We start from the raw sequence: 144,179 nt of genomic DNA on the forward strand, positions 1-144,179 counted from the left end.
AATTTTCAGGATTTCTTAGTTTCTATATTGTCTATCTGCACAGCAAATTACAGCCAAATCTGAGGGTATGGGTATTTTTTGTCCATTTTGACTGTGAAGTAGGGGTCCATATCCTTTTATATGATGTAATTTGACATTATATTATGAAAATGGGCTATAATGGGTCGATCCAAGTCTTTTTTCAGCTCTAGATATTGATCATAACTTAAGATTAGATTGTTGCCAAATTCACCAAAAAATCCTTAAATTTTTATAAAAATGCCAATTTTGAGGCTTTAGTGTCTGGAAATGTCAAATATGCCGAAAGGTTTTATTTGATTTTTGTAATTTCCAACCCATTGTCACTTTAAAAATCCAAAGGAGAAGTCTGGCAAAGCACCACAGTTATGTTTTTTTCTCAATAAAATATCGCCCCAAACAAGCTCTAAAAAAGTGCTGCGGCACCACCTAAAATGGTAAAAATAAGGTACTTCCTCTCATTTGCCATCTTTCTAACCATGATTTTTGGATTCCTTGCCCTCAAAACCTTATATGTGTGAATATTTAGCTCCAGAGCTTTATTTTTTGCAACAAAAATGCAAATTTTGTAAAACGCCGGGGGTCGAAAATTCTACGTCATGAGATAGCAATTTTTGATTTCCAGGCCGAAACCAACTGTGAAAAAAAATATGTTCCTGAAATCCAACTGGGCTGAAATTGCAGATTTCTCTTAGTTTTAACCCAAAGTTTGTATGGTGTAAATATGAAAAAAATCCAAGAGGGGGTGTGTCGGGGCTGGATGAATTGGGCTGGAATAACCCATATATATATATATATATATATATAAGTCCACTAATATCGGCCTGCTGCTACGAATTTGGATGAGAAGCATATGAGCAAGAAAAAACGAAAGTTCAGGGGAGACGTCTCTTTATCAAGACTCCAGTTGACCGTCTATCATCCATTTGGTAAATAGGAAGAATTACTCCACTGTACATTACCACCCCCCTCAAATGGTGGGTGCTCATTTTACGTTAAATTGTATTCATTGTATGTTGCCCCCACTAAATATGTGGCCATAAAATGGGTGCCCATTTTACGTTAAATTATAGAAAAGTGATCACCCATTTTTTGGTCATTAACATTTTTTCATATCTTGGAAACTACTCGTTTGCTGTAATTTTAAACGTTATTTTCGTTTTCAGCGGCCCCCGCCCCACGAAAACCTATAAAAGTGGAAATTTTAAAGGAGTTTTTGAAGGTGGAGTAATTCTTCATATTTACCAGCCATTTTTCTTTTTCTATTGACATTATTTTTTAAAGTAAATAAACGTTTTTAAAATGAGTTCAAACACAAAAAAGTAATGTAGAGGAAGAGGTGACTTGAAGTCGGCAGCAAACTGCCAGATAAAATATTCGCATGTCATTATTTTTGCATGAAATAAAATATTTTTTCATGTTTTAAATTTGTTTTTATAAAAGAATATACTTTATGAAATATCTGATTTCTTTTTATTTATTTTAGAATACTTTGCAAATATAAATTTGCCCTACTTAATGGTCTTTGGTAATTGTAATAAAGTTCCGTTCCACATTTGGGCATTTAAAACGTCTCGAAGCAGCAGAGTATTTTTGCTGCCTCGATTCGAGTGAAAATTCTACGTCTTTTTGGATTCTTATCTGAAAAGGAATTTGGCGCTGAGAACATTCTCGGCAGTTAGTTATAACATGCAATTTGATTGGTTAAAATAAATCCGTGGGCGGAGAACCCGTCTAATATTGGTTATTGCTTATTTCTGTAGAATCTCTTACAAACAAAATGGTGGTAGAAAGCCACTCAATAAATGTCACAGTAACATTTTATTGGGCATGAAATCAATATTGTCCATTTTTTTTATTTACAACTTCAAATAAAATACATAATAGGTTTTATATAAAAAATAAATATTTTTAAAATTTAAATTCAACTTTATAAAATGTTGAAATTTTTATCAACCTAAATTTATTTTATTTTGTTTCCGAAACATGAAATATGAGAGGGGGTGACATCACAAAAAAAAAAAAAAAAAAAAAAAAAATCGGTACTTTACGGGTAACGTGGACCCTGCTTAAACAGTGTTTTTATTTAATGATTGCTCTCTGAAAGCACATGCGCAAAAAGTTTTCTTTGGTTTATGAAAACTTTTTGAATGTACTGTTTGAGATCAACAAAAAAAAGGGAGGGGGGCAAAAGCATTATTTGAATCTGTATGAAAAAATGATTTAACAAAAAAATTTTTAAGTTTAGTTGAAAAAATATGATAAAAAATAAAATAAAACGAATAAAAATAAATAAAAACAAACACGAAATAAAAGTATGAATCAAATTTGCCTAAAGAAATAAAACAAAAAGTAAGAAAAATGAAATAAATACACGTGCGATTTAAAAAAAAATATATATATATATATATATATATATGTTTTCAGGGAGCAATCATTGAATAAAAACACTATTTACACAGGGTACACATTCCCCGCAAAAAAATTCCTCTTATATTTTAACAAAAACTGCTTTTGAAATATGTTAATTTATAAAGGAATAAGTATAAAAAATTGCATGAAAAGCTGATCATTAGTTGATTTTTGTTAGGTATGTTTACGCTTTCGAAATGATCACTACAAAGGAACGTTGTTTTAAGGCATTGATTATGAAAACACGATTTTAATCTCGTATTTTCATTATTTTCGTATAAAAAAAAATCAAAACATTTTGACTCTCTCTCTCTATCTTCCCACACACACCCTGTAAACAGAAGGTTTGTGAAATATTAAACGGTTCTTCTGCTCAGTTAATGTCGGAGCATTACTTATAGAAAAAATGGTTAAACTACAGAATCACCTGTTAAGCTATACAAATTCTGCAATTGACCCCCCCCCCCGGTCTAAAAACAAGAATGAAAAACAGAAAAGTATGTTTTTGTAAACCGCTCGTAAAAACTTACAGCATTATTAGCGTCCTAAATTATGAGACGAAAAAAATGAATGAATTTCTTAGTAAAAGAGTTGTCTCCCTCCGAACAAGGACAAATTGTAAAACAGCGCAACAGAAACAGAAAAGTTATATATTAGATAGGTTTTGTAACTGTATTTTGTATTCTTTTTTTTTTTTTTAGTTTCAATTCATTTTCCAAACTTCATGTATTCAACAGTTAGCGCGCCGCCATTTGTCTTGTTCACATATATCGATAAACATTAGGCATGGCCAAAACGAAGAGTAAGCATTTTTGATGGCATCTCTCTTTAAAAATCTACCAAAAATTAAGTAATTATCTAATCGATACAAAATTTTCACCGATTATTAAGTAAAGAATGAACTTTATAACGGTGTACTTTTTCTTTTTCATAATTGATGTGTGTGTATATATATATATATTGCCTACAAACCCCCTTCTTTATTTGTAGGTACAAATATGTTTAAGATAATCAGCCGAAACTAAGCAAAATATATTCTATTGTGGGGAGGGTTAGGATTGTAGATAAAAAAAAATAAAAATGCTCACGTATCAGATTTTAAGGTTGAAAATCCGAATTTTGAATGTTTTATTTTTCATCTTTTGTGTTTTGAAGTGTGAAATTCATTGAATATGTTAATTATTATCTTTCAGATTAGCAAAAAAAAAAAAAATTATATTTTGATTATTTTTGTGAAAATCTTTTAAATCTTTGAAAAATAAATTAATAATTTTCTTTTAGTGAACCCAATATTTCTAATATACCATTAAATAAGAAATGCTTTGAAGAATTGATACCAAAAAAGGAAAAAATCAATAAATAACTGCATATTTTGCTAAAAATGCAATAATTTCTTTCGGCAATTTCTTGTTTGTTCACCTACTAGCCTGGGTGCCTAGCATTGTCCGGGTGTTTGGAGGTGTGTGTTGAGCAAAAAAAAAAAAAAGTGGTAGTAGGCATGCAGGCTCTAACCCTTACCGCAAAGGAGGAAAAGAAAATGAAAAGAAATGTGACGTTTTTTCCGTTGCGTTCATCGCCAAACCGGAGGTGGTGAAGGTTTAAAGTAAGGCTAGTCAATTGAAAAGAGGAGATGACTTTCGAAAATATCGGCGAAAAAAAGCGACTCCTCCTTGTAGAAAAGTGCTCAGTTGAGGTTTCAATATTTGTCATTCGAAGGGTCAAGCTTCAAAACGATACCGATCTTGTGAAAATCCGTCGCCTCCGTCAAAAGTTTCAGGCAGACATACAAACATGCATAGGTACATACAGACAGGTGAGATTTATATCATAGACTGGTGGAGATGCCCGTGTGTTTGTAGGTGTAAAAAAAAAAAAAAAAAAAAAAAAAATTGTAGGCTGGCAGGCTTGAACCTGGTACGCAAAGGCGGAAAAGAAAGTAGAGGTGTGTGTAAGGGTGTTGGTTGAGCAAAAAATTAAAAAAAAAAAAAAAAAAAAAAACTATTGTAAGCAGGCTCAAACCCATAATGCACTAGAGGAAAAAGACAAATGATCTGATCGATGTGCCTACTGCGGTTGCGATGTCACGGGCTGTTGAAATAACGGGTTTTATGCGATGTCGTTTACGCAAGGTTTGAATGACTTGCAAAAAATGTCAGCGAAAAAATCGACCCTCCTTGTAGAAAAGTGCCAAGTTGAGGGTGAAGGAATTAATGTTTTTGGCCAAATTTTCAATATTTGTTGTCCGAAGGGTCGAGCTTCAAAAGGATACTGATCTCGCCTCTGTCGAAAGTTTTAGGCAGACATACATACATACATTTAAACAGACAGATGAGATTTATGTAATAGAAGATGGTGGGGCAACTGTGATACTAGATGCAGGAGTTGTTTTCAACACATACGACGCTGAGCATTCCCAAAATGGTCACTCATTTGGTACTGGCCAGCCTCATTGTTGCTTAACTTCAAGGATTATGTAGGCAACAAATATATATCGCTTATGAAAAAAGAATTAAACCCTTCACTTAATCGTCAAATCAAACGTTAAAAATACATGGCTAAATATAGTTTTAGTCCACTCCAGGCCTCTGTACTTAATTTTAAACTGTCATTAAGTTTATATATTTTTTTTTTTTTTCGCTACACAAATCAATAGATTGATATAAATGTTAGAATTATTTGAAATTCAGATACTTATATTTTTACATGTTCTTTTAGCAAATCATCCTAAATATTACTTAGACAAAAAAAATATATTTGGTTCAAAAACGTTTTTAAAAATTTTTAATGTTTTAGCGATCAAGACAAAAATGACTGTGAATGTTGTGGTTTTGGAAAATTTAAAATTCTATTAAAAATAGGAAAAGTTTCATATTCTGCTTTTCATATGATAAAATTCAGGGGAAAAATAAGTTGCTCAAGAATAATGGATTTTAATAGATTTTAATAAAAAAACAACTTGGTTTTTCTTGCACTTTTTGGCCATGCCTAATAAACCCTATATGTTTTTCGAACCGAATAAACATTTCAAAGTGAGTAAAACCCTTAAAAACTTTTTCAGATAAGTAGAAAAGTAACTTATTTTGCCTTTGATAATATTTTTTTTATTTTTGACTACTTTTTCGTACCTATGTGGATTGTAATACAAACCCGGGGGGGGGGGGTAAATGTATGTCATGCGTTGGAGGTACCTATAGATTACATAATTTCATCTACCGATATAGGATGATCAAATCTTAACTTGGGAACATGATTAATCAAAAAACGTTGCAACAATATTTTTTACTGAATTTAAAAAAGAATTTCTTAAACTTAATTTTAAAATAGAATTTGATATTTAAAAAAAAAAAAAAATAAATAACGCCAGGATCCTACCCTTGAGAGTGCCTCTTACAGATTCGTTACGGTGAAATAATTTAGAAGTAGCGTTAATTGTGTGGGGACTTGATACCTACCAGTCAACCGAAATATAATATTTAATATCCTCTCCCCTTTGCGCTCTGCCCTCTTTCTCTTCCTCCTTCTCTCACCCACCTTTTTTCTCTCCTTCTCTCGCCCACCCTTTCTTTCTCATTCTTTTTATTTTTAAATTCTTAACATTTTAAAAAAAAAAAAAAAAAAAAAAAAATTCCTTAGGACATTTTTTCTGATATTTTTATTTTCCATTTCTTGTTCAGTTTTTACCAATTATATAAACGTTATAAAAGAAAAAAAACATCTTCTAAAATGACTTTAAGGAATTTCTAGCATGGGTGGGCAGCACATTACGTAAACTTATTTTGTTACATGTCCTAAAAAGAATATATCGTCTAAAGTGGGTGATTATTTTACGTTAAATTTATGTTAAACTGATCTCTCAAGCTAAATTCTAAAAATATTCTTTTTTTTTTTTTTTTTTTTTTTTTATATATAAGTATAAAAATATCTCCTGGGTGGCAGATTAGAATTTAAAAAAAAATTATATATGCAAAAGTGTAGTATAGTTTAGCGACAAATCGCAAATAAGACATATAATAACAAATAACTTTCAACTAACAATAGATATGCATAAGTTTAAACTTTTGAAACTTGTAAGTTTAATTATTTCAAAATTCGTCTTATTACTTTCAGTTAGTGGAATTTGAAGTTTATAAACTTTTTTTAGAACTAGCAGGGGTACCCGGCATTGCCCGGGTGTGATGAGGTGTGGGAAATAAAACAAAATGGAAAATAAAGAATAAGCGAACGTAATAACCCTGTTTAAATATTACATATAAAAAAAAACAAAAACAACGAAACCAGCAAAATAAAGAATAAGCGAACGATGTTAAAACTTCTTTAAAAAAAAGCGAAAAAACAAAAACCAGCGAACGTGAGGGGGGGGGGGCGCAAAAAAAAATGGCATAAATAACCCTGTTTCAATATTAAAACTTTAAAAATTGAAATAAAAATCTGATATCTTGGCTTGAACATGCAATCTTAAGATAATGGTGCTGCTACTTAACCGACTGAGCTATGATCGCGTGAGCAAAAGTAGGTGTTTTTTAAAAATATTTAAACTAATTCAAGAAAGAATGTTTTTTGCGCATGCGTGTTTGGCTAAATTGTCAAGAAGGAACGATTTTTTGCTACCCCTCTCAGTAGAAAAGTCACCAGTTGAGGGTGAAGAAATTAATGTTTTTAGCCAATTTTTCAATATTTGTTTTCCGAAGAGTCGAGCTTCAAAATGATACTGGACTTGTCTAAATCCGTCGTTTCTGGTGAAAGTTTTTGCGAGACATACAAAAATACATACATACATAGATTTAAACAGATTTCTGTCCTTTATATACTAGCGAGGGTGCTTGGCATTACCCGGGTGATTGGAGGTGTGTGTGGAGGAAAAAAGAAGCAGGTTCGAACCTGTGACGCGAAGGCAGAAAACCTAACATCTTAACCACTGCTCTACGGCGACAAAGGAAGTGAAAGACGTTTAAATTTAGCGATTAAAAAGTTAAGTGAATGAGTTCACACAGGTGCGTAAAATTTAACAAGGTCAAACATCATGCCATAGGGGAAGGAAATGATGCACTTAACTTTGGCTTCAAGCCAGTTAAGCTTTGTTCCACAAGGTGTTAAGGAAAAGTAGCTCCCGATAAGTGGATTAAAATAAATGTAGACGCAACGTGCATTTGCAAATCATAGATATTACCATCTAGACAGTATATAAAAAGTTCTAAGACATGACGACATAACATAACAGAACCAGCCTCATATCATTGTCTGGTCAGCCAGTATTCAGGATTTAGTGAATATGTTGGGAAGAGTCTGTTTAACCAACCCAGAGTGAATATTGTAACCGCGACCATACATAACAAGGAGCAATCCTTTATGGCTGTTATTAGACGGTCATTTTGGGAATTGTTCAAAAATCGAAAATTACACAAGATACTAGTAGAAACCCACCCAATAAAGGTTTTCGATTGTTGAAACTATCCGGACTCCAGATGACCATCTAATGTTAGCCTTTTTTTTTTCTTTTTTCTTTGTTCTCATTTAAGACTTGACACTACTTGTTTCGAAGTAAATAAATGCTTTTAAAATAAGTTAAAATGCCAGAAATTTATCCGGGTAGGTAGAAGAGTAACTTCTCTTGCCTTCAGTAAAATTTATTCGTTGTATATTTGTTTATTGATCATTGTTTTTGCTTTGTCTATGCTGCGACGTGTCTCCAAAAACAATCCAATTTATATCAAACGCATTATAATGAAATTCTCTACTTAACTCTCTTACTTTCAACGTTTATAATGCTTTCTATTTCGCTTTTTCTTTAAAATCTTTCTAGACAATCAAAAGTACGCTTACTGGCCTCCATGCCTATTGAATTTGACTGCCATTAAAGACATTTTATAGAACAAAAAGACATTTTTAACAAAAGCCAACAAAACAAAAGCGAGGTGAAAAAATAAGAAACCAAAGTTGTTGTTTTCAGTTCAAAAGTCGGTTTCAGTAGCTCAAAATGCTCATTGTTATTATATATCTGTAACATAAAGCTGAACGTCTGTGTGTGTGTGTTTGGTCACGAATAGGCTCCTATATGGTTGACTATTTTAAAAAACTGATTACATATAATGATAGATGTATCGAGGATCAGGAATGGGTATGTTTGATCTGGTAGAACGGTGGTTCATAAAAATTTTGGGGTCTGCGTTTGCGCCTGGCCCCCAAAGTATGGAAAAAGAAAACGTTTACAAGTGTTTTTGATATAGATGTACATAAGAATACTTTGATAAGTATGTTTCAACTTAAATAGGGATGGTATAATAAAATTGTGGGGGTCTGCGTTCGCACATGTACTCCATGGAAATATGGCACAAACTTTAACAAAGATTTTTCATGTCTATTTGCGTAAGTATACTTTGATAATTATGTTTCAGTTTGAAGAAATATGGTATAATAAAATTATGGGGTGTTCATTTGCGCCTGACCTCCATAGAATGTAAATATGTCACAAAGTTTAACAAGGTTTTTTTAAAGGGGTGAGAGTCCACAATAACACCTTAACTTTAAACTTAATTCACATTAACTTTTATTTATTTTTTTTTAGTTGAATCATATTGTGTCGAATAAATTCACCTCATAAATTCACGTTCTTATTAAAGTGAAAATCAAAAAAAAAAAGTCGGAACTTTAGACAATTTTCAACACAAATTTTGCATAACTCTGTTTTTTTTTCCTTCTCCACTTGCATGGTACGTGGCACTCTTTCGAAAATAGATAAATAATAAAGAATAAGAATGTTACTTGTTATCGTGTCAAAAGAAGGAAAAAATCCTGCTCACGTGATTACGTGTCTTTTTAAAAACATTTACATAACCTTTTTATTTTTACTTATATATCTGTTTAAGCTTTTTTTTGTTAGTGTACTAGAAGGAATTCAGTTGATTACAACCCTTTCTGCGTGTTCTTTACATTACAATAGTACAACCCTGAATCCGACGGTGCCATACTACACCGTTTAAAACTGAAACAAAGCTGTTCTGCTTGAAAAGGGCGCCATTTTCTTCTTATTCATATTTATATTGATTCTTTGCTTTAAAAAACTCAAGTAATTGCGTGTTTACTTTTTTTAATATCCCATTACTTTTCAAAACAATTTTTGTTTCTTTGTTTTTTGATCTTTCATCGATATTATTTAGTAAGAGTGTTTAGCAGAAAAGCCAACAAACCACTACCTGAAAAAATAAATATACAAGAAATAAATGTTACCATAGTCAATAAAAGTTCAGTTCATGTTTTTTTTTTGAAAGTTTTTAATGCTCTTTACTTGAAATAATTTCAGCGAACCGAAATTAAAACGAAATTTGAGGCGATAACTACTTAAATGAATTTTTATATAAAAGCTACACATGCCATAACCGAATATTCCTCAAGCACAAAACGATGGAAAACATTAAAATATGTTTATAAATATTTGTTGACGGAACTCTCTTAAATTGTTAACACAGAATGCTCAGGTGCCCCTCCTTCAAATTGAAAACGGGGCTCTCCATTTCAAAGTCACTGCCTTTTTGATTTTTTTTTTAACCGGTTCTTGAATTAAAAAAAAAAAAAAATTTTACAAACTACTTAAAAATACAAACCAATGAACTTTTCTACCATAAAAGTAACTTTTATTGACTATGGTAACATTTATTTCTTGTATATTTATATTATTATATATATAACATTTTCTCTTTGTAAGGAAACCTCATTTTGTTGGTCACTCTTGGCTACGAATGGAAACAAAGTTGATATAAAAAATATATTTTTGCGAAAATTATCTTTACTTTCATCATATTTTGCTTAGGTTAAAATTTTTGAGTATCAAAACCTATGTTTACAACCCCCTCTTTTTCATAACCTATCATACTTTCATCAATCACAGTCTATTTTCTGTAGGCTGTTTTTGAACCCAGTCAACGACGGGTACTTCTGCTAATATAATATAAAGCTGAACGTCTGTGTGTGTCTGGTTACAAATAAGCTCCTATACGGTTGACTATTATAGAAAACTGATCACATATAATGATAGAAGATGTATCAAGACACAGGAATGGGTATGTTTGATCTGGTATAATGATGATTTATTAAAATTGTCGGGTCTGCGTACGCGCCTGGTCCACAAAGTATGGAAATAAAAAATTTTAAAATTTAAAAAAAAACGTTTACAAGTGTTTTTGATATAGATGTACATAATACTTAGATAAGTATGTTTTAACTTAAATAGAGATGGTATAATAAAATTGTGGGGTCAGATAGAATGGAAATAGGCAAAAACTTTAATAAAAACTTTTCATATCTATCTGCGTAAGTATACTTTGATAATCATGTTTCAGTTTGAAGAAATATGGTATAATAAAATCATGGGGTGTTCGTTCGCGCCTGACCTCCATAGAATGTAAATATGTCACAAAGTTTAACAAGGTTTTTTAATATAGATCCACAGAATATTGTGATAAGTGTTTCAGTGTGAACAGGTATGGTATAATAAATTCTGGGGTTTATCTATTTTATTTTTACTTTCATCATATTTTTCTTTGGTTTTGATACCCCCAAATTCGAAGCATCTCTTTACAACCCTTCCTTTTCATAACCTATCATACTTTCATAAATCAGTGTCCATTTTCTGTAGACTGTTTTTGAACACAGTGAACGACGGGTACTTTAGCTAAAAAAAAAAAGACAATGTGATTTTCGCAGCCTGATCTACTCTCATCTGGCTTTGATTCTGATTTCTCTAACTTGTCTAAACTGGAGGTTTTCCTGAACTGTCGCAAACTAAAGACTGTAAATTGTTACAAAACTCATTGTCATGCCACTCCTGAAACTGCCCATAAGCCAACTCTAAATATATTGACCTCTTTTGTCCCCAAATCATTGCCACACCTTGATTAACAATCCTATTTCAGTTTTCTTTTGTGTTCCTTGTGAACAACTGATGAACTTATTTCCTCTTTTTTTTTTCTTATTTCCTTTTCTAACGCTTGGAGGGTGGTAGCAATGTCAATATTATTGCATTGGAATGTTTTTTTTTTCTTCTCAGATTGATTTGTTATACTGTGAAACAAACTGGAAAGTTGTGATCAGCTTTCATACATCCAAACAATTCAAGGTCGCACTAGACGCATTGTGGCCCTTGAACTTTGGAATGTTACCTCTGTACATGACCCTCACTCCTCTTGCATAACTTAGTTTTTACATGGTTCTAACCCTGTGCTAATCATTTGCTGTAATATTGAATTAATCGCTTTCAATACTTCTGACCAATTAAAAAATTTTTTACTTTTTGTACATCAGGTAGACTACTCCAATTATATTCATCAAGCTAAAATATGAGATCTCTTGCTAATTTTTATTTTTAGGCGATTATTTAATATTAACAGTCATTTTGACTGGACAAATACTTTTTAAAATATGTTGTAGTTGAGCATGTCATTGCCAATTCTCCTGAATAAACTGTTGTGCAAAAGCATGGTTGTCTTCAATCGCAGAAAGCTTGGTCGGCCAAGGAAAGCAAGAGATTAGACAAGATTCATCTATAATATAAATCTCACCTGTCTGTTTAAATGTATGTATGTTTGTATGCCTGCCTAAAACTTTTGATAGAGATGACAGATTTTTACAAGATCGATTATTGTTTTGAAGCTCGACCCTTCAGGCGACAAATATCGAAAAATTAGCCAAAAACATTAATTCCTTCACTCAACTGGGCACTTTTCTACAAGGAGGGGTTCGCTTTTTTTTGCCAATACTTTCGAAAGTCATCCATTCTTTTTGATTGACTAGCCTTAATTTAAACCTTTGCCACTTCCGGTTTGACAATGGATGCAACAACAAAGAATTCACTTTTTTTTTTTCACGCCCTTTACCTCCTTTGTTGTACAGGTTCAAGCGTGCCTGCCATTTTTTTTTTTTTTTTTTTTTTTTTTTTTTTTTTTTTTTTTTTTTGCTCAACACACGCGTCCAAACACTCGGACAACGCTGGGCACCCAGGCTAGTATAGAATGATATGTAGAAACAGTTTATCGACTGAAGAGTGAGTTTGTGAAATATCTAGACTTCAACCAGTCAGAAAAGGTGTTTACGTTAACTATATAAAAAATTTGATTTCTCAGCTTGAAATCCGACAAGATAAGTTTGTGTTGAATGCGACGAAAGATTAATATATATCATATTGAATAATGTTTTAATCTCTTGGGCTGATCGTCGTTGGTAAGCATTAAGTGGAATTAACATTGCTTATATTGATGATGTCAGCCCAAAACAAAACCAATCTATTTTATGAACTGAAATAATCGTTAATCACTTAGTCCTGCGGAATTATTCAAGTACGAATGTACAGCCTTCATCAAAAATTATAGAGAAGGTAGTGTTAGCACTAATTTGTAATATGAGGAGCAGTTGTATGTCTAGCTAAAATGACAAAACAAATCCCAAAGTTGGTATTATCTTTATTGGCATTGCTTTTGATGAATCTATATAATTATAGAACTCTGTAGACAGTCCGGGTGTCCTTGCTTGGTTGAATTTTGTCTTCGGCAATTGGGAAATTCCATCTTTTAAAAAAGGTATTACAGGTGAATTTATATAAATATATGGGCATGGCTCAGAGGCTAAGGAATGAGGGTGAAAAGTTGTATGTTTTGGTTTCAATTCTAGCTGATGTATATATATATATATATATATATATATATATATATATATATACACAAGTTATAAAAGCATCTCATCCAAGGCATGAAAATTGTTAAACAGAATGTTTTTATTATAGGCTTAAAAAATAAAGGTACAAGATTCAATTTGAAATTTATTTATCTTCAAAGTGCACTTTTATAAATTTTACAAAGTAAGGTATAAAAATTTAATTTCGATTTAATCAAAAAAATTACCTTGGATTTATTTTATGTAATGTACATTTTGGTGCACTTTAAAAACATTATCTTTCATCTAGCAATTAATGATATAGATATAAAATTTTTAATGATTTATTTTTTTTAAAAAGTGCAACAGTACAATGCATAAAATAAATCCAAGGTAATTTTTTTTTATTCGATTTAAATTAAATTTTTATACCTTACTTTGTAAAATTTATAAAAGTGCACTTTGAAGATAAATAAATTTCAAATTGAATCTTGTACCTTTATTTTTAAAGCCTATAGTAAAAACATTTTGTTTAACAATTTTCATGCCTTGGATAAAATGCTTTTCTAACTTGTATCTTATTTTTTAAGATTATATTTTTAAACTCTCCTTCTCTCTATTTCAGTTTGTATTCTCCTCACACCACAACTCATTTTTGCACCCCCCCTCTTTGTATTATTACAGGTCTGAATATTCTGTTTCATTTTGTATTTCTCCTCACACCACAACTCATTTTTTTTGCAACTCCCTTTTTGTAATACATGTCTGAATAATGAGAAAATCTGAATTTTTTTTAACAAAACTTTAAAATAACTTCTTTACATTAAATTTTTTAAACTTCTTTCAGAATAGAAAATCTTTAAAATTTAATAAGGAACATATTTCATATAGATTTCATTAAGAAATATTCAGTACATAACGAGAAAAATAGAGATGAAAATTTTAAAACGACTGTATAACTGGTTACGGTCAATAGTAGTCCTCGCCAGCGAAAGTCTTTGTTATTCTATTATTATTTAAAAACATTTTGTGTTCTGCTCTTTCGCGAGAGGACTAATATATAATATATATATATAATATATATATATATATATAAGCGAACATTTAATAAAACATGTTAAAAAACACTTTGAAAAAGAGTTAAAAACATATTTAATCTGAAAAGGAAATACTTTATAAGTGGATAGTCTTTAATCCGCGGAGTTTCGAAGAAATACTTTCCTTCTCATCAGAGGGTCGGAATTAGCAAAATGCATGATCGGATTTTGCATGCAAAAGTATTTGATGAAACAAGTAAGTCAAAGATCCTACTTGATAACAAAAAAGTGAAGCAGAGGGAAATATGGTGAAGAAAAGGGTGATTACACGTGAATGGATAGTCTGGTGGGAGATAAATAATCCAGTGACAGTAAAATCCAAATATATAATTTCAAGAAAGTTAATTGAATTTCCATTTGCACAAGTAAAATCCAAGGAAATCCCGTAATTGGAAGATGGTCCAAAATAATCCAAAGGCAGAAATCCATGGAATAATTCATAAAAATGTGTACAAGGGAAAAATTCCAATAATATTAATAAAAGAAAAATAAGATATACTTTTCACTCTACTGCCGAGACATAAATATAAATAAGATCAGAGGAGAAGAAGAGGAAAAACAAAATTAAATAGTGATAGAATTAAATATAAAATAGAAAAACAAATGTCAAAATGACCCAGACAGGAAATGTTAAAAAACGCGAAAATATATATATATATAGGGCAAAATAATATAGGTCAACTGAAATGTACAGGTCATCACTTAAAAAAAAGGTCAGCAAGAGTTGTTAGAAGACACTAAATGGAAAATAAATAAATTAATAGATAAATAGAGAATAGTAAAAAAACAATAAATAAAAATAAATTATAAAATATAAAAAATAAAAATTATTTAAGGGGAGAGGATGACCGGTATCTGCAAATTCAGGAAAAAGCAAGAAAGAAAGAAAGTGAATGCATATAGTAAAATATAAGTAAATACACATAAGATGTGAAAGTGTGGGTAGATTGATATATTAGATAGATAGGAAAGTTTAAAGAATAAAGCAGAAATTGCAGATAAAAAACCCACCATGCAAAGAAGAAATAAAGAATTAAAATAAAGGATTTTTAAATTAAAGTATTAAGAAGTATGTAGAAAAAAAACGATAAAGTTGAAAAAATTATATATCTATATAAAAGGTAAAAGTAATAACTATGTAATTTCAAAATTGCCATAATTAAATTTGGACTTATGTTTACAGAAAGAGATCAGTTCATTTTTAGAATTTATTATATTGTTACTTTTAGGGGAAGTAATTATAGTTATAGCTTTGGTTGTGCAGAGGCGACATGACTTAGAGCCTGGAGTATAAGACTTAACTTTTTTATGATAGTCCATTTGATTGAGAAGGGGGTATTGTTAGAGTTAAGTTTTTTAATTAAAGTGGTTAGAGAAGTTCCTTGGTTATTATTAGAATTATGGTTGTTAAAAGAAGAAATGTGGTTTGATATTCTTTTCTTAATTAATGTTGAAGTAGCGCTGATATATGTATGTATGTATGTATGTATGTTATTAAAAGCTTGAGGTCTGGTATTATTAATTTACTGATTTGTATTAGTTAAATAATTTGAATTTTGTTCATAGTGTTCAACATGGTGGGACAATGTCTGTATGAGGACTATTTTGGAGGGGATAATGAGTGTTGTTAGTGTTAAGATGGCTGTTAGGAGATATATTATTATTATTATCATTAATATTATTATCATTATTACTAGTTGTATGATTGTAGATGGAGGGGCTGCTTGAATGGTGTATTGGATTAGTAACTATATCAGATGGAGGATAGGAAGAAGGATAACTTGAAGACGAAATATTAGTGTCTGTTATGGGAGGATTCCGTGGGAGCTCAGTAATTGTGCAAGAATATATAACATCTTTATGGATGCAATCATTATTGAGTGGGCAAAGATGTTTGTTATTACAGTTAGTTTTGGGTTTAATTGGGAAAGGGATTTTTTGGGCTGATTTAATTTTTTTGTTATTAGATGTTAAGATTCTTTATGCTAAATTAGGCATTGTTGAATAAGAAATCCTGATTGAATTTTTATTGAAATAGAACTATATCTGTGTGGGTATTTGAAAGAGTTTTGTACAATGTTGAAGAATTCCTTAGGTATATTAGTTTTGACATTTTGGCTAAATGGAGGATTAAACCAAATATTTTTCTTTCTCCTGATGCAACTGGGTGGGTTAGAGGTATTGTGATTAGTATTTTGGTTTGGATTATATATGTAGACTGGTTCTTTGTTATTGATAGCGGCAGATCTTGTTATTTGAACTGGTTTCTTACGAGTCATATTGTGTGTGATTACAGATTTAAGGCGACCTGCAGGAGGAGCATAATGGTTGTATTTAATCTTTTCCTTGTGTCCTGAGTTCGATAAGGCATTATTGAAGAAAGTAGCATTTTGATTAAAAGTTTTTTTATCAGCAGAAAGAGCAGAAATTCTTCTAGAGACAGATGGTACTATAGATTTTATAATTGAGTTTGGGTGGTTAGAAGATTTATGGATGTATAAAAGCGTAAGATTAGGTTTATGATAGGGTCTATGAGTTTTGGTGTTAAGATTAAGTGTAACATCTAGAAATTTGAAGTTTTTTGTTTGGTTCGATAATTATAGAAAGGCCAAAGTTATTGAAGAAGTTATGTAATTTTTTAATTGTTTTGTTGTACTCTCTTGGCCTGGCTGTTGTAGTAAAAAGGACATCGTCTCTATAAAGGCACCCTTGGATATGTTTAAAGTGGTATTTAAGTTCTTTCAGTAAGAAAAGTCCCACTAAATCGGTAACTTCTGCAGAGTCAGAAGCACCCATCAAGATGTCAAAATTATCAGGGGTGTCCTTTCTAGTTCAAAGCTTGTTAAATTGTATAAGGGACTTTCTCGCTAGGAGAATTAATTTTATTTCTAAATTAGTTAAGTCAGAATTTCTTTTAGCAAAGATAAGAGCCTTATTTAAAAGGATCGGAGAAATTGATTGATAATAATTTTGGATGTCAAAGGTTATGAAGTTAAGGAGGTGTTTATTTTTAAGGGAGACAAACCAATTAATTACGGAATCTGAATTCAGCCAAAGAGGGAAACTTACTTTTTCTTTAATAGAAAGGATGATTCTATCTAAGATATTTTTGCTTACAGCTCCTAAGTCAGAGTTAGATGGGCAGATCAATCTGATGGAGGGGTTGTCATAGAAATTAGGTTTATGATCCTTGAGGGTGAATCTAGGAGTACCCGGAGAAATTATTTCAGTGAAGTTATGAATATTCATAGAAGTCAGTAAAAGTTTAGCTTCAGAATTAATGGAATCTAAAGTCTTAGGAGGAACTATTTTATAAGATTTATTAAGTTCTTTATACAAAAGTTTTTTATATGTAGGATAGTCAAGTTTATAATAATTTTTTGTCTTATCAGCAGGGACGAATATATGTTTATTCTTTTTAACTTTCTGGGCAAAATTATTTATTTTTCGAGTAATCGGATTATAATGGTGTTTTTGTTTCTTAAATTTATTTTTTTTGACTAAATTTAACATGGAATTCTCAAACTCCTCGAGGTAAGGGTTGTATTTGGGGTGGGCAGTGGCTTTTAATCCATAAAATTTGGCATCAATTCTTTCGAATTTCTTTTGTTCTCTATGAGAGTTGATAGGGAGTTCATTTGTTAAGATTTCTTGGTGAAGTTGGTCTTCAGAGGAAATAGGCGCTTTATTTTTAATGCTTAAGTCATGGTGATAAGCCTTCCACCTTATATTTCTTAGGAAAGTGTTCAAAGCGAGAACAAATTTGTGGATATATTCTTGTTGGGTAGGAATAGGGATATTTTTGGCAGACAGAGGAATGTGTTCCTTTTCAAACATATATATATATATATATATGTATATATATATATATAAATATAATTATTTTTCTACTATAATAATTAAATACCTACAGACACTAGTGTTTCATCCTTTCGGGAATCTTCAGTGCAGGGTGTCACGATTACTACCAGTCGAACGATTCGAACCCCGCATCACGAGACATCTCTGGCTCGATTAGCGGAGACCGTATCCATTCGGCTACCATTAACCGCTTGAAATAACGTTGAATTTTAAACATCTTAATTTTAAGTGTTCATTTACGTCAGGCAGACAGTGATCTAATCGTTATACAATGATCTACGCATAAGAGCTAAATTGACCGACTTTTAATTCAACTGAAAGTGCTCAACGATAAGAAACGAATTTCTTAAAGGGGCTGTCATAATTATTTTTCTACTATAATAATTAAATACCTACAGACACTAGTGTTTCATCCTTTCGGGAATCTTCAGTGCAGGGTGTCACGATTACTACCAGTCGAGGAGAGAAAAAAAATTGATATAAAAAAAATAAATAAATTGGGGAAAAAATACATAAAAATCAAATTAAATCCTAAGATTTTCTTTTTACTTGTAATTAGAAGGTCTCAAGGACTTAATAAAAATCGTTCCTAGAATTTTTAAATGAAAGGCCTAGTGCAACCTGCTCAGGATCGCCATATTCATGACATTTTTTTTTCTTTTTTTTTTTAATTGCAATTCTCCTCGATTTAACTCTTAGTGAGAAACGAAACCCAGTTAGCTAACCTTTTTTATTTTTTTTACATTTTTTTTTTTTTAATTATGTTAATTTGTTTATATTTAGCCATAATATAAGTTCAAATGTATTAAACTAAAAAACTATATTCCCAAATTTAGATCTTATATAAGTGAAATTATATTGATGTGGATATAATTTCATTTATATACACATTGTCTGGATTATAGAGTAAGGAATTTTTATCCAGGGCCCCCAAAATCAACAAAGATTGAGCCATTCTTGTAATGATCCAGTTCCTGTTGATTTTGTGGTGGAAGTAAAGTTCTGTGCAGTTCTAGGAGGCCCACCCTTCCAACCCTTGCCGTTTCTCTTTGAGAAGAGGTCAGTTTATTGCTAATCGCCTGAGGCACCCTTACCGAGGAATGCCAGCAGGGCTGCCCAGCCACTTCTTGCAGGTCAGAGTGCCCCTCCTCTGGGGCGCTGAACTCTCAATCATACTTTCCCACCCTAGTGTCTAAGTTCTTGCAGTGGGAGAGAACTAAATACCCTAGAGTAGAGGGTAGGTCAGCCAGAACGAATTTATTGCTTTAGGAGTTGAAGTCGACTTTTTATTAGATTTTAGGAATTAGAATCTAGCATTGATTTCATATGTGTCGCATATTCTTAAGTGAATTCTTTGGGCATTTTTTTTTTTAAAGATGAACCAAAAACAAAAACAGTCATCTGCTTTAAAATCTAAATACTATAAATAAGATACTAGATGCTCTGCGTTAGATAGTTCATCTAGTAGGTGTATGAGGGGGCGTGCAATAAGTAATGCCCCTAACCCACTTCCCGTAGGAGTAGAGCAACGAAACTTGCCACAGTTATTAGTCTTTCTCTACATAGGAACCATCCAGAATTATGCATTTCTCCCATCGTTTGATGCAGCTCTGGAGATCATTTTTGTAGAACACTCCAGGTTGGTCCTCCAACCATGACGTGACTTCAGAATTCAAGGCTGCATCATCTGAGAAACGCTTTCCTTTCAAAAACAACTTCATGGCTGGGAAGAGGTGAAAGTCAGAGAGTGCAAGATCAGAAGAGTGGGGAGGATTTCATAACCACATGCCCGTGCTTCTGATCTGGTGACATGCGAGTTGTGGACTGGAGCATTGTCCTGCAAGAGGAGGGTACCTTTGTTGATCTTGCCTCGCCTCTTGATTTTGATAGCTTCCCTTAATTTCCTCAGAAGTGAAGCATAATAAGCTTCTGTAATTGTGGTACCCTTTGCCAGGAAATCTATTATCACTACTCCGTCCTGGTCCCAGAAGACTGTGAGCATGACCTTGCCAGCGGAGGGATGCACCCTTACCTTCTTTGGAAGTGGTGAGTCCAAGTGCTTCGACTGAATTGACTGGGCTTTGGTCTCTGGGTCATGAGTGATGGACCCAGGTATCATCCTGTGTAATCAGTCTTTTGAAAAACTTTGACTCATCTTCTTGGCACATCTCCAAATTCATCCTCGAGCACTTGACGCGTTCTCGCTTCTGGAATAGTGTGAGCAATTTTGGAATCTATCTGGCAGACACCTTATGCATATACAAATGGTCATGAATGATAGTTTCCACAGACCCTGTACTAATCTTAACATCTTGGGCTATTTGGCGAATAGTAATGCGCCGATCTTCCAAAATGGCAGCCTCAACTTGACTGACAGATGACTCATCAATGGCAGAAGAGGGGCGACCAGGTTTGGGAGCTGTTTCCACAGACTTCCGGCCATGTTTGAATTCACGATGCCAGCGTTTTACAAGATCATATGATGGGTCATTATCACCATAAGTTTCTTTCATTTCATCAAAAGTCTCCTGTGGTGTGCATCCTTTCAAATACAAAAACCGGATCACTGCTCAACATTCAACAGGCTCCATTTCACACCTGACTCAGTTCAAACACCTGTAAAATAGAACCACAATTAGTTCAGAGCTGTAATTTGCCACATCACCCGTAGAGATATAAATCATTGCACATGCAAAATTTCAGCTAGATTAGACAACTGGAAGTGGGTCAGGGACATTACTTATTGTACACCCCTCATATATATGTATTATATTTCTCTTAATTTGTTTTGCTTTTTCTTGGAAACTACCCAGCTGATCTGGCTAAAATTTTATATGAACCTTTGTTACAAGGTGCAATAAACTGATTATTATGGTATCTGTTCGATGCTCAGGTAAGGATTAATGCAAAAATGAGCATAAATGGAACCATCAATTTGGCATAAAGCACTTCTTCTATGGCAACGGCTATAACTTTTCCCCATTTTTAACAGACTAAAAAGTTTTATATATTAAAGAAAGATAGGTTTCCAATTTGTATAGACATATATGGTTGTTTGAACTTCATAAATGTAATATACAGGGTGTTTCAAAAGTCTTGGGAACGTAAAGATTTTTAATAACTCAAAAACTATTAGGAGTTAAAAAATGAAATTGGTACCGTTGGAAAGGTTAAAGTTTCAAGTTTTGTGGGGAATCTTCAAACTTGCTCAATATGAGCACCATTCGTTACACGGCAGACATCTAGTCGATAGTCCATTTCCTGCCAAACGCGTTCCAGCATCTTGACGTCAATGGTTCCCACAACTGCCGTTATTCGAGCCTTTAGTTCGTCAATATCTCTTGGAAGGGGCGGCACATAGACTTGTTGCTTGACAAAGCCCCAAAGGAAAAAGTCACACTCAGTACCCCATATGCGAGTGTTATGCTTGTTAACTTTGCCATTCAGATAGAAGGTCGCCTCATCGCTAAAAACAAGCCGGTCATCAAAGCCGTTATCTTCCAACTTCTCTTGCATTGCAATGCAAAAGTCACGGCGAAGTGGCTTATCAGTGTCCTTCAACTTTTGGACCAACTTGAGCTTGTAAGGTACCATTTGCAGTCGTTTCCTTAACACACGCCAGACAGTTGCTGGAGCAAGCTGAAGTTCCCTGCTGGCTCTTCTCACTGATTTACGGGGGGCTCTGCTGAAAGGCTTCCGGACTTGCTCAACTGCATCTTCTGAAGTTGAAGGGCGACCTGTTCGCTTACTTGGGCACAAACACCCATCTTTCACAAATTTAGCATGCCATCTGACAATGGGTTTCCTTTCAGGGACTTCTTTTTTAAATTTCCTGCGAAATGCACGCTGAACACATGTTCACGATTCAGTCTTTGCAAATTGGAAGACGCAAAACGCCTTGTCTTGTTTAGAGAACGCCATTACTGCACATGGAAAGATAAGACGAAAATCATTAGTATAACCAAAAACTTGATTAAGCAAGCTTTAAAATGACACCAGTTTCATTTTTCTACCTGGAATAGTTCATGAGATATACGCATTTGTAATGTTCCCAAGACTTTTGAAACACCCTGTATTTTATTATAGTTTGTTATTTTGTACTTTGAAATAAATACTCATTGTTACTCATGATTAAATTTTTTATTTTATCTTTCTAAATTGTCAAGATGAGGATTAATTCGTGTTATTTGGATTATTGTTTTCATCTTGTGTTGTTTGCACGTTTCGTTCAATGTAATCTCCGACCTTCTTAAGATGTATCTTGTTGAATTCTTATTTTTCTGTTGAACTCTGGAATCTTTTGGTTAATTGATCTAGAAATGAATCCTGTACATGTGAATATATACACATGACTAATTTCATCTAAATAGATATTATGTTGGCCCGATTTTAAAAGTTGGACCAAAATAGCATTGAAGCTAACAAAGCAAACTGATTCTGACGAACCAGTTTTCTTTTATTGTTGTATCATGTTATTGATAATAAACATATAATTAATTGCAAAAAAACAAATACTTGATCTGGTTTGTCAATCTGTTAATATGAACAGTTTTTTCAGAGTTTGACAGAAAGATTTCAGAGTTCAACAAGATGCGCCTGAAGAATTTAGGTTACATCGACCAAAACATGAAAATAACACTCAAGATGAGACCAGTAGTTTGAAGAATCGAAATACAAACTTTTTTTTTATTTCTTTGTTTAATCTGCCATGAGGATTACTTTTATTATTCCTGTGGTTGCTTTGCAAACCTGGGCGGAGTGGGTGGGATTATTGTGTAGATTAACTTGAATCTTGTCACGTGACCTTCATGATTTATTAGTGAAATAAAATTGATTATGGATTAAGAAATAATGAAAATTGTATTTGCAAGGTGCTTCGGATAAATTGAAAACAATGTATGGCATATCGTTGTCATAATTTTGGCTGGTGAATCTGTCCTATTTGAGGGTTCTTGATAAGGTGCAGAAACATATCTGTAATTTGATCCCCCCCACCCCCTCACCTTCTTCTCTGCACCCTCTCTCACGGGCATGCTATTGCTAGTTTCAATCTTTTCTTTAAATACTATTATGGCATGTGTTCTTCAGAATTGTCTAATTTATTTCCTGCTTCCTTTGTTTCTGCTTATTTGACTTGGTCTAGTGGTCTCCGTTAATTCACTGTTTGATACACCATTGTGATACAGCTTTCTATTCCAGTAGCTTCTTTTCAAGTATTGCAGGTTTGCGGAACTCTCTCTCTCTCTCTCTCTCTCTCTGCTGACTGTTTTCCTCCTACCTATAATCTTAATCTTTTCAAGACTAGGGTCAATAGGCACCTCCTGCCTTTACAATAATTATTTTTTTGTTCTTGTCAACTCCTTGCATCAATAAGGAATTACTTAAAACTCATATTTGATCATGGCTGACTGAGAAGAGCCTATGCTTGTGGATTAAATAAAGGGTTCCATTTAAAGATTCGTACAGATCCTTGAGTTCGACAAGACATACCTGTATCGGCTGAAATGTGAGAGAACAGTAACTAGAATAACCCAAATAATATGTCAATTTCTGTTTTTCTCTTTTTAGAAAATGACTACAACCAAAGTATTTGTTGGCAATTTGCCAGAAGCCTGTCGAAAATATGACTTTCAGAAAATGTTTGAAGAATATGGGAAAGTTGTTGAATGTGATATCGTGAGAAATTATGGATTTGTAGTAAGTATCCAATTTCTAAACAGTTTTCTTTTATTTTTATTTGCTTTTTTTTTTTTTTTTTGTTCAGAATTCTCACTATATTTTAAAAAAAAAAAAGAAAAAAAAAGAATTCTGATGTGACAAAACAAAATTTTTCATATTCCAAAAATCATCTAAGTTGATCAATTAGTTTTATTTTTGAATAAGAAAATCAAATTTTCTGTCATTTTGAAAAAAAAAATTCAAGAAACAAAGGGATATAACCTAATAATTCTTACTATATTTATGTTGTACTACCAATGAATTCCTAAATTAAAATCATTTAAAATGATTTTCTTTATAAAAATAAAACTTGATTAATTTCCATGATTTTTGGAATATGATATTTTCATTTCATCACGGGTATGTACAGAATACAGATTTTTTTTACTTTTGTTTTGATATTAGAAGGAATTCTGGATAAGAATCTTTTGTTTTTACTGAAATAAATTTAACAAAACGATTTTATTTTATCGTTAATCATGAGTAACCACTTATGAAGTCCAAAAGCCACTCAAGGATAATATTAATGAGATGGATTATCTTTATCTACTCTATCGTTATTTTCATAGAAAATGCTTGACTAAGCTTGAATCTCTTGTTCTCGCTAAAATATTTATAGCAACTTGTGTTGCTACCAAAATTGCAAAGAGTGTGTGCTAAACATCAAATGGAATTTTCATGCATAATTTCTTTCCAAGGACTTCCCATCTGTGAACCCTATTACTATGGGACTGCTTTTCTGTTAACTACAACTTGGTCATCTTCACATCTAATGTCAAAAAGTACAAAGTGTTCCAAAATTAATCATCTATTTTGAAATATAAATTAGTAGCAAAATAAATGATTAATTTGGAGAACATCTAGTATTATCATAAAACCATTCTCATAAGTAATAATTTTTTTTATTCATTATTTTCAATCATTTCGTGTTAATTTTCATTATTCATCTAACGATTTATACATCTCGTTAACGTTTATCCTTGAGTGGCTTTTAGCCTGCATAATCGAGTCATTAGTAAAAAAAAAATATATTAGTGCATCTAATTTTATAAATAGAAAATATTGGTGCATCAATTCTAAAAAAAATTGGTAAATTTAATTTTTTTTTTTTTTTTTTTTTTTTTTTATAATTATAGCATTTTGAAAAAGAAGATGAGGCAAAAGTTGCAGTAGAAGCTCTGAATAATTCCGAGTTTGAAGGTTCCGAGATAAAAGTAGAGGTATGTTGATATGGCCAAATGTTTTTTTACACATACTATCTAATTAAATGAAGATTAGATTAATAATCAATGAAACTATAAAATTTAAATTTAATTTTCAAAATCCTTTTGTTGAAAAAATATTTAGTTTTTGAACCTTCAAAAACTCATGGTATAACTGATAAAGTGCTAAGTAATAATCTATTATATAAAGGACAGTTGTGTGTGTGTGTGTGTGTGTGTATCCAAGTAAAACAAAACACCCACATTTTTTTTGTGCTCAACACACGCCTCCAAACACCCGGGCAACGCCGCGTACCTCCACTAGTATAACAATAATAGAAGTTTAAAATTTTATTTTTGTTGAATTATATTTCTACTTTGCATGTTTGAATGTAGCCAAATCCTTAGTGTATATATTATGTTTCTAAGTTTTAAATAATTAACATATTCTACATTAATTTTTATTAAATGATCACAATTAGTCATAGCAACATAAATGAGTTCATTTAATCCTCAGGAGATCCTGATTTTATGGACACGTTAAGTACATGTTTAAATCAATCCATGTAAAAATATTTTAAAATGAGTATTTTTATCATGTTTTTGTCATTGTATTGATTTTTTTTTTTTTTCTCTCTCTTTGTCCTTTCTTCCAGTTATCTCATAGCAAAGTTCGCCAAAAAGCTGGAATGGGAGGCAAAGGCGAATGTTACAGATGTGGTCGAAATGGACACTGGTACGTATGCATTTATATTTCTTTACATTTTTTTAGTACTTGTACAGTTTAATCAAGACATTAAAAAATGAAAATATTGAGAAAAAAAGGTTATATTGTACGTATCCGTTATGGAACAACGTTCTCCAAAAAAAAATATTTCACTTAATTTTGTATTTAGTATTAGTATGTCATCGTGCTTTTGTCGGTGTACATAATGAATCAAATGTTTTTAGTGTAATCCAGTTAAGTATTTAAATTTTTCACCATTTTAAGTTTTTTTTTTTTAAATTTTATATATTGCTAGAATGGAGAATACATTTGTTAAATGTTCTAATATCAGATGATTCTAAAAAAAATTTTAAAATATAATATAGAGAAACTAGTGATGGGACGATTTCAATCTAGCCTTATTCATTATCTTCTGAACCATGTCCATGTGCATATTAAAGTTAAAAAATAATGTTTAAACTATAAATTTGTATTTGCATGTGCGTAGAATAGCACTTTGAGTCGGCTTACGCCTGCCAAGTTCTAATTTTTTAAAAAATTTTACCGGCTAAGAGCCAAATTTAATTTTGTTCATAGGGGAGTAGTCCTCATCTACTTTTAAGTGTAAATATAATTCTCTTTTTACAAACTTCTTACTGTGTTCCTTTTATGTATTTATATCCAAGATTTTAATAACCTCGTAAAATTTACATTTACATTTTTCACTTGTCTTTTTTTTTTTCTTTTTTTCACACACTTGTGCTATTTTTTACTGTGGCATTTTTATTTTTTTTCTACCATACCTAACTTTGTTATTATGGTCTATAAAATCTAGTTTCTGGTAGTCTCCTATATAGTAATTTAACTGCAGAAATTCCCCTCTGGACTAAAGTATCATAGGGTTTGCAACAACAGATGCCAAATACAAATTTAAAATATCTAGTGTATTAGTCACTATCTCTTGCAACTTTCAACCACCGTTACATACACGCTCATTTGTGATAATAAAATGCTGCATTACATCCTAGAAGCGACACCATCACAATCGCAACATCTTCAGAGGAAGCAGTTCCATTTTTACCCTCTATATATTTAGTCCTACCACGACTACCAGTTGACATACAATTCAACATTTTCCACCGATATTTGGTTGCACTGCCATTAACTGGTTATTACATACCTACACATAACAACCTCATTTTCCATTCCGCAAATAATAATTTAAAATAAATATTTGTCATTATTTTATCATTTGTACAAGCTATAAGAAATCAAGTCTAAAATAAATAAATAAAATTGCTTTTATTGAAAATTAAGCTAAAAAAAAATTCCAATTCTGATATCAATCCTAATACCTCCAAAAGGTTTTAATTTTTCTGATTCTCAATTCGGATTAATTGTCCCAACATTAATAGCAATATTTTAATAACTAATAAATTTTCCTTACAAAAGAAAATGTTTAAATATAATTTATTATTTTGAACACCTGATAAACATCTTTATTGAATAAAAAAAAATAAAAAAATGTGACCTTTCTAATGTGAGGGAAAGAGAACAAGCAAGCAGTAACCCTCTTTTCTGTTAACTCTTTGTATGTCCTGTGCTGATTAAGCTTTCTAATATTAATTTCATTTAAATAGCTTTCTTTGAAAATTAAACAAATATTTTAAGAAAGGTTTTATTAATCTTTCTTTCTTTTTTTAAATTTATATTAATCACTTTACTGTAAATATCGAAAAAACTTGCATATCTAAGAAAATAAGATGAAACTTACAAATGAATAGCAATAAACATTAATTTATTATGAAATTTATAAAAAATAGTTATTCAAATAGCAGTGTTTGGGTTATTCATCTTTACTATATATATATATATATATATATATATATATATATATATATATATATATATATATATATATATATATATATATATATATATAGTCTCGGATGCTACCAAATCAGACCTAAAAATGCACCAAACACTTTTTTTTTTTTTTTTTTTGTCCTTCCCTTTTGCGAAGCTCAATCAAAGCCCCCCCCCCCCCCAAATTTCCTCTACAAAACAATCAAATCAAACACCACGAATAAATATTTGAAGATATAAAAAAAAATTAAAGCATTAGGACTTTTATCAAAATGACCGGATTTGGCATTAAATAACCTGAAAAGGCTTGATATGCCATAAAACAAAATTTGAATATATATATATATATATATGTATTAGTATTTAAAAATATTATGTCTTATTATTGATGTAAATAACAATTACCTGTTTTGATAATATTATGAAGAATGAAAAAATTGTTTGCGTTTGTGTATTTAAGGTTTTATTTGATTTTAATGAGTACGGAAAACCAAACGTAACTGGACAAAAGAATAGGCACTTAAAACCCTTGTTTAATCAGCCGTCACTAATCGATCGATGTTGATATGCATTAATCAACGTTTCTTCAAAATGTGTCAACAAATATGCTAAAGTTTGTTATGTGTACTTTTCCACCACCAACGTCGAAATGATCAACATTTATAGTTGAAACCGTGTTACATGGACTAAAATATAATGGGAAATGAAACGGAAAACTTTACATTGGCTACAAAGAGAAAGTCATAAATATCTTTAATCGATGATTTACATCTGTGTTTTGAAATGAACAACGACCAACTGATGAAGGAATTTGCAATGTTTGTTGCATGCGTTTCATACATGTGCGTGATACTTTTTTTTTTAACAAAAGTAAAAAGGCATTAATTAATCTGCTTATATAAGTGGCACTTTCTGTATGTCTCTCTGTATTTTGAATATTGGTAAATAAATATCTGACCTTTTTTTTTTTTTACAAAAGTAAAATATTCCATTAATACTAAATAATAATATCTTAATTGCTTTATTAGAGTAAATAGTACATTCCTAAGAAATAAAGTGGATGCCATGATTAGAAATTGAAACAGAAACCTTGAGGCTGTCAGTCTATTCTATCAACTGAGCTAATTCGCAAACATTATGAAAAGTGTTGTAAATTATCTTTAATACTCAAATGAGTTTAATTATTGGTGATAAATCAAAAAAAAAAATTTGTTGCTTCAGGAAGGCTAGACAAATTGTCTAGGCCTGAAGGGTTTCATCTTTTATTATAAAAAGGGCAGTTGTCTGTGCATAGGAGTTTGGCTAAAAGTCAAAACTACACAAGATGCACAAAGCTGTTAGCATTGACTCAATAAAAGTATAAGTATGTTTATTTTATTTAAAAAACAAAAAACAAAACAAACTTTTTCATATATATTATTTTTTATAGGGGGGAGGGTGTCATTAAGTTTTTTTTTTTTTTTTTTTGTCTGAAAGTCTAATTAAGATACTTTCGTCACCTTGTAGTGTCTGTTCTGTTCTTTGTTAGAGGAGAAGTAATCTTTTTTGCCATTGGCCGAAATGTTGTAAGAATAACCTCCAAAATAAGACTAGTAATTTAAATAATCCAACATGTTTTCAAGTAAAATAGTTGGTGTGAAATATTTAACCAATAAACTCTTAAACTATTAATCACATAACACTGAAATTAATAAGAAATAGTAACCAAGGATGTTTATAACGAGTAAAATCTTTGTTTGGATGGATGAATAACACGTACAGAAATGTTTGCAAGTTGAAATGCAAAATGATCGTTTCAACTTGCCGACATATTTCCATTACTTCTGTGCATGCACAAATTCATTCATAGTTGGAAGTGGTTTAATTTTAAATCTTTCTTATCTATCTCTCAATAGCCCAGATAGTAAGGAACGCGGCTGGAGCGCTAACGTTTTGGTTTCGATTCTAGCTGATGGTACCAAAGTAATATTTAAAAAAAAAAAATTTCTAATCTTTTGAAATCACTACCATATATTAGGTACAATATAATATTCAATAGAGAATTGGCGCTGTAATAATAAATACGAAATCTGCATGAATTAAAGTATATTTAAACGTATTTTACTACCCCCCTCCTCATTGATTTAAAAAATCTGAAGAATATAATTTTATTTGAGATTCAAAAGTTTCTTTATTTGTTATTAGACAAATACTAAAATAATTCTTTTTCAATTCTCTTTATTATAAGTTGGCTGTGAAAGCTTTTAGACGTAATTTCAAGCAGGGCAATGACATTTGACTGGTTGGCAGTTTCATTGACGTCTAAAGTGAGTTTTCCTTATCGGTCTGTCTCCTGCCACATTTCTACTTCTGACTCTCTTTCATTCATCCTCATCTGCAACAGTTGGCGAGGAGCAAAGTAGTATTTGTTCTGATACTACGCTTCATTTTTCTCCTCAATCAGTGAACAAGAAATCCCTTTACACGAAAGCAATTTTTATTTTTGGTCTAATCCAGAGTTCCTTTTATAGGGATCTGGATTTTTTCCACATTAAAAGACAGCCGTGTTCCTAACTCTGTTCTCATGGGGAGGCAAGTAAATAGGAATAGTCACGCAGTAAAAAAAATACATTTTTTTTTTACGCTTGAAGTTGTTATACACTCTTGGACACGTTTGTCATTGGTCTTCTATATAATCTTATATATCATACTTCTATAATACTCAACCTTCAATTGCTATGCATTATTCAACTTGGCTATGAATGGCTTCAAAGCTATTGAACATATGTTATCTGGTCAAATTTTAAAAGTTGGACCTAAATAGCATTCAAGCGGACAAATCAAACTTTAATTTTTGGCAAATACATTTTCTTTTTAACAAAAATTTCTTTTATTGTACCATGTTATTGAGGATATAACTTTGTTAAAATTTATGTATAAATGTCTTGCCTGGACAACTGGTGAAATATAGCCTTTCTTCTTTTTCATTAAAAAAAAAAAATAAAAATAAAAAATAAAAATCATTAAGGTGAATAACTCTTATTTTATGAAAATATATAAAATAATTGTTTCCCTTGCAACTAATTTTTTTTTTTTTTTTTTTTAACAAATGATTTCTCTGCATCCAAAAATATGTGTATTATCCAGTTTTGGCCTTTTTTTTTTTTTTTTTTTTTTTTTTTAAGAAAAATCTATTAAAGCGTCTTGATACTGCTATACTTTAAAAGTGTTTGGTAATTTATAATATGCTGCAAAAAATGTACATATGGAGTATTTTTCTTTTTTCAGGTCTAAAGATTGTCCGCGTGGTCCGTAAGTTATATTCTTTTTTACAAATAAAATGGAATGTTTCAGATTGGCTCCATGACATTTTTTTTTAAGCAATGAGGTTACAGTATTGTGACTTGTGAACCCTGCTGTAATTTAGAATTAATGTAAGATCATATGCTGCTCCTTGACAACTGCTGACCCCAACACTTGTGTCCCGTGGTTTTTCTTCATCTTCTTGTTCTAATTCTGACCGTGTTTTGGCAATCGCCTAGGTAACAAACACTGGTTTACAAATATCTAAAAAATAAATGCAACAGAGACTCACAAGAGAAATAAAAAAACTCCAATACATTGTGTACATACAGTATAATCATTTGTACTTTGTGTGTGTGCGTAATATAAAAGACCCACTGATCAGCTCATTTCCTGTTAAAATTCTGCCTAGAGCCGCAATCTGGAAAATTACTGTGAACTTACACAAAACTTCTAAATATGTTGACTCTGAATCGGAAATCGTATGCTTTGTCTTTTGTATTATTCACTGCCACGCCTGGTCAGCTGATTATTCATCCGACCCCCCCCCTTTTTTTTTAATCTTCTTCCTCTTTTTGTTCCGTTTTTGCCTTCCTATGAACCCTCTTATGATTCTTATGACGGTTTTCTTTGAAAACAATCATCTTGATGCAAACACTAAGACTTCAAATGATTCATGACAAGGGTAGAGGAATTACAGGACTTTTGTTTATCAAATGACTTCCTGTCTCTTTCCCCACACACGTGCATACTTGGTGTCTTTTAATTTTGATTTTGTTTACCAACATTGATATTTCATTTAATAAACATTTTTCAAAATATTTTACATATATTTTTTACTACCTATCACCAGCACATCATCCAAGTTGATTTTGCACCACACACACACACACACACACACACAACCACACACACACACACAGGTTCTTCCAGATTGGGAATTCATCTCAATTTCAGCCCCCCTCCACTCCCCATTGGTTATTCATATTCCTAATCCATTTCACTAATTGCAATCATTATGACTTTTTTTTTTTTTAACTTGTTTAAATTTCTTCTGTCTTAGATCTCGGAATCGAAGAAAACCGGATCGATTCTCTAACAATGGTGCTGGAGAGAACTATGGAAATTATTTCCGACCAAACTCTTTCATGAACACTTATAATGATCAATACCCTCCTCCGCCTCCAATGCCTCATCCAATTGACCGTTACAGACCGTATCCTGACTCGTTTGAAAGAAGGCCGCCTCCCTCCATGCAGCGTTCTTCAATGCCACCAATGAATCGGCAATCTTATAATTACAATCAAGATCCATATGAAAGGCCACCGCCAGAATATTACAGAAGAAGCTCACCACGGTAAATCGTTTTCTTTTTCTCTTTTTTTTTTTTGTTATGCTGAGAAAAAGCGTTGAATGATTTTAGGAAGAAATCCTTTATGGCATCATGGCTGATAAAGACTCACTAATATTATCCATTAAAACAGGTTACTGGTTTTCTATGTGGGCAATAATTTTCTCTTTCTCAACATATATTTTTTTATTACCGTTTTATGTTTAGTTACACATGTTTAAAGTCTAATGAAGTTGATACGATTCGGTAACCGAAACATGTGTAACTAAGCAGATAATACAGTAATTTAAAAAAAATTTATATATATATATATATATATATATATATATATATATATTTGCTCTGCAATAGTAATGAGCACTTTCTTCAGGTTTTTACTAATTACCGTTTTTGCTATATATATATATATATATATATATGCTACTTCAGTCCTTGATAGACTATGGATACCCACGTAGGAGTGCCTGTGCATGATTTTTTTTGCAGGAGGTGCTCTATCTCCAATCATGCCTCTTCTGAATTGACACTGTTAAATACCAGTGGCAAGTGAAGTGTAAGTACAGGACGACTGGAAACAAATGTCGAGATAAACAGCAAGCACATACAGCCTCTAGAATTCTTAAATGGTTACCCATCTGATACTAACCAGGCTCAATGTTCCTTAACATCTGTGATCTGATGAGAACCGGTATGTCAATGCGGTTATGCAGTGTGTGTATATATATATATATATATATATATATATATATATACACACACACACACACACACAAGGTCTTAACCTGTGTGAAAATGTGCTAGTTTGGCATAGAAAAGATTGCGTAGGGCTCGTAAATCATCAGTAAAGGAATAGGATGATGTTCGTGTGAGTGACGCTATAATGTTTTGTGTTTAACCGTTCGATAAATAACAGAAACTAATAATCCAGTATTCCAAGAGACACACACGGGCAACTGAGAGTGGCAGAAAATAACTGTTAGAGAGCAATCAGTATTTTTAGAATGGAAAAGAAAAAGAAAAACTACTGTGAATTTTATCTATGTAAGAAACAAATATGGGCAGACATCTGACCAAACTTGTGACGAATGTTGAAGTTTCCGGTTACAATGGGACGAGAAAATAATTAGGGAGGAAAAAATTTTGCTCCAACGTTAATGTTAGATGTAGTTTGGATCGTCGCATTGCTAGGAATAAATATAATTTATAATGGATGAATGCGCCTACAGATATGTGTAAAACCTACATGAGATAGTGTCTGATAGTTTGATCACAGTGAATTTATATGTGGCATCTGCGTTTTTTTTTTCTGTTTAAGAGAATAATTGATCCTATTATTATATATATATATATATATATATATATGATTATTTTATGCATGCACATAAAATTTTATAAGGGTATATTTTATATATAAATTTTCAGTATTTACTACAACAGTGCTCAATATGTGTGTAGAGCAAGGTAGTAAGTTTTTAAAATATATGTCAGTTATGCTACACAGAATGTTACGTTTCATCCTCTTAAGGACTAGTTGGGATTAAATACGTAAAATTTTATGTAGCCTACTTGCCATATATATTTTCATAACTTATTTATATAATTAGAAAAATGTTTCAGGATGGATTACTTTAATTTTCCAAACGACAGTTTTACACTATTTTTATTCCTTCTTGAAAGGATTTGATTTCATTTCTGGCATATCAACCATTTATGCGTTATTTAATTCTGACTAAAATTGTGAAATCGAATAAGATGATTATTTTGTATTCTTGGAACACATTACTCTTAAGATATTTTAAAGTGAAAATGGCAACATTACACTTAAAAAAAACACATTGCGCTTTAGCAGTGGTAATTTTTGTTTTCGACCCAATTGACCTGAGATACTGCCTTCTAGTATCTATTTATGGAGAAAATAAAAAGTATGGCTTTGATTTTTAGAAGAATCTCATTGAATAATGTGGTTTATAGATATTAGACAGATGATGAGGGGAGGTTTTGTCATGATTTTGCCATTGCTTATGACCTCACTCAGATTGTTCGCGAACCCACCCGTGTGCCCGATACACCCAATCAATATGCAAGCCTCTTAGACCTTTTTCTTTCAACTTCCCCTGAGCTATGTTCATGTACCGTTCATTCTCCTTTAGGATCCTCCGACCACTCCGTCGTATCAGTTAAGATAAAAACAAAATGTAAGAAGCCATCAGACGTACCCCTCCACCGTACTGTATACCGATACTCTATGGCTGACTGGGATAGCTTCCGTACATTCATATCTGATTTACCTCTGCACTCCATGTTTAAAAAGGAAGTGTCCTCTATATTATCAGATCTGACCGAATGGTTAATTGTAGGCATAGACCAATTCATACCATCAAAAAAATTCCAACAAAAACCTAACAGCCAGCCATGGTTCTCCCCAGAATGTGCTGCTGCTATCGCGCACAGAAATCACTTTTTCCATAACTACCAACGTAATAGATGCACTGAGACTAAAGCTGCTTTCAGGACTGGCAGCAACCACTGCAAAAGAGTAATAAAAAATGCAAGAGCCAGTCTGTTAAATCCAAGGTAGCTGATCAGCGGCTTGGTTCCCACCAGTTTTGGCAAATAACAAATAGGATCCTGAACAGAAGTGGGCGTTTTATCTCAACCATTATCAATGGACCAGAGGTTATCTCGTCAGCGTCAGACAAGGCCAAACTATTTGCAAAGAACTTTGCAGCTAATTCTACCCTATGCGACGAAGGCCATCAACTCCCCATATTTCCTCCTATAACACAGAACAAGCTAGGTAATATACAAATATCCGTGCATGAGGTCGCCAAGCTAATAAAAAACCTAGATTCCAGTAAAGCAACTGGCCCTGATGGCATCCCAATTATAGTGTTAAAAAAGCTTCAACCAGAACTTGCTCCCATACTTACGAAACTATTTAAGCGCTGCCTTAAGGAGAAGTGCTTTCCGACCCCCTGGAAGACCTCATCAGTTTGCCCTGTATTTAAGAATTCAGGTGATAAGTCATCTCCCTCTCAATACAGACCAATAAGTCTTCTCTGTGTTATGAGTAAGTTACTTGAATCAATATTAAATAGAGAAATAGTCAACCACCTCAGCAGAAACAACCTTCTTAGTGACACACAATATGGTTTCCGCTCTGCAAGATCTACCGCAGATGTGCTGACGGTTATATCCCACAGGATTAGTGAATCTCTTGACAAAGGCTTCCTTTCTAGGGCAATTGCTCTTGACATATCAAAGGCCTTTGACAAAGTATGGCATAAGGGTCTACTTCACAAGATTTCCAGCTACGGTATAACTGGAAATGTTTTCTCAATCATTAAATCATTTCTCTCCGATAGGCTCATAAGAGTAGTGGTAGATGGACAAAAATCGGAGGCCTGCAATATAAATGCTGGAGTCCCTCAGGGGTCAATCCTGGGCCCAACTCTCTTCCTGATCTACATCAATGACCTCCCTAAACACATACTTAAATCATTCGTTGACATCTATGCTGATGACACGACCATCTACGGCAACACATCAAAGGCTGTAAATGACGAAGTTCTCTCGGATTCTCTCTCCTCTGATCTCGAGCGCGTGGTTCAGTGGGGGAAGATGTGGCTAGTTACCTTTAATGCATCTAAAACCAAACTCCTATCCTTACATCATCAACGCTCTGATCCCCAGCTGGCATCAATTGTGATGGATGGCTCTCGTCTGGGTGAGGCCCCGTGTTTTGACAAGCTTCTGGGTTTGACCTTTACTCCTGATCTGAAATGGAACACGTACATCAAGTCTGTTGCCAAGGTCGCAGGAAAGATGGTGAGATCCTTCTACCGCTCCAGAAGATATCTCACTACTGATTCAATTCTCTATCTATATAAAAGCCAAGTACGGCCAAGGATGGAATACTGTTGCCATATCTGGGCAGGAGCTGCCAAAAACAGCCTATCATGCCTTGACAGAGTACAAAATAGACTTCGTGGTTTAGTGGGGGATGCCCTTTTCTCTACCCTGCAACCCCTCTCCCACAGAAGAGACGTTGCGAGCCTATCCTTGTTTTATCGTTATTTTCATGGCAGGTGCTCGTCTGAACTCCAATCCCTGGTCCCCCCTCGCCAAACTTTCACGAAAATCACCCGTCTAGCTGAATCCACTGTGAAAAATTTCCCCCACTCTATATCTGTGCCTAAATCAAAACGCGGATTTCATGAGCAAAGCTTCTTTCTTAGAACTGCACGCCTGTGGAACTCTGTTCCGTCTGCCTGCTTCCCTCCGGACTACAACTTGGATGTCTTCAAGTCTAATGTTAACAAATTCCTAATGAACCGCCCCCTTAATTAAACACTTCATAAAATCTCCTCACTAACGTGATGTACTTGCAATAACCCTTATCCCTGAGTGGCTTCCGGGCCTTGATAAGTGGTGATCACTGTGTAAAAAAAAAAAAAAAAAAAAAAAAAAAAAGATATTAGAGCATTATGCAACTAGTTTATTGATTCGATCGGGGGAGGGTCTCTGACCTTCTGTCTAACTGGAGTAATGTCCAAAGTGGTATGTTGCAAGTTACTGGCTGCTTAACTGCCAGAATCTTATTCCAGCGTATTATGTGGCCTTTTTTTTTTTTTTTTTTTTTTTTTTTTTGGAAGGTATTTTGCATATTGTTGCAGTTGGTGACTTCGTGATCCCACTAAGGACATAGTATTCTTATAAAGATTAAAATCAAGACCTAATGATATTAAATTTTATATCTAGAATCTTTATTCTGATTTTGATCACAGAAAATGTTTAAAATCTAAGATCTTTGAAACAAAAATGCAATTAAAGGAATCTTTCTTAAGTGGTGTCTAATGGCAAAGGATAAAATTCAATGCAAATCAAATATAGTTAAATTTTCAAGTGAGAGGTTGTGCCCATCCCTCTAAAAACCCTTTCAGTCCAAAGAAACCGAAGTTTGGGAAATATTTATTAATCAATGTCTATAATAGCTATTGTTAACATTTCACAAAATTGAGAGGTATCTGAATTTTCATTAAGGACTTACCTCTTTTTTACCTTTGAATAAAATAAAATATAGCCTACATTACAAACTTATGCTTAGTAACTGTATTCTAAAATTCATAATTATATATTAATTAGTTCAAATATGAATCCTATGTATACAAATATAAACATGTATATGTTTATATATATATATATAATGTGTATATAATATGTGTGTGTTGGATTACATTTACAAGTCAGGATGGGTGAAACCCTACCATAAAATGTATTTTGGACCTATTTGGAAAACTATCCCTACAAAAACATGAGACGTGTATGTAAATATATATTTTTAAAATAAGAATGTTATTAATAAAATCTATTATATAAAGGGTAGTTTTATTTTACTTCAGTCGAAGTTGTCAGAAAACACTTGAACGCTATATGAGATCCATAGATATTCAAACGTTCCATTAAAGTGCTATATCTCTCAAACACGGAGTTAGTAAAGAAATTGAGAACCTAATTTCCTCTTCCCAATTAACGATTTCCATATGCTGTAGTATATCTTTCGTTTTGGTCACTTAGTCTTACTGGATTCCAGGACAAGAATTCATCTAGTCTGGTGAAGTATCCAGCTTTGTGCTATTACTTGAGGTAACATCACTTGGAGAAGAAGCATCATTCCTCGTAAAAGCTAATGTGGATTAGCCATAGAAAGAAATTCTTATTTGGGCTGCGAATATTATTTGATTTTGAATATTTGATATGAATACAAGAAAGAGTTCTCCCCTATGACTGTGTGAGAGTGTTTGTGAGTTGATAAATGTATTATTATAGCTTTCCCATCATCCGACAGAGGAACAAGGGAAGCTATATTATATGAGGTAACATCACTAGAAAAAGATGCCATAGAAAGGAGATCTTATTTGGGCAACGAATACTGAATGTGATTTTGAATATTTGGTCAGGGTTTACTAGGGAAAAGTATCTTCCTCATGCCAGGTTGTTCTGACAAACCCCTGTACAGAGAGGCCCTGTGTGTAGGTTTGCATGTCCAACTAAAATTTCAAAACTACTAAGCAAAGACCCACAAGTTTATATTTTTTGTGATTGGCATGGCCTCGGATGTATAGTACCTAAAAAGTAAACAAAATTATTCATTCTTTGGGTGTCATCTGGACCAGGTTTTGTTCGGGCTAGTTCTTTTTTTTTTTTTTTTTTTTTTTTTTTGTTATATTCATTTCGAATGTTGTCTATTATATAAGAGATGTGACGGGGGTGGGGGTGGGGTGAGAGAGGTTGGAAAACAGAAGAGAAAAAGACATGATAGAGACAGATTGAGAGAAGTAGGGAAAAAGAAGTTTTGATATGAAGATGTTACAAACTTTAAACTTCTTTTTTTTTTTTTTAGGATCTGGGCAGCACTGGTTAATCCTCCTAGTAGTTAATAAAATAGGTCAATTTCTATAAATGTTAAATAAGTGTATGTGTAGACATTTTTTTTTTTTTTTTTAACAATTAACTAAGATGATGTCATCAACGGCAAAGACATGGGTATTGTACGTGAGGTCTGCAAATAAACAAGCAGTCAAATGTTTATTGTATTTCCATAAAGTCTATATGTTGCTATTGGCTATGAGCAAAGTGTAGTATCTGTTCTGATATTACACTCCGCCATTTTTTATCTTGATCAGTGGGGGACAAATCCTTCTAGATTGAGGCAATTATTTTTGTTCCTATCTGAAGTGCCCACTTTTGGGGAGCTGAATTTTCCCCACATTAAAACCCGACCATGTGTCTAACTCTGCCCTCATGGGGAGGCAAGTAAATAGGAACTCGGGTTCTGTGACCAGGATTTAACTCGATGAATGACAAAACACTTTCATCGAGGCAATTATAGCTGAAATCTATTTTTATTTATCACGCTCATGTTCACACTGCTGGCGCTATACGAAGGAACTGATAAACAATTATATAGATTTGCTTTTTTTATCTATATAATATAGATTTCCTTTTCTCTATTAATTTGTTGTTTTTATTTCAGGCCCTACCAAGAACCTTATTATAGAAGGAGGTGAGTTTGACTGGTCGTCCACTAAAATTATTTTTATGACATCTTCATTTCTTGGGTGTGTGTATGTTTATTTATTTATTTTTACATAATTTTGCATTAAGATAACTAGCTTTTATCTGCCTGGTGTTGCCTTGTAACATTTTAGCTTTAAACAAACATTAGACAAACCGTTTGCACATGTCTTTTCACACAAATGTGTACTTGTGCACATGTTATTGCCAGTGAGAGAGCAAGAAATAATTTACAAAACAATCTTTTTACATACGTGCACGATTGTTGGTCTTTATTCTCCGATTGTGTTTTTTTCATGTATTGATGCATTGATACCCTCGTGATTGTGATTTTCTGTTGAACTTGAGATGAATTTACTCTTATATGAAAATACAATGGAGTAGCTTTTAACCATTTTATTCAGAGAATTTGCTCTTTGGGGCGGAGAGACTGCGTAAATTATTTCTTAATTATTTTTTTTTTTAAATTAACAAATCTAACTCTGTCTTAACAAAATGGTTGACACATGGGCAGAGTCTCAAGACAATATTCACTTAGATCCTCTATAAATTTTTCAGATACATGTCGCTACTCTTGCTTCCAGTGTCCGACTGCTGGAAACTATTCTTTTCCCCCTGACTCGTGACCTAATCTCAATGTCCTATCATTCGGGAGATATTCATAAATGACTTTCCCTAATAAAATGGTGTCCAAAATGGGTATCTTTGTTGATGAAACCATGCTTTATATGAGGGGGGGGGGGACATGATCCCAAATGGTAACCTTATGTTCCAAGTGGCAATATGTGTCTTGTTTTGGGAATGAAAATAAAATAAAATGTTTTGTTGCTTACAAAAATTGATGTTTTACTAATTGAACGTTTAAAAAGAAAAAAAGTTATTTTAAATGTTTTTACTATTTATCACTAGCACAACAAGTTTTTTTCCATAGTTTTTCCCACTGCTTTCCACGCACACGACTACTTAAATAATAGTTATGTAACTTAGGCATACAAATAACTTTTTTTTTTTATTTCTATAATATTTGCATTAATTTTAAAAATAAGATTGTATGATTAAAATGAATCGAAGCATTTTCATGGCAGTATAGGTGCAAGTCCAGAGTTCAACCTAATACAAAATAATCTGTATGATGTATGCACCCATCATGGAATGAAAATGTCATATTCCAAAAATAACATAAATGATCAAGCACTTTTCCTTTTTTTAATTTTTTAAAACCAGGAGCATTAAATTTTGTAAGAAAATGAGACTTTGTCTTAAACTGCTGTATTTAATAGAAAACTCAAGTCGAATTACTGAGATCAAAATCAACTTTGTAATGACTACAATATACTATTAAAATGGTAAAAAAAAAATGATTTTCTATGCAAAAAAAAAAAAAAAATCAATTTATGATTTTGGGAATATGACATTTTTGTTTCATGACAGGTATGTACATCATGAGTTTTCTGTATTTATTTATTCTTCTAATTAGGTTGAACTCTAGACTTGCACTAATAAAAAGAAATGCTTTTATTCGTACAACAGGCATAAGTACTGAAGAAGGAATTTATTACTGTCCCAATTAACAATCGATAAAAGCAAATGTTGCCGCGATCACAGAATGTGTGAGCAATGAATAGTATGCTTACTTTGAATGCTACCAAAAAAAAAAGCAAAGCATCAAGGTTTGTAAAGGCCATTCAAGAATGAACAGCTGGTCAAACCCTGTCTGGTGGCCTTGAAGGACATTTAAAAAAAGGGGGGGGTATTAGTTGGCTTATTCTATAGGATCGTCTTTATCAGTTCCATGAAAAGGGACAGGGATCTTCGATGAAATAGGAATCATGGTTGCAAATAGGAAACCAAGAAATATAAAGAGAGCTGATAGGTCGGCTGGCTTTTTGGTAGGGATGTAGTATAGTTCCAGGGTTTTAATTTATTCCTGTCCTTCGTCACCCTGATGATAACGAGGACAAAGAGAAACTGGTAGCCTGTAAACATTTGAGGCTAGATTCAAACAGTTGTTAAGAATCGGTAGACTTCCGGTGCATGTGTCATTAGAGTGCTAATCACCTGTGTATCAATATGCCGACCAAACTACAGTTTGACACAAGATATTGCGCATACATATAAACAAAAATAGATATTTTGTGCAATTGTTGTAAGATCTTCAGGTCAATATTTTTTTTTTTTTTTTTTTTTTTTCTCCATGTCACTCGACACAAATGAACTTTTATTAATATTGTCATCTTTTTGTATTTTTTAACATGAATAAAAAATGTTTTAAAATTGGGTTTGAGTAGGACCCCCCCCTCTCCCACCACACACACACACATAAATACAAATTTAAAAGGGTAACCATGATAAAAGATGTTGGCCGAGACAGAAATCTTTAAAAATTTTCAATAGAGACTAGAAACGAGATGGATCAACCAACGTCACCATCCCCGCTTCTTTTTGAGTTGGCCTTGTGCCTAAATTTTTTGTTCATTTTCCCAATTGTATTTTTTTTTTTTTTTCCTGTGAATAAAAAATTTAATATCTCGAAGTGCAGTATCTGTTCTGATGCTACACTTTAATTTTCTGTTTTCGGTTAGTGGAGAAATCCTTCACGACTGAGACAATTTTTATTTTTGTTCCTTCCTCTACATTAAAAACTGAGTCTGCCCTTGTGGGGAGGTAAGTAAATAGGAACTGCTATAAGATCTTGATTCCTCATTTGAGTGGAACGAGATTTCAGACGTGTGGGTAGGAAGTGCCCTCCCTCTAACATCAATATCAGTCCAAGGCAAATAACTCGGATAATTTGGTGGTCTTCGTTATTGTAGCGAAATTCGAAAATGGAAATATTGAATTGTAAGTGAAGCCAAAGGTATCTACTGAATTCTCATGTCACAGTAATGAAAATATCCAAAAATTATGAAAAACGATAAGGTAAAAAAATTGATTAATGAAAAATTTTCAAAAACAATTATCAAGAATATAGTTTTGCTAAATTGGCCAAAGGTTTTCAGTTTTCAGAAAAGATTTACCTCCCTTTTGTTACAAGTAGAACTCTCTGGTTTCTTTTTTGCAAAACTCCATTTTCACTAATTGCCTTCTAAATCTATTTTCATTAATAATTAATTTTCTACTTTATTGTTTTTTTTTTTTTTTTTTTTTTTTGTTTTTTTCATTTTTAGATGTTTATTCCTGTGACATGACAATTCAGTAAATACTATTAGTTTCACTTGAAATTCAATTTTCGAATTTCGCTACAATAACAAAGAACCTATAATTCTGCTACATTCAAAACTACATTGTCTAAAAATGCCATGTTTTGCACATTGTTAAAATTTTCTTTATTAGTTTTTGCTCAAAATTCACTCATGTTTGCATTGGTTATTTATGTGAAATAAGAACCAAAGATGTGAGTTCTCTACTTTTTAACGGAAATCCACTTTTTTTAATTGAGAAAATACTGATTCGACTTTATTTACCTCCTATGGATTAGTTTTCCACATTTTGGGTGTTTTATTTTATTTTTTTTATTTTTTTTTACATCACTATTAGCTCCATCTCTTTCTCCATTCCTCTTCCTCTCTCCATCTTGCCTTGCTTTCTTATAACAGTTCTCTCTGAAAACTGAAAATGTTAATTTTCGCCATGAAGATTAATACTTCAAACCGGTTTAAGAAGATTGTAAGACGGATGATTTGTTTTACTGAAGACTGATTCCCCCCCATCCCCTCTTTCCACATGCATACTCTGTCTTTCTCTTAATTTTGTCTTATTTGAGACTGATTCGAATTGTTCAGTAATTTAAAGAAAAAAAAAGGGAATTGCGCTGCTCTTCACACGTGCACGAGTGGACACATCTTGTTCTCAGCTTATTTTGACGTTGGCTACTCGCATCCATGAAAAATGTGCAAAACCAGAAAAAAAAATATTCTGGTTTGGACATTTTTTTTTTCGAATATTAAAAATTACATGCATTATTGGTTCTTGTCCAGAATTACGTCCATATTAAAAAACAAAAAGAGAAATCTATATAATGTGCATACGCATGAAATATCATATCCCAAAATTATATAAATTGGTAAAGTAGTTTTATTTTTAAATTAGAAAATCGAATTTTATAACTATCTAAGGAATGACTGATGCTTGCCACTTAAAAAAATAAAAATTTATAAAAAGGGGAAGATAACTAAAAAATAATTCAAACTTTGTAATGTCTATGAATTCCCATTAATCGCTTAAAAATGATTTTAAATAAAACTACTTGGATCAATGTTCATGAGTTTGGAATATGATATTTTCGTTTTGTCACAGTTACGTACATCATACAGATTTTCCTTTGTTTTTATTTTTAACCTGGGTGTTTCAAACGTGGTTAATCCCATCGGGGTGTTCGTAGAGCCCAATACAAAAATGTTTATAGAGTTATTATTTTGTAAAATATAGTTATTTTGCTGCTCAAGATATATCTACATTCCCTGCTGAACAGTTTGAATCACTTGTATCTTGTTGATATTAATATAAAATAATGCAATAAAATAAATTATAAAAATAAGAAAAAAATTTTTAAACCTCTTAGATTTAGGTCACATTTATTTAAAAATACCTCTAGGATACACCAGTTTGTGTTATTTTTTAATATCTATGGATGAACACAAAATGTTCCCATAAATTGAAATAGCAAGAAAAATGACTATGAGTGCATTAGATAAGCATTGCCTTTCAATCTGATTCACTTCCAAGGAAAACTGAGATACAATTGCACCATACCACATGTGCTATGCTCTCACCGAGTAAGGAGAGTACAGGGAGGGGGGAAAAGAAATAAGTTGCTAACTAGGAATTATGAGCATTTAAGCAAAATTGTGGTGACAACATACTCCAGTGGACTAACGTAGGGTTAATATAAGGAGAATCCTTGAAAATGTAACAAAAGTTGTGATAAATGGCTTTTTCGATTATTCAAGTTGGCCCGATCGCAGAGGATTGGGCCTAATTAAATAGTAGTTATTGCGTGGAGATAACTCCTGTTTTTACATTTTTAAATTTTAATTCACTTAAAATTAAAAAGTAGATATATTATTCCACTATTTCATAAAAAATCTTATTCACGTTTATTTCATTCAAAGTTATTTAACTTTAAACATTGTATTTTTATTTCATTATGAAAATACAATCTTAAAAAATATGTTTGTCATGAAAATAACGAACTCATTTTATTTTTTTCAGTGGATGGGAATAAGTTCAGGACAGTAAAGCATTTTATGTAAGTATTCTAAGAAATATTAAATTCAAAAACAATTTCCAGTCGCATCTTTAGCTTACAAGCTGCTCTCAATTAAAGCGAAGTAACTCCGTTAATTCTGTCTTTACAGTGACTACATAGTATTAAAAATAATTTTTTGCTCATGTGGATACAATTCCCGTTATTACTTTTTATTCGAAATTTAGCAGTAATGGTTATTTTGGTGCTTATCCAGAATTGCCCTCCTCATATTAAAAAGCAAAACAAAATGTGAACAAATATCTTACTGCACAATTACCTACTTATAATGTCCCCACTCTATATTAATCTGGCCCCTAATTCATGAATGATCCTTTTTTTTTTTTTTTTTTTTTTTTTTTTTTAATAGATTCTGATAGCTTCTTTTCTTGCCTTTCGGGTTTCCTTTCCTACTTTCTGTTTCCCTGACTGTACTGATATGCAGAAATTTTAATTTAATGTGAACAAATATCTTGCTGCCCAACTTCTCATGAAGGTCTTTTTTAATTCTTTTTTTTTTTTTTGTCTCTTTAAAACAATATTAAGGGAAGCAACTCTTCACTTGAAAGTAGGAGTTATTGCCTCCCTTATTTTTGTTTTCGATCTCTACTGCATATTTGTTTCATATCTTTTATAATAAAGATACCTGGATCGAACTAAGTCATTCTTTTTTAAATGCAAGAGACATTCCTAAAGAATGCCTCTTATTTTTTGTTCTGCCCGAATGTATCAAAGAGTATTAATTGTCTATGGTTCTGGGATGAGGTGATTTCATTATGGATTTCGTTTTTTGGACTCATTTCCTCATCTTCGGTGTTTTTTCCACTACGTTTCGGCCGTATCATCCTTCAGCCTTCTTCAGGCGTATCTCGAACTCAGAAACTATTTTTTGGAATTTCGAACCCAACCCTTTATTGTTACCCGAGTTCGAGATACGCCTGAAGAAGACCGAAGGATGATACGGCCGAAACGTAGTGGAAAAAACACCGAAGATGAGGAAGTGAGTCTGAAAAACGAAATCCATAAGGTATCAAAGAGGTTTACAAATTCATTATGATTGAACTCTTGCATTCAGGACCTGACAGTTTCATCTCTCTGTTGTAGATATTAACAGTGTGAGACTATTAAGTAAACAATCTTTGTTGTGGACGTGTCAGAAGCTGCGTCGTTGAATTCCTTCATGCAGAAGTGCATTCAGAATGGTCGTGACTATGTAGAAAAATAAATTTTGGAGCACGAAAGGCTGCTGGTTTCAATGGTATATCACTCTCGTCTTGGTAGCTTTTCAACTTTTTGAGTAAAAAAAAAAAAAAAGGCTTTACTTTTGAAACAACCTTCGTAAACTATCAACATCATTATCATATTCAGTTTTACATGCATTGGATGGCGTTTAGAAATTTACTTTAAAACTAACCTATCTCTGGCCAAATCTTTATTTATCCCTCTTTCTCCGAAATTTATTTTACTTCTATCCATGTTTTCCTTTGTTTTCTCCTGTCAACTGAACCTATTACTTCAACTACTCTACATCTACTAATCCAAGAACCATCATTCTTTCAATGTGGCCATATCATTATAATGTCTTCTCCTGCACATATCTCCCTTTTAAGACTCACATTACGCATCCATTGTATCATTCTTATACCATTTCTTTCCATGCAACCCATATCTTCAACCCTCACTATCCAAGTGTTGTGTTATTCATAAGACCGATCGCTAGTCATGATTTGTTTGAATCTGTACAATTATGCGTGCTTCCACAATCGGATGTAAAAAAGAAAAAAGTTTCTTGTACTTTTAATAACAAGTAACAAGAATGATTACAATTTTTTATTCTCCAGTGACAACACTGACAGCAAGAAGGGGCACAAGATGGTGGTGTGTGTATGTGCAAAATGGCAGAGATATAATGTGCTTGCTCTCTTGCTGTGGTCGGGTCTTCTCTCTGGTTGTCTTTCTTTCTATTGGGACAGATGACATCAGAACATTCCTCTACACCTTTTTTTTTTTTTTTTTGTGGGTGTCTGAAATGTCAGTCAGTCCCAGCTGATGCAAAATTCCCACAATTCTGCCCCCCCCCCCCCATTTGGACTTCCTTGATATTATTGCACCTCGATCTAGGATTCTTCCCCTGACTGACTTTCCCTGGTCCAGCTTCTATTGATGTCATCTTCACAAGCCCAGATAGCCGATTGTCCTCTCTAGAATTACCTCTGCCATTTGAAACTCTACCCCATCCATCTGTAACACAAGTTTCACATTATACTGCATACACATGCCTGATAGATTCGTATCTTGGTTGACAGTGGTAAAACTCTGGTGGTTAGTAATAGCAGAAACACTCTGAACTTAATTCACTCCTCATGCTTGCGATCACATTAGAATCTGCTCCACCGAACAATCTCAATAGATTTACCATTCAAATATACTTTCTCCACATTGTTTCATCCATCTCCATTATCTTATACTTGTTGCACACAAATTGATTATCCACTCTCAAGACAAGTCGGGTAGCACCAATATTGTGATGTAGCAGGGCCAAACAAATAGCAGTTTCTCGGCGGCCAAGAAAAAAGAACTCACAACAACAAAATCGTTTGTTAGAAAACTATAAAATAATCTTTTCTTTCTTGCTTTCTGCTGCATGCTGATTGTCGGCAGGCATATTGTTGTGTTTGTAAAAGACATTTGTTTTGAGCAAAATGGGCGAAAGTGCCTGGAAATTGCACATGACTGGCACTGAACACAAAACAAATGAAAGCTGTAAATAGTTGACCAGTTTTGTTGCGCATTAGAACACTTCAAGTAAATAACTGACCTTTAAAACTTCAAAACTATTTCATAAAATAAAAAGATAAAAATAATTTTTTCCTGTTGTGAATTAAGTTTTTTTGGTTTATTTTATCATTGTTTATATATCAAATTTTGTGTTGAAAACTTGAATTTTGTCTGGAGAAAACCCTGGAAAACTTTGAAATATCTTGGAAAATTCTTGAAAATCGACATTGAAAATTTGTACAAACCCTGAAGGTGTAACAAACTAAGTATCATGGTATCTGTTCGATGCATAATAGGAATTAGTCACTACGTATCACATCTACTCTAGAAGTTTTGTATAAAGCACTTGGTCAGTGAGCTTTTTAACGGGCAAAAATTGTCTGGTTCAGTATATATTAAATAGTAAAATGAAATATAATCAAGAACGGATGAAAATCAGTTTTTTTTTATAGACATAGATATTATGCTATATTTTTATTTATATATATATATATATAATCATTCAAACACAATGTTTGAATATATGATTAAGTGGCAGTTTTAGTCATTTAGAACTGTTTTAAAGCTTCACCGCTCACTGATTTTTCAACCGAATTTCAAACAATTATTGCAGTTTATAAATCAACTTTATTGTGAAAAAAAATGTTTAATTTTCGTTCAGTAAAGCAAAAGTTATGAGGAATTTACTGGTGTTCAAAATCGTAAAAATATGTAAGGTGAGCAACTGACTGGATTCCATAGCAATCATGTCGCTTCAGTGACTACTGTTGTTACCAATTCACCGTTCTCGCAAAAAGAGAAGTAACAAGTGAAACTGAGAGAATCGAAGGGAGATAATTGGGGGAATTTTATTGAAAGCAGACGAGTGCTAAGAGGTCAAAAAACTAAGACTGAAATTAAACAAAGAACAAGTTAATTTACTGGAAGCCTGGAAAAATGGATTACAATGGAAAAATGCTAGCATGAAAAGTAATATGGTTAAGCTTAAACATGGAAAAGTAAACGACTAGTTGTTAAAACTGGAAAGAACTGCAATATTATAAGTTATAAATTCATTATATTTTTTACTAGAATATCTTCAGTTTATAACTTAAAATATTGCAGCATTAAGAATTTTTTTAATTCAATTCATAACATATAATCAATTCTTAATGCTGCAATATTTGAAGTTATAAATTTATTATATTTTTTACTAGAATAACTTGTCCTTTTCTTTTCCAGTTTTAACAACTAGTCCTTTACTTTTCCATGTTTAAGCTTAACCATATTACTTTTCATGCTCACATTTTTCTATTGTAATATATACATACATATATATATATATATATATATATATATATATATTAAGTAATGTGATTTATAATTTAAAAATTAAAAAAAAAAATTTTTTAATTTAAAAATCAAATTTTAATTAAATTAAAAATCAGTTTCATAAGAAGGAACAACAAAGTCAATTATCTGTACGATCGTTTCGGAAATCCGTGCTTTTTATTTGTGGTATACATGAAGTCACGTAGAATAATTATACATAGTTTTTTTTTGGTAAGCACGGTCTCCTCATCAGCAAATTTAGGAGGATTTCTATTGAAATCCTCCTAAATTTGCTGATTTCTATTGAAATCCTCCTAAATTTGCTGATGAGGAGACCGTGCTTACCAAAAAAACTATGTATAATTGTTCTACGTGACTTCATGTATACCACAAATAAAAAGCACGGATTTCCGAAACGATCGTACAGATAATTGACTTTGTTGTTGTTCCTTCTTATGAAACTGATTTTTAATTTAATTAAAATTTGATTTTTAAATTTAAAAAAAATTTTTTTTAAATTATAAATCACATTACTTAATATTGAATTAGCTCTAGGACATTTAACTATCGAGCTTATCATATATCTAAATTACAACGAGCATTTCCTGTATTTTAATTTAACTAGTAATTTCACTATTACATTAAAATACACTTAGCTCTTTAGACTATTATTCTAATCTCCTTTATATATATATATATCTCTGAGGAAAGAACTTTTGATTTTCACTCTCTTAATTAATACTGATTGCAGTTTTAAAAAACGATTTTTGTTCTGCCCTCTCCACGTACACGTGCACATTGGATTTTATTATTCTTCCTTTTTTCTTTTTTCTTGTTTTATCTTTCTCCCCCCTCCGTCTTTCCATCTTCATTTCCTTTTCCCTTAAGAATGGTTCTCTCTTAAAACTATCATTTTGCCACGAAGGTAAAGACATCAAATGATTTATGATAAGGATAGGAGGAATTGCATTACTTTTATTTCATTAAAGAATGTCTTCCTGTCTCTTTTCCTTCTCATACGTACTCGGTATCTTTATATTTTAATTTAGATTTTGTTTACCAAGATTGATATTTCACTGATTAAACGCTTTAGAATATTTTAGTTTTTACTACTAACACATCATCCAAGTGTTTTTATGCTATCCCCTCTTTACACGTGTGCACACAATGACCTTGCTTTCTCCAGGTTGGGAAAGTTATATCGATTTCAGCTTTTTTTTGCCATTAGAAAAAAACAAACCAAATTAAAATTGAATTCATCAGTCTTAAAATGCATCCAACTGACATATCTGTGTTAGGTCAAAAATCGTTGTACTCTTGGTAACATGATATTGCTAATCTGGTCATTCTATCATTTTTCCTCTTCAACCTATTTGAGCCTATATATCCAGTAGTAGATCCTTTTGTAACGGAACATGTTAGAGAATTGGGGATGGCTGCATCCATTAAAGCACATATGTAAATTAGCAACTGTGTGTGAGCTTGCATCATAAAAAAGGAGAGAGAAATACACTGTGGTTGATGACAGAAGCAAGTTGCATGCAGATTCATGAAGATGGATGTGTGAATACAAAGGTGAGGAAGCACTGGCTAGCGCTAACATGAGGTTGTGGGGACAGAGACTTTTAAAAAGCACATGTGTGAAGAGATTTTGGAAAGATGAAATGTTTTGGAGAAACCACAAATAAATGCATTTGATTTGCACTTGGAAAAATGCAGTCGGATTTTAATTTCTTTCATATTTTTTTCTTTATTTGTTCCTGCGACGTTACATTTTATGTGATAAGGTATGCTATCATCGATGATATTTTGTAGGTTGGTTGCTTTTCGGTTGTTGTCTGATTTCTGTGTATTTGTTTTGTTTGTTTTTGTGTTTTTTTTTTAAATATATATATATATATATATAATATATGCGCTGATATTATTGTTTTCTCTTTTGTAGGTAGGAACTAGTTTTGGCTTGCTCATTTACCGTCCATGACAACTTTAGAATATTCCACCTCCATTCTCTAAAAGTGATTTTATTCCCCTTTCCTTTGTACTTCATTCACTATAAAACAACCATGTAAATACTTCATTCAATGTTATTTAACCATTGACAAAAATAAATATATTTTTATTCAACTTGCATTTGACTTGTTATTATTCGTGAATTCTACTGTGTATACAGTGTCTTTGTTTTGTTTTTTTATTTGGATAATTGTTCTCATCTTGAGTGTTGTTTGTGCAACGTTTCGGCCATTTGTAACTTCTAATCTTCTTCAGGTGCATCTTGTCGAACTCTGAGATCTGTACAGAATTTTGAAAAAAAAAAAAAAACTTTCATCAGCAAAGACGCGTGGCATAATTAATAAAGTTCTTAGTGACACTCTTTTGAAAGTACAATCCTCAGTGCAGGCGATATTAACAATACAATTGTGAATTACTTATGATTTCTACCTGGCATAGACTTGTGGAATGAGAGCATGCTATCCCAATGGATTAAATGAAGGATTCTATCTGAAATTTTAGAACTAACGAGGAAAAGAAAATAAGTGAGCGTTACGAGGTTGTTTAATTTAAAAAAAAAAAAAAAAAAAAATTTGTCACTCCAAATAAGAACAAAAATGAAAATTACCTCAAACTAGAATGATCCCTTGTTAACTTATCAAGATCAGAAAAGATGAAATGAAGTATCCTAGTAGATACTACACATTGAAATATTTATTTGTACAAAATATATTTACATTTTGAACAGATTAGACACAAGAGCATCAAAAATGTGACGGAAATCGTGAGAAGCACCATTTGTCTTACATGGATAATGTTTCTGAAATTTTTTTATATGAGAATTGATTTGGTTTATTCATTGTCATTGAGTTATTTTCACATTTTAACCGATGTAACCTTCAACCTTCTTCAGATGTATCTTGTTGAACTATATAATTTTTATGTTGAACTTGAGGAATCTGCGCAGTTCCCCAAATAGGGGCACACTGGAAGTAGGTAAAAATAAAAATTGTCTTAGTCAACAGAGAGGGAAACCCTTCTATACTAAGGACAAATAAACTTGAGTGTAGCATCAGAACAGATTTTATTTAGTGCGCCATTTATTACCAGAGCCTCATTTAGGATCCACCACACTTAGGCACAAGGGCCAGTAGGGGGAAGTGGAGTTGGGGTTTATCTATCTATTCTAATTGTCTTTTTATTAAAAACTTTATTGACGCTTCACTAGTCACTATCCCCATAATACCTCATCCTTTCCATGGTGTTTACCTACTTAAGATCCTCAGCTTATATGATGACATCATTTACAATTGTTTGAAACAGAAACAAACATTTATATACAACAACCAAAGCAAAAAGTATGTACAAACTTAAGGATTTTTTAAAAAATTTTTTATTTATTTTTATTTTTTAAAGGAACAGGAACAACGTTCATACTTACCTAGTTTAGGACTTATAAAATTTTCACTCTAAATGGTTACCTTATGTAACACCTTGATTGGGCTGGGTTCTGCAGAACCCAGGGCCACAATGCCCAATACATCAGGGAGGGAATATGAATCCAAACCCACCACCTCGTCGTCGGATGCACAAACTAGTGTTGTGCACTCATCTTCTGTTGAATTCCATGCAATATAATCTTTTCCAATCGCATCTGATTTTTACTTTAATTTGATGCTTAAAATAACCAACCAGATCCTGATCAAGGCGTGTAGTCCGCATCACTAATCTAGCTACTATTAGGATCACGAGAAAAAACATTTGTTTCTCCCTAGTAAACGGTGAGTCTGTTGTCGACGACATATGTCAAATCAAGGGGCACTAACTCTTCGGGATCGATACAAGCTGTTACCTCTCCGACATACTCCCAGAGACTCCGAAGTCTACTGCAAAGGAAGACTACATGATCTGTAGTTTCATCTTAGTTGCAGCGTGGACAGAAGAGTAGCTCATCTTCCCTTCCTCCATCTCTGGTGTGTCTGTTGTGCATCCCAGACAAATCTCCAGGTAATAGAATTCCGAGTTGTTCAAGTAGCTTCGATATGGTGCCCAATTGCACTGCAAGCGGACCTCCTCCTTTGACCTGTAGCTGCCCCACCAGCGGATCCTTTGTGGTCCCTACCACTAAGCCCCAATATAGTCTCTTTCTAAACCGAGCAAGGTCACTGGACCCCGACAATGCCCTAAGGGCGACCCAGCATTCGGTGAAGAGTGGCGTCTCCCTACCCAGTCTGCAACAACCTTCCGTGGAGTAGTTGGGTATGAGTCGAGGAAAGGAGCATTCAACAACAGAGACCCATGGAGAATCTTGGAGTAACATACGACTTAGGAAAGCCAACCTTTCAGCGTGCCGATGACACTCCAGGTTGGGTATCCTCAAGGCTAAGGCTTTGCATATAGATCTGTTACAGACAAAGGGATTTCCCCTCTTCCAAAGAAGTGAGAAGAGGAGCTGCTCAAAAACGTTAAGGTGGCCCGCAGGCAGGGAAGTACAGACATCTGGTAAAGGATCAACGGAAAGATGTGAGTAATGCACGTCTCCACATGATCCTTCAAGGATAATTTCCTTCGAATCCAAGTCCCCACAGACGATTTGACCTTGGCCTATACCTCCGACCAATTTTCTAGCTGGAGACCTGGTCTGAACCAAACTCCGAGAATATGAACTGGGCCTTCTGACCAGCTGAAATCGCCTGGAAGTGTAAAAAGCCCCTAACCGTAGAACAATCGACTTGCTACAGTTGACAATGGCCCTTGTAACGTTTTCATACTCAACGAGCACCTGAGTTACTGCTTTGATGTCGTTATGGTTCGACATGTACACTGTAATATCATCGGCATACGCAGACGTCTTGGCACACTTTCCGCCAGGAAGATCAATGCTGTGCAGGACTGGCCTTGTCACCTTATCCCTTAATTTGTGAAGGAAGGGCTCCAACACCAGGGGATAAAGCAGAGGCAACAGCGGAGAATACGGACGCACTGACCGAGAGACACCAAACGAGTCTGAGAGGTTACCATTATCGTTATCGCTACTGTCGGTCACCCTCTTTTCTAGCATATCAGCCCTTTTCAGGTTATTTAATGCTGGATCCAGTTGTTTTGGAAATAATATTCATGTTGCATCCAGTTATTTTGTAGGGTTTTATTCTTCAAGTTCTTTGTATCTTCAATCGCTAGTTTGTAGTGTTTGGTTTGGTTGTTTTATAGTGGATTTTATATTTTTTGTTACCTGCCCTGCAGAACATGAATGAGTTTTGCAATGGGAGAGAGAAAAGGGTTACAGAAAAGGGGAAAAGTAGGGAAAAGGTGGGTTGTTGTTTTTTGGTTTTGGTTTTGCAGAACATGATTGAGTTTTGCAAAACAAAAGGAAGTAGAGAAACATAAATGTTAGGTGCAGGAAACCAATATCTTCAGACAGCCTGATCTGGTAGCACCAGTGTTTTGTTATGAAAGCATAACACTAATGAATGTGTAATTGCTGCAAAGCAACTTTTCTCTACTATTATATAAAAGGAACTTTGTCTGGGTTCATTCCTTATGGACTCTAAAATGGCTGGGCCGATTTTTATGAAATTTCACACAAACATACTTTATGTGCCAGGCAGTGTTCTTAGATAGGTTTTGTATCTGAGTGTCTTCGATAAGTATTGATAATTAAAAAATCCGCTGAAAGAAAGAACAAGCGATTTTGACCAAAGTTAACACCTTACACAGCCTAACATGACGAATGTATTTGAAAAATTTTATTACCACACAAGTCCAAAGGCCCGACATATAAAATCAACAGTAGGTTCTTTGATATGACAGGGGCACATTCGAAGTAGATGTTTCTGTTTAAAGCACAATTGCACTATGATACTTGAGTTCCATTTTAAACTTAAATTAATGCCATTATATATGAAAATAATTTTATCAAATCAGCAGTAGGTTCTCTACAGTGCAATGTATAATACAATGTATTGTGGACTAATCCCTCCTGGGAGGCATGTAAAAATGGGCGATTTCACCGATTTCGATGACAGTAAACATATGCGAGTGTGAAACATTCCTTGATCATCATTTAATCCCCGGCAACGTCGGGTCTCCCTGCTAGTAGCACATAGAACCATTATGTTAAATTGTAAAAAATTGAATCGTAGACATGAAATGGTGAAAAAAAACATCTCGTCATATTGGATTCTATTTATATGATTAATCTATACCAGTGGGACCTGTGGAAATTCCACAGAGGACTCATTCATATGTAATATATTGATGTTGGCATTCTGTAGATGTTCAGTGTAAATGGAGACGCTCTGATATTATTGTAGCTTTGTTGTTAAAACTGCAGAAGTATTTATCTAAGCTAGCACAAACACCTGGCAAAGCCCGGTCGTAAAGTACGCTTAAATATGACATTTTAATTCTTGCAGATTTTGTATATATTATTATAGAGTTAATGTTCTATCGTTTTTTTATATGTTATAAAGTTGCGATTTCAAAAATAAAAAATATATCCATATGACTGGGATGCATTAGCTTGAATCGAAACTGAAATAAAACTTATGAAAAAAATATATGTATATATATATATATATATATATATATATATATATATATATATATATATATATATATAACTTGAGTTCCTTCAGCCATAATCGAAACTGAAACCAAAACTTATGAAGAATTCTTGATAAAATTATTTATTAAAAAAAAAAAATAGATTACTGGAGTGCCATCAGTTATAACCAAAACCGAAACTTATGAAGAATTCTTGGTAAAATTATTTATGACAAGAAATGGAAGTACATAACAATTAAACGACCCAGATATAGGCATGACAGAAAACAACACACGTTATCGTATTAATATATAGATAATAATGAGACTTGCTCCTTCCTTTGTTAGTCTGTACATTATGCTTTGAAAAAGGCCAAGTGTGATTTTTGAAAACCAAACTGCTTAAAATAATTTTTAAAAGGCCAATCTGGCAACCCTGGGTGATCTCTCTTTTATGTAACCTCGTTTTCCAATATCATTATAATAATAATATATGATTATTGTTGTAAGAAAGGAACTTGTAGTAATTTCGATGTGCAGCGGTTGTTCACCGAGGAAAGAAGTCGGCTAAACATTATGTAAAAAAAAAAAAGGCAACAATTAGAAGAAAAGTAGGGTAAAAAAAAATGAACATTGTCTGCCAAGAGGTGCTGGACTGAAGGAGTAAATTTAAGATTGTCTCCTTCAATGTAATTTTATTATTTGTATTGAACTATGTAGCACAATATTACTTTCTGAGTATTTATCAGTATTTATTAATTTATCTCATTTGGGTCAGTTCTATATTCAAAATACAGGGTGTTCCAAAAGTCCTGACATTTTGACATTGAATATCTCGAGAATTATTGAGGATATAAAAACGCATCTGGTATAATCAGAAATCTTGTAATATCAAGTTTTTCATGGAATGTCCAAAGATGTCTAATGTGAGCACCATTGGTAACTCGACACACATCAAGCTGATAGTCAAGTTCTTGCCAAACGCGTCTCAGCATTGCATTGTCAATGGTTGAAACAGCTTCAGTTATTCAGGCCTTTCAGCTCATCGACGTATCTTAGTATGGGAGGCACATATACTTTCATAAATCGCCACAAAAAAAGAGAAAAAAAAAATTAAATTTATTGTTTCCCAGAAATTTTGATGAAAAAGTCAAATTCTTCTTAGAGGCTGTTCATCTACAAATTTAACAGTTGTTAAAATTATGAAATTTTCAGGGATTATACAGTTAAACCAACAACTGACTAAGACAAAAAATCAAGTCTCTATTTGTATATAAAAAATCACTTTGTGTGTGTGAGTTCATTCCCTATGGAAATTTCAAAAATATCGGCCCTCTGCAACAGGGCCGATATTTTTGAAATTTCACACATATGTACTTTATGTGTCTGAGAGTGTTCTTAGATAGGTTTTATATTGGAATGCCCTTGATAAGTCTTAAAAATTGATAATCAGATATATCCCATTAAAGAAGGAACAGTTCGATTTCGACCAAAGTGAACACCCTTATACAGCCTAATATCACAAGTGCATTTGAGAAGTTTTATCACCAAACAAGCAGAAGAGCCCAGCATATAAATTTAACAGTTTGATATGACGGGTGTGAGTGAAATGAATATTTCTGTTCAGAACACAATTGAACATGATGCTTGACTTTTGCATTTTAAACTAATTCAGGCTATCATATATAAAAATAATTTTATAAAATCAACAGTAGGTTCTCTACAGTGCAATGTAGACTACAGTGTATTATGGACTAAGTCACTGTGGGGAGGAATATGAAACTTTATTCAAGTACACTGCAGTAGGTCCCCAAATAGAGCATGCAATGAATCGATTTGATTGGCAAATCAGTGAAGCTGATAGTCCTTAATGTAAGTGCGAAACGTTTGTTGATCCTCACTCAATCCTGGATAATGTCGGGTCTCCTTGTTAGCATACAAAAAATAAATGTTAATGGGTCAAAATTAGGGACAAAGTTAAAAATAAAAATTGACCTCTGCAGTCTCTACCAAATTACTCAGCCAATTTTTGGTCTAAACATTTAAAATTTTACATAAAGTATATTTAGACATAAGACAAGCTTTTTAATCGGTTTTTGGCCGAAAATTTTGCTACCAAGAGATCAAAGTTCAAAAGATTTGACCTTTGTGGTCTCTAGCAAACTATTCAGCCAATTTTGGGTCTAAACATTTAAAAGTTTTACATAAAGGGTATTCAGACATGCAGCAAGCTTTTTAATCAGTGTTTGGGTGCAAATTTGGCTGGCAAGAGGTCAAAGTTGAAAGAGTTGACATTACAAACTCTACCAAACTCCTCTGCCAATTTTAGATCTAAACACTTGAAATTTTAGATGTAGGTTACCTGGACATGAGTCAAACTTTTGAATATATGTATACATATGCACATAAAGTTATGAACAGTACATAGGACCCGAGCAAAGCCGTGCTAAACTGCTAGTATCCAATAAAAGTTATTTTTCTACCTGCCTGGCTCTTCTTTTTTTGTTTTTTTTTTTGTTTTTAAGTAGTTTTACATGTTGCTTATTTCATCTCAAAAATTCCCTTTTTACGAGTTGTTAGTCAACAAGATAGCGGCCTAAATTCTTTTCCATGGGAAACAAGCCGGCCGCCATTTTGTTGGCTAACAACTCATAGAAAAGGGAATTTGCGATGAAATAAAGAACATTTAAAATTACTTAAAAATACAAAAAAAAAGGTACTTAATGACGAGTGTGGACCCTGTGCTAACATTAGTCTATTTAGCCATAAAAAACTTTTTCAGGCAAAAATAATTTTTAAAAAGCCGAAGAAAATGCCAAATTGATTTTAAACTCCAAATTAATCTAGCGTGTTTTCTGTTTTGACTTTTTTTTTTCTTTGAGTAAATTTCATTCATATTTTTATTTTGTGCTTGTTTTTATTTTATTTTAAATTTGTTATTTTATTTCATTTTTATTTTATTTTAATGCATTTTAAATTTATTTTTATTTGAATTCATTTTAAATTTGTTTTTTATTTTCATTTTAAATTCATTATTTTATTTTCTCTACTAATTTTTTTTTTTTTTACATTTATAACAACAACAAACGATGCTTACGCAACTATTTGAGTGGACAAAGGACTTTGATTCTTCTCATAATTTCTTGAACGAAAACGAAAAATACTTGCATGCACTCAGTCATCAGGAGATGACTCTCATAAAGTATCGTGACACGAAGATTCATAAGAGTCATAAGACATCCATTAAAAAAGGATCTTTTTTTTCTAGAAAACTCCAAGTTAACTTTACAAGAATTTATAAAAATTGAGTATGTCTGGTCTAGACAGAGATCACTGGTGTTGTTGCTGCTGGTCTATGCTAATTAAATGTGACTACCATTTATCAATGGTATCAATACCTCAGAGACGTCACGAGCCGTCATATGGTGTTCGAACCCGTATCAAATAAGTGGAAAAAAATACTCGAGTTTTTTTTTAGTCAGTACATGTAACAATTTGGAGTTTCAAATCAATTTGGCATTTTCTTTGGCTTTTTTAAAAAATTTTATTTGGCCTGAAAAAGTTTTTCATGGCTAAATAGACGAATGTTTGCGAAGACAGGGTCCACACTCGTCATCAAGCGCCGAAAACACTTTTTACCCCCTCTCCGTCCCTATTAATTGCTGCCCAGCCAGAGAGGGCAGGGTGCTAAGTTTTACTGGTTCAGAATTTTTGTAGGAATTTTTGACACCCCTAACACGAAACTGCGAATACAATATAAAAATCTCGTAATTTCTCTGTTAAAAGTGGGTTATTTATTTTCTTTATGGATTATACTTCCAAAATAAACTATTACAGTTGTTTTAAAAGTAATAGAAATATTTTTTTTTTTTTAAAACAGTAATGAATTTTCCGAACTCAATATTTTTCAATTTTTAAACTTTAAAAATCTATCAAAATTTTTCTATTGATTCTATTTTTACGATATTTTCAGGGTCAATGTGAAATTTTATGTTCTTTCCAATAAACCGAATATAATATTTTAGACAAACGTTTTTTTTAAAATTCACGCGCCCCCCCAAGTGTCACCCATTTTGAAATGTCTATTAAAAAGTAAATAATTAATTTATTTTGAATAGTTTTATATATCACAAATTGAAGAGAAAAGGTCAGTAAATAATATATTCAAATTTAAAACAAAAAAAAATCGCTTTTTTTAGAAATTTACCTGTAAAGTCCGAAGTTTAAAACCTTATTTTATAAGAACACATTGTTTTTTTTTTTTTGTCTTTTTTTTTTTTTTAATGAAACCTTGGTCCTTGCTCCTTTAATTGAAAAAATAATTAGGGCTTGAATTACATTTTTCGAGGAGTTATAAGCTTGAAAAGACAGGGGGTCGAATAATTCACGCCTCTCATTTTGAAATGTCTATTAAAAAGTAAATAATTAATTTATTTTGAATAGTTTTATATATCACAAATTGAAGAGAAAAGGTCAGTAAATAATATATTCAAATTTAAAACAAAAAAAAAATCGCTTTTTTAGAAATTTACCTGTAAAGTCCGAAGTTTAAAACCTTATTTTATAAGAACACATTGTTTTTTTTTTTTTTGTCTTTTTTTTTTTTTTAATGAAACCTTGGTCCTTGCTCCTTTAATTGAAAAAATAATTAGGGCTTGAATTACATTTTTCGAGGAGTTATAAGCTTGAAAAGACAGGGGGTCGAATAATTCACGCCTCTCATTTTGAAATGTCTATTAAAAAGTAAATAATTAATTTATTTTGAATAGTTTTATATATCACAAATTGAAGAGAAAAGGTCAGTAAATAATATATTCAAATTTAAAACAAAAAAAAAATCGCTTTTTTAGAAATTTACCTGTAAAGTCCGAAGTTTAAAACCTTTTTTTAAAAAAAAAAAACACATTGTTTTTTTTTGTTTTTTTTTTTTAATAAAACCTTGGTCCTTGCTCCTTTAATTGAAAAAAAAAATTAGGGCTTGAATTACATTTTTCGAGGAGTTATAAGCTTGGAAAGATGGGGTGGAATTATTCACTATTTTCACGAAATTTCTGACACTGCCATGAAAGCACTCGTTCTACAAAAATCGGCTGGGAGAATCCCAATAAAATAAAAACATGTGACACCCACCGAACAATGATCTCACCACGTGATACCAGCCTATATGTTGACCTTTTTTCTTTCGGGGGGGGGGGTAAAAAAAAAAAAAAGGTACTTATAAATAAAAAATAATAATATACATTTTTTTTTAAAGATTTTCTCTTTAAAAAAAAAAAAAAAAAATGGCTAATGTAAAATGTTCCAATAACGGAAAATCAAAGTTTAAATGAGTCTCCTATTTCCATCATACGCCCAACGACCAGCCTACCACGAGTTGTTTGGAGTGAGAGTGTGTGTGTGTGTGTGTGTGTGTGAGAGAGAGAGAGAGAGAGAGAGAGAGAGAGAGAGAGAGAGAGAGAGAGAGACTCATTGACTCGTGACTCCATTCCTACGCAGGACTTGATATAACATCACAAGTCTTTCTTGTAAATCCACTTTCCCCATAAGTGGTACCAATCTAGGTTATAAAAGTCATCTAGATAAGGAATTCACACCCTGCTCCAAAAAAGGGAGCGCTTTGAATGAGTGCGAAAGTGGGGTGGGGTGGGAATTTTTAATACAAGAGCCCCAACAAAACGAACATTTACTGGGTGGGTTTCTAACACCATTTTTCTTATTTTGAAGTGATTATCAAGCCTCCAAACACATCGCGGCAATCGTTTCTTGTTCATCGGCAGCATTCAACATTACTCGTTTTTCGAACGGAATAAACATTTTACATTAAATAAAAACACTAAAAACTGATCCAGATAGGTAGAAGAGTAACTTATCTTGCCTTTGAAAACATTTATTTGTTATATATCTGTTTTTTTTTTAACAACTTTTTCGAATCTATGTGCATAGTAAAACAAACGAATGTATGTCAGCCTATCTCATGGTAACATATAGTGAGTGAGTTTTTAAACATTATTTTGTATAATTTTTTAGTTTGAACTCATTTTCCCAAACTTAACGTATTCAGGTAAGAGTTTGCCGCCATTTTTCTTTTTCAAATATATCGATAAACACTATGATTTTTGAACCGATTACATGTTTTAAAGTGAATAAAACCACAAAAAACTTTTCCAGATAGGTAGAAGAGTAACTTATGTTGCTTTTGATAACATTTATTTGTTGTATATTTGTTTTTTAACAACTTTTCAATTCTATGTGTATAGTAAAACAAACATCGAAAACGTGATCACAAAAGAAATATATGACAAATAAATGTTACCAAAGACAAGATAAGAAAGTTACTCTTCTACCTACCGCGATAAGTTTTTTTATTTTTGGATTTCAACTTATTTTAAAACGTTTTTAACTTGAAAACATACGTAATTTCAAGTTTGTTGAGTTAGAACGAAAAAGTCTGTTGAGTTAGAACGAAAAAAAAAAAAATCGTAAAGATAGTAGAGCCATGTCAAGCCTCGATAATCGTTAAAAAATCGAAAATTAAACAACATACTCGTAGAAACACGTCCAAGAAATGTTACCAGTCTTGAGAAAATATAATGTTCAACCAATAGTTTTTGCGTGCTTGGTATTTATTTGTCTAAACGTTGAATAAAAACTGATGATTGTCCTGAAATAAATTTCTTCTTTTAGTGTAAATCCTATTTCAGTCACGTAAATTAATTAAAGTTTCGTTATAGTTATTTTTCACTTATTTTTAAGTAAATCTTGTTTCAGTAAAAAAAAAAAAAAAGTGAAAAACACAATAAACACTAAGTTGGAGCAAGTTTCATTGTGCACGCAAAACGGCAAAATGAAAACCGGACCTTAAAAATATAGTCGCTATCATTATAAACAAGTCCTAAAATATTAGTCATGTTCATAATTTTCTAGTTAAATGAGGATAAAGTAGGGACAAACCAGGAGAGTATCTTACTCATAGTCAGCAGCAAACGGTATTCAGTCAGATTTAGTTCCTGATATCAAAAACATAGTGTTTTAGGTCGCTTCTGGTTTGTCAAAGTTTATACTAATTTTTATTTATTAATTTATTTATTAAATTGTCTGGTGAAAGTACAAAATAATTACCTCCCCCCCTCCTACGGTTAAGAATGGCCCTCTAAGTAATCTGTAGTTTATGGATCGTGTTGAAGTAATAACGTTATTATTTAGAAAGCTATTCTTAACATGGGGAGGGGAAGTTTTGTTAACCATTCTTTACTTTCGCTTAATAGTTCAATAAATAAATAAACTTATATGACGGATGAAGTTTAATATCAGGAACTAAATCTGGCTCAACACCGTCGGCTGTTGACTTTGAGTCGGGTACTTTTCTGGTTTGCCAACAAAAGAAAGAATTTAAAAGACAAATAAAGCATTATTTTACCATTTTTTGATTGAAAATTTTTCCTTTAAAAATACCTGACATTGCCCAGGATTGAATGATGATCAACGAATGTTTCACCCCCACCCATATTTTATTGTCATCAAAATCGGTGAAATCACCTATTTTTTCACTCCTCTCTGCAGTGACTTAGTCCACAATACATTGTAGTCAACATTGCACTGTAGAGAACCTACTGTTCTAAACAGAAACATTCATTTCGAATGCACCCCTGTCATATCAAAGAGCCTAATGTTGATTTTATATGCCAGGCAATTCTTTTTTTAATTTGGTTTTATGTTATTTTCTGACTACAAAGTTCAATTGGAGTCCTGACGAAGCATGAATATATATATATATATATATATATATATATATATATATATATATATATATATATATATATAAGAACAAGTAGTTAATAAAACATGTTAAAAAACACTTTGAAAAAGAGTTAAAAACATATTTAATTTTAAAAAGGAAGCACAAAATAAGTGGATAGTCCTTAATCCGCAGAGTTTTGAAGAAATACTTTCCTTCTCATCAGAGAGTAGGATTTAGCAAACTGTGGGATCGGATTTTGCTTGCAAAAGTATTGAAACTACAAGTAAGTCATAGATCTTACTTGGTAACAAATAGTGAAGGAGAGGGAATATGGTGAAGAAAAAGGTGATTTCACATGAATGGATAGTCTGGTGAAGGGTAAAATATTCAATAACGGTAAAATCCAAAGAAGTTGTTTAAGTTTTCATTTCCACGAGTAAAATCCAAGAGAATCACGTAATTAGAAGATGGTCCAAAGTAATCCAAAAGGCAGAAATCCGTGGAATAATTCACAAATGGGGGCAAGGAAAAGGGAAGGAGTTTAAATAATATTAAAAGGAAGATGAGATGGGCGTAGAAAAAAGAATTTAGAACAATTGTCAAGGCTGGGCTAAATTTTGGGAGAATATATATATATATATATATATATTTATATATATATATATATATATATATATATATATATATATATATATATATATATAGTTCACATGAACTGTTTTCCATATTTATATTCTTATGGTTTTTTAAGTTTTGTGACTACAGCCTATAAAACTTTTCGTTTCATCCTATGCAGAAACCAGCAAATACATAGAAATGCTAAAATTTAGCGTGACTATCAGATTATTTTGCAAACAGTTTTTCATCTGATGAGAAGAATTTGAATTCTTTGAAACTCCGCGGATTAAGGAGTACTAGCTACCAGCTTTGGAGTATTCTGCCAAATAATAAAAACTTTTTGTAAACTTCTACTTTACATCTCTGTTCTTATTATATATATATACTAGCAGGGGTGCCCGGCGTTGCTCGGGTGTTTGGAGGTGTATGCTGTGCAAAAAAAGCAAAAAAACAAAAAAAATGGTTAATTTTTTAAAACTTTGACCCCTATTATGACCCCTTAAAATTTATAGTTTCGGGCTCAAATCACTTTATTAAGTTAGATCCAGGTTCAAGGAACCTATATCTAAAATTTCAAGTGTCTAGACCCAAAATTGTCGGAGGAGTTTGGTAGAGTTCTTAAACGTCAGATCGTTGAAATTTGACCCCTTAACAGCCAAATTTCTGGCTGACACCCGTCACATCGATTTTCCCAAATCTCAGTACCCGGTATTTCAAATTTCGAGTCTATAGACTAAAAATTGACAGAGTTATTGCGTAGGGAAATGTACACAGACAGACAGACACATAGACACACAGACAGACAGACAGACACGTTCACTTTTATAGATATATATATATATATATATATATATATATATATATATATATATATATATATATATGATTACTTAATTTAATTTTTATATATATATATATATATATATGATTACTTAATCACATAAATTAATATACGAAAGTATAATTTTATGCGTAAACTTTAAGTATTTAGTTCAACAGTGCTCAATACATAGGTAAAGCTAGGTAGTAAGTTATAAAATATATATGGCAATTAAGCTACACAGAATATTCCACATTTCATGCACATGGATGAAACATGGAATATTCTGTGTAGCTTAATTGCCATGTATATTTTATAACTTACTACTATATATATATATATATATATATATATATATATATATACTCGGGTTTTTTTATATTCAAAAGTAATGGACTAATGAATTCAACGAGGTTGTTAGATAGTGCTCAATAAAAAGAGCTAAAAATACTTGTTTATTGTTATATAAACATGCACACACCCCGCTGCTACAAATAGCCACTTGTTTCAATCAAACAACAGATATCATCAGGCAGCGACTTGACTATTCAAAAGTTCAATGAATCATTGAACTTTTGAATAGTCAAGTCGCTGCCTGATGATATCTGTTGTTTGATTGAAACAAGTGGCTATTTGTAGCAGTGGGATGTGCGCATGTTTATATAACAATAAACAAGTATATATATATATATATATATATATATATATATATATATATATATATATATATAATGAAAAGAAATCAAAAGTGTAAATTAAAATTTACAAGGAAATTTATTGTTCAATAGAATACTCCAAAAACAATATTTAAGATATCCTTATTTTGCCGAGGAAAGAAAGAAATTAGCAAATTATTAGTATACCGATTTAAAATATGCGAGTTATGGCATTAAATGAAACAGCACTTTATGATGGTTTGTCATAAAATGCAAAAATATGTATTCACATCGGTTAAAATATGTGAAAAAGGCAAAGACAAACCGAACATAGCCAGTCCAGAAAGCATGGAGACTCACCTGATGGTAAATCCAAAAAGCGAAGAAGAAAACAACTTTTCTTCGCTTCAAGCAAAAATATCATATTTATATTAAGATAAGGTTGAAAATGATAGATTTAACTTTTAAATTAATTACATAACCAGTATCATGTGAAGTTAACTATATAAATCCACTGTATATATATATATATATATATATATATTTAAATAAGGGAGTAGTCACCAACAATGTGTATTTTTTAACATTATATTATTATTCCGTGTCTTGGTTTTTCATTGAGAATTATGTTTCGATCATTGTAATAATGTTTTTAAGTCATTGAAATCGTTTACGCGCGTTTCAGACGGTCTGTGATGCGTCCTCGTCAGAAATTATTATATATATAAAGCTGAATGTGTGTGTGTGTCTGGTCACGAATAGGCTCCTATATGGTTGACTATTTTAAAAAACTGATTACATATAATGCTAGAAGATGTATTGAGACACAGGAATGGATATGTTTGATCTGGTAGACCAGTGGTTCATAAAAATTGTGGGGTCTGCGTTCGCGCCTGGTCCACAAAGTATGGAAATAAAAAATAAAAAGAAAACTTTGACAAGTGTTTTTGATATAGATGTACATAAGAATACTTTGATAAGTATGTTTTAACTTAAATAGGGATGGTATAATAAAATTATGGGGTGTTCGTTCGCACCTGACCTCCATAGAATGGAAATATATCACAAAGTTTAACAAGGTTTTTTAATACAGATCCACAGAATATTGTGATAAGTATTTCAGTGTGAACAAGTATGGTATAAAAAATTATGGGGTTTATCTATTTTATTTTTATTTTCATCATATTTTGCTTTGGTTTTGATACCCCCAAATTCAAAGCCATCTCTTTACAACCCTTCCTTTTAATGACCTATCAAATCAGAGTCCATTTTCTGTAGGCTGTTTTTGAACCCAGTCAACGACAGGTACTTTTGCTAGTATTAGCTGAAATTATTTAAATAAACCTTCCAATTTATAATTTTTCTTAAAAAATAGCAAGTAAAGGGGAAACGGGAAAACAAATATATTGCAATATGTAAATGAAAATTTATACGAAAGTAAGGCAAATTGAGAAATGAATAGTTGGACATGTAAATAGAGACTAAAATCTGAAAGGTGTAGTTTAGGAGTTGGAGAATAAATCAATCAATAAATAAATCAGAAAGGAAAAATAATAATAAAAATAGAAAAAACATTAAAAGATTAAATGAATATAAAAATAGAAAATTGTAGAAATATCATCTAAAAATAAGAAATATAAAAGTGGAATACATAAATTTGTAAAGACTGCAGAGGTAATTTTTTTAAAATTTTGACCCCAATTTTGACCCCTTAACATTTATTGTTTTGGTCTCAAATCGAAATAACTTGTTTAACCCATGTCCAAATTACCTACATCTAAAATTTCAAGTGTTTAGACCCAAAATTGGCAGAGGAGTTTGGTAGAGTCTGAAAAGGTCAACTCTTTCAACTTTGACCACTTGGCAGCCAACTTTTCGCCCCAAAACTGATTAAAATGCTTGCCGCATGTCTGAATACCCGTTATGTAAAATTTCAAATGTTTAGACAAAAAATTGGCTAAGCAGTTTGTTAGAAACTGCAAAGGTCAAATCTTTTTAACTTTGACGCCTTGGCAGCCCAAATTTTCGATCCAAACTGATTAAAAAGCTTGCCCTATCTCTGAATACGTTTATGTAAAATTTGAAATGTTTAGACCAGAAATTAGCTGAGTAATTTGATAGAGGCTGCAGAGGTCAGTTTTTTTTAAAACTTTGACCCCTTAACATTCATTATTTTGGTCTCAAATAAAATTAAAAGTTTGACCCATGTCCAAGTAACTGGCAGTTTTCAAAGATCAAATCGTTGAACTCTGACCCCTTAACAGCCAAATTTCTGGCCGAAAACCGATCACATCGATTTTTCCAAATCTCAGTACCCTGTATATCAAATTTCGAGTCTGTAGACTGAAAATTGACAGAGTTATTGCGTAGGGAAATGTACACAGACACACACACACACGTTCACTTTTACATATATATATATATATAGATAGATATAGATAGATAGATAGATTACCTTTAAGTAAATTAATAAAAACTAGTTGAACCTAATTAATTTTAACGAAAGTCATCTTTTGTTTTCTTCTTCCATACTGGAGACGAAATTCTCACGTGTCAGTCAGCAAACCTTTTGTCATTTGAACTCTGACCCCCAAAATCATCTAGAGCTGATATTTTGGGTTTGACCTTTGAGAATCAGCTGCGAGTACTTTCCGATAAACAATTTTCTTTTTATGTGTGTGCGTATATATATATATATATATATATATATATATATATATATATATATATATATATATATATATATATATATATAGAGAGAGAGAGAGAGAGAGAGAGAGAGAGACAGACAGACAGACAGACAGACAGACAGACAGACAGACAAACGAAACATCTGTAAAATGTACCAAAATTCTATAAATTGAAGGAATGTTAAAGATAAAAAAAAACCACGAAACTTGAAATATAGCGAAATTGTCATTCATTTATATATGCTCTATTGTGGTTTTGTTTTAACAAACGGAGTTTCCTAACAAAAAAGGATTGCTATGCAGAAAGAGTGAAAAATAATTACAAGAGCGTACCCCCCCTCCCTCTCTCTCTCTTTGCGATATTTTTTTAATGTTTTGAATGAATTCAATTTTTTATACGAAAGAGCATTTTTACTTTTACCTAAATGTGAGTTGGGAATAATTTTCCCTTTGACCAATTTGGTTCTCCCAAGTGGGGAGCGGCATATGTATTGTTTTTTTTTTTTTATATTTAAAAACAAATACAACACGTGTCAGTGAATAATTATATTTAAAAAAAACAACAGGCAGACACACACACACACACACACACACACACACACACACACACACACACACACACACACACACACACACACACACACATAATAGGAAAATCTTATTGAAAATTAGTTCAAATTTAAAAAAAACAAAACTTATAAACCTGTAAGGAAATTATATAAAATTTTAATTATCCAACAAGGAGTACAAATTAACAAAAAAAAGTCTTATTCCATGGAGTTTCGAAAAATGCAATTCTTCTCATCAGAGGAAAGAGGTTTGCAAAATATACAATAAATTTTGAAGATTAATGCATTCAAAGAAACAAAAAATATGAATTGAATCATATTTGCATAAAAAAGTCAGTGAAAGTTTATAGGGATTCATAATAATCATGAAAACAAGAAACGGGAAAAATGAAGAAAAAGGGATATGGTAAAAATTCATTGAATAAGAAGGTAAAATCCAGAACAGGATAAATCCAAAATGATCCATTGAAAATCCAGTCCATAAGGAACGTCAAAACAATTATAGATGTCCAGGGTAAATTAACGCTTCCAGAAAAACCATACGATCATGGAGAAGTGAAGTTCCTGTTTTTTTATAAAACTTTTTTTTTCCAGAAAAAACAGTTGGAAATAAGTCATGCACCATCGGCTATGACTGTCCAATTTCTACAGCTACATACCTAGAAAACGGAGCCATAAAACCTGACATAGTTATATGGGACAAGAAGGAGAAAGAAGCAACCTTAGTAGAAGTTAGTGTCCCCAATGATGCTGGGTTAAACAGGGCTGAAATGGAAAAGATAACGAAATACCAAGGTCTTATGTATGACATGAAAAGAAATTGGAATCTTAGGAAGATCTTTATCATTCCAAGTAATTATAGGAGCAACTGGATTCGTGAGAAAGAATTTAAAAAACTACCTGGCAAATATACCCGGCGAACCAAGTGCAAGAGAGATTCAAACTATTGCACTTAAAGGGATGGTCAGAATCTTAAAAAGATCTCTCGGTTGGAATATTTGAGTTAGCAGGTGAATATTTGGCATCCGGTAGGATGTTACATCCTTAACTTGAGCAAACTGATACGAAAAATTATATATATGATGAGCTGTGATACAGCAAAGCAATATTGTATGTGGATGACTATAATGATCCTTATCTTGAGTTGAGCATATTGGGAAGTGATAAACGATATACCATTAGCGTAATAAGCGATGCTCTTTGTGTAAACAATTCGAGCTTAGGTATTTGGACGATGTCAAAACATCGTTAATTCACTATCTGCACAGCAGCTGCCGTTTAGCATAATGTTTCGCAGCCTTGGCTGTCGTACGGGCGGTTGGGTTTAGATCCTGGCTTGAGGTAGTTGCCTATCTAGCCGCACTGATGAGCTGTGATACAGCGAAACAGTACTGCATGTGGATGACTCTCTCTCTCTCTCTCTCTCTCTCTATATATATATATATATATATATATATATATATACACACACACACACACACACACACACACACACACACACACTCCAAATGCTTATTTATGATTTAAACAATCACAAACAACTTCTAAATAAAAAGTTACAATGTTCGATAAATATTTATTTGCACATGTGAGATTTTTTTCTTAAAAAGAAAAAGAAGAAAAGATACTTTGTATTATTTTCCTTCTTCAAACAACTGTTCACATCCTGGTTGTTATTTTCAGAACGCCTCGTTTGTTGCAATTTCTGACTTTGACCTTAAAGGTGTTGTTGTTTTTCATACCAAGTCGATGATACGTCTTCAACAATCAGTCCAACAGAATCTGGCACATTTGAGTTTTGGGCGGCGTATTTTTCTGTATGGTCCTATGCAGTTCTAGAAATTTCACTTTCCCAGGTTTTACAATCTCTCTCTGAGAAGGAGTTAGTTTATTTCTAATTGCCTGAGGCGCCCCTACTACGGAATATCCAATACTAACAGAGCTGCTCGTGCATTTTTGTAGATCAGATTTCTTTGCAAAGGGAGAGAAGCAAATACTAACTTCTGACCTTGTTTAAGTTGATATTTTCAAACTTAGAAAAATTTATGTCAAACTAGATTGGTCTGCTTTTGGCTTGGTTTGGTTTGGTTTGGTTTCAGTCTGGTTTAGTTGTTTTGTTTTATGGCATGTCAACCCTTTTCAGGGTATTTTATGCCAAATCCAGTAATTTGGGAAAAAGTTTTTATGCTTCAAGTTCTCTATATCCTCAAATATTTATTCATGGCGTTTGGTTTTGTTCTTTCGTTTTACGATATATCAACCCTTTTCAGCTTATTTAATGCTGAATCCAGTCATTTAGGTCAAGCCCTTATATCAGGCTGGATATTGCATTACAGAGTTCCCACAATTTTTACCACTGACCAAGGTGTACAGTTTGAATCCTACCTCTTCTAGGAACTTTCCAAGATTTTAGGGATCAAACCTATTTGTACAACGAGCTATCATCCTGCTTCTAACGGGATGATAAAACGTTTCCATTGCCAATTGAAAGCTGCACTGGATCCTTATCCTGAACAACAGCGATGGAGTAAATATTTACTTGTCGTCCTTCTTGGCTATTGCACAGCTATCAAAAAGTGTTGCATGTTAAAATTCCACACATGTACACACGCAAGCATAACAGCTGGTATCCAAAACACATTGAACGATTGGGGTAACGCTGTCAAATTGATGTCACTGGTGGTGAAAAATCAACTATTTGATGCACACAGCTGCTGAGGTTAGCGCACATGCAGAGAGCAAGTCACATATATAGCCCAGAGAAAAAGGCAAAAGAGAGGAGAAGCAAGCAGTCAGTTGATTAAGCAACATTAGTACGAGCTTGTGGTTCAATCTACCCACCCTCCTGTCCACACTCTGTCTCTAGCTTGGCGCCCGCACATGAGACGGATAAAGAAAATGAAATGAAATTAATGAGAAAATAAAAAAAAGAATATTTTCTATATTTTTATACAAAACGAAGTTTGTGTTACAAGTTTTTTTTTCTGGCTGACGAGAAATCCTGATAGATTTAACGGTAACTAATCCAACTTTGTACACAAACAGACTGCAAACTTATTTTTGTAAGCTCTCACTTATGCAACTTAGGCTATCAAATATTTGGTCCCAAAATACATTGCATCATGGACTCAAGTTTTTCCGGGAAAGGATGCAATGAAAGCCCCTCTCATTCCATATTCTTATCGTGAGCTTTTATGCACTGACAAACTTTTTACCTTAAGCATAAATGGCAAGAAAGAGGTTGTGTCGATTGACAGGGTAAAAAGAGCCTTTCTTGACACAAAAACAAAAGAGCTACATATCCCCCCCCCCTACATGTACATTACAGCTATATACTTATACAGGGTGACCAAAAAAAAACGGGCCCCAACTCTAATTAGACCCTGTTTCTTAGTGTTTTGTCCGAATGAAATGAAACTTTGATCATAACTAGTTTATTATATTCAAAACGTCACATCAAAACACTAGGGTCTTTGGCCCTTTTTTTTCTCTGTTGACTGTAAAATGCTCATTCGTTTCCAGGCAATGTCGTGTCTCCCTGCTAGACACAAATAAAATAAAGATCTAGTTAATTTATTTATTGCAGACTATTATCCTCATCTTTCTTAGTTGGCCTTCGTCAGGTGGTAACCGCGACGGGATAGAAGCTCTGAATCTCAACTACAACTATGAATAGCAGTAATTGCTGAGAATGCAGTTAGGAGATTCAGAATTCCTATCCTGTCGTGGTTACCACCTGACGAAGGCCAGAGGAATAGTTGGCCGAAACGTCATGAAACAACAACTAAGAAAGATGAGGATAATAGTCCGCAATCTCCGATAGGCTCATAAGAGTAGTGGTACATGGACAAAAATCGGAGGCCTGCAATATAAATGCTGGAGTCCCTCAGGGGTCAATCCTGGGCCCAACTCTCTTCCTGATCCACATCAATGACCTCCCTAAACACATACTTAAATCATTCGTTGACATCTATGCTGATGACACGACCATCTACGGCAACACATCAAAGGCTGTAAATGACAAAGTTCTCTCTGATTCTCTCTCCTCTGATCTCGAGCGCGTGGTTCAGTGGGGGAAGATGTGGCTGGTTACCTTTAATGCATCCAAAACCAAACTCCTATCCTTACATCATCAACGCTCTGATCCCCAGCTGGCATCAATTGTGATGGATGGCTCTCGTCTGGGTGAGGCCCCGTGTTTTGACAAGCTTCTGGGTTTGACCTTTACTCCTGATCTGAAATGGAACACGTACATCAAGTCTGTTGCCAAGGTAGCTGGAAAGATGGTGGGATCCTTCTACTGCTCCAGAAGATATCTCACTACTGATGCAATTCTCTATCTATATAAAATCCAAGTACGTCCAAGGATGGAATACTGTTGCCATATCTGGGCAGGAGCTGCTAAAAACAGCCTATCCTGCCTTGACAGAGTACAAAATAGACTTCGTGGCTTAGTGGGGGATGCCCTTTTCTCTACCCTGCAACCCCTCTCCCACAGAAGAGACGTTGCGAGCCTATCCTTGTTTTATCGTTATTTCCATGGCAGGTGCTCGTCTGAACTCCAATCTCTGATACCCCCTCGCCAATCTTTCACAAAAAACACCCGTCTAGCTGAATCCACTGTGAAAAATTTCCCCCACTCTATATCTGTGCCTAAATCAAAACGCGGATTCCATGAACAAAGCTTCTTTCTTAGAACTGCACGCCTGTGGAACTCTGTTCCGTCTGCTTGCTTCCCTCCGGACTACAACTTGGATGTGTTCAAGTCCAATGTTAACAAATTCCTAATGAACCGCCCCCTTAATTAAACACTTCATCAAATCTCCACACTAACGTAATGTACTTGCAATAACCCTTATCCCTGAGTGGCTTCCGGGCCTTGATAAGTGGTGATCACTGTGTAAAAAAAAAAAAATAAATAAATAAAAATAAAAATAAATTAATAAATAATTCTCAATAATGAATTCCAATTAAATAATATAAAGATCTAGTTTTTCTTGTGGATCAATGTCCACGCTGACAAATAATCTGTTTCTAGAAACTTTGTTCTCTCAGAGATGACTAACTTTTTCTTTGGTCTGATATTCGCTTTTATTTTCTCCCCAATTTCTTTGAAGGTCAACTCTTCCAAATTTCTTTCAAGGTCAACTCTTCCAAATTCCTTTGGATATGCCATCATTGAAACATTCTAGATTTTTTTCACACCCAGCTGTTGTGACGAACATTTCAGTCATTTCATTTTGATCCCCCTTTGATTATCTTTTAGTTTCTTTACTCTGCTCAGCACCTCAAAGCATCCTATCCCTGTTTCTACATTTTTTTTTTTTTTTAATGGAAATCGCTCGAGACATGGCATGAAGCTACTTAATGTAGAGAGCTAACAAGTACGAAAGTTGATTATTGCAGACAGGAGATACTCATTGATCTTAGTCTTGAAAAGACCAAGGCTGTAGGTAGAAGGGAAACAGTGAGCAGGAAGAGAGTTCCACAACCTTACAGTTCTTGGAAAGAAGCTACTGGGATAGGAAGCTGTATTATAATGATTCATTTTTGTATAAACAATATCGCCTGAAGAAGTCTCTAGTTACTTGTAACTGGCTGACCGAAACACGTTCATGAATATGTACTGACATAATGATGCTTATGTTTGAACAAACAGTGTATATATATATATATATATATATATATATATATATATATATATATATATATATATATATATATATATATATATATATAGTGAATAAATGACAAAAAACTATATTCCAAAATTCATGATATTGGCCATCTTATAATTTATTCCTTTAATTCAGTTGACATTAAAGGAATAAATTATAAGGTGGTCAACAACATGAATTTTAGAATATAGTTTCAGTCATTTATTCACTATATTACTCTGTAATTACATTGAGCTTCTTAAATAAGGATTGGTATATATTATAAGAAAATATATTTCTACAGAAATATATATATATGTGTGTGGGTGGGGGATTTAAAGGAAGAGAATAAGATCAATTCTTTAAGAGGAGACTAATCGGGATAATGCAAAGCTCAGCAAATTATATTGGAACTTATAACGAAATCAATAAAGACAGAAAATGATGATATAAAACTATATAGATTTATTCATTTATTAGGGTACAATAGCAATTCCATACTAAATTCCCACTTCCGTTACAATTACCGATTCTATTACAATTACCAATTCCGATTCCGATTCTTTATTAATCTCTAAATATTTAACTTTGAATTTGTCTTGTTTTTTTTTCCTCCATCCAATTACCGTAAAAAAAAGCACCTGTTAAATGTGCAAATATTTTCTCAAACATAAGAAAAAAACACTTGTGGGACAAGTGGTCCATCTATTTTAGTTTTACCGGCAGTTTAAAATCAATAAATATTTGTTATTTTATTGTTACTACAAGCAGTGGAAGATTTTGTTTTAAACAAAATCAAATAAAAATAAAAAGATAATTAAAGGAATCGTTTTTGGTATCGGAAAATAGGCACAAATTTTTCTGATTCCGATACTTCCAAAAGGTCTGATTATTTTGATTCCCGATTTCAATTCCAATTAATCGTCCCAACCCCAATACTACTAAAAAGTCTCTCTCTCTCTCTCTCTCTCTCTCTCTCTATATATATATATATATATATATATATATATATATATATATGTATATATATATATATATATATATATATATATAAAATAGTGTAGCCATCAACAATTGTGGGTTTTTCAACCTTTTATCATAATTTTAGTTGGGGACAGAATGTCTGAAAACACATCACTCTGAAAAACACATTTAGTATCAGCAGATGCAAAAATAACATTTCAAACTCTCATTTAAAAAAAACAACTTTTTACGAAAATATCTGAAGAGAGCGAACCAAAGCTTGAAACGCGTTATAAAAAAATTTTAAATAAAAATATGATAAAAGACTGAAAAACCCACAGAGTTATTTCGTAGGGAAATGTACACAGACAGACAGTCAGACAGACAGACACGTTCACTTTTATATATATATATATATATATATATATATATATATATATATATATAAAAGTGAACGTGCTTGTGTCTGTGTACATTTCCCTATGCAATAACTCTGTCAATTTTAAGTCTACAGACTCGAAATTTGATATACAGGGTACTGAGATTTGGGAAAATCTTTGTAATCCGTTTTCGGACAGAAATTTGGCTGTTAAGGGGTCAAAGTTCAACGATTTGACCTTTGATAACTCTACTAAACTCCTCCGCCAATTTTGGGTCTAAACACTTGAAATTTTAGATATAGGTTCTTTGGACATGGATCTAATTTAATAACTTGATTTGAGTCCAAAACAATAAATTTTAAGGGGTTATAATAGGGGTCAAAGTTAAAAAAATTGACCGCTTTTTTTTTTTTTTCTGCTCAACATACACCTCCAAACACCCGGGCAACGCCGGGCTAAAATGCTAGTATATATATAATAACAACTTCTTTGTTGCATAGAAAATATTATGTATGTAATTATATGCATTCTTATTTACTTGACTCCCTACAAGAGTTAGACGCAAAATCAGTTTTTTAATCTGGGAAAATTCAACTCCCAAAATGGGAGCGACTCAATCGATTGAGACACAAAGTAAAATTGTCTCAATATTGAAGTGGTTTTCCTTCATTAACCGAGGACAGAAAATATGGTGTTGGTAACATTTTACTTTCAATCCACCTTAACAATTACATTCATAATGATAACAGTAATTAAATAAACAAACAAATTAAAAACAAACGATAAATAATTAAAAAAAAAATGAAAACGATAAATAAATAAATTTGTTAGTGTTATAAAAGAGAAAAAAATTTTGAAACAAAATAAATAAACAAAATTATTTTTATTGTTCGTTTTACCTTGTTTAAATTGTATTTCTTGTCCAAAACCAAAATTCTTTTTTTTTTTTTTCAGTGTTCAGAATCCAATTTTAGGTGAATCTATTCTATAGAAATAAAACAAGTAGGTTGTGTGTGTGTGTGTGTGTGTGTGTGTGTGTGTGTGTGTGTGTGTGTGTGTGTGCGTGCGTGCGTGCGCGTGCGTGCGTGCGTGTGTGTGTGTGTGTGTGTGTGTATGAGAGAGAGAGAGAGAGAGAGAGAGAGAGAGAGAGAGAGAGAGAGAATATTTAACCGATAAACTCTTAAACTCCTGGTCACATGACACTGAAATTAACAGGAAATAGTAATCATACGCCAGAATCTTGGATGGATAAATATAAAAATTAAAAATATGTCAGCAAGTTGAAATGCAAAATGTTCATTTCGGCACATTTTTATTTCTCTCTATGCATAGCCAAATTCAATGCATTTATGAAATCTTTCTCATCTATCTGTCGTATCTACATTGGTAAGGAATGCAGCTGGAGTGCTAAATGTTTCAGTTTCAATTCTAGCTGATAGCACCCAAGTCAGTACTACATATTAGGTACAATATAATATTTAAAAGAAAATTGGTTCTGTAAAAATAAATACAAAATCTGCATGAATTAAAATATATTTAAGCGTATTTTATGAGCCGAGCAAGGTCAGGTGTCCCTTCACCCACTAAATCTTGAATAAACAAGGTTGAATAAAGGACAATCGGTAATTACCCCACTATCCAACAACCTTTTAACTTGCTCACATATTTCTATTACCGGAGCTGAATTTAGGGAACAAACAAACAAACAAACAAACAAACAAACAGTAATTAAATAAACAAACAAATTAAAAACAAACGATAAATAATAAAAAAAAAAATGAAAACGATAAATAAATAAATGAATAAATAAATAAATTCGTTAGTATTATAAAAGAGAAAAACTTTTTGAAACAAAATAAATAAACAAAATTATTTTTATTGTTCGTTTTATCTTGTTTAAATTGTATTTCTTGTCCAAAACCAAAGTCTTTTTTCAAAGTGTTCAGAATCTAACTTTAGGTTAATCTATTCTATAGAAATAAAACAGTAGATGCGTGTGTGTGTGTGTGTGTGTGTGTGTGTGTGTGTGTGTGTGTGAATATTTAACCGATAAACTCTTTAACTTCTGGTTACATAACAATGAAATTAACAGGAAATAGTAATCATACACGGAGGATATTTTATAACGCATAAAATTTTTGGATGGATGAATAACACGTACAAAAATATGTCAGCAAGTTGAAATGTCAAATGTTCATTTAAACTTAAAGCCGCCAACCCCACGTATTTCCTCCTGCATCAGAAAACATGCTATACGACATACAAATATCTGTGCGTGATGTTGCCAAGCTAATCAAAAACCTCAATTCCAGTAAAGCAACTGGCCCCGACGGCATTCCTATTATAGTGCTCAAAAGGCTTAAACCAGAACTAGCTCCCATACTTACAAAGCTGTTTAAGCGTTGCCTTAAGGAGAATTGCTTCTCAACATCCTGGAAAATCCCATCGGTATGCCCTGTATTTAAGAACTCAGGTGATCGCTCATCTCCCACTCAGTACAGATTTTTAAGTCTCCTGTGCGTCATGAGTAAGTTACTTGAATCTGTGTTAAATGGAGAAGTAGTCAACCACCTCAGCAAAAATAACCTTCTTAGTGACATGCAATATGGTTTCTGTTCTGCTAGATCTACAGTGGATGTGCTAACGGTTATTTCTCATAGGATTTGCGAAACTCTCGACAAAGGCTTCCTTTCTAGGGCAATTGCTCTTGACATATCAAAGGCCTTTGATAGGGTATAGCATAAAGGTCTACTTCACAAGATCTCCAGCCATGGTACAGCTGGAAATGTCTTTTCAATTATTAAATCATTTCTCTCTGATAGGTTCATAAGAGTAGAGGTTAATGGGCAGAAATCAGAAGCTCATAGTATTAATGCTGGAGTCCCTCAGGGGTCCATCCTGGGTTCAATTCTCTTCCTGATCTATATTAATAATCTTCCAAATCACATCCTTGGATCATTCGTAGACATTTTTGCTGACGACACTACAATCTATGGCAGCACATCAAAGGCCATAAACGACCAAATTCTCTCTCCTCTGATCTTGAGCACGTGGTACAATGGGGAAAAAAGTGGCTGGTTACTTTTAAGGCATCTAAAACAAAGCTTCTATCTTTGCATCATCAACGTTCTGATCCCCATCTGGCATCAACTGAAATGAATGGCTCTCATCTTGGGGAGGCTCATGTTTTGACAAGCTTCTGGGCTTGACCTTTACTCCTGATCTAAAATGGAATACGTACATCAAATCCGTTGCTAAAGTCACTGGAAAAATGATGGAATCCTTCTATCCAGTAGATATCTACCTGCTGATGCAATTCTCTACCTATATAAGAGCCAGGTACGTTCAAGGATGGAGTATTGCTGTCACATCTGGGCAGGAGCTGCTAGGAAGACCTTCTGCCTTGACAGAGTTCAGAATAGACTTCATAGTCTAGTGGGGGATTCCCTTTTCTCTTCCCTGCAACCTCTTTCCCACAGAAGAGACGTTACGAGCCTGTCTCTGTTTTATCGCAATTTTCATGGCAAGTGCTCGTCTAATCTCCAATCTATGACCCCCCCCCCCATCGCCAAACATTCACGAGAAACACTCGTTTGGTTGTAAACATTATAAATAATTTCTCCCACTCCTTATCTGTGCCTAAACCTAAACGTAGATTCTATGAACAAAGCTTCTTTCTAAGAACTGCACACCTGTGGAATTTTCTTCCATTTACCTGTTTTCCAGCTGACTCTTGAAGTCCAATGTAAACAAGTTCTTGATGTAAGTAATCCAATTTACCAAATTTACACTTTTAACGATTACTATATTATCCTTTTGACCACTGTACACCCTTTAACCCTTATCCTCGAATGGCTTGATAACTGCATCAGTAGGAGATGCGGTTGGAGCACTAAATGTTTTAGTTTTGATTCTAACTAATAGCACCCAAGTCATTAAAAAAAAAACTTTTGAAATCACTACGATATATTAGATTAATATTCGATAGAGAATTTGCTCTGTAATAATAAATACGAAATTTGCATGAATATATTTTAGCATATTTTACGATTGGGCCAAGAATGAATCCTTGAGGCATGCTGGAGTAGATACTAAGTCTTTCAGACTTCTTTTCATCAGTACCTAATTTTAGAAACCTCTACCCTGCAACCTCTCTCCCACAGAAGAGACGTTGCGAGCCTATCCTTGTTTTATCGTTATTTCCATGGCAGGTGCTCGTCTGAACTCCAATCTCTGGCCCCCCTCACCAATCTTTCACGAAAAACACTCGTCTAGCTGAATCCACTGTAAAAGATTTTCCCACACTTTATCTGTGCTTAAATCAAAACGTGGATTCCATGAACACAGCTTCTTTCTTAGAACTGCACGCCTGTGGAACTCTGTTCCGTCTGCCTGCTTCCCACCTGACTACAACTTGGATATGTTCAAGTCTAACGTTAACAAATTCCTAATGAACCGCCCCCTTAATTAAACACTTCATCAAATCTCCACACTAACGTAATGTACTTGCAATAACCCTTATCCCTGAGTGGCTTCCGGGCCTTGATAAGTGGTGACCACTGTGTAAAAAAAAAAAAAAAAAAGAATTAGCGAGAAAGGATTTGATTGTTCAGGACATTTCCAGATATTCTATAGCTAGCAAGCTTGTTAAGTAGGCCTTTATGCTAAACTCTATCAAAAGCCTTTGATATGGCAAGAGCTATTGCTCTAGAAATGAAGCCCCCCCCATTTCTATAACAGGTTTGTGGTAGATCAGAAATTGATGTGTGAGATGAACCAGCATAGGAAATTTACTAGTTTGTATAAGCTATTACCTTTTCTTTCTTTGTTCATTCGATTTACTCTTGGTCCCGAGCCTGGGTAGAGACCATCTAGGACAATAATAGTATCTTTGTGTATCATCAAGAACTACATCAACATTTAATATGAATTGGGGTATAAATATTATTTGTTTTACCCCCCCCAAAAAAAAAAAATGAACTGATATATGTGAAACTTGAATGCATAATAAAAAGAAAAAACGCAACACCCGGCCCTTCTCTAACAATTGTTTTCTAAAACTACCCTTCCTCAGTGACAAAATCTCATCTTCAATCCGAAAAGCCATCCGCAGCGAGGGGCTCAACATTCAACTCATCCACACTGGATCTACTTTAAGACAACAGCTCAACCGAAAACATCCATCGCATACACCTTCCCCTTGTTCACTCTCTAATTGCCCAATATCACACACAGGTTTATGCTTTAAGAACCACGTTGTTTACGACCTACAATGCGCTAAATGCAGTGCATCTTACATCGGAAGCACTACCAGATTGCTTCATCACCGCATTAAAGAGCACTTAAACACTACTGCTTCGTCGTTCTATAAACATATTCGCACTTGCATTAATTCAGAACCAGATTTTCACATCAACATTCTTGCTTCTTCAAGAAACGTAGGTCAACTTCGTATCCTCGAATCTTTAATTATTTCAAAAAATACTCCCACACTAAACAATAGACTGGAATTGAGCTCCGCTTTTATAATATAAGTTTAAAACATAAGAAAAACAATAATTAAAAAAAAAAAAAAAAAAAAAAACCTTGCTTGAATAGTCATCTCCCTTGATTCACAAACGCAACAAGTATTTCAAACATCAACTGATTTATTTTAACGTTCTCCTAACGTCATTTTTTGTTCTATATTTCGCGGTATCACGTGGCAAACTCTGCGGCTACTTTTCCAATTTTGAACACTCTTCCGCTGTCTTCTCTTGAAAATGGACTAATAAGTTTGAAATATATTGAGATTTACAACACCATTGAATACAACAGAGAAAAAAAAAATTACTGTTGTTTAGAGTTAAAATTTGTGTCAAAAAGAAAAAACAAACAACAACAAAAAAAAAGAAATTTATTTCTTTTGTTTGCATTTAATTTTACTCTATATAAAAAAAAAAATCTCGCATTGTTCTTGGCTTTTAATTTTATCTTATAAAATGAAAATAAAATGAAACATTGAAATGATAGAAGGGTCACCAAGTAGTAAGTGCTACCTAAAACACAAACAGAGATTTTTAACTGCCAAAATTGAGAAAAATAAAATTTTATAGCTAAACATTTTTATATAAGAGACTAGTGGGGTGGGATGGGGGGCTTACTTGGTTGTAAAATATGCTTAAATATATTTTAATTCATGCAGATTTCATATTTATTATTACGGAGCAAACTCTTTATTGAATATTATATTGTACCTAATATATAGGACTGATTTCAAAAGTTTAAATTTAAGAAAAAAAAAAAAAAATGACTTGAGTGATAGCAGCTAGAATCGAAACCAAAATATTTAGTTCCCAGCTGTGTCTTATACCAATGTAGCTATCGAGGGTTAGGTAAGAAATATTTAATATTAAATGAGTTGAAGAAATGAATCGAAGTTGGGCATGCACAAAAAGAAGTAAAAATATATCCGCAAGTTGAAATGAATAGCTAAGAGGGGTAGGAGTGAGGAGAAAACAGAAAGAAGAGAGGTAAGGAGGAAGAAGAAAGTAATAGAGAAAAAAGAGAAGAACTTAAATAAAATGGGTGGAGGAGGGTAGAGACGGGCGAAAACTATGACTTAAGGAAGGGGAGGGAGAGGAAAGAGAGAATAATAAAGGATAAGAGACGGGAGGAAAAAGAATAAAGTGAGGAGGAGAGGAGGCGACACGGAAGCGCGAAAACAGAATAATATAAAGTGTGTGAAAGAGAGAGAGAGAGAGAGAGAGAGAGAGAGAGAGAGAATAAAAGAAATTAATTGAAAGAGAGATATATGTCTGTACGTGTTATTCATCCAAACAAAGATTTTATGCGTTATAAACGATCCTTCGTGTATGATTACTATTTCCTGTTAATTTCAGTGTTATGTAACTATTTACAATGCCTCCCCCACGGGGCACAGTTAGACACCAGGGTCGTTTTTTAACGTGGAGAAAAGGTACAAAAATAAAAATTGTCTCAGTCGTGAAGGATTTCTCCTCCACTGAAAGAGAACGAGAAATGGAAGTGCTGCAATGCTGCATCTGAAGAACAGATACTACACTTTGATCTAAACCAAAAGGCCAAGTTAATTTCATTGTTATGTAACCAGAAGTTAAAGAGTTTATCGTTTAAATATTACCACACACACACACACACACACACACACACACACACACACACACACACACACACACACACACACACACACATCTACTGTTTTATTTCTATATAATAGATTAACCTAAAGTTAGATTCTGAACATGTAGCGAACTACTACTATGATGCTGCTACGGTATGCTTCCCTTATTTCTCTCTTTCTCCCTACTCTTCTACTTTTCCCTTTCTTTCTTCTCTCAACATCACCAGAGGTTTCAGCCAATCAGAATAGAGTACTGTCCTGGAGGGAGATACAAAGAAGAAATCTGTCTCAGACATGCGGAAACCAGTAATTAAAAAGTTTAAACATGACCAGTAATTTAAAAGTTTATCGGTTAAATATTTACACACATACATACAGACATCTACTGCTTTATAGATAAGAATACAAAAGCTATTTTCATGTTAGTAAATGTACAAGAAAGTTAAGTAAATAGTTTAGTTAAGTTAATAGTTTTTTATTTCTTTATTTTTTTTAATTACATTTTCACCCCAAACAAAGCACATTGCCACTTTGATGTAGGGGGCTACTATTAGGGACACAGGCTACAAGGGTACTAGGTGGAGAGTTGGGCAGCAAGATGTCGGTTCATGTTACACTTGAACTTCTGCATGTCAGTACAGTTGAGGAAGCAGGGACCCGGAATGGAGTTCCAAAGTTTAGCAGTTCTGAGGAAGAAACTATTGGAGTAGAAGGCTCTCTTACATCTAGGGATCTCTAATGTGTAGGGTTGGGATTTAGCTGCTTGTTGTATTTACGTTGAGGGGGTACAGGTGCTTGCAGTTCATCAGAGCATTCACCATTAAAATACTTGTAGAACAGGCAGAGAGATGCAACATTTCGTCGATGGGACAGAGGTTGAAGCTTAGATGACATTTCAAGACCTATCAGGTTGGCGACTCTCTTTAGAACCTTGTCTAGGAGCGAGAGACTAGTAGCAGATGCACCAGCCCAAAAATGATACAAGGATTAAAAATGTGTGAATATGTGTGTGCAAGTAATATATGTGTGTGAGTATTTGGCAGCATGGCATTGTGCATGTGTGTGTGTGTTGGTTTATTTTGCTCTTGTTAATATATGTATAGGTGTGTGTGAGTTAATGGAGCCGGTATGCGAGCCATTAGATCCTTTTCTTTTGCGCCTTGCCTCCCTCTCACCACCAGGGGTGAGGATAAAGGGCATATGCTCTGGTGTCTTTCATGTGCGGATGGTGAAGTCTGAAGAAAACTGATTTTGTTGATCTGTTCTCATAAGGACTCCTAAGTTCACCCTGGCTTATTACGTTCATGTGTACATGTTATTTTTTGGGGTTGGATAGATTTTGAGTTAACGTGCACATGTTAAAACTTACTAGCATTAGTGTAATATTGTCATCCGTACATTTTATGGTTCACACGTTTACAGAAGGCATGCCATAGTATATACACTCTGATAACCGTGTTTTTGTAATCAAACGACAATTTGTTAAATCAACAAAGTTTTATTTACATTACAGAGATAATATGACAAGTAAGAGAGTTCGGGTAGTATGAGGTGGTGTGTGGCCGTGACAGTAGAAGGGTGTCGGCGGACTTCTCCATCTTCTGTCTGACTGACTATCTTTGTTTTGATTTATATTTACATCACCCACATTCCTTGATCGGAATCTAATTAGCAGTTCTGGCTGAGATGGCGGAAATTTTCTGTTTCTATGTCTATCCTTGTAGCCATGTCACTAGTAAGGGTGCTGGAGGTAAACGTTTTGTCTGGGCTGACTTTATCCGCCTGATAGTCAGGGACCCGAACCTTGGATTGACCACTAAGGAGGCTGTCCTATCAGCAGGTGCAAAGTACTGGGGCTGCTGTATTGCCATTTGGTGAATGGATTCTGGACCATGCAGTAGCTTCTGGTGGGGCCTCTCGATGCCATACTAGTGGGTAATTGTTACGGCTTTACCTTATCATTAGCTAAAAATAAAAAAAAATAAAAATTCTTCGTTTTTTTTTCTCTCTTAATTTCCCCTCTCTGTCCTGCTCTAAGTAAATGTGACGACCTAGTCCACAAATTTCAAAATTTCATCAGGACAAGTTTCAAGAAAAAATACACGATTAAACCCGGTTCTCCAACTTCCAACGTAGACCCCTACTACCATGTCTCCTTCTCCAACATCAGGGGTCTACGTTCTAACCTTCCAGAGGTTGAAACCCAATTACAGGAGACTAAACCAGACCTTTTATTTTTAAGTGAAACTGGCATTGGACAGGCTATTTCCCTAGAAGAGTTCGCAATTAAAGGATACTCTAACTTAACTTCTAAATCTGACCCCCAAGATCGCCATGGGCATGGAATATGTGCCTACATTAAAGATAGCTTTCCATGTGGTAGGGACATCTCCAGGGAAGATCCTAACTTACCCTATATGTGCTTCCGGGTTGCTTTAGCTCACACTACGGCATTTTTATTTACTCTCTATCGCCTCCACAACAGCGGAGTTACTATCTTTAAAAGCATATCTGAGAAAATTGACCAAGTCCTATCTGCTTATCCTTCAGCTAACATTCACGTATGTGGAGACTTCAATGTTCACAACGTCGAATGGTTGACCCACTCAAACAAGACCGATGATGAGGGGAGGTTCTGTCATGATTTCTCCATTGCCTCACTCAGATTGTTCAGGAACCCACCCGTGTGCCCGACAATGACGGCCAGTATGCGAACCTACTAGACCTTTTTCTCACAACTTGCCCTGAACTATGTTCAGTTTCTGTTTTGTCACCTCTTGGATCTTCCGACCACTCTGCTGTATCAATTAAGATAAAAATGAAATGTAATAAGTCCCCAGACGTACCTCTCCATCGTACAGTATATCGATACACTAAGGCTGACTGGGATAGCTTCCGTACATTTATAACTGATCTACCTCTGCATTCCATATTTAAAAAGGATGTGTCCTCTATAGTATTAGACCTGACGGAATGGTTAATTGTAGGTATTGATCGTTTCATACCCTCGAAAAAGTTTCAGCAAAAACCTAACAGCCAGCCATGGTTCTCTCCAGAATGTGCTGCTGCCATTGCACACAGAAATCACTTTTTCCACTGCTTCCAACGTAATAGATGTATGGAAACTAAAGCCGCTTTCAGGACTGCCAGCAACCATTGTAAGAAAGTAATAAAGAGCGCAAGATGGTTGTATGCTCAATCTGTTAAGTCCAAAGTAGCTGAGCAGCGGCTTGGTTCCCACCAGTTTTGGCAAATAGCAAACAGAATTCTGAACAGAAGCGTGTGCTCCATTCCAACTATCATCAATGGACCTGAGGTAATCTCGTCAGCATCAGACAAAGCCAAACTCTTTGTCAAGAACTTTGCAGCTAATTCTACCTTTTGCGATCAAGGCCGCCAACCCCCAATATTTCCTCCTGTATCTGAAAACACACTATGTGATATACCTATATCTGTACGTGATGTTGCCAAGCTAATCAAAAACCTTGATTCCAGTAAAGCAACTGGCCCGGACGGTATTCCAATTATAGTACTCAAAAAACTTCAACCTGAACTAGCGCCCATACTTACAAAACTATTTAAACGTTGTCTTAAGGAGAATAGTTTCCCATCTCCCTGGAAAATCTCATCAGTATGCCCTGTATTTAAGAATTCAGGTGATCGCTCATCCCCCTCTCAGTACAGGCCAATAAGTCTCCTGTGCTTCATGAGTAAGTTCCTGGAATCTGTATTAAATACAGAAGTAATCAACCATCTCAACAAAAATAACCTTCTTAGTGATACTCAATATGGTTTCCGCTCTGCTAGATCTACAGCAGATGTGCTTACAGTTATATCTCATAGGATTAGCAAATCTCTCGACGGAGGCAACCTTTCTAGGGCAATTGCTCTTGACATATCTAAGGCCTTTGATAGGGTATGGCATAAAGGTTTACTTCATAAGATCTCTAGCTATGTTATAGCTGGAAATGTCTTCTCAATTATTAAATCATTTCTTTCTGATAGGTTCATAAGAGTAGTAGTTGAGGGGCAAAAATCAGAAGCCCACAGTATTAATGCCGGTGTCCCTCAGGGGTCCATCCTGGGCCCAACTCTTTTCCTGATCTACATTAATGATCTTCCAAATCATATCCTTACATCATTTGTAGACATTTATGATGATGACACTACCATTTATGGTAGCGCATCTAAGACAGTAAACGACCAAGTTCTCTCCAATTCTCTCTCCTCTGATCTTGAGCATGTAGTACAATGGGGAAAGGAGTGGCTGGTTACTTTTAATGCATCCAAAACCAAGCTTCTCTCTTTACATCATAAACATTCTGATCCACATCTGGCATCAATTGAAATGAATGGCTCTCGTCTTCAGGAAGCCTCAAGTTTTGACAAGCTTCTGGGCTTGACCATTACTCCTGATCTTAAATGGAACATTTACATCAAATCTGTTGCCAAGGCCGTTGGAAAAATGGTGGGATCTTTCTATCGATCCAGTAGATATCTCACTGCTGATGCAATTCTCTATCTATATAAGAGCCAGGTACGTCCAAGGATGGAATACTGTTGCCACATCTGGGCAGGAGCTGCTAGAAAGGACTTGTCCTGACTTGATAGAGTTCAAAATAGACTTCGTAGCCTCGTAGGAGATGTTCTTTTCTCTTCCTTGCAACCTCTATCTCACAGAAGAGATGTTACGAGTTTGTCTCTGATGTATCGTTATTTTCATGGAAAGTGTTCGACTGAGCTTCAATCTATGGTCCCCCCTCGCAAAACTTTCACAAGAAACACTCGTCTAGCTGTAAACACTATCAATAATTCCCCCCCACTCTTTATCTGTGCCTAAACCTAAACGTAGATTCCATGAACAAAGCTTTTTTATTAGAACTGCATGCCTGTGGAATTGTCTTCTGTTTTCCTGCTTTCCGGCTGACTACAATATGGTTGTCTTCAAGTCTAACGTAAATAAGTTCTTGATGAGCCGTTCCATATAAGTTATCAAATTTACCAAATTTTCATTACTAATTATTATTATATTGTCCAATTTCTACTGTACACTCTTTAACCCTTATCCTTGAGTGGCCTCTTGGCCTTGATAATGTGTTGATACCTATGAAAAAAAAAAAAGGAAAAAGTCCAATGTGAACAAGTTCTAATTGAATCGTACCCCTAAGTAATCCAAATTACAAAATTCCCACTGTTTACTATGCTAAAATCACAATGACTGACGTATACCTATTAACCCTTATCCTCGAGTGGCCTCTGGGCCTTGATAAGTGGTGACACCCATGTAAAAAAAAAAAAAAAAAAAATTGTTCTCTTATTTTGATCTTCAATTTAAAATTTTGTTTGTTTTATTGTTCTGCCTTTGAGCAATTCTAATCCAGTTAAAATATTTTCTCCCATTGTTTCATGATCTTGATACTTCGATTGAAATGTAGGGTTGACATTGTTGCCAGTACTCCAATTTACATCTGGTTTTGCCTGGATCCAATATTCTGGCATTGTCTGTCACCTATGGAACGTTAGGAAGTGATGAACAGAGCATATTCAAATGAACTGTATTATTGCCACATCTGGGCTGGTACATCTACCACTAGCCTCTCTCTCTCTTGGATAGGATCTAAAAAAGAGTTTTCAATCTAATAGGTCCCACTTTGTTAACAAAGCTCCAACCCCTGTCCAATCACCGCAATGTTGCATCTCTGTGTCTGTTTTACAGAAATGTTTAATGGAATGTGCTCTGATGAACTCGCTGCACTTGTGCGTCCTTGACATACATATCCCTAACAAACCTGCTTAACAACAAAATCTCACCCCTTCACTGTTGAGGTCCCTAAATGCTAGAAAGCTTTTTACTCTAATAGTTTTCGCTCGAACAGCTAGACTTTGGAATTTCCAGACTGATATCAGTACAGACATGCAGAAGTTTAAATGTAATGTAAACCAACATCTTGTTAATCTTTCCTAGGTATGGTTCAAATAGTAGTCCTTTACATCCAACTGGCGATATGTTTTGTTAGGGGTGAACATGAGTAAAAAAATAAATAAATAAAGAGGGTGACTAATTCGAGCCATTTGCATTTTAGCGTTCGTTGGAATTGCTTTGTGATTCTGTCACACTCTTTCCTCCTTTTTCTTTTTTACTTCTTTCTTCCTTTCTGAAAGGGGGGAGGCACTAAAATTATTTACTCTATTTGGCAGTGGGGTGTCAGATTTTTACATAGAGGTGTGAACTCAGTATTTTTTAACCAATAAAAATGATTCCTATTTTAAATGGTATGGATATGCAAACTCGATATTTTTTTTCTAATATTAAATGATTTCTGCTTGTTTTAAACCCCAAAAGTGACAAACCTATCTCAAGTGAACAAATTTTATAAAAACAGTGACCTGGTCAACAAAATCAGTTCTTCCAGGTGACACTAAGCGACTTTCTTGGGTGGCTTCTTCCAGGTGCGTCCGGATGGAGTAATTTCCCTATCTCTAGTTTTTAATTGTTTTCTAGAAGTTTCTAATTTTACAAGGATTTACTACTTTTACAGAGACGTATTTTTGTTTTATGTTTACAAATTTATTATATTGCTTATAAATAAAAAAAAAAAATTAAAAAATTAAAAAACACGATATGATTTAGGAATCTTAGGTAGGACGACCCCCCCCCCCACACACACACAAACACTCTTCCCCTGCCCGGTGTGCTTGAGGTATTGTGGTGAATGAAAACTTTAGCTAGGAGGATCAGCATAGACTAGCCAAAGTACAGTGGCGAGGATGACCATAGACACCTCTGTCCCCAATCTTTGAGTGGCTTTTTGCCTAATTTTTTGTTTATTTCTGTTTTGTTTGTAAACTTTCAGAGTGAATAAAAAAAAATATATAACTTAAACGAAAATTTGCGGTGGAGGAGGAGGTGTGGGAGTGTAGGAGAATAGAAATAAGACTAAGGGAGTGGAAGAGAGAGAGAGAGAGAAAGCGAGAGAGAGAGAGAGAGAGAGAGAGAGAGAGAGAGAGAGAGAGAGGACGGAAATAGAAATAAGACGCGAGGAAGGGGAAGAAAATAAAAATAAGACGTGAGGAGGAGAGGAGAACAAAGAGAGGAAAAATATAAATAAGACGTGAGGAGGAGAGGAGAGGGGGGAGAGAGGAAAACAGAAATAAGGCAGAGGGGTGGAAGAAAAAGTGAGGAAAAAAGACATGAGGAGATGGTGGAAGGAAGAGAGAAAAATAAGGCAAGGGGAGTGAGATACAAAGAGAGGAAAATAAGACATGAGGAGTAGAGGGAGTGAAGAAGAAAGAGAGGAAAATAGAAATAATACAAGAGGAATGAGAGGAGGAAGAGAGAATAATAGAAAAAAAAAAACAGGAGAATGATAGGAAGTGAAAGAGACAAACGGAGGTAGGGGGTGAGGAGAAAAAGAAGAAAGAAAATTAGAAGAATTGAGATAAAACGGCTGGAGAGGGTAGAGACGAAGACTATCACTGGAGGAAGTGGGAGAGGAAAGAGAGATTAATAAAAAAAATAAGACAGGAGAAAAAAAAGAATAATAAGACAGGGAAAGTGAGGAGGGGAGGAAGCGACATGGTAGGGTGAAGAAAGAATAATATAAATAAAGTGTGAGAGAGAGAGAGAGAGAGGAAGTGAAGGAGGAGGAGAAGCAGTCACGTGACAATCAAGATTCATATAAAACGGTATTCTTCCTTCTCCACCGCAAATTCGTACTTGCAAAACATGAGGATGTATTTCTCCTCGAGTTATCGACTGTTCATCTTTTCCCTCACCATTTTGGTAACATTTGCTTCAGACGAAGATACATGGAACCACAGAAAGGTAAATAAATACAATTTATCATATATATCTATTAAAAAAATTATTTCATTGGTCGTTGACGTTCCATTTAAAAAGATGTAAAACCACTCTGTCCAAACAATAACAAATCCGAAAATCACTTGTATATAAAAACAATTAAATGATTGTTTAAAACCGATCCTTAACAATCTACTTTAAAAGTAAATAATGACAAATATACAGACTTTGAACCGAATTTATTTTATTTTTACTCATAACTAAGCTTACGGTTTACTTCGACAAAAAAAAAAAAGTCTACTAGGTTCACATTCTGTAGAAGCTCCAAACAATCTTTGATATTTATGCACTTTTGGTACCGTGATATTAAAAAAGAAATAGTATTTTCAAGTTTTCCGATATTTTTTAAATTGTTAGGTGAAAGTACAGAAAAATTACACCCCCCTGCCTATGTTAAGAACGGCTTTTTAACGTTATTACGTTATTTTAGCACGGTATAAGTACCCTTTTTTTTTTTCTTTTTTTTTTTTTGTATATTTTCGGTCTATTATCCTCCTCTTGGTTATTATATTCACAGCGTTTCAACCGATATAACCTCCGATCTTCTTCAGAATCTGAATAAAGCAAGATGGCCCGAAAACAGAAATTATCAATGTTCGTTTACGAAACTTCAAATTTGTGCGGAGTCGAAATAATATAACGACGAAAACGAATGTTGGAGATTATATCGGCCGAAATGCTGTGAAAATAAAAACCAAGATGAAAATGGTCTGAATGATCCAAACTCTCATAAAAAAATATATAATTTTAAAAATTGTTTTTAAGTCACATATTTTGTTTCTTAACAACAAAACAAATGGAAAAGAAAAATTGGACGCTTCCATTTAATAGAATATTTCAAGTGAAACCACTGATATCTACTGAATTGTTATGTCGCAGTAATGAACATATCCAAAAATTACGAAAAGCGATAAGGTAGAAAATTAATGAAAATAGGATGCTTATGCATTTTGGGTACTTGTACAGTTTAATCAAGACATTAAAAAATGAGACGTACGTACACGAGTGAGGGAGGGCGGAGGCTCCCAAAGCGAAATATGCATTGGCTCTGTTGTACGCATCAGGTTCGAGGGAGCTTTCATTAATTTGAAAAGACAGGAAAGAATTTTGGCGTGTGTGGCCTTTTCTTTTTTCTTTTTTTTTTTTTTTTAAATAAAAAATAATTATTAAAACAAAAACGGTCGGGTTCTCGTCGAGTAGGTTTTTATTATTCAAGAAAATAAAAGGTACTCCTCATACAGTGCATTTGCATTGATCCGATCCGTGCTGAAATAACGTTATTTAGAAAGCCATTCTTAACATGGGGACAGGAGGGTGTTGTGTATCTATTCTGTAATTTCACCTAACAATTTAATAAAAACATATCGTAAAACTTTAATTATTTAAAATATAACGCGGATCAATACGTGCAACGTGCAGTGAGTGCTCTAGTAGCAGGGTCGTGTCAGAAACCAATTTTAAGAGTGCGTGAAAAAAAAAATTGAATAATTCGACCTCCTATTTTTACAAGCTTATATAGGCACCGCCAAAACTGGGGGGGGGGGCAGGTAAGTACTTTTTGACGGACCGTCTTTTTAAAAATCTACCAAAAAATCAGATAATTATCCGATCAATACGAAATTTTCAGCGATTATTAAGAGAAGAATGAACTTTATAACAGTGTACTTATTTTTCATAAACGATATTTATATATATATATTTTTTTGCTTACAACCCCCCCCTTGTTTTGAGGGGGTACAAATATGCTTAAAATAATCATCTGAAACTGAACAAAACATTGTTGTTGTAAGGGACAGAATTATAGATTTTAAAAAAAAAATTGGGGTTGTATTAATGTACACATAGATTCGAAAAAGTTGTCAAAAAACAAATATATAACAAATAAATGTTATCAAAGGCAAGATAAGTTACTTTTCTACCAAACTGGATATATTTTACGTGTTTTTATTCAATGTAACATGTTTATTCAGCTCGAAAACCATACAGTGTTTACCGATGTATTGGAACATTAAAGATGGCGTCTTATTCTCTCTTTAACACAGTAAGTGTGGGATAAGATGTTATAAATAAAAAACCGGATAAAATACTGTTAAAAACTCGCTCAATATATGTTACCGTGACATAGGTAGACATATATTCGGCGGGTTTTTAATAGTATTTTGTATAGTTTTTTTATTTATAACACCTTTTTCCATACTTACGGTGTTAAAGAGGGTGTGAGACGCCATCTTGAATTTTCGAATACATCGGTAAACACTGTATGGTTTTCGAGCTGAATAAACATGTTACATTGAATAAAAACACGAAAAATATATCCAGTTTGGTAGAAAAGTAACTTATCTTGCCTTTGATAACATTTGTTATATATTTGTTTTTTGACAACTTTTTCGAATCTGTACAGTAATACAAACCCAAAAAAATTTTTTAAATTGTTTGCGTACCTTATTTTGACATCTAAATATCAGAACTTCGATTGTGTTTAATTATCCCGCTTTTGAGTTTTGAAGTGTGAAATTCGGTGAATATGTTAAGTAAAATAATTAAAGTTAAACAAAACAAATTTTTTTTAATATTTATACGATAAAAAGCCATTTTAAAATCTTTGATAAATAAATTAACAATTTTTTTTAGCGAGCCGAAAAATGCATGACCATTATTAAACAGGGCATGCTTTGAAGAAGCGATACAAAAAAAAAAATCGATAAATATTGTGCCCTTTGTGTTAAAAATAGCATCATTTTTTCGATCCCGTTTGAAAACGTTTGCCGCCTTTCGACTATGGTGGACCAAACGCGCTGAAATATATTTTTTTTATTCTGCTTTAAATTGCCCCCCCCCCCATTTTGGGGAGCTTGTCCCCACACACATACACATTAAAAACCAAACTCATACAAATGGTCACCCATCTGGTACTGGCCAGCCTCAGCGTTAATAATACATTGAAATTTTCGTCACTGAAAAATAATTTTTTTTGGCCTGTTTGGTCTTCCATAGTTTGCTTTTTATCAACTACAAACGTAAACATTGTCGATCTAGACTCTAGATCGACGCGAAGTAACTGGTTGCCTATATGAATAAGTGGAATTATTTGAAATCCAGGTACTTATATTATAATATTTTTGCATATTCTCATAGAAAATCATCCTAAATCTTAGTTAGACAACAAATAAATAAATTATTTCAAAAACCTTCTTTTTTTTTTTTTTTTAATATTTATGTACGTTTTTTGTGCAAGACAAAAAATGTCAATTGTTAACTTTTTGGGAAAATTTAACATTTAAAATTTAATTTAAAAAAGTTTTACATTATTCTGTTTTCTATATGATAAAATTCAGGGTTTTATCTTTCTGGAAAAAAAAAAGTTACTCAGGAATAATGATTTTAATGAATGTAATTTCATTTTAAAAAACAACTTGATTTTTCGGCCATTTTTTGGCGGTGCCTAAGCTTATAACTACTTGAAAAATGTAATTCAAGCTCTAATTTCTTTTTTAATTAAAGGAGCAAAGACCAAATTTTTTTTTAAATAACAGGTTTAATAGCAAATTATGCAATATTTTTTAATCGACTTTCTTTAAAGATTTGAAGAAAACCAACGAAAATTTTCTTCAAGTATAAAAAATCGATATAAATTCCAAAAAATCACTTACCTAAAAAAAAAACAATTCGATGTGTAGTTCCATTCTTCATTGTTAAGAATTTATCCATATTTATATTTTAAGTTCCATTTATTTTTTTAAATAAAAGAATTTTTTAAACGACTATTTGAAAAACGTGCTCACTAGCACAAAATAAAATTTCACTGTTTTTTTCGATATGAGAAAAAACACCGACATTTCCGTGAGAGGTGGGTACATGATAAAGCTTGTTTATTTTTGTTTATCGCCATAAGTGCTAAACTGGACTTGCACCAATTTTTCTTTTTCTGTTATTAATTTACCTATAACTATAATCTCCGGCCAAAACCAAAAAATAAAAATAAATAAATAAAATAAAACATAACAATAATTCGAAAATCGCAAGGGTATTTTTTTTAGATTAGATCCACCTCACCTCTACAATTTTCTTTTAAATGACGACTTTTATAAGTTTTCGACTATGCTGAATACGGAAATCGCATTGAAAGTTTGCAGAAATAAGTAGTTATCGATGTATTATGCATTGTATTCTTTGGCGGCCATTTGGCATATTTCCATTTTTTTTTTTTTTTTTTTTTTTTTTAAATGTCTTGATTAAACTGTACAAGTAGCCGCAGCTTTGTACAATTTGTTAAAAACAAACCAAATTTATATTTTAAAGTGATTTCTAATGACAACTTCTTGCGTCTGTTTTCTTTCTGTTACGAGAATTGAATTAACACTTGCTCTATTTACTGATGTATATTCAAATCAAATTCGATATTATAAAACTTTTCGGTGCTTCTGCAGAATTTGAACCGAACCAAACACTTTTTGCTGAACTAAATTTGGGTTATGGTAAAAACTATTATGTCAATTATGTTAAAATAATACCCACAAAGACAATTTTAATTACGAAATTTGTACTCCCTGTAGTTTATATCAAAGAATTGGCCAAAAACATTCATTCCTTCACCCTCAACTGGGCACAGGAAAGGTCGTGTTTTTTTTGTTTTTTTTTGTTTTTTTTTCGCCAATATTTTAGAAAGTCCTCGCCTCTTTTCGATTGTCTAGCCTTAATTTAAACTTACGTCACTTCCAGCTTGGCGATGGGCGCAACAGCAAAGACGCTACGTTCGTTTTTTATGTTCTTTTCCTCCTTCGCGGTACGGGTTCGAGCCTGCCTGGCTACCTTTTTTTTTTTTTTTTTTCTTTTTTCTCAGCAGACACCTCCAAACACCCGGGTAATGCCGGGCACCCAGGCTAGTAAATTATATATTTATAACTTCATGCCAAAGCTATAATTATTATAGTAATATTTTAAGCTCTATAAGAAAATCTGTCAGTTAATAGAACCTGACAAAAATCTGATTTCTGATCATGACATCTACTTTATTTGTTAGGAAATTATTAACTGCTAGCAAGACTTCCACAGAATAAGAAATATATTAAATCAAATGTATTAAAGCTTTTTTTTTTTTTTTTTTTTTTTTTTTTTTTTGTCAGATAGTGCAAAAAAATTTTTTGTGCTGTAAACCCAATAACAGCAAATATGAATTAACATCTCTACAACAATTGTCATATTATGATATGTGAAAACAAGGCCATATCAAAGGGAGGTCACTCTCACGTGTACGGTTGTCAAATTGGCCGTTTAAAGCCAAATCTGGCCTTCAAAAATGGTATTTGGCCTTTTTCAAAGCGTGACATACAAACTAACATACATACAAGAATACTCTTCTATAATATAGATCTCACTTGTCTGTTTAAATGTATGTATGTTTGTATGTCTGCCTATAACTTTCGACATAGCCAACGAATTTTCATGAGATTGGTATAGTTTTGAAGCTCGACCCTTCGGACGACAAATATCGAAAAAATTGGCCCAAAACATTAATTCCTTCACCCTGAACTGGTCACTTTTCTATAGAGAGGGGTCGCTTTTTTCACCGATATTTTCGAAAGTCATCCCTTTTTGATTGTCTAGCCTTAATTTAAACCTGCATCACTTCCAGTTTGGCGATGCGCGCAACAACAAACACGACGCATTTTTTTTTTGTTTTTTTTTCATACTCTTTTCCTCCTTTGCGGTACCTGTTCGAGCCTACCTGCCTACTCCCACTTTTTTTCTCAACACACACCTCCAAACACCTGGGCAACGCTGGGCATCCAGGCTAGTATTATAGATTCTAAAATAATTTCTGCTATTCATAATGTTTTCTCATAACTTAATTTTTATAATCTAAATTTTTATATTTTCCATTTTATGAAAGTAGTTAAAACCTTATTTCGAAACGAGACAAATTTTTCAACTTATGTAAGAAACAAAACAAGTTTGTTACTGATAAACGGACAAAATATACTTATGTAAGATTTACAAATATGTATTGTGTAAGTGAAGTCGTCACGCGGTTCTGATTTGAATGAAATCGGATGTGGAAATCGTTTAAAGGAGGCACAATTTACATAAATTTAAATCTGGTTTCAACTTTGACCTTTTTTTTTTTTTCTAATCTAATTAAAACGTAAAACATGTTAGACTTTGGATGTTTTTGTTTATAATCGGGGGGGGGGGATTTTGATGTACGTTTGTAACAAAAGCTTCAAATAAAAAAGAAACAATTATTTTCTGAAACAATGAGACTTTGAATTATTGTCACTAAATAAACAGTCAGTTTATTTATTTACTAGAGGGGCGGGAAGGGGCACCCGGTTTAGTCCGGTTGTCAAATACGCTTAAATATATTTTAATTTGTGTGTGTGTGTGTGTGTGTGTGTGTTTATCTATCTATATATCTATAAAAGTGAACGTGTCTGTCTGTCTGTGTATCTGTACATTTTCTTTCGCAATAACTCTGTTAATTTTCAGTCTACAGACTCGAAATTTGATATATAGGGTATTGAGATTCGGGAAAATCTTCGGTCGGTTTTCGGTCAGAAATTTGTCTGTTAAGGGGTCAAAGTTCAAAGATTTGACCTTTGAGAACGCTACCAAACTCCTCCTACAATTTTAGGTCTAAACACTTGAAATTTTAGATATAGGTTCCTTGGACATGGATCTAACTTAATAACTTGATTTGAGCCCAAAACAATAAATTGTAAGGGGGTCATAATAGGGGTCAAAGTTTTAAAAAATTTGACCTCTGCGGTCTCTACCAAATTACTCAGACAATTTCTGGTCTAAATATTTGAAATTTTATATAAAGGGTATTCAGAGATAGGGCAAGCTTTTTAATCAGTTTGGGTCGAAAATTTTTAGTTACCAATATATAAATGTATGTATGTTTGCATATCTGCCTAAAACTTTCGACAGAGCCGACTGATTTTACCAAGATCAGTATAGTTTTGAAGTTCGACCTTTCAGATGACAAATATCCAAAAATTGGCTAAAAACATAAATATCTTCACCTTCAACTGGGCACTGTTCTACAGGGGGGGGGTCGCTTTTTTTCGTTGATATTTTTGAAAATCATTCTCTCCTTTCGTAGCCTTAATTTAAACCTACGTCACTTTCGGTTTGGTGGTGGTCGTAACAGCAAAGGCATCAGGTTTTTGTCCTCCTTCGCGGTACGGGTTTGAGCCTTCCTTCCTACTACCACTTTTTTTTTTTTTTTTTTTTTTTTTTTTGCTCAACATACACATCCAAACACCCGGGCAACGCCGGGCTGAAATGCTAGTACATATATATTTTTGTTTAATCTATTTATATATCTATAAAAGTGAACGTGTCTGTGTGTGTACATTTCTCTACACAATAACTCTGTCAATTTTAAGTCTATAGTACTTCACTGCAAAATAATTTCCGGTATATTTACGAAAGTAAAACAGAAATTCAACTTCTCTTTCTGAAATCAGCATTTCATGAACTACAGATATTTGGACAGCTGCAAAAGATAATGTTCCCTTTCTGAGTTTGACAGGTCATTGGTTTTTAAATGACTTTGGACAGTGCAGAGCTGTGCTTTGAGTTCTTCCATTTCCTGGTGCACATACAGGTGCAAGAATAAATGAAGAATTGCACAATGTTCTGAAGGAGTATAAAATCTTATATATATATATATATAAAGATTTTATACTCTTTTTATACTGATTTTATACACATATTTTGCCTTTATATATATATAAAGGCAAAATGTGTGTGACCATTTCGTGTATTTCTTCAAAAGGCTTTTCTCGCACACGGTCCCGGGTTCATTACTATCGCTTAAAACTGTGTATATAGGTCCTATATAATAATATCCAGGAATTAGGAAACCGCGTAGCGTATAGATTTATTTACGTCGATTTTTACAAAATTATTGCTATTTTGGCTTATCGCGTGTTGATTGGGCTTTTTAGTATAAATAAAATGAAACTAAACTCAAATGTCGTCTTCTCGGCATTGCGCCGGGAAAAACGTCCAGAAGCAATCAGCTTTGATCAGACAGTTCTGGACAATTGGGAGCTGCTTCCCCCCTCCCCAACATCTGTTGGGGGAAGAAACAGTTAAATTTGGGTAAACAAACCCAAACGCTGCGTGACTTCTATTTGACCTTCTTAATTAGGTCAAATGGAAGCAGTAGAGTTAACTTTTATTGTGCATGCCTGTTTTTATAGTTAAATAACCTGCTTAATGTTGTCTGTCGCCGTGGCTCAATGGGTAAAGTAGTACGTTTTTTTTTTTTTTCACACATTAATTTCCAACTCAAGGTTACGGGTTCGATTCTCATACTTACCTACCAAAACATTTATTTTATTATTTAACCCCCACCCCCGGAGTTTTGATTTACCTCAAGACACCCGGGCATCACCGGGTACCCCCCCGCTAGTCTTCAATAAAGTTTTCTTAGTTTTGCAGGATACAAGAACAAACATGGGTGCTAATGTCAGAATGTGATTTAGAATAACTATCATACATTGTAACTCAGACTGAAGACAACCTTTACTTCTAACAGAAATAGATTCGCACTTTAATTGCTTTCTATTAGCAATTAAATTAACTGAAATACAGGATCAGCTTGATTTGGAAAAACAAATTAATTCAAGGTCTGACAACATGGTGGAATTCAACATATATGCTGAAAAATAAATTAAGTATAATGAAAAGCTCTTGTAATGTGAACTGTTGATAATTTGGCAATAAGAACTTGTTTGAAAAAAAATGTCCAGTTCTTGAGCCCACTTGAAGAAATCACCAAAGAAGCAAGTTCAACCATATCGATGATACCTATAAATTTAGCTGTGAGGTTATTTCTGTCAAAAGCTGTCCAATCTAATTCTAGTATTTCTGACTTTAGTGGAACCCTTCTTACAATTGTTGAACAATTTAGGTTATCAATGGAAACAACATTTTCATCCTATCTAAATGATAAAAACTTGTGTATGCCTACTTTCTTAGACTCATGATGCAAATATTAATTTTAAGATTGGCATAGAAAACATTTAGAATTGAATTCTACATCTACTTTTCACTGATCAGCAGTATACACTACCCTGCTAAGAGTGAAGAATCATCGACGTGTGTAAATTACAACATGGTAATTTTGAAACCAACTGACAAAAAACAAAAACGAGTAAAAAATGTCACAAAAGATGTTTTCATCACTCTTTGTATAAGAAGACAATAGGAAATAAAAGTACAATTATTTATAATTTAATTTCGGCCTTAATTTTTGAGGTGTGCAAAGTGAACATTGCATCATTTATAATAGCAAAATTGCACTGATGGACAATTTTTAAAATATCATTAAATAAAACTGAATTAAATGACAGTAAATATGAACATTTAATATAATTCTATACATAATGATTATTATGCCTATTTTTTTTTTATTTTTTTTTAAAAACAATTCAACTTAATTATAAGTCGATAAAAATGCTGAAGTGTTCAATTTTGGTGGCGGAAATAAAGTACCAAATGTCATAAACATATACTAATTTTGAAATCACATATCGCAAAAACTATTAAGATACAGATTGGAATAATGCATACCTAATCAATACACATTGTAGAATGCTATATCCAAATGTCGGCTCTTTACACCATGTACTCCTTAAATAGTATTTTCAAGAGAATGTAATAATTTTATTTAGTGTTTTTCACTTTGTTTATCATGGAGATGTAATTAAGTAAACGTACAAGTGCAATATCAATTTAATTTTAATAAAAGAGCTGCATGTATCAATAATAATTATTTATACAATTGGTATTTCTTTGCGATTCTGTTGAATTCTTCGCTTGGCACTGATTACATTCGTCCATTTGAGGTGGTTTCCTCAACCCCTTCCCCAGTCAAACACATAGAGAAAAAACTTCAGTTGTCCTCCAATGCTTGTGGTACAACTCACTTGTTTTGTATTGTTTATTAAATTGTTAGGTGAAAGTACAGACTAGTTAGAAAAACACCTTCTCCTCCACATGTTAAGAAATAGGTTTCCAAAAAGTTCTTTGCATAAGTACTACTGTTTTGTTTTGTTTTTTTTTTGTTTTTTTTAACATCTTTAGTTTTGTATTGCTACTGTTCCAAGTTAACGCTGCGATTTAAAAAAAAAAAAAAAAATTTTTTTTTTTTTTTTTAAATGATTTCTTTCCGATTGATGCGGGCCATTCTGCTTTACATTGAATGCCCAGAAAATGCCCATTCTGATTAATGTTTACCAGTCTTAAAATAAGCAAACCAACTTGACTGTTTTTCAGAAAACAATATTTTTTTATTTGGTAAACATTAATCAGAAAGGACTTTTTCATAGCATATATGTGAAGCGGAATGATTTGCACAAACCAAACTTTTCTAATTAGATTTTTTTCATACGATAATTTGTGATGCTATAAGATTCCTAGCTTAAAGATTTACCAATGGGGACAAAAAATTGCCCAGTTAAATCACCAAAGAAGCAAGTTGCAGAACTTCAACCATATCAATGGTAATACCTACAATTTTAGCTTCGAGATTATTTCTTTCAAAAGCTGTCGAATCTAATTCTGATATTTCTGACTTTAGTGAAATCCTTACCACTGAACAATTTACTGAATCAATGGAAAAAAATTTTCATCCCATCTGAATGATAAAAACTTGTGTCTACATTCCTAGATCCAAGATTCTCATTTAAATTTCAAAAGAATGGCATGGAAAATACTAACAATTGGATTCTATATCTACTTTCTACTGACAATGAAGCAGAATCAGCAGGATATACATCTTCAAGCTCTGTTAAAGGTCAAGAAGATCAAAGTGAAAGCAAAACTGTATCTCTTTCAAGCCTGTTTGATGAATTAGCTTCAAATAAGCCTACAGTAACAAATCAAAACTTAGAGTAGGTAAAAGCTGAGTTAAACCTGAAAACAACAAAAATACAGAATCCCAATTTAAACTCAAAAGGAGTAAATCCCTTATGGTTCAGTGCACAAAAGAACTTGACCATTATGAAGCTTTATAACTGCTCGCAAGAGGTGATGATCCATTTCAGTGGTGGAAGGAGACTATACCACTGAGTAAACTTGCCTCAAAATATTTAAGCGCATCACCTTCATCTGTGGAGAGTGAGAGGCTCTTTAGTACAGGTGGTAATGTGTGTATAAACCTATGAGGAACAGGCTGTATCCTGAGAATGGAGAAACTTTCATGTTTCTTCATTACAACTTAAAAGTATTCAACTTGAATACTAAGGAAACTATGAGAGCAGAGGAGGCAGGCAGTAAGAATAGAAGAGGAAATAGAGCAGCAGCAGCAGCAGGTGTAGAACTTTAGTTTACAGTTATTCATTTAAAGAATTACAATTTTTACTTTGTAATTGGTTTGTAATTTCTTTTTCTTATCTAATTTAATTATGTTCATTTAAGAATTGGAAATTGTACTTTGTGTTTTGTAGTAGGTTTAGTTAATAAAAGCAAAAAGCCATAATAGTGGCCAGACACTTAGCTTAACTAACATCCGGCTGAAAGGTTCTGCTGGGGGATGGTTACTATATGATGTGACACAAGAAGTGTAAATATCTCCACTGGATGATCTATAAAACGTTGAATATAGAATGCAGTAGTAAGTCTTTGGAGCATATACCAGAAAGAACAGTTGGAGATAAGTTATTCACTATGACTGTGATTCCTACAGTTGTGTACTATTAAACCAGACCTAGTGATATGGGCCAAGAAGGCGAAAGAAGCAATCTTAGAAGTTAGTGTCCCTGATGATGCTGGGTTAAACAGAGCCTAGGGAAAAGATAACAAAATACCAAGGGCTTCAAAAGAAATTGGAATCTTGGGAAGATCTGTAATTCTAGTAATTATAGGAGCAACTGAACTTGTGGAAAAGAATTTCAAAAACTACCTACTAAATATATATGGTGAGCCAAGTGCAAAAGATACACAGTTGCACTTATAAGGACGGTTAGAATCTTAAAAAGTTCTGTTGGAATGCAAGATAGCAGGTGAAAGTCTGGCATCTGGTAAGCTGCCCCATCCCCAGTTAGCACAAAAACTGGAATCTTGAAGATATCCACTAATTATAGGAGCAACCGGACTCATGAATTGGAGATGAATTTACTTGCCTTCTTTCTAGCATAACTGAGTTACTTCCCTTGTTTTTTAGCATAACTGAGTTACTTCCCTTGTGTTGCATCTTCTCAAAGAAATATGGCAAAGATTTTTTTTTATGATAAAGACTGAAAACTAATTTTAAAATGATGCAGTAATATTTAGGTGCTTCTAACATGCCAGTTAAGTAGATATCATTGCTTTTAGATGAAATTGACACAAGTCGGTAGATACCATTTTTTTTTTTTTTTTTTCTCTCGTTTTTTTTAAACGAAGGTCACTAGCTAAAGCTCAATCTCTTTGCACTGAGACTGATAAGAAAGAATGAAGATTTAATTATCATTTACTATTTATCTCTAACGCTTATCAACTTTTTTTTTAATTACTACATGTATATAACTGGCAGTGCCCGGGTGTATTGTTTTTGTTTCTCTTTGATTTATTTGGTCTATAAAATTTCTTTTTTTCCAAGCTAGAATTAATAGGCACATTAATTCTAGTAAATTGAATAAAATAATTATAGCTTTGGCCTGATGTAAAGGCAATGTTTTAAGTGCTATTTATATTAAAAAGTTTTTTTAAATAGATCTGGTGGTAGAACTTCTGATCTGAACGTTTTGGTTTTTGGCCATGACACCCACTTTATTGGTCCCCCGACAAAGGAGGGATTGGACCTAGTAATTCATTCTCATTCGTTTGTTTGCACTTTTCTTAATAACCATGCCTTGGATTTAAAAAAAAAATTTTGCACAAACATTAGTCATGGTGAAAATAAATTTTTTGCCAGAATGGATTTTCCGGAATAATTCTGGTTGCGCCCCTAGAGGGGATTGTAGGCATAAAATTGCCCTCAAATTGTTCATCCGTTCGTTCGTTTGTTTGTGGTTTCTCAATAACCACGCCTTAAATTTTTTTTTTTTTTAATTAATTTTGCACAAACATTAGTCATGGTGAAAGTAAATTTATGCCAGAATGGATTTACTCACATGCTCGGTTTGTTTGAGAATTTAAACAGAAGAGCCCGGTGTATAAAATCAACAGTAGGTGCTTTGATAAAACGGAGGCGTGTTCAAAATGCGTCTGTTTTGAGCACTGTTGAACCATGATATTTGACATTTGCTTTTTACATTTTAATTCAAGCCATTATATAAAATTTTTTTTATAAAATAAAGTGTAATGTAAACAATGTATTGTGGGCTGTCACTGCGAGAAGGCATGAGGTTTCTTCTTCGTGAACAGTGTCGTGTCCCAGATTAAAGCAGGCAATCAATCTATTTGATTGAAAAATGGGCGATTTCATCGATATCAATGAGAATAAAAGAACTGGAAGTATGGAATATTTGTTGAGACCCGAGTAATGTCGGGTCTCCCTGCTAGTCTATGTATAAAATAGTTGTCTATAATTGTTTCATCATCTCTGACTTCTCAGCATGGCCAGACTAGTGAGATTCAAATAATAAACCTTTGTAACTGACGTTCAGTGTTCTATAACCTGAGCTAAGAACCTTCTCATGGACGATGTGAGAGAAATTGTATTTTGTGAATGTTATGAATAGTTTTTTTTTTTTTTTTTTTTTTTTTTTTACTTAGTGATTTAAAAGTATTTCATGCTTTTTTATCTTTTTTTTTTTTTTTTTTACAGAAAAAGCATCGACACAATGCAAAGTGGAAATCATTATGTGCTTCACTTATGAGGAATGTAAAAATAATTATTTACTAGCGAGACCTGTGGAAATTCCACAGTGGACTCGTATATATGTAGTATATTGATGTTGGCATCTGTAGATGTTCAGTGTAAATGGAGACGCTCTAATATTATTGTAGCTTTTTGTTAAAACTGCAAAAGTATTTATCTAAGCTAGCACGAACGCCCGGTAAATATATTTTAATTCTGGCAAATTTTGTATATATTATAGAGTTTATGTTCTATCAATTTTTATATATTATAAAGTTGCGATTTCAAAAATAAAAAAAAAATATATCCATATGACTTGAGTGCATTAGCTTGAATCGAAACCAAAATAAACTTATGTAAAAAAAAAAAAAAAAAAAAAAAAAAAAAAAATATATATATAGGAACTTGAGTTCCTTCAGCCATAATCGAAACCAAAACTTATGAATAATTCTTGATGAAACTATTTATAAAAAAAAAAATAGACTGGAGTGCCATCAGCTATAACCGAAACCAAAATTTATGAAGAATTCTTGGTAAAATTATTTATGAAAACAAATGGAAGTACATAACAATTAAACGACCCGAATGTCAGCATGACACAGAAAATAATGCGCACGCTATCGTATTAATATATAGATGATGATTATTATAAATATTGTGTTCATACACACTGGTCGAGGCACAAACACGTGTGATCTCCATTTCAAACATTCGAACGCAAAGAAGGTTAGGGTTATGCAAATTTGTTTTTTGAATAATCAGTGATATACAAATATCCTGAGCAGCAAATACAATTATTTGAAAGAGTTGAATAAAAAAAAAAAAAAATTATTAGAAAAAAAAAATGAATGAATGAATAAAACGAAATAAGCATTTCAATTTTAAAAGAAAAAAAATTAATATTTTAATATATTTAATATTAATTTGGTTTCAAAACAGTTTGTTCAAAATTTTCATAATGATTCTTTTAGTGTTTTGCCAATAAAAAAAAAAAATATATATAGCATCAATTTCTGGATATGATACTGGTCAGATCAGTTTCATGAGAAAGCAAGTTTATAAGATGTTATGAGAGGGCATTTTTCTTCTAAAATGAATAGAACATTAAAATATTCTATTTAGAACGTTTCAGAACAATCTGGAATAATCAATTTTTTTGATAGGGTATGGCATAAAGGTTTACTTCATAAGATCTCTAGCTATGTTATAGCTGGAAATGTCTTCTCAATTATTAAATCATTTCTTTCTGATAGGTTCATAAGAGTAGTGGTTGAGGGGCAAAAATCAGAAGCCCACAGTATTAATGCCGGTGTCCCTCAGGGGTCCATCCTGGGCCCAACTCTTTTCCTGATCTACATTAATGATCTTCCAAATCACATCCTTACATCATTTGTAGACATTTATGCTGACGACACTACCATTTATGGTAGCACATCTAAGACAGTAAACGACCAAGTTCTCTCCAATTCTCTCTCCTCTGATCTTGAGCATGTAGTACAATGGGGAAAGGAGTGGCTGGTTACTTTTAATGCATCTAAAACCAAGCTTCTCTCTTTACATCATCAACATTCTGATCCCCATCTGGCATCAATTGAAATGAATGGCTCTCGTCTTCAGGAGGCCTCAAGTTTTGACAAGCTTCTGGGCTTGACCATTACTCCTGATCTTAAATGGAACACGTACATCAAATCTGTTGCCAAGGCCGCTGGAAAAATGGTGGGTTCTTTCTATCGATCCAGTAGATATCTCACTGCTGATGCAATTCTCTATCTATATAAAAGCCAGGTACGTCCAAGGATGGAATACTGTTGCCACATCTGGGCAGGGGCTGCTAAAAAGGACTTGTCCTGCCTTGATAGAGTTCAAAATAGACTTCGTAGCCTCGTAGGAGATGTCCTTTTCTCTTCCTTGCAACCTCTATCTCACAGAAGAGATGTTACGAGTTTGTCTCTGATGTATCGTTATTTTCATGGAAAGTGTTCGACTGAGCTTCAATCTATGGTCCCCCCTCGCAAAACTTTCACAAGAAACACTCGTCTAGCTGTAAACACTATCAATAATTCCCCCCCACTCTTTATCTGTGCCTAAACCTAAACGTAGATTCCATGAACAAAGCTTTTTTATTAGAACTGCGTGCCTGTGGAATTGTCTTCTGTTTTCCTGCTTTCCGGCTGACGACAATATGGTTGTCTTCAAGTCTAACGTAAATAAGTTCTTGATGAGCCGTTCCATATAAGTTATCAAATTTACCAAATTTTCATTACTAATTATTATTATATTGTCCAATTTCTACTGTACACTCTTTAACCCTTATCCTTGAGTGGCCTCTTGGCCTTGATAATGTGTTGATACCTATGAAAAAAAAAAAGAAAAAGTCCAATGTGAACAAGTTCTAATTGAATCGTCCCCCTAAGTAATCCAAGTTACAAAATTCCCACTGTTTACTATGCTAAAATCACAATTACTAATGTATACCTATTAACCCTTATCCTCGAGTGGCCTCTGGGCCTTGATAAGTGGTGACACCCATGTAAAAAAAAAAAAAAAAAAAAAACCCTCAAATTCCTCGTTGGAACCTTAAAAAAGCTAACTGGAATGAATTCAAATTACTATGCAAACACAAACTCCTACCTGGAAAACATGAGAAAGACCCAATCACTCACTTTACAGATACCATTATCTCAATAGCAGAAGACAAACAAAATCATCAACTAAGTATAATCATCCCTGGTTTAATGACTGTAAAAAGGCTATCAGGCTACAATGTGCTGCATTTAGAAAATTCAACAATCAACCAACTACTCAGAATTTAAACAATTTTAAAATATGCAGGGCTAAAGCACGCCGAACAATAAACGAAGCCAAAAGGGAATTGTGGAAGAATTTTGTGTCTAAAATCAATAACACCACCAAAGACAAAACTGTATGGAATATGATTCAGAAAATATCAGGAAAAAACACCAGTCCCCCTCTCAACCGCCTCTGTATAAACAATAATAAAATAACTAAAAAAGAGGATATGGCAAACCTGCTTGCAGATACTATTGCAAATAATTCATCTTCTAAAAATTACGATAAAAAATTCCAGATCATTAAACAGGAATCGGAAAAAAACAAACTGAACTTTAAAAGTAATAATGAGAAAGAATACAACAAACCTTTTACCATCCATGAACTAAAGAATACATTAAAAAAAAGCCAACAACACGGCTGAGGGACCTGATAAAATAACGTATGAATTTCTAAAACAACTACCAGATGAACCATTAAAGTATTTACTTTCTATTTATAATGACATCTGGCTCAATGGCAATCTTCCAGCCAGATGGAAACAAGCCACAGTCATTTCTATACCAAAACCAAGAAAGGGTGCATCTGACCCCTCCAATTATCGCCCCATAGCTCTAACAAGCTGCGTGTGTAAGATCATGGAGAGAATGGTCAACAACAGGTTAATTTGGTTTCTGGAAACAAATAAAATAACTAATTTTCAGTGTGGCTTCCGAAAACATTGTAGCACAACAGACCATTTAATTTGTTTAGAAACTTTCATCAGAAATTCATTTATACAAAAAAAGCATATGACTGCTATTTTCTTTGATCTTGAAAAGGTGTACGATACCACATGGAGGTATGGCATCATGAAAGATCTCAAAGAAGCTGGAGTGAAAGGAAGACCACCCATCTTTAACAACTTCATTAATAATAGACTATTCAATATCCGTGTAGGAACGTGCCTATCGGACATCAAGGAACAGGAAACGGGGAGTTAGGGAAGTATTTTGTCGGTAACATTATTCAGCCTAAAAATTAACAGTATTGTTTGATGTATAAACCAAGGCGTGGATTGCTCTCTATATGTTGATGATTTTTTTATTGTATACAGCTCGGGATATATCCATCTAATTGAGCGTCAACTTCAACAATGCATTGACAAAATAAAAAAATGGACAACTAAGAATGGCTTCAAATTTTTCATTAACAAAACAAAATGTATGCACTTTTGTCAACTAAGAAAACTGCACCCAGATCCTCTTTTAAAACTAAATGATACTCCGATTCCTGTTGTAAATGAACATAAATTCTTACGGTTAATACTAGACAAAAAACTTACATTCATCCCTCACATAAAACATCTTAAAAATAAATGTAAGAAAACTCTCCAGCTAATGCAGGTCATTGCCCACACAGATTGGGGAGCGGACAGACAAACCCTATTAAAGTTATATAAATCACTAGTGCGATCGAAACTAGACTATGGCAGCTTCATTTACGGTGCCACCAGAAACTCGTACATAAAGATATTGGACACCGTTCAACATCATGGCCTCAGGGAGCCTTCCGAACTTCCCCCATCGATAGTCTCTATGCAGAAGCCAATGAACCCCCATTATCAATTCGACGCGACAAACTAGCCTTGCAATACCTGACCAAAATTCTCTCTTACCCAGACAATCCTGCTTACGACTGCATTGCAAACTCACTAGATTACTTGCTCTATGATAGGGAAAAATCACAACCAACAAATCCAACCTCTAACTGTACCTTCAATCCAAATTACCAAAATCTATATGACCAAAAAGTAAAAGCTATAAAACCTTTTGGGCTCCGTACAAAACCACTAGTAGAAAATGCAGGTATCGCAATCACCAATATCCATAATGTCAACCAACTAAGCCTTCCACCCTGGCTACTAAAACAACCTGAAATCATCCTTGAATTAAATAACCTCCCAAAAAATCAAACCCATCCACTAACCTATCAAGAAAAACTCCTTATCATTCAGGAAAAATACCCAAACCATCAGCACACATACACAGATGGGTCCAAAGACAGCAACAAAACCAGATGCGGAGTTGTATCCACTAACATTACCTTACAGAAGCGACTACCAGACCATGCCTCAATTTTTAGTGCCGAAGCCACAGCCTTAGATATAGCACTAGATCTCATCACTGACCTTACCCACAACAAATTTATAATTTTTTCAGACTCCCTATCGGTACTCGAATCCTTAAAGAATAAAAATTTAAATAACCCACTACTCATCAAACTGCTACAAAAAATACACACTCTCTCACAAAACAAAAGTATCAAATTCTGCTGGATCCCCAGTCATTCTGGAATTCAGGGCAATGAAAAAGCTGACATAGCTGCCAAAAATGCTTTAAAACTCCCTAAAAGCAATATAAAAATTCCACATTCTGACTACAAACAACAAATAAATAATCTCATTATGAAGAAATGGCAAGAAAGATGGAATAACTGTCCAAATAATAAACTTTTCAAGATCAAACCCACAATAGAAGAACGATTACCAGATGCCAGAAGATCACGTAGAGAGGAAGTGATTTTGTCCCGTATTCGCATATAACCCACTCTTTCCTGCTAAAAAAAAGAAGACCCTCCAGAATGTTTTGCATGCCAAGAACCTTTTACAGTAAAACACTTTCTTTTGGATTGTGGCGATCTCGCGCATATCCGGCAAAATTATTACAATGTCAACAATATGAAAGAACTATTTAAAAAAATAAACTCCAACAAAATAACATTTCTGAAAAAAGTAAATCTATATAAAAGAATATAACTTTAATTCAATCCAACTTTACACCCCACCCCCAAAAAAAAGGAAGAAAAGAAGCACATCACCTAATGATACAAAAAGTCTAATTTGACTCACTGATTAAATTAAAATATCTATTCCACAAAAAAAAAAAAATTGGAACTTGGCATTAAATAACAAAAAAAAAAGGTTGATATGCCGTAAAACCAAACCAAACCAAACCAAAACCTTCATCCTCAACTGGGCAGTTTTCTACAAGGAAGGGCCGATTTTTTTTTTTTTTTTTTTTTTTTTTTTGAGCCATTTTTGCAAGTCATCGAATCGGTTGGATTGACTTTGCCTAATTTTAACGTTCTGAACTTCCAGTCGTGTCATGGAGTAGGGGGGAAAAACATCGGGTTTTCTTTCACTTTTCCGCCTTCGAGTCACGGGTTCAAGCCTGCCTGCCTATTACCATTTTTTTTTTTTTTTTCTCTCCTCAACACACACCTCCAAACATCCAGGCACCCAGGCTAGTATGCTATAAACCATTTAAAACGAAAAATGTGTTCACCATTTTTTATTTTATTTTTTAAACTTCAGCTGACCACAAAAACTTATGGCAATGATTTGGCGTACGTGAAAGCAGAAGGAAAGGGCGACATCATTCACTACTTGTTCAGCGGAGATGATCAAATGTCGATTTTATCCATTAAGTCGACCCTTGATGGAGTACTAAATATAAACACAACATTTTCACCCCCACTGATCGAAATGACACCAAACAGCAGTGTGTTATATTCATTTGGAATTGTTTTCAATCAGGTGAGTTAAAGTGATTTACTTTGTGTGTGGAGGGGGGGGGGAGTTAATGTATACGGGGTTTTTTTTTTTTAATCTCTTTAAATAAATTTTTGATTTTATTTTTGCACCTTCAGGGTGCTGTCTCTGTAAAAAAAAAAAAAAAAAAAAAAAAAAAAAAAAATGGTCACTTTTAACTAGAAGGATCGAAGCGATCTAAAAGTGCCTTTCATTGTTCATCCCTACATAAATACAATAAAGTACAAGTTAATAACAATACTGATTTGGTCTTGTAAAACTTTCATTTTTTTTTTTTTTTTTTTTTTTTTTTACAAGGTAGTAACCAATTATCAAGGACTGAAGGCCACTCGAGGATAAGGGCTAATAAATGTAAGATGTTAGTGTAGTAATCATTAATGGTGTAAATTGGGTAGGATTTGATTATTTTAAGGGGACGGCTCAACAAGACCTTGTTTACATTGGGTTTGAAGGCTACTATGTTGTATGCAACCGAGAAGCAGGCCAGTGGAACAGTGCTCCTCCGCAGGTGAGCAGTTTTAGAAAAGTTTTTTTTTTCATGGAATCTGCGTGTAGATTTAGGCATAGATAGTTGGGGGGGGGATAACTTAACTAGAAATGCATTTTCATTATGTACTAACTTCGATTCTTTTTTCTTTTAGCTGATTGAGTACAACGATAGCAGCGACACTGCTAACATCAACAGCTACGCACCTGAAACGTGGAAAAGGCATTCAACTTCAATGGAAATTATCAAGTCTAGTAATAACAATATTGTTTTTGCCCGAAATTTCAATAGCAGTCACAATGCTACCAGAGATGTCACGTTTTCGGTATGTATGATTTAACAAAACAAAAACCGGTACTTATGCACTTATGTTACCACGCTGAAAGAATAACGTTATTTAGATAGCCATTCTTAACATAAAGAGAGAGAAGGGTGTTTTGTAATTCTGTGCTTTCACCGAAAAATTTCATAAAGATATTGTAAAGCTTGAATTTAATCTGAAAAATACTATTTTAAAAGAATAGCATTGTAACATAAAGTGCATAAGCACCCAAAAACCAATTTGCATGAAATAATTTCTCATTGTTTTAAACAAGACGCCTGGAATGAATCTGTCAAAGACGGCAAGGCTCTTCTGGCACCGAAAGAGACCTCCCAGCAGACCCAGAACTTCCCTAGAAAGAGTGGGTAACTCAACCGGGCCGAAGCGAAGGTTGCCAAAACCCTGGACAACTTGCACAAGTGAGACTATATGCAAGACGCTCAATATCTCTGACGCCGACGTGCAGACTATTGCACACATTCTCACGGCCAATTCTCTATTGGTTATCATATTGTACCCAATATATAATAGTCATTTGAAAAGTTTTAAAAAAATGACTTTGGTACCATCAGTTAGAATCAAAACTAAAACATTTAACACTCCAGCCTTAGTTGATACCATCCAAGCTAAATCTACATGCTTATTAAAACTTAAAAAATTAACGTACTTAAACATTGTTCTGTAGCTCCAAATTCCCCGTACATATCAAGTTTCCAATCTAAAGACTAAAAACTGACAGTTTGAAGATCGTTCTGCACACATAAAAGGTCATTAAATATTAACAATTATTCTAATGCCTACAGACACTGGTGTTTATGCTTAAGCAATCATCAGTGTAGGAAGTGATCTTTAAAGATCTCAATATGTCATCCAGAACGGTAATTGAGAACAGTAAACCTGAGTGAAGTGATATATTGCTCCCTTCCCTGAAAAAATGTTGGAAAGTGGAAGAGGAAATAAGGTGTATCAGCAGAGCAAAAGTGAGGTGTTTAGAAAGACTATGGGAAAGAAATTGTTCACCAAGGCACACAAAAAAAAAAGCTGAAATAGAACTGTTAATCAAGGTGGGACAAAAAATTGGACAATTATGATGAAAAAAAAAACATTCCTTCATCCTTAACTGGTCAGTTTTCTACAAGGAAGGGCCGATTTTTTTTTTTTTTTTTTTTTTTTTTTTTTTTTTTTTTGCAGCCATTTTATATTTAGCCATTTGATATTTAGAGTTACTTTATAGACTGTTTTAGGAATGCCAGTGAGTTTTATGACCGTCTGGTACAGTTTACAGGCGGTTTCATCTGTCTGTCCAGTTGAGGGTGAAGGAATTAATATTTTTGGCCAATTTTTCAGTATTTGTCGTCCAAAGGATCGAGCTTCAAAACGATACTGATTTTGTCAAAATCCGTCACCTGAAAGTTTTTGCGAGACATACAAACATACATACATTTTAAACACAGGTGAGATTTATATTATAGACTAGCGGGGGTGCCCGGTGTTGCCCGTGTGCTTGTTGTTGTAAAACAAAAAAATAGTTTTGGTAGGGGAGTAGGCTCGAACCCGAAGCCTTGCAGTGAAGGTGGAAAAGGAAGGAAAAAAAAGTTGGCATCTTACCCGCTCGGCCACGATGGGCGAGGAATGAAAACATTTTAATTTAAGGATTAAAAACTTAATCGAATGGGTGCGTGAATTTAATGAGGTCAAACATGACTCCATAGAGGGAATGAAATCCCGCACTTAACGTTTGCTGCGAAGCAGTTTTCTTGTTTCCACAATTTTAGTTGCGCGGTAGTACCGCACAACTAAAATTGTGGAAACAAGAAAACTGCTTCGCGCCGCGGTACCCCAAGAAGTTGGGAGGGGGGGGGGACCAGCTCCCCATAAAAAAGGGGAGTAGGAATTGTCAGATATAAGGGGTTTCCCCCGCATTGATCAAACCTCATTGCTTTTGTGGACATCCCTAGCACGAGTGCAAGGGAACTGACTTTGCTACGCATTCAGTTTTGCTTATATACGACAAAGCCAAAGAAATGCGCAGCGAGTGAAAACTATCGCAAAAATAGCATGTGAAAGTCGCCCAAATTAAAGATAGAGGCGACCTCGTTTCGTAAACCTTAGATATTATAATCTAAGTAGCATATAAAAGGTTCTAAGAAATGGTAACTGCCCGGAGCAACCCCCCCCCCAAGCTTTTGCCGGACATACACAAAAAATGTGCATGCACGCACACACACACACACACATTTTGCCTTTTATATATATAGATTATTATTTTGTAATTGTTTCTGTTAGATCTTAATTTTATTTATTTTTCCTTTTTTTGCAGTTCAAATATTTTACTTCCCCGACTCGTCAGGATGTTCTCCCTCACCTGATTGTGACGAGTAATTCCACTCAAATGGATTTTACCGTAGACGCACATCCAATATTCAAACGCTCCAGATTTGCTCTTGCAACATCTTTCATTTCTCAGTGGAATCGCACCACGTTCAGCATCAAACCGGAAAAATCTCTTGATGACGAATATACACCTGGGACATTTGAAGTGAGAAAAATGAATTTTCTGCGCTTCTTCATTTATAAGAGCTAAAATCAAAATATTGAGTTTCAAGTAAAACCAATGGTGTCTACTTAATTGTCATGTCACAGTGATTAACATATCCAAAAATTATTGAAAAACAATAAGGAAGAAAATTATCAATGAAAGTAATTTTTGAAGAGAATTACCAGAAATTGAGTTTTGCTTAATATACAGCAATCACGTTGACACACTGGTTCCCGACAAATTACTGAAGTTAAGCAACGTTGAGCCTGGCTAGTACCAGATAGGTGACTATTTGGGAAGGCTAGGTGTTGTATATACCTTCTGGTAAGGTTGAGCATGGGGCCAGCATCTTTGTCCAGAAAAAAAAAAAAGAACTCCTCTCTACAAAAGCATCTATAAAGTTGTGGATGGCCTGAGCCCCTCCAGGGGCTCAAAGCTATGGATGGATGGAGTTTTGCTAAAGAAAAGAAACCAAAAAGTTTGAATTGTAATAAGGGAGGTAATTACTTTCTGAAAACTTTGAAAATCTTAGGCAAATTTAGCAAAACTCAATTTTTGCTAATGTCTTTGATAACTGCTTTCATTAATAATTTTCTACTGTATGGTTTTTCATAACTCTTGGATATGTTCATTACTGCAACATGACAATTAAGTAGATCCTATTGGTTTTACTTTAAATTCAATATTTTAAATTTGGATTTTATAATGAAGCACAAATTTTTTTATTTTTTAAATTTATTTTTTTAAACCTTACCAAATTTGATTTTTACTCTAATAAATTCTCCTTAATAATATCTAACTTAATTCATCCATGTTCCAGGCAAGCAACAAAATCCCACCCCTTCACTGTTGAGATGCCGGAAAATTTTCTACTGATAATTTCTTCTCTCAGATTGTTAGACTTTGGAATTCCGTTTCCTGCTTTCCTGACCTGTAGAAGTTTAATGAGATGTGAAAACCTCTTGCTTCTCAATTTCCCACAGTGCCCCTGTTAGACACGTCCTCATATAGTACCCCTTATATTTCAAGTGGTAATATGCTTTGTTTGGGGTGAAAAGTTTTCTTGATGGATTTTCAAAGTTGGACCCGAATAGCAGTCCATATGATGTGGCAAGTCCAAATCAAATATCTGTTTTTTGTTTTCACTGATATTGGCATGAACATACTTGATTTTTTTTTTGAAATGATTTTTCTGGAAGCTAATAAATACATAGATATTTCCAAGGCTGCTGCAAAGAAAGCCCCCCCCCCCCACACACACACTTTTTCTATGTAACATTCTGCTGACTTTCTTCAGTGAATAACTGCTGGACGTCGAAATTATGAGTTCCTGTCTCACACCATTACAACAATGATCATGTTATATTTGAAAACGAGGCTACATTAAAGGCAGTCACTCATATTCTTGCTTAGAGTTAGTAGATTGGCCTTTTTAAAGCTAAATTTCACAAATTTGGCTATTTTTTAAGCAGTTTGGCCTTCAAAAATTGTATTTGGCCTTTTTCAAAATATAATGTACGAACTAAGGAACAAGTAGAATATTTTCTGGATTAACGGTTCCAACATTGTATTAAATTCTATACTAGGTCTTATGAGGCTATTGTCGCCCGGCATATGTGCTGTTTTAGCCTTCTTACTCTTCACTGTTCTTTAACCTATAATTTCTACTTTGTCCAATAAGGATAGATGGTTCCTCTTTTCTATCCATATGTCGTCAGCCATACATAGCTCTTCAATATTTCCATCTTTCGGTGTTATACTTTTATTGGGCAATAGGTCTTACCTTTGTATATTTTTTCCGCACTTGTGTGGAATTGTATAAAACATGAGACAACTATGGATGGCAGTAATTGCTGAGAATGCAGTGAGGAGATTCAGAGTTCCTATCCTGTCATGGTTACCACCTGACGAAGGCCAGAGGAATAGTTGGCCGAAACGTTGTGAAACAAGTAATAAAGATGAGGATAATAGTCCGCAATAAATAAATTAACAATACTCATCTCAATAATGAATTCCAATTAAATATTGTATAGACTGACAATTCCGTTTTTTAAATTATGTGCGTGGTTGGAGTAAAGTGTCCAGTAAAGTTGGTTTTCGATTTACGGATGACCTGGATCCCTGATCTGTGTGATCAAAGTACGAATGTGTCATCCACATGTCGTAGCTCTATTAACTTCTGTGGCAAAGATCCTAATGCCATTTCCTCTAGGTAATCCATGTATACATTGACTAATACTGGAGACAGACTTTTTTCTTTTTTTTTACAAGTCACCACTTATCAAGGCCTAAAGGCGACTTGAGGATAAGGGTTAATGAGTGTATGGTTGTCACTGAGACAACAGCATAGTGATTGTTAGTGGTGGAAATTAGTTAGAATGTGATTATTTAAGGGGATTGTGCAACAAGAACTTGTTTACATTAGACTTGAAGACAACCATTTTGTAGTCAGCTGGAAAGCAGGCCAGAGGAACGTTTCGGATTCCATCACGAATATGTAGTTTCTTTCAATCATTATTATATTGCCCTTACACGATGTTAAAGATAACTGACGATTCCATTTATGTGCATGGAGAGTTAAAATTCAAATATTGTGAAAGTTTTTTTTTTTTACAGATGATCTAGACATCTGATCAGTGGGCTATTAACACATTTAAGGATATTTTCTATTATGTAAAAGAAACTGAGTTTGTTCCCTATGAACTCGAAAATGGCTGGACCCACTTTTATGAAATTTCACACAAATGTACTTTGTACCTGGCAGTGTTCTTAAATAGGTTTTGTATTGGAATGTCTTTGATAAGTATCCATAATTAAAATAATCTGATGAAAGAAGGAACAGGCGATTTTGACTAAAGTTAACACCTTACACAGCCTAACATCATGAGTGCATTTGAGAAGTTTTATTACCACACAAGCCAAAAGTTCTGGCAGATAAAATCAATAGTAGGTTCTTTTATATGACAGGGGCGTGTTCGAAATGAATGTGTTTAGAGCACACTTGAACCATTGTACTTAAATTTTGTATATTAAACTTTAATTCAAGAAATTATATATAAAATTTTTTTTATAAAATCAACAGTAGGTTCTTTACAGTGCAATGTAGACTACCATGTATTGTGGACTGTCACTGCAGATAAGCATGTGAAGCTTCCTCCCGATGCACCATGATGGGTCCCCAACTAGAGCAGACAATCGATTTGATTGAAAAAAAAAAAATGTGCAATTTCAATGACTATAAAAATATGGGAGTGAAACATTTGTTGATCATCATTTAAACCTGGGCAACATTGGGTCTCCCTACTAGTTTGTTATATTTCTTTCTCATGATTTGTATAGATGGACTTGATAGTCCAGCAATAAGTTAACTCCTAATGAGGTCAAAGTATGAATGTATCCTCCACATATCACGGTCAAATTGTTGGCTTTAGTGGTGTTGATCCTAATGCCATTTCCTTTAAGTAGTCCATGTATAACTTTGTCTAAATTTCGGAAGGCCATACAGGTGTGAGTTTCTTGCTATCTAGTTGAACTAGCAGTCTATATTTTATGGGTGGTATTAGGTCCTTGTGCTTGCTGAAGATGTGATGGTTTGCTGTCTTCAGTTCGATTTTTTTTTTTTTTTAATTCACAGTAGTCACCAGATCCTGTTAGATCTGCCAGTTTCTTGGAATACATTGCTTTATCCATTAACACTGTTACATTGCCTTTGTCTGTTGGTAGTATATCATCACTAAGACTATAACAATATTCTTTTTCATTGTTTTGACTCGCAAGTATATATCCGACACAGTTAGACACCGTAAATCAACCGAGAGCTACATCACTCTATATAAAAGCATATAAGATATCATCGGATACACACTTGAAAACAAAAACAATGAAAAGAATATGCTGTTGTCCTAGTTCTAATCACCACTTTGTAGTGACCCTACAACGAACACCTTTTGTTTTTAAAGGTAAGACAAGCACTCAAAAACTCGAAGCCTCTATCTTGGTTCATCTCCTTGAACATTGTTTATTCGAGGCTGCTGCTTCTATTGGAGCCATCATGTCTGGCTATAGAATCTGTTATCAAGTTGAGATCTTTGTTTAGCACCAATTTCTTGGCGTTAGCTGATGCTTATTTTTGTTGACAATGGCTCTTATTGGTGAATGCTGGACTTTGAGGCTTATGCTTTTCATTTTTTCCAATTTCTTAATTTGGTGAGATTTGAAGTCTTATGATATATATTCAGCAAATACATTGAGGACATTGTGAAAGCTGCTGCAAAGAAGGTGGGCTTCCTCTATTGGGCTAGAAGACTACTCGCACTGGAGAGTATCCTGTACCTCTACAAGGCCACCATTCATCCATGCACACAGTATTGTTGCCACATCTGGGCTGATGCATCTACCACCAGCCTCTTCCTCTTGGATAGGATCCAAAGAAGAGTCTTCAATCTAATAGGTCCCACTTTGTCAACTAAGCTCCAACCCCTGTTCTATCACCGCAATGTTGCATCTGTGTCTGTTTTACAAATATTTTAATGGAATGTGCTCTGATGAACTTGTTGCACTTGCACCCCTTCGACGTACATATCCCCGATAAACCCACTTAGTAACAAAATTTCACCCCATCACTGTTGAGGCCCTTAAATGCCAGAAAACTTTCTACTCTAATAGTTTCTTCCTCCGTAGAACAGCTAGACTTTGAAATTCTTTTCCTGCTATCTGCTTCTCTGACTGTACTGATATGCAGAATTTAAATGTAACGTAAACCAACATCTTGTTAATCTTTCTTAATTATGAATATAAGAAGCATTCTGAAATTAATGTCTCCTATTTTTTATTCCGCCTGAATGGATCAGATTGGATTTCAAATTACATTATAACTGAACTTCTGCATTCATGACCTATAAGTTTCATTTCTTTAATGCAGATATTGACTATGAAATTCTAAGAAAACAACCTGTCATGTACATGGATCAGAAGCAGAAATGCATCATTTAATCCCCGGAAAAAAGTGCATTGCAGTGTTTGAATGCTACCACTCCAGTCTTCATAGCTCTTCCTATTTTTTAGTTAAAAAATAGGAGGCTTTACTTTTGAAACTACATTTGTAATAGATCATCATTAAAAAAAAAAAGACTACATCTAAAAAAATAAAATGTTTAAGACTGCTAAAATTCATATTAAAATTGTCTGCAAGGAACTGTGGAGTAACGGATAAAGTGCTTAGTTAAATCTGTTCAAACTGACAATCTTTTGGAGATTGAAGGGTCAATCCCTGATGCTGTTAATACAATTACGAATCAAGACTTTCTCCGGTTACGGCTGACAAAATGAGTACAAGCTAGCCTCGGGGTTTAAAATTTAGAGTTCTGTTTGAAATTTAGAGTTCTGCAAAATGCACCTGAAGGTCAGATTACTTTGGCTGAAGGTAAGAATAACATCAAAGGACCGTAGTCTGAATTATACAAATTATGAATTCTCATTCAAAAAAAAATTCCAGAACTATAAAAAAATATCTTGAATGAATTTAAGTTTACATATCCGTTGCTCTTTAAAATTCTATCATTCAAACAGTATCGTGTTTGAATATATGGTTGTGGCAGTTTTAGTCATTTTAGAACTGCTTTAAAGCTTCACCGCTCGCTCATTTTTTTTTTTTTTCAACCAAATTTCAAACAATTACAGTTTATAGATCATCTTCTCAGCTATATTTGTGAAAAAAAAAGTTTTCAATTTTCGTTCAGTAAAACGAAAGTTATGAACTTACCGGTGTTCAAAATCGTAAACAAATTGTAATATTGCAACATTAAGATTTTTAAAATTCAATTTAACATTATATAATAAATTCTTAATGCTGCAATATTTTAAGTTATAAAGTTATATTTTTTAGTAGAATATCTTGCCCTTTTCTTTTCCATGTTTAAGCTTAACCATATTACTTTGCATGCTCGCATTTTTCTATTGTAATATAATATACTTGAAGTAATGTTCGTATTTCCATGCTCTTAACTGCCTATAAAAGTAAAGTTGTTTAATTGTTTGAAAGTTCCCAATGCAAGGGAAGTAACTCTCACTACTGCTTATAAGGTGCCATTAGTTCAACTTCTCTTCATAACTATAGGGCGTTTTTCAAAATCTTTTCTTTTTTTTTTTTTTTTTTTAGAGGTGACCGACTTCGACGACAGGTTTACTTTAATTGCAGATTTGGCAACTATCGGTTATTTTGAGTTCAGCTTGGTTTGGCAACTCATCATGCAGAGACTGACACTCGAGCAACGTTTGCATCAATTTACTGAAACTTTTTGAGCAAATAATTTCATGAAATGGACCTGTCAACGGGTCACCTTGTCCGTGCGATCTAACCCCAGTAGACTATTTTCTTTACGAATATGTAAAGTCCCATGTCTATGTTGATAAACCAGACACAATAGACCACTTGGATGACATTTGATGTGTTATTGGCGAAATACAGCTTAATTTAATGCATAGTTTTAAAATTGGATCTCTAGATTATGCTGTATATGTGGGGGAAGGGTATGCGCCTGAAACTATTTAAATTATAAATGGAAAAAAATTCATCTTTAAAATATTTTTGTTTATTTTAGTTAAAAGTTTGCCATCTAAAAAAAACTCTTTATTAGACTATATATTTATTCCAAAAAATATAAAAATGTAAAAAAATGTTTATTTTTTTTTACACTACATAACTAAGTTTTATTTATTTTCAATTTATAAAGGTTTTCAAAGTGTGGTTACAATTTTTTTTTTTTTTTTTTTTTTTTTAACCGTGCATATAAAATTATGAATTTAGACCATGCATATGAAATGAAAGCAAATATTTTTTTTTAAATTTGAAATTGATTTTTTGGCATAAAAAGTTTTTTTTACTTGTTTAGTCTCCAAATTCATATGTTCAAATTTCTTTTTTCAAAAAAAAAAAAAAAAAAAGAACCCTATTTAAATTTCTACTAGCATAGCCAACATGTATACGGTCACATACGGTCCCTGAATCCTTACTCCCATAACGTCACTACTTTCACTAAAGAGAAAGTATTTAGAAAAAAAAAAAAAACTCTTTTGTAGAGCAAGTGTCTATGCCAAAAATTTACCACTTAAAATAAGTATTTTATTTTAAAAAAATAAATAAATAAATCTTTTTTTTTTTTTTTTTTATAATTCATAATATTAAATGCTTATTTAGGATTTGATTAAAAAAAAAAAACCCCAAAAAAAACCCCAACAATCTTTGTATATACTTGTCATGAAACAAGTGTCATATTCCAAAAATTATATAAATTGATTAAGTATTTATTTTTTACATAAGAAACTCAAATTTTATAAGTAAGCAAGACAGGAGCCGCCATGTTTTTTTTTTTTTGTTTTTTTGGTTTTTTTTTTGTTTTTTTTTTGTTGTGTGTGTGTTCAAATTCAAAGCCTGTCAACTCCATTCGACTACAGATTTACAAACCATTATTTTAATCAATAAAATTTGTAAAATTTGATTTTCTTTAAACAAACTACTTGATCAACTTGCATAATTTTTTGGAATATGACATCTTTGTTTATAAAGATTTTTTTTAAGTAATTCCTACATGTTTTTATTTTTATTTGTTCAGGTTTTCAACTGGAAAGCTGTCAACGATAAAGCGCAAAGCTTTTTACAATGGAAACCTGTCTGCTACTTTGACAAAGCTTTCAGCACAATGACCTCTACTTACGTGAAAAGTTATGACTTTGTAAAGAATAACTTCACTTTGAACTCTAGCCTTGCCTACAACTATTTTGCGACGAAAGACAATTATAATATTACCAGCAGCTTTATTTCTTTCGGACGCTCAGAAGATAAATTTTATAACCGAAAAAATTACACAACATGGTGAGTAAAAACATCACAGAATTTTTTACTATTGGTGCTTGTTTACTTTGATCTTTTAAACACACATTTCAGGTGAAAACATTACATACTTACATGTCATGTTGAAATTAGTATAAATTCCAAAAATTATAAAAAATGATCCCGTAGAAAAATAATTGTAAGTAAAAACAAGATTTATCAAGTTTTATCGTATGTTTTTAATATGGAAGAGTTGTGCGCCGAATTTAGTATGAGAAATAAGGGAGATAACCCTTGTCCTCAATTGACAAATTAAGGATCCGCTATTTTTAAACTAATACATTTCAGGGTTTTTTGTTTGCTAAAAAGTAAATTTAGCACATCTTCTACTAGAGCATGTTTATAAACTTACGGAATTTATATCAATTTTGCCATAACATGTAATGTTTTCACCTGAAATGTGTTGACTTAAAAGATCATCAATTTACACATACTTTTACGATTGAGTTGTACTGCATGGTGAAAAGTGATATGATGAATGTGTGTGTTTTAAAAATGTGATTAGATTTTTTTTTTTTTTTTTTTTTTTTTTCATTCCATTTTCACCCCAAACAAGGCACAATGCCGCTTTGAAGTAGGGGGCTACTATCAGAGGCATAAGTTGCAGTGTTACTATGTAGGGAGATGAGCAGCAAGATGTCTGTTCACATTACACTTGAACTTCTGCATGTCAGTACAGTTGGAAAAGCAAAATCCTGGGAGGGAGTTCCAAAGTCTAGCAGTTTCACAGTTCATAAGTGCAGCTAGACAGGCAACTGCCTCAAGCCAGGATCGAGACCCGACCGCCCAAATGACAGTCAAGGCTTCTCACCAATGCGCTACTAATATATATATATATATATATATATTAATAGCCTGGCAAGGCTATGGGGAGACAACCAAGCAAAAAAACCCTAAGCAGCAAAATTAGGATCGGCTTGCCAGGACACTATATATACAAATGTAGGCAAATTTGGGCATATTTTATTGGTTTGGAAATATAGGTTCTTTTTTACCAATTGTCATAAGAATTGGAGTAGAAGGCTTTCTTACATCTAGGGATCTTTACTGTATAGGGGTGGGATTTAGCTGCTTGCCAGGTTTATTTATGTTGAGGGGGGTACAAGTGCTTGCAGTTCGTCTGAGCATTCACCATTAAAATACTTGTAGAACAGGCAGAGGGATGCAACATTTTGTCGATGGGACAGAGGCTGAAACTTAGATGACAGTTCAGGACCTATTAGGTTGGCAACTCTCTTTCGAACACTGCCCAGGAGTGAGAAACAAGCAGCAGATGCACCAGCCCAAATGTGACAACAGTACTCCATAAAAAGCAAGACTGGCAAACATATCTGTTATAGAAAAGTCACTTTTTGTGTGTGTGCGTTCGTTTGTTCCTTCCTTCCCAATAGGTTCTGAAACGGCTGAGCCTATTTTTTCAAATTTCACAAAAGCTAATTTATGTGTCTGGCAATGTTCTTAGATATGTTTTGTACAGAAATTCATCTGAAAAAGTCTTTCTTCTCTTATAGATAAAATAATTTTTACAGAGAATATTTTACATTACACCAGAGTGTACACTTGGCGGGTCTAAGGTAAAATTCATTTTTATCTATAACAGAGGAAAGCCATTTTTAAGATCAGCAGACTTAATATTGTAAATAGACAGAATTGGAATGACATTATCATTATTTTTTTTTTTACTTTATTTTTTTTTTTTAAATTTCTTTTTTTTTCTTTTTTTTTTTTTTAATTTAAAAAAAATTTTTTTTAATTTTTTTCTTTAAATTTTTTAAAACTTTTCAAATTTAAATTTTTTAAATTTTTTATTTTTGCAACTTAGTCCAAGCAAATTATTCTTCGTAATATATAATATTCAATAGAGGGTTGATTTTATAATAATTAGGGCTATGACAACAGTATATTCTTTTTGTTTTGACTCTCGAGTATATATCCGACACCGTTAATCAACCGAAGACCACATCATCTATCATATAAACCTCACCTATCTGTTTAAATGTATGTATGTTTGTATATCTCGCAAAAACTTTTGACAGGTGACGGATTTTCATGAGATTAGTATCATTTTGAAGCTCAACCCTTCGGACGACAAATACCGAAAAATTGGCCCAAAACATTAATTCCTTTACCCATAATTGGGCACTTTTCAACAAGGAGGGATCACTTTTTTTTGTTGATATTTTTGAAAGTCATCACCTAGTTTCGATTGACTAGCCTTAATTTAAACCTATGTCACTTCTGGTTTGGCGATGGGTGCAACAGCTAACGTCATTTTTTTTTTTTTTTTTTTTTTTTTTTTTTTTTTTTTCATTCTTTTCCTCCTTTGTGGTACGGGTTCAAGCCTGCCTGCCTGCTACCACTTTTTTTGCTCAACCAACACCCTTACACACACCTTCACTTTCCTTTCCGTCTTCACGTCACAGGTTCGAGCCTGCCTGCCTACTACAACTTTTTTTTTCTAGTGTTTTTGTTTTTTTTCTCAACACACACCTCCAAACACCCAAACAATGCCGGGCACCAAGGCTAGTTCTATATAAAAGCATATAAGATATCAACGGATACATACTCGAGTCAAAACAATGAAAAGAATATGCTGTTGTCATAGCCCTAATAATGATATATACAAAATCTGCATAAATTAAAATTATGTTTTAAGCGTATTGTATGACCGGGCAACCCTGGGCGTCCAGCTAGTAGAATACCAAATAAAAGACCACCCATAAAAGGTTTGATGACCAAATTGTTTTGGAACAAAATGAAAAGAATGAGGGAGAGAGAGAAAAGGATATCAGTAGAAAAGGGGGAAAAAGATTCAGAAGAAAAAGGGAGAAGGAGGTGATCTCATCTATTGAGGAAGAAAGAAAACACAAACTCATAAAAACTATTTGTTTTAGCATATAGAAGCGGTTGGGCTTGCTATCTGCCAAACAGCACATGTTGGCTTGGGTGGACAGCCTAAAACTGCTCCCCCCCCCCAAAAAAAAAAAATATGCAAAGTGAAGAGACTTTCCCAGTACTGGGTGAGCAGACAGTTAAACCTTATCTCAAACCTTGCAGTGAAAAACAAATTAGCTTGAAAAATTCTACATCTGAAAACATTAGTTTGCTCTTCTTAAATCTGAGAAAGCTAAAATTAACTTCTTTGCATGAACTGTATATTCTATTATGCAAATAATTACTATTTAAGAAAATGATCTCCAAAGTTTTCATTAACTGTTGATTTCTTGTTGGTTTGAGAGTAACCCAGTTGATTCCAAACTTATCCTGAAACATGATACCCAAGCTGCAGCCGAGAGAAGCACATATTAACGATCACCAAAGTACCTGTGGATAAAGGAAGACCTCTACCACAATGTCTGGCAACAAACGTCCAGCCAACATGTTAAATTAACTTAGGGTTGTGTTTTGTGCATTCTAGGCATCAGTGATAATTTCCAGCAACCAGTGAGTGTCTGGTTACATTTTGAGGGGTCCATCTCTAGATGAAGGAAAATATAGCTACTGGGACTTAGGGTTAATGCACATCTTTTGCCCGTGTGCACGACTTGCTGACAGGATCCCATGACAAAGAATCATGTAATCCTCCCAGTTCACTTATTTCAAATGCACGCACGTTTATCTTTTATAAAGTTAGATATGTATTTATGTGTGGGTGGGTGGGGGAATATGCGTGTTCAATTATTTCATCCTTTATTCATACGAATCCTTTTATTAATCAAGCTCGATGTATGTTAAAATATAACAAATGAATGAAAAAGTCTATATTCCAAATTTTAAGATGTAGTTCATGTTACCGTTTGTTTCTTTCATTGTGTTAAAATATTCAATTCTTGACAGCACCTGTTTCGTAGTGCAACAGCAATCATATAATTTATCTGTTTTTGAATATTTTCTGCCCTGACTCGTCAGAAGAATAAGAACTCTTAAACTTTGAAAAGAAAACAGAATTTGGGCATGATTACATAAATCAAAAAAAAAAAAAAAAAAAAAAAAATCCAAAGAAGTTGCTTCCTGTTAAGTGGTATTTATGCCATCTTTGATTTAAAAAAAAAAAAAATAAATAAATAAATAAAAATAAAATAAAAAAAAAAAAAAAAAAAAAATCCAAAGAAGTTGCTTCCTGTTAAGTGGTATTTATGCCATCTTTGATTTAAAAAAAAAAAAAAATAAATAAAAATAAAATAAAATAAAAAAAAAAGCATGTATATGTATGTACAAAATTCACTTCTAAACTAATTAACCGATCATTATGAATTTTGGAATAAAGTTACTTAAGTCTAACAAAAAATTGAGTGGTACATGTTCTAGCAAACATTAACATTTCCTTTTTTTTTTTTTTTTCTTTTTTTCTTTTTCTTTTTTCTTTTTTCTTTTTTTTTTTTTTTTTTTTTTTTTTTTTTTTTTCTTAAGGTCTGCAACAATTGGATATGGAGTTCCGCCTGCAGAGACTGTTTCAGTAATGGCTATCACCATAATTTCTGTTGGACTTGGAATCCCTGTATTAATGTTTGTCGGTGGTGGTATTTATTTGTGTCTCAAACGAAGACGTAGCGGTTATCAGCCGGTTTTTGGTACAATTTCAACATAAGGTTAGGGTTAATAAAGATTTAAAATCATTGAAAAAGTGTTGACAAATTTTTTTTTTTAAACATATTCATTATTACAAGATAAAATTGCAAAGTTCAGAAAAATCTTTGCAATGTTTGTATATTATCTGAAAAGGTAAAAAGGTACAGAATAGTTAAAAGTTGAGAAACTAAACAAAAGAAATGACTTGTACCAAACTTTATTTTAACTTTTTGGTTCTTATTTAGAATTTGAATAAAAAAAAAAAACACAAATACAGTAAAATCCTTGTACATACTGAACACAAAATGAAGATGTCATATTCCAAATATCACATAAATTGATAAAGTATTTTTTTAGTTTTTTTTTTTTTAACTAAGAAATGCAAAATTTATGAATTTTTAGTAAAACAATTTTTATTTTGAATACAAAATCTCAGTAGTCGAATTGAGTTGCTGCCCTTGAATTTTGTCATCTAAAATATGGCAGCTTTCATCTTGTTTGTTATAATGTTATATAAAGATTTTTTTTTTTTTTTTTTTTTTTTTTTTTTTAAGCCTTCTAAATTAGAACCACTTCTTAGAACAATTTTTCTGAAGTGGAAAAATAAAAATGGCCACCATATGGTGCTTGACTTCATGCCTGAAAATATAGTTAGTAATAAAAAAAAAAAAAAAAATCATTGCTCAATCACTAATCCTAAGTTCAGGAATGGACTTTGTCACTCTAACTAGGTAGTAGGGTAAGTTTTAATAAAAACAAAAGGTTCTTGTCGAGAATTCCTTTTGTATGTAAAAAATTTTAAAGAAAAAGGCCGTATAATGACGAAGCAATATCATATTCGAAAAAAAAACTTGTAAGTTTATCAAATAGTTTTATTTTTTAAATCAATTTCATTCTTTTATCTGGAATGATGACAGTTTGAAAAATAGCTTAAAGGGAGATAACTCTTCAATACTTCATATTTGTTAGATTTATGTTGCAATAAATTCCCATTAATCGCTTAAAAATGATTTTCTTTTAAAAATAAAACTACTTTATCAACTTTTGGAATATATTTTTGTTTCATCACGGGTATAAAGATTTTATTTTGCTTAATATGGGGGAAATTCTGAACAAGACCCCCCTCCCTCATCCCCTCTGCAAATATTTCACTCTTTTTGATTCCCTGCCCCAATTAAATGACAGACATGTTATAAAGGCTGACTTGAAACAAAGAAAAAAAAAATTAACATTTTCAACATGTCAAATGTAAACATAGATAATTACCCCATACTATGTCTATAAGTTTTTAATTTTTTTAACTATTTCTTGATTGTTTAACTATTCTGTAGTTTCTGAAAATATCCATTCCATTCATGCTATATCTGACATCTTCTGCCAATGAGAAAAAAAAAAAAAAAAAAAAAAATGAACAATTAATGAATGCTAAACGGTTTATTTGAATTCACAAGTTTCATTGCTGGAAGATTTGCATAATTCCAACCAGAAAATTTGATAATTTTTTAAAAAATGTATTGCCAGGAAGTCTTCTCATCTGAGCTATATAAATTAGCTATATCTTCAATGAGTCATTTTAATTTCTTTTAAATTGACAAAGATAATTTTAGTTATAAAAATGACTACTGTTTTTATATTCAATTTTAACAATTATCCAAGTGCAACTAAATTTTTTTTTTTTTGATGACTGAAAAATTGCTTGTCGGAATACAAGTTGGATATGTCAACTCTAAAAAAACAATCTTCCAAGACAAAGTTTAATTCACACATAAAAACTGCAGAAAAAAAAATTTGTATCCTGTTTTTTTCAACAAGACAATTTGACTACAATTGTAGGTAAAACAATTCTGTTGGGTCACGTTTTGAAATATATAACAAAACAATTTAGTTCTGAATTTTTAGATGAGGGCTGATTGTTTGTATTACTTGTTTTGATTGAACTATTGTTCTCGTCTTCAGTGTTATTTGTGCAACGTTTCGGTCGGTGTGGCCTCCGGCCTTTTTCAGGCATGCTGGTCGCCATCTTGAAAAAAGGAGAAACGTGCTAGCTCCGCAGACCAAGCATAGATATCAGCAGTATATGGGAATCTCTAATATTAAAGAAAAACAAATTGTACAACTCCTTAAAATTACGACGGTAAAAGGGAGATAATCCCATCAAATTTTATTAAAGTTACTTTCCCTTGTTAACTCCCTCCCTGCTTTTTTTTCACATATATAAAACCATGGCGAAAACAAAATAAAGCTTCAAGAATACAAAACCATCTACAGAGCCAGTAACATTTCTCCTTTCTTTTCCAAGATGGTGACCGAAACGTTGCAGAAATAACACTCAAGATGAGAACGATAGTCCGATCAATATAAGTAATAAAAAAGAAAATTATATTTTGTTTGAAGTAATACTAAAAGAAGAATGCATCAGCTATGTGCGTGGATCTAGTGTAGTTTGACTTCCCACGTGATACTGACTAAAAGAAACGGACAGTTCATTACACGCTTCAACTGGTTATATTGAAGCAGTTCCTAAAATGGCTGCCAAATTTTACCAACTAGTTTTGTTTGATTTTTCAATATGATGAACTGGTAAATTAGTACACAATATTAATTAATTATTAATTTATCTGATTTTTGCAGAGATTTTTTTTTTTTTTTTTTTTTTTACTTTACTTTTGCAATTAAAGATCAAACTGGATGAAATCGAAAATTATTACAAATTAACGACATAATAGAATATTGCCAAAGAAACTTGTCTTTCATACAACATAAAATTTTGCAGTAAACTAAATAACAAATGAAATGAATTTATATTGCGAAATAAAAACTAAAAGAAATCCATAAAAGAATCTGACAAATTCTCTGAGGTGTATTAATTAATTTGCCCTTTTATTATTTTAAAAATCAGATGAATTGGTGGCTAAAATTTGGCAGCCGTTTTTGGAAGCTTATTGCTTTAATGTAACAAAATAATTTGCTCAGTTTTCTAATCCATACTTTTCGTTGAACATTTAAGCCTGTTCGTTCACTGGGGGGGGGGGGGAATGGTTCACAGCTAGTTATTTTATGTATTCGTCCTTATTAGCTTTTTCGTTTATATGAGTAAAGTTTATAGGATTACGTAATAGTACTCAATAGCAAGTAGTGCTATAGTTTATTATAAAATTTTATTTAGACCAAAATTTTAAGCTACATATGTGCAAACATGTTTCATCCATATCGTTTTTCAAGGCCCAAACTCTTTGGGCAAGTCCATAGTGAAGCTGGAAAAATGGCTTTCTCACTAGACTGACTTGAACAAGTTTGGCTTTGAATAAGGCTATTTCTGAAACATGTTTAAATATATGTAGCTAAGATATTTGTATTAAAAACTCACTTTGTGAGTTCCTTTCTTGTTGATTCCAAAATGGCTGGGCCAAATTTTTAAAAATTTCACACAAATGTACTTTAAATCCAATTAAAGAAGGAATGGTCAGGTTTTGACTCAAGGTAACACCTTTATACAGCCTAATATCACGAGTGCATTTGAGAAGTTTTATCACCACAAGCAGAAGATCCTGGTGTATAAAATTAACAATAGGTTCTTTGATGGGATAGTGACACATTCGAAATGAATGTTTCCGTTTCAAGCATAATTGAACCATTAGACTTGACTTTTGCATTTTAAACTTTAATTCAAGCCATTATATAAAGATCTTATAAAATCAACTGTAGTTTCTCTACAGTGCAATGTAGACTACAATGGATTGTGGACTAAGACATTGTGAGTGAGGCGGTATGTGAGGCTTCCGCTTGCTGCTCCATGGTGGGTCTCCAATTAGAGCAGGCAATCAATCGATTTGATTGATAAATGGTCGATTTCACCAATTTCGATGACAAAAACAATATCATAGTGTGAAACATTCGTTGATCATCATTCTGTCTTAGGCTACATCAGGCACTTGTATCAGAACTCTCTTTACACAAAAAAATATTTTGAAAATTAACTTTTAAAAGATCTTTGGTTGGGAGTTCAAATAACTGCTGAGGAAGACAATTTGCACCCAAAAGATAACTAAACTTTTAGAATGAAGGTTGGAAGGTAAAACCGCAGTTTAGTAGCCTGAACATAACACTAGGAAAAATTGCAAATGAGCAATATTATCTTGTTAAATGTTAGTAAATGATAAAACCATTAAGAAATAAAAAAACTATTTAGTATTATGCATGTAATCTTAACACACTTGAAATGTGTGTATGCAGGGCTCTACGGACAAATTTATATTTTGTTGACCTTTGACAACTAATAATTCCATAATATGATCAAACAATATTTATTGCCGGTATGCAAATTTTCATCACATTCTGTTCAGACCAGTAAACTAGTCTTATCAAATTGGAAAATGTAGCTTAATGTGGAATGGTGTACTCATACCAAGTATTGAAACATTAATTTCATAAATGTGATGGTCTTTAAGAAAATTTGTTGACTTTTTTTAATTAATTATAAATGTGTAAAGTTAAAACTGTAAATTACCCAGGTCTCAGAGATTCAATATTTTTACATTGAAGGTTACCCCCCCCCCCCACAAAAAAAAAAAAAAAAAAAAAAAAACTCGTGATATTTGAATGCAAGGGAGGTAAATCACGACAAACATTTTGATTCATTATTAGATTAACTTCTAAAAAATTTCCCCTATTGTAACAATTTTCCTAAATGGATTTTTTTTTTAAGCAAATACTGAAAGACAACAGTTAGGCAGAATCAAAAAGCGATATATGACAAGTGAATTTGCTAAATTAAGAATATTTGTAAATTGGATTTTGAGTCCAATAATCAAGTTTGTATCTTTTTTTTTTTTTTTTAAATGAAAACAAAAAATTGTTGCCAAAAGATTAAGGAAAATATACAGAAAAAAATGCTCACTTTGTATAAAGACAATGTACATTAAATAGTTGGAAGTATTTTGCTTGAAATTTATTCAAGGCAAATCTTTTCCAAAAATCATGTAAAGTTTCTGTAATTTCAAAGATTAAATTTTTTTATATTCAAGCTCAAGTTTGTTTTTTTTTTTTCTTTATTTTTGTTTTTTTTTCTTTGCAATCTCATTTTCAGAGTTTCCAACATGGACAATCTTAAGACGTTTACAAAATGATTCTTTTAGATATGTTCCACATCCACAAACTTACTTTAATCCAATATTTTAATTTAATTTTGGGAAAAAAAAAAAAAAAAAAAAAAAATTAGTGACAACTCAGATCAATCTAGATCAAGAGTTCCCAAAGTTGTCAAACAGGAGGCCATATTGCTAGCTGTTTTCTTTTTTTTTTTTTATATAAAGTTATGCAGAACAAAAATGACCTGGACTTGTTTTATACTGTCCCACTAATTAGCTTTGCTTTTTAGTAAATCTGGGTCTCCAAAACTTAATTCTTTTAATCATTTTCTGAACAAAAAGGAAACATCACTATTTTCACATATTTCCATTTTTATAAAGAAATTTTCCTGAATATTCACTTTCCATAAAAAATTCACAGGCCGGATTAAACATTTGGCACGTTAGATCTTTTTTTTTTTTTTACATTTTCACCCCAAACAAGGCACATCGCCACTTTGATGTAGGGGGCTACTATCAGGGACATAAGCTACAGGAGTACTATGTAGGGAGTTGGGCAGCAAGATGTCGGTTCACGGTACACTTGAACTTCTGCATGTCAGTACAGTTGAGGAAGCAGGGTCCTGGAAGAGAATTCCAAAGTATACCAGTTCTGGTTGGAGGTTGTAAGTATTAAGTATGTTTAAGTTAGATCTGGCCATAGTTTTGAGTTTCTAGATTATATAATATCCATAGTGCTTCCCCCCCCCCCAAATTAGGTTGAATTGTGAACTTGCACCAAAGTTTTATACCATAATATGTAATTTAGGAATGACTGACTAACTTGGTGTTGGTTCTTCTATTCCTATATCTGTCTCTGGTCTTTTGTACACATGCTGTCAACAGAAAGTTGCTGAAAGTGTCTTACCCCCAATGAAAATCAAGACAAAAGACTCACCTTTTTTTTTTTTTTTTTTTTTTTTTTTGTAAACATTGTGACCACTCCTTTCATTTAAAAATTCACCAAAATTCAGAAAATCAACCAATTTTAATTAAATATTCAGTATTGATTAACGACCACAGAATATAATCTGTATATCAATAGGATAATGTGTGTGTGTTATTTATATTGTGTGTCACACTTACATCCGAGTGAATGTCGTTCAATTGTTATGGACTTCCATTTATTCTAATAATTTTACTAAGAATTCTTCACAAGTCTTGGTTTCTGTTTCAATTCAAGCTGATGCGCCCAAGTCATATGGATATATCATTTTTGAAATCGCAACTTTATAAAATATAAAATTCGATATAACATTAACTCTATGATATATACAAAATCTGCAAGAATTAAAATATATTTTAGCATATGACCAGTCTACACGCTGGACATCCCTGCTAGCTTAGATAAATACTTTTGCAGTCTTAACAAGAGCTACAATATCAGTCCTCATTTAGACTGAACGTCTACAGAATGCCAACATCAATATATTACATATGAATGAGTCCTTTGTGGAATTTCCACAGGTCCTGCTGGTGAATCCATTATTTTATTCTTAAACTTTTACTAAAGTTTTAGTTTTAAATACTTAAAAAAAAAAAAAAAAAAAAGTGCATGAATTTTTTTAGTATGAAAATAAAGCATCATAGGTGTTAACAATTTAAACTTTTTTTATTTTTTATTTTAGGAACATTATGAAAAAGCCCCTAAAGTCTGTGTTAATGAAATCAATATAACTTGAAGAAAAATTAATTTCTTGTTTATTCAATATTTTTACACCTCCCCTCCCAAATATAATTGCAAAAATTATTTCGCTTGATTTTAATAACAATTCTTGTGAAAATTTCACATGTAATATAATTTCCTTTTAAGCATGAATGCGTAAACATCAGCGTAAGAATTATTTTCTTTCATAATCTTGAAAAAGAAAAAAAATATAATTAAAAAAAAAAAAAAAAAAATTATTTCTACTAATGATTAATTTGAAGAAGTACGGGTGCACAACATTGTGAAAAGAGAATTTATTATTCTATTGAATTACTAGATACACCTGACGTTGTCAGGTATTAAGCATAACATTAAATTCTTTTTTTTTTTTTTTTTTTTTTTTACACAGTGATCACCACTTATCAAGGCCCGGAAGCCACTCAGGGATAAGGGTTATTGCAAGTACATAAAGTTAGTGAGATTTGCTGAAGTGTTTACTTAAGGGGGCGGTTCATTAGGAATTTGTTAACATTAGACTTGAAGACATCCAAATTGTAGTCCGGAGGGAAGCAGGCAGACGGAACAGAGTTCCACAGGCGTGCAGTTCTAAGAAAGAAGCTTTGTTCATGGAATCCGCGTTTTGATTTAGGCACAGATATAGAGTGGGGGAAATTTTTCACAATGGATTCAGCTAGACGGGTGTTTCTCGTGAAAGATTGGCGAGGGGGGACCAGAGATTGGAGTTCGGACGAGCATCTGCCATGGAAATAACGATAAAACAAGGACAGGCTCGCAACGTCTCTTCTGTGGAAGAGAGGTTGCAGGGTAGAGAAAAGGGCATCCCCCACTAAGCCACGAAGTCTATTTTGTACTCTGTCAAGGCAGGATAGGCTGTTTTTAGCAGCTCCTGCCCAGATTTAAGTGCATGCTTTGTTTTTTCTAAACAGTTCACTTTTTGTAAGTAAAAAAAAAAAAAAAAAAAAAATTTCAAGTTGAGATCGAAACCAAAATCTAAAGACAGTAAATCATGTACAATAACCATTAGACTAACTTCACACGACCTTTTTTAAAAAGTGTTTTCAAGCCTACTTATTCTAAACATACTGTGAACGATTCGCACATGTACAGTTGTGGAACAGTTGACAGATAAAAATATGATGACCTCCATATACCAATTTTTCAATATTGACTCCGTAGCAGCCCATTTTTCAGGATGAAAACCGATTAGTTTTAACATATCTGAATATGTCAAATTCCAAGTCTGTAGATCAAAAATTCGTTGAGTATATAGGTTGAGAAGTGTCCACACACACTTTCTCACTTTTAAAGATATACTAGCAGGTCATACAGCATGTAAGAATAGTCATGTTTGTATTCATGCTAACCCGGAACCAAATGGCTTGGGCAAGGTGTGCTGTCAGGAAGAGTCTGTTGCTGGTTAAAATTTTTATATACTGTCACATGATTGAGAGCTGGCTTTTGATTGGATAAGCCAGGAAGAAAATGGATTCAAAATCTCAAGCCACGAGAATTTGCTCCTGCTTATGTTTGTTGCAAATTCGTCTGCTACAAAAGCGAAGATTGTTTCTAAAACAGGATTCTGATTGAAAAAAAAAAAATTTTCTAAAGGATTTATACGAACTTTGGATTGCCTTCAGTAAGTGAATCCCCCTCTTTCTTTCACTCTCTCCCTGCTCTACCTTTTCAAAAATGTTGATACAAGGATTTCGCTTGTAAACCAGATGGACAACTCTTGGCAGTCAGTAGATTACAGACTTTTTCCTATCGGCACTTTCACTTTAATAAAAATCATTTCTTTCAAGTGGGTTTTTTTTTTCTATTCTTTTCACCCATGAATGTTTCTTTCGCTTTATCTACGGTGCAGATATCAAGCTAAGAAAAATTACCATATGTGGGACATTGCGGATAAAATTTTCTTCATATTTTAAAGATGTCTGGAAAAAATAAAGGGGTGAAGTTGTTACTACCACAATTATTAGTAATATTAATGGACTTGACTTTTTTATGTCTTATGTGCATTCTCCATAGGTCTTCTCCACATGCTTGAGAACAAAATTCTGCTAGTCTTTCAGTTGTCAGGAATAGCATATCAACATTAGCCCTAATTTGGTCAACCTATCTTTTTAGTGGTCGTCTTCTTGATCTTTGAACAAATCTTTATATGATTATGAGTATTAGTATTCATAATAACTAGCGAGACCTGTGGAAATTCCACAGTGGACTCATTCATATGTAATATATTGATGTTGGCATTCTGTAGATGTTCAGTGTAAATGGAGACGCTCTGATATTATTGTAGCTTTGTTGTTAAAACTGCAAAAGAATTTATCCAAGCTAGCATGGACGCCTGGCAAAGCCCGGTCGTAAAGTATGCTTAAATGATATTTTGATTCTTGCAGATTTTGTATATATTATTAGAGTTAATGTTTTATCGATTTTTTATATATTATAAAGTTGCGATATTAAAAATAAAAAAATATATATCCATATGACCTGCGTGCATTAGCTTGAATTGAAACCAAAATAAAAACGTATGAAAATATATATAAACTTGAGTTCCTTCAGCCATAATGGAAACCGAAACCAAAACTTAGGAAGAATTCTTGGTAAAATTATTTATAACAAGAAATGGAAGTACATAACAATTAAATGACCCGGTTGTCAGCGTGATACAAAAAATAACACACACGCCATCATATTAATATATAGATAATAATAGAAAGCAAGATAACTGTATTAATTGTTATTTTTGTCATAAAACCATGAAACATATTTGGGCAATTTATTAAAGAGTAATTAACATGTCCTTAAAAAAATAGCTATATCAGAAAAAAAAAAAAACACTTTCTCTGTCAATATTGAATACGACTACAAATTTTTTGTTTGCTTAGTTTTTGTAACTATAAAAGGCTCCTCACCACCAATCGCAACACTTTCGTTCATTACCTTGCTCCCTTTCTCCTTTTTATTGGCTTAGATCAGAAGTCTCCAAACTGCTGGCCAGATCCGGCCTGTGGAGCTCTGATGAAAAATGTAAAAATATTCATGAAAATTTACAAAATGGAATTGTGTGAAAATAATGCAGTTTTTTTTTTTTTTTTTTTTTTTTCAGAAAATGATGAAAGGAATGAGGTTTTGCCGAACCAGATTCGCTAAAAAATAAAGCTAATTAACACAACAGTATAAAACACATCCTGATCATTTTATTATTTTTTATTTTATTTTAAAAATTTATTTTATTTTTTATTTTTTATTTTTTTTGAATTAAAAAAAAAAATCTTTTTTATTTAATTTTTTATTTTATTTAAAAAATTTTTTATATTTTATTTTATTTATTTATTTTTATTTTAGAATTGATATGTAGTTTGCTTGAAGCATTGTGTGTGATAGGTATGTAGTAGAGATTTAGAAGCCATCCAATTTCTGCCCCATCATCTAGCATGCTTTGAATCGATCTGTCACGTCTACCATTTGAAAAGGGAATTTTTTCCCGAAATTATTATGGATATTGTCGCAGACATAACAAGACATTTGTATTTAATACAACTGAATAAATATATGTATATATATATATATAGACATATATGTATGTACTTATTGATTTGTAAATCGCCACTTGTTTTCGTCTTCTTCCAACAACACCGACTATATCTCATCCCTCGCATTGTGATAGCCTTCTAAATCTCTACTACATTTTTTTTATTTTATTCAAAATTTTTTTATTTTTAATTTTTTTTTTTTTTTTTTTACAAAAAAATTAAAAAATGTTTATTTTATTTAAAAAAAAATTTTTTTTTTAATTGTTTATTCATTTTTTATTTTATTGAAATTTTTATTTATTTATTTTGGCCTGCATAACCCTAAAAAAAGTTAACAATGTAGCCACCCTGCTTGAAAACTTTGGGGACCTCTGGCTTAGAGTGTTACATGTATACACACCAATTCCCACCTAAAGAGTTTGATATTACAAGTTTTTAAAACATTGCGTTAGACTAACTATTCTTACCGTTTTCTTTTTGAGATATTTTTACTAGACATGCCAGGCAAGTGCGCTGCCGCTTTCATAAGTAGTTTCTTTTATATACAACCCAGTGTTGCCTGGGATTATGCGACTTTGTTTACAAAAGCATTAATAGTTTAAAATATCATGAACGTCTAATCAAAATAACTCCTTTTCTTTTATTTTTTAATTTATGAAAAATTTAGTTTGCTTCGTATAAATAAGTTTATGAAATATGAAATGTATACGTCTAAATCTGACTTTCATGAAAAAGGAAATTGTTGCAGGTGATGAACTACCATCATCACTACATGCCAACACTTGAGAGCCACATTGTATAGTCGCAAGGAAACAAAGACAAGTAAAGAATCTGACTCCCATTTTTTTTTTCAATTGAAACAGACATTTTAGGACACACACACACACACACACACACACACACACACACACACACACACACACACACATTATGGCGGTCTTAACAGAGCTGAAAGAGAGAAACAGACCAAATACCAAGGTCTCATGTATGATATGAAAAGAAACTGGAACCTAAAGGGGATATCGATCATACCAGTTATCATAGGTGCCACAGGGCTTAGGTAGGACTTCAGGTTCTTCTTCATAACTAATATTCCTGGTGAACCAAGTGCAAAAGAGATTCAGACAATTGCACTTAAGGGAACAGCGAGGATACTGAAAAGAGCTCTCGGTTGGTTTCAATAAAAAAGCGGGGCAATGTTGGCAGCTGGTTTGGCTGCCCCATACCCGGCATTACAATCTTCAAAGGAAGAAAAATAAATAAATAAATAAAAAAAAAAAAAGGAAAATTTATTAGAAGGTTACTATATATTAAATACAATAGTAGAATTGGTTCTAAATACAAATTTACATAAATTAAAATATGAATTGGACAACCAATTTATATTTAAGTGTATTTTACGACTGGACAATGCCAGGTGGCCTGCTAGCAAACCCAAAGAAAATTCACCAGATTTATACAATAGTTTTCGATAATAAAACTATCATTATATTATTACGCTTATCGCTCCGTCCGTTATCCCCTAAAGGAAAGTGGAATAAAAACTTGTCACCCCTTAAAAGCAAAGTGGAATATTCCAACATTCCTGATAAAACAACAAAAAAATTGGTGTCGCTGTTGATGCAAAGCTAATAAAAATGATTTGTCTTTCTTAGCATTTTGGCTAAGATCAAAGTGTAGTATCTGGTCTTCAGATGCTACATTTCAATTTCTTCTCTCTTAGTGGAGGAGAAATCCTTTGCGACTAAGGCAATTTTTTCTCCAGGTTAAAAACGACCCTGGTGTCTAAATCTGTCCCGTAGGGAGGCATTGTGAATAGGTGCTACGTTTAATGTAACAAAGTTTTAATATTACAAAAGTAACTGGGAAAAGTAATTTCTGGTTCAATTACAAAATGCCCTGGAAATGTCCCTTCTGATTAATTATAAAATGCACTGGAAATGTCTTTTCTGATTAATTATAAGATGCCCTGGAAAATGTCACTTCTGATTATTTTTTGTTGTTTGTTTACTTGCCTCCCCACAAAGACGGAGTTGGACATGAGGTTGGTTAAAATTTTTTGGGGGAAACCAGCTCCCCAAAAGGGGTACTCTGATCAATAACAAAAATAAAAATTGTATCAGTAATGAAGGATTTCTCCTCCATTAACCAAGACCAAAAAAGGGGGGATTTAAGTCACTGGAATTCTTGGACTGATACTACACTCAGAAATTCATGTTGAAGCAATGGTTGCCTAATCCCTAACCATGTTAATGTTTTTATGTATTAATTTCGAAAAGCTGCTGAAACAGTTTATGATTTAAACATTATTTTATTTCAAGTATATTTTAAACAGTGAGGTGGAGGATATAAAGTCAGTCCCGGAAATTACTTAAACCGTTTACAATTTAAACATTACTTTATTTCATGTATATTTTTAACAGTGGGGTAAGGGTTATGCAATCAGTCCTGGAAATGGGTGAAACCGTTTACGTATTAAACATTACTTTATTTAATGAATATTTTTAACAGTGAGGTAGGGGTAAGAAGTCAGTCCCGGAAATAGATGCAACTATTTACGTTTTGGACATTACTTTATTTAATGAATATTTTTAACAGAAGGATGAGAGATAAGAAGTTGGTCTCGGGAATGGCTGAAAAAGTTTACGATTCAAACATTACTTTATTTCATGTATATTTTTAATAGTGGGGTGCGAAATATGAAGTAGTCCCGGAAATGGCTGAAACAGTTTATTATTTAGACATTACATTATTTTATGTATATTTTTAGCAGTGGGTTGGGGGATATGGAGTCAGTCTCGGAAATGGCTGAAACAGTTTGACTAAAACATTACTTCATTTCATGTATATTTTTTAACAGTGGGGTGGCGGACATGAAGTCAGACCCGGGATTGAATATGATAAGCGCAAATATATACTAGCAGAAAGCGGCGCCCAGTATTGAATGAGACAAGTAGAAAACATATAATAGCAGAATACCCAGCGTCGCCCAGGATCGAATTAGATAGGTGAAAGATATATACTAGCAAAATATGCGGCGTCATCCGGGATTGGATAAGATAGATGGAACATATATACTTATGAGAATACCCGGAATAGATTGATATGTTTGTAATGAAATAATCATCCCAGGCAATATATCACAGTTATTATTTAAGTGAGGGGGACTGACATAGTGGGTTTAAGTTATGAAAATTATTGTCGAAATTAGTAACATATCCAAGAATTATGAAAAATGATGAAATGTGAGTTATTTGATTGGTGTGTTTGTAATGAAATAATAAGCCCAAACAATATATCAAAGTTCTTATATTAGTAGGAGGGGGGGCATAATGTGGGTTTTTAATTATAAAAAATGATTGCCGAAATTAGTAACATATCTAAGAATTATGAAAAATGATGAAATGTGAGTTATTTGATTGATGTGTTTGTAATGAAATAAGCAGTCCGGCAAATATATCAAAGTTATTATTTTAGTAAGGAGAAGGCTATAAGGTGCGTTAATTTATGAGAAATGATTGTCGAAATTAGTAACATATCCCAGAATTATGAAAAATGATGAAAAGCGAGTTTATTGATTGGTGTGTTTATAATAAAATAATCAGTCCAGAAAATATATCAAAGTTATTATATTAGTAAGAGAAGGCGATAAGGATGGTTTTAATTATGAAAAATGATTGTCGAAATTAGTAACATATCCAAGAATTATGAAAAATCATATGTGATTTAATGCAATAATGTGTTTGCAATGAAATTATCAGACCAGACAATATATCAAAGTTATTATTTTAGTAGTGTGGGGTTATTAATATGAGAAAAAAATATAAAAAAAGTGATTGTCGAAAATAGTAACATATCCGAGACTTATGAAAAATTATGACGTGTAAATTAATAAATAGTTGTGCTTTTTATGAAATAATCGGCCCAGAGAGAGGGCGATGAGAATGGTTTATATTATAAAAAATATTGTTGAAATTAGTAAGATATCCAAGAATAATGAAAAATGGTGAAATGTGAGTTAACTGATCGGTGTGTTTATAATAAAATAATCAGCCCAGACAATCTATCAGTATTATTATTTAAGTAAGGGGAAAGGCAATAAGAAGGGCTAAAATTATGAAAAATTATTTTCGAAATTAGTAACATATCCAAGAATTACGAAAAATGATGAAAGTTGATTGATTGGTGTGTTTGTAATGAAATAATCAGCCCAGACAATATATCAAAGTTATTATTTTAGCAAGAGATGGCGATAGGGATGGTTTTAATTACAAAAAATTATTGTCGAAATTAGTAACATATCCAAGAATTATGAAAAATGATGAAAAGCGAGTTTATTGATTGGTGTGTTTATAATAAAAAAATCAGTCCAGACAATATATCAAAGTTATTATGTTAGTAAGAGGGGGCGGTAAGGATGGTTTTAATTATGAAAAATGATTGTCGAAATTAGTAACATATCCAAGAATTATGAAAAATCATAATATGTGATTTAATGCAATAATGTGTGGTGTAATGAAAAAAATCAGCCCAGACAATATATCAAAGTTATTATCTTAGTAAGAGGGAGGGTAATGGCGTCGGTTTAAATGATAAAAAATGATTGTCGAAATTATTAACATATCCAAGAATTATGAAAAATGATGAAATGTGAGTTAATTGATTAGTGTGGTGTAATGAAAAAAATCAGCCCAGACTATATATCAACGTTATTAATTTAGTAAGGGGGGGGGAGCTATAAGGTGTGTTCAACTTATGAAAAATAATTGTCGAAATTAGTAACATATCCAAGAATTATAAAAAATGATGAAATGTGAGTTAATTGATTGGTGTGTTTGAAATAAAATAATCAGCCCAGACAATAAATCAAAGTTATTATTTAGTAAAGGGGGGGGGGGTGATAAAATATGGGTTAAAATTATGAAAAATGATTGTCGAAATAAGTAACATATCCAAGAATAAGGAAAATTGATGAAATGTGATTTCATGCATTAGCGTGTTTGTAATCTAATAATAAGCCCAGACAATATATCAGTTATTATTTTATTAAGGAGGGGGGGGGATAATGTGGGTACAAATTATGAAAAATGATTGTCGAAATTAGTAACATATCCAAGAATTATGAAAAATGATGAAATGGAGGTTAATCGATTGGTTTGTTTGAAATGAAATAAGCAAATATATCAACGTTATTATTTTAGTAAGTTTGGGCGATAATGTTGCTTAAAAATATTTTTAAAAAATATTGTCGAAATTAGTAACATATCCAAGAATGAAAAATAATGAAATGTGAGTTAATTGATGTGTGTGTTTGTAATGAAATAATCAGCCTATACAATATATCAAAGTTATTATTTTAGTAAGGTGTGCGAAATGGTGAGTTATAAATGATGAAAAATTATTGACATAATTAGTACCATATCCAAGAATTTATTACATATGAAAGATGCCGCTGTGGAATTTCCACAGGTCCCGCTAGTTTATATTAATATTTATTTATACAGATTTATATAAGCTTTTTCTTTAAGTGTTCATATTGGAAAGTTTAGATTTGTCAATACGAACACCTAAACAAAGACAGAATTTTTTTTGGCTGATGAAATCTTAGTTATTAATAGAGCTATGACAATTGTTTTGACTCTCGAGTATATATATCCGACACAGTTAGCCACAGTTAATCAATCGAGAACCACATCGCTATCTAAAAACATAAGATATTAACTGATATTTACTCGAGAGTCAAAATAATGAAAAGAAGATTTATGGCGGTTACCATAATGTAATTCTTGTTGGGTAGGTCACCATTTTGGCGGGTCCCCCTTTTGGGGAGTCGTCGAAATTAATAAGACGGGAGTAGAAACCGATCTGAGAATAATAATAAAGAAACAAAGGAACTTCCAAATTAAACGGTTTTATATTCACTTCAGCGTACAAGTGGTATCGGGTTATAGAAAGTTTGTGATTTTCATTTTTGTCCCTTGACTCTGGAACCACTCGCGTCTCCGTCTTTTTTGCTGCTGACACTTTTTGTATCTCTCTTTTTGTCTTTCCCACCAGAACTGTTCTCCGTCCTGATTGGTTACAACCTCTGGTCACATTTTTGAGGAAAGGAGAAAGGAGGAAGGAAGGGGGAAAGAGAAGAGTAGAGAGAAAGGGACATGTAATGGAGAAATAGTAGTCTTGGCTTCACTACACGAGTTCCCCTCCAGTAACGGAGTTAGTTAATATCCTTAGAATTACTACTATGTCTACTTCTGTTTAAAAATAAAAATATTCATTTTTCTTTTTCCATGTCAGTTTTCTTCCTGATCTATATTTATACATGCCATCAGCAATTTTACTCTCTACTTTATCGGTATCATCTATTCTGACATCCTTATCATTAGTAGTACCGATCTGTGCTTTCTCGGTCACTCTAGTTCTATTACTGCTAGTTGGCTCTGTAAACGGTTTTAACCTATCGATTGATACATGTGCATGAGTACCGTTATTCATATCGATCTGGAAGTGTTTATCTGATCGCGTCAAAACTTTATAAGGACCTGACTACGGTGCTTCTAATGGTTTCCTAACTCAATCAACCCTTAACCATACTTTCTCACAGGAAAGTAAGGTTTTCGGTATAAAAGATTTTGCATTCCCATAGATAAATCCTTTTCCATCGTTGAGTACGTCGATTTGGGACATCCATTCACACAAATTACGTACATACTTGTTGTTAACTGGAGTTTCTTTTTCTACTCTCTGCTTGTGTATCAGCTGATGAGGAATCAATATTGGTGCTCCAGTAACAGTGGTAAAAGGTGAAAAGCCTGATTCATTAGGGGTGCTGCGTATACTTAGTAGGATCACTGGTATCGCTTTCATCCAGGATACTTTTCGCGCTATTATCGCTGCCTTAAGAGTACGATGTGCTCTTTCAATCATCCTATTACTTTGAGGATGATACGAAGTTGTTCTCAATCGGTAAAAACCTACCACCTTGGCCAACTCTTGAAACAATTAGCTCTCAAATTGGCTTCCTCTGTCAGTTACCACATGCAATGGAACTCCAAATCGAGATATCCATGCATTGATAAATGCCTCTGCTACCGACTGCGCAGTTATTTCGATTATTGGCTGTACTTCGATCCAACGAGTTGCACAATCGATACAGGTCAGCAAATATTTGTATGGACTGAGGTAAGGATCTGACTCATTGCGCGTTAGGGGTAATGGGCCAACAATATCAATATGTATCGTTTGGAAACGTGCGGATGGTAAATCAAACTCCTGGACTGCGGACTTTGTGTCTGTGAACTTTTGACAGTTGACATACAACACATTCTACAAAGAATTGCTTGACTGTCTTATCTAAGTTAGGCCAGAAGTATCTAGACTTCCAGGGTGCGCTAAACCATGTAAACTGTCAAAGACAGCCCTACGAAGCTCTTTTGGGACAAACGGCCTGGGGTACTTGATTGAGGTATCACAGGACAGAGCCAATTTCACGTGACACGCAGTATTCTTTTAAATTAGCATATGACTTTATTTTGTCATCTCCATTTTGTGCCTGGGCTATTTCAGCCAAATCACATGCATCTATTTGCGGCGCTAAAGCAGTTCTAGACATACAGTCTGCAACTACGTTCTCATCTCCTTTAATATACACCACGTCAGCAATATATT

At 33.2% G+C, this 144,179-nt stretch overlaps 2 protein-coding genes across 2 annotated transcripts; both read left to right on the forward strand.

Moving 5' to 3' along the window:
* The first annotated feature begins 1,183 nt into the window (after nucleotides 1-1,183).
* Nucleotides 1,184-50,686, forward strand: LOC145249732 (RNA-binding protein 4.1-like). The gene is made up of 9 exons (XM_080111634.1): nucleotides 1,184-1,240; nucleotides 23,595-23,723; nucleotides 24,881-24,964; nucleotides 25,603-25,682; nucleotides 30,786-30,809; nucleotides 31,864-32,157; nucleotides 39,188-39,217; nucleotides 44,440-44,476; nucleotides 50,505-50,686. The coding sequence occupies exons 2-8, from the start codon at nucleotides 23,598-23,600 to the stop codon at nucleotides 44,450-44,452; spliced, it is 651 nt and encodes a 216-aa protein (XP_079967760.1). The 5' UTR covers nucleotides 1,184-1,240; nucleotides 23,595-23,597; the 3' UTR covers nucleotides 44,453-44,476; nucleotides 50,505-50,686.
* Nucleotides 50,687-89,895: 39,209 nt separating this feature from the next.
* LOC145249734 (glycosylated lysosomal membrane protein B-like) lies at nucleotides 89,896-126,232 on the forward strand. Its single transcript, XM_080111635.1, has 6 exons — nucleotides 89,896-90,153; nucleotides 110,136-110,357; nucleotides 111,014-111,184; nucleotides 113,502-113,720; nucleotides 121,331-121,590; nucleotides 126,019-126,232. The coding sequence occupies exons 1-6, from the start codon at nucleotides 90,055-90,057 to the stop codon at nucleotides 126,194-126,196; spliced, it is 1,149 nt and encodes a 382-aa protein (XP_079967761.1). The 5' UTR covers nucleotides 89,896-90,054; the 3' UTR covers nucleotides 126,197-126,232.
* Nucleotides 126,233-144,179: the final 17,947 nt, after the last annotated feature.

The sequence above is a fragment of the Euprymna scolopes genome, chromosome 28, assembly GCF_053919585.1.
Source record: "Euprymna scolopes isolate OS-2025 chromosome 28, ASM5391958v1, whole genome shotgun sequence".
Classification (NCBI taxonomy): domain Eukaryota; kingdom Metazoa; phylum Mollusca; class Cephalopoda; order Sepiida; family Sepiolidae; genus Euprymna; species Euprymna scolopes.

What these genes read in the sequence shown, in the direction of transcription:
- LOC145249732 (XM_080111634.1), top strand. Translation starts at nt 23,598, where the DNA reads ATGACTACAACCAAAGTATTTGTTGGCAATTTGCCAGAAGCCTGTCGA. An exon ending in TGAGAAATTATGGATTTGTA is followed by an intron (nt 23,724 to 24,880) that starts GTAAGTATCCAA and finishes TTATAATTATAG; the next exon opens with CATTTTGAAAAAGAAGATGA. An exon ending in GTTCCGAGATAAAAGTAGAG is followed by an intron (nt 24,965 to 25,602) that starts GTATGTTGATAT and finishes CCTTTCTTCCAG; the next exon opens with TTATCTCATAGCAAAGTTCG.
- LOC145249734 (XM_080111635.1), top strand. Translation starts at nt 90,055, where the DNA reads ATGAGGATGTATTTCTCCTCGAGTTATCGACTGTTCATCTTTTCCCTC. An exon ending in TTGGAATTGTTTTCAATCAG is followed by an intron (nt 110,358 to 111,013) that starts GTGAGTTAAAGT and finishes TTTTTCTTTTAG; the next exon opens with CTGATTGAGTACAACGATAG. An exon ending in CCAGAGATGTCACGTTTTCG is followed by an intron (nt 111,185 to 113,501) that starts GTATGTATGATT and finishes CTTTTTTTGCAG; the next exon opens with TTCAAATATTTTACTTCCCC.